Source organism: Salvia splendens, chromosome 3, assembly GCF_004379255.2.
Source record: "Salvia splendens isolate huo1 chromosome 3, SspV2, whole genome shotgun sequence".
Taxonomy (NCBI): domain Eukaryota; kingdom Viridiplantae; phylum Streptophyta; class Magnoliopsida; order Lamiales; family Lamiaceae; genus Salvia; species Salvia splendens.
This window is the reverse complement of record NC_056034.1, coordinates 2,501,269-2,639,292: the sequence shown is the minus strand read 5'-3', so window position 1 is coordinate 2,639,292 and position 138,024 is coordinate 2,501,269. Positions and strand designations below refer to the sequence as shown.

The 138,024-nt window shown below is 37.4% G+C and overlaps 23 protein-coding genes across 33 annotated transcripts in view; 13 read left to right on the top strand and 10 right to left on the bottom strand.

Annotated features, from left to right (window-relative positions):
* Positions 1-893, top strand: part of LOC121794336 (putative germin-like protein 2-1) — a 1,038-nt gene extending 145 nt beyond the window's left edge. The window contains exons 1-2 of the mRNA XM_042192455.1: positions 1-59; positions 284-893. The exon at positions 1-59 is cut by the window's left edge and continues 145 nt beyond it. Of these exons, the coding sequence (XP_042048389.1) occupies positions 1-59; positions 284-822 (598 nt within the window). The 3' untranslated portion in view covers positions 823-893. The remainder of the gene's footprint in view (positions 60-283) is intronic.
* Positions 894-13,118: 12,225 nt separating this feature from the next.
* Positions 13,119-13,984, top strand: LOC121793581 (putative germin-like protein 2-1). Its single transcript, XM_042191611.1, has 2 exons — positions 13,119-13,275; positions 13,350-13,984. Exons 1-2 carry the CDS (start codon positions 13,155-13,157, stop codon positions 13,883-13,885), a joined length of 657 nt encoding a protein of 218 aa, XP_042047545.1. The 5' UTR covers positions 13,119-13,154; the 3' UTR covers positions 13,886-13,984.
* Positions 13,985-17,771: 3,787 nt separating this feature from the next.
* Positions 17,772-18,954, top strand: LOC121793934 (putative germin-like protein 2-1). The gene is made up of 2 exons (XM_042191957.1): positions 17,772-17,932; positions 18,318-18,954. Exons 1-2 carry the CDS (start codon positions 17,815-17,817, stop codon positions 18,839-18,841), a joined length of 642 nt encoding a protein of 213 aa, XP_042047891.1. The 5' UTR covers positions 17,772-17,814; the 3' UTR covers positions 18,842-18,954.
* Positions 18,955-19,437: 483 nt separating this feature from the next.
* LOC121793972 (putative germin-like protein 2-1) lies at positions 19,438-20,342 on the bottom strand. The gene is made up of 2 exons (XM_042191990.1): positions 20,158-20,342; positions 19,438-20,018 (listed from the first exon to the last, which is right to left on the bottom strand). The coding sequence occupies exons 1-2, from the start codon at positions 20,270-20,272 to the stop codon at positions 19,483-19,485; spliced, it is 651 nt and encodes a 216-aa protein (XP_042047924.1). The 5' UTR covers positions 20,273-20,342; the 3' UTR covers positions 19,438-19,482.
* A 14,110-nt stretch (positions 20,343-34,452) lies between these two features.
* On the top strand, positions 34,453-35,577 carry LOC121794330 (putative germin-like protein 2-1). Its single transcript, XM_042192449.1, has 2 exons — positions 34,453-34,709; positions 34,939-35,577. Exons 1-2 carry the CDS (start codon positions 34,592-34,594, stop codon positions 35,481-35,483), a joined length of 663 nt encoding a protein of 220 aa, XP_042048383.1. The 5' UTR covers positions 34,453-34,591; the 3' UTR covers positions 35,484-35,577.
* Positions 35,578-35,634: 57 nt separating this feature from the next.
* On the bottom strand, positions 35,635-36,584 carry LOC121794331 (putative germin-like protein 2-1). Its single transcript, XM_042192450.1, has 2 exons — positions 36,470-36,584; positions 35,635-36,331 (listed from the first exon to the last, which is right to left on the bottom strand). The coding sequence occupies exons 1-2, from the start codon at positions 36,582-36,584 to the stop codon at positions 35,796-35,798; spliced, it is 651 nt and encodes a 216-aa protein (XP_042048384.1). The 3' UTR covers positions 35,635-35,795.
* A 1,628-nt stretch (positions 36,585-38,212) lies between these two features.
* LOC121794332 (putative germin-like protein 2-1) lies at positions 38,213-44,907 on the top strand. The gene is made up of 2 exons (XM_042192451.1): positions 38,213-38,327; positions 44,372-44,907. The coding sequence occupies exons 1-2, from the start codon at positions 38,213-38,215 to the stop codon at positions 44,905-44,907; spliced, it is 651 nt and encodes a 216-aa protein (XP_042048385.1).
* Positions 44,908-49,022: 4,115 nt separating this feature from the next.
* Positions 49,023-51,919, top strand: LOC121797118 (probable protein phosphatase 2C 43). The gene is made up of 5 exons (XM_042195847.1): positions 49,023-49,358; positions 49,880-50,214; positions 50,673-51,037; positions 51,140-51,376; positions 51,461-51,919. The coding sequence occupies exons 2-5, from the start codon at positions 49,911-49,913 to the stop codon at positions 51,698-51,700; spliced, it is 1,146 nt and encodes a 381-aa protein (XP_042051781.1). The 5' UTR covers positions 49,023-49,358; positions 49,880-49,910; the 3' UTR covers positions 51,701-51,919.
* Positions 51,920-52,358: 439 nt separating this feature from the next.
* Positions 52,359-55,073, bottom strand: LOC121794329 (actin-7-like). The gene is made up of 5 exons (XM_042192447.1): positions 54,921-55,073; positions 54,121-54,193; positions 53,626-54,019; positions 52,818-53,431; positions 52,359-52,702 (listed from the first exon to the last, which is right to left on the bottom strand). Exons 2-5 carry the CDS (start codon positions 54,178-54,180, stop codon positions 52,637-52,639), a joined length of 1,134 nt encoding a protein of 377 aa, XP_042048381.1. The 5' UTR covers positions 54,181-54,193; positions 54,921-55,073; the 3' UTR covers positions 52,359-52,636.
* Positions 55,074-67,412: 12,339 nt separating this feature from the next.
* On the bottom strand, positions 67,413-68,195 carry LOC121794278 (VQ motif-containing protein 17-like). The gene has a single exon (XM_042192369.1). It carries the CDS (start codon positions 68,163-68,165, stop codon positions 67,710-67,712), a length of 456 nt encoding a protein of 151 aa, XP_042048303.1. The 5' UTR covers positions 68,166-68,195; the 3' UTR covers positions 67,413-67,709.
* A 7,134-nt stretch (positions 68,196-75,329) lies between these two features.
* On the bottom strand, positions 75,330-79,230 carry LOC121794328 (delta(12)-fatty-acid desaturase FAD2-like). Its single transcript, XM_042192446.1, has 2 exons — positions 79,090-79,230; positions 75,330-76,730 (listed from the first exon to the last, which is right to left on the bottom strand). Exon 2 carries the CDS (start codon positions 76,717-76,719, stop codon positions 75,568-75,570), a length of 1,152 nt encoding a protein of 383 aa, XP_042048380.1. The 5' UTR covers positions 76,720-76,730; positions 79,090-79,230; the 3' UTR covers positions 75,330-75,567.
* A 3,405-nt stretch (positions 79,231-82,635) lies between these two features.
* On the bottom strand, positions 82,636-85,208 carry LOC121797117 (zinc finger CCCH domain-containing protein 14-like). Of its 2 annotated transcripts, XM_042195845.1 has the most exons (3): positions 84,946-85,208; positions 84,269-84,329; positions 82,636-83,486 (listed from the first exon to the last, which is right to left on the bottom strand). In XM_042195845.1, the coding sequence occupies exons 1-3, from the start codon at positions 85,016-85,018 to the stop codon at positions 82,739-82,741; spliced, it is 882 nt and encodes a 293-aa protein (XP_042051779.1). In that variant the 5' UTR covers positions 85,019-85,208; the 3' UTR covers positions 82,636-82,738. The 2 variants fall into 2 exon arrangements, with proteins under 2 accessions (XP_042051779.1, XP_042051780.1); XM_042195846.1 differs by lacking the exon at positions 84,269-84,329.
* A 462-nt stretch (positions 85,209-85,670) lies between these two features.
* LOC121793427 (non-structural maintenance of chromosomes element 4 homolog A-like) lies at positions 85,671-88,763 on the bottom strand. Its single transcript, XM_042191434.1, has 7 exons — positions 88,363-88,763; positions 87,967-88,047; positions 87,257-87,509; positions 87,073-87,163; positions 86,617-86,830; positions 86,420-86,511; positions 85,671-86,286 (listed from the first exon to the last, which is right to left on the bottom strand). Exons 1-7 carry the CDS (start codon positions 88,532-88,534, stop codon positions 86,023-86,025), a joined length of 1,167 nt encoding a protein of 388 aa, XP_042047368.1. The 5' UTR covers positions 88,535-88,763; the 3' UTR covers positions 85,671-86,022.
* Positions 88,764-89,988: 1,225 nt separating this feature from the next.
* LOC121794082 lies at positions 89,989-91,764 on the bottom strand. 3 transcript variants are annotated; one of them, XM_042192084.1, is made up of 4 exons: positions 91,486-91,764; positions 91,294-91,394; positions 90,632-90,753; positions 89,989-90,553 (listed from the first exon to the last, which is right to left on the bottom strand). In XM_042192084.1, the coding sequence occupies exons 2-4, from the start codon at positions 91,341-91,343 to the stop codon at positions 90,420-90,422; spliced, it is 306 nt and encodes a 101-aa protein (XP_042048018.1). In that variant the 5' UTR covers positions 91,344-91,394; positions 91,486-91,764; the 3' UTR covers positions 89,989-90,419. The 3 variants fall into 3 exon arrangements, with proteins under 3 accessions (XP_042048018.1, XP_042048017.1, XP_042048016.1); XM_042192083.1 differs by lacking the exons at positions 91,294-91,394; positions 91,486-91,764 and having other exon boundaries at positions 89,989-90,403; positions 90,492-90,553; positions 90,632-91,239; XM_042192082.1 differs by lacking the exons at positions 91,294-91,394; positions 91,486-91,764 and having other exon boundaries at positions 90,632-91,239.
* A 153-nt stretch (positions 91,765-91,917) lies between these two features.
* LOC121793992 lies at positions 91,918-98,563 on the top strand. Its single transcript, XM_042192005.1, has 3 exons — positions 91,918-92,334; positions 92,631-92,638; positions 97,714-98,563. Exons 1-3 carry the CDS (start codon positions 92,077-92,079, stop codon positions 98,393-98,395), a joined length of 948 nt encoding a protein of 315 aa, XP_042047939.1. The 5' UTR covers positions 91,918-92,076; the 3' UTR covers positions 98,396-98,563.
* A 2,627-nt stretch (positions 98,564-101,190) lies between these two features.
* On the bottom strand, positions 101,191-101,688 carry LOC121795533. Its single transcript, XM_042194074.1, has one exon. It carries the CDS (start codon positions 101,686-101,688, stop codon positions 101,191-101,193), a length of 498 nt encoding a protein of 165 aa, XP_042050008.1.
* A 2,011-nt stretch (positions 101,689-103,699) lies between these two features.
* On the top strand, positions 103,700-106,213 carry LOC121797322 (transcription termination factor MTEF18, mitochondrial-like). Its single transcript, XM_042196075.1, has one exon. It carries the CDS (start codon positions 103,965-103,967, stop codon positions 105,711-105,713), a length of 1,749 nt encoding a protein of 582 aa, XP_042052009.1. The 5' UTR covers positions 103,700-103,964; the 3' UTR covers positions 105,714-106,213.
* Positions 106,214-108,163: 1,950 nt separating this feature from the next.
* Positions 108,164-109,702, top strand: LOC121794325. Its single transcript, XM_042192444.1, has 2 exons — positions 108,164-108,458; positions 108,960-109,702. The coding sequence occupies exon 2, from the start codon at positions 108,968-108,970 to the stop codon at positions 109,388-109,390; it is 423 nt and encodes a 140-aa protein (XP_042048378.1). The 5' UTR covers positions 108,164-108,458; positions 108,960-108,967; the 3' UTR covers positions 109,391-109,702.
* A 6,707-nt stretch (positions 109,703-116,409) lies between these two features.
* Positions 116,410-119,483, top strand: LOC121794324 (squamosa promoter-binding-like protein 17). Of its 2 annotated transcripts, XM_042192442.1 has the most exons (4): positions 116,410-116,557; positions 116,919-117,268; positions 118,518-118,657; positions 118,740-119,483. In XM_042192442.1, the coding sequence occupies exons 2-4, from the start codon at positions 116,943-116,945 to the stop codon at positions 119,312-119,314; spliced, it is 1,041 nt and encodes a 346-aa protein (XP_042048376.1). In that variant the 5' UTR covers positions 116,410-116,557; positions 116,919-116,942; the 3' UTR covers positions 119,315-119,483. The 2 variants fall into 2 exon arrangements, with proteins under 2 accessions (XP_042048376.1, XP_042048377.1); XM_042192443.1 differs by lacking the exon at positions 116,410-116,557 and having other exon boundaries at positions 116,572-117,268.
* A 613-nt stretch (positions 119,484-120,096) lies between these two features.
* On the top strand, positions 120,097-124,499 carry LOC121794319 (protein STRUBBELIG-RECEPTOR FAMILY 2-like). 5 transcript variants are annotated; one of them, XM_042192431.1, is made up of 17 exons: positions 120,097-120,152; positions 120,597-120,702; positions 120,988-121,120; positions 121,213-121,284; positions 121,365-121,430; positions 121,529-121,600; positions 121,688-121,759; positions 121,838-121,909; positions 121,973-122,038; positions 122,114-122,179; positions 122,262-122,623; positions 122,868-123,136; positions 123,222-123,487; positions 123,578-123,725; positions 123,806-123,945; positions 124,030-124,186; positions 124,270-124,499. In XM_042192431.1, the coding sequence occupies exons 2-17, from the start codon at positions 120,615-120,617 to the stop codon at positions 124,435-124,437; spliced, it is 2,217 nt and encodes a 738-aa protein (XP_042048365.1). In that variant the 5' UTR covers positions 120,097-120,152; positions 120,597-120,614; the 3' UTR covers positions 124,438-124,499. The 5 variants fall into 5 exon arrangements, with proteins under 5 accessions (XP_042048365.1, XP_042048364.1, XP_042048367.1 ...); XM_042192430.1 differs by lacking the exon at positions 120,097-120,152 and adding an exon at positions 120,165-120,266; XM_042192435.1 differs by lacking the exons at positions 120,097-120,152; positions 120,597-120,702 and adding an exon at positions 120,197-120,266.
* On the bottom strand, positions 124,487-127,863 carry LOC121794321 (CDK5RAP3-like protein). Its single transcript, XM_042192437.1, has 10 exons — positions 127,705-127,863; positions 127,441-127,575; positions 126,970-127,064; positions 126,788-126,882; positions 126,558-126,693; positions 126,311-126,463; positions 125,653-126,213; positions 125,281-125,489; positions 124,833-124,965; positions 124,487-124,746 (listed from the first exon to the last, which is right to left on the bottom strand). The coding sequence occupies exons 1-10, from the start codon at positions 127,763-127,765 to the stop codon at positions 124,615-124,617; spliced, it is 1,710 nt and encodes a 569-aa protein (XP_042048371.1). The 5' UTR covers positions 127,766-127,863; the 3' UTR covers positions 124,487-124,614.
* A 2,641-nt stretch (positions 127,864-130,504) lies between these two features.
* LOC121794323 (outer envelope pore protein 16-3, chloroplastic/mitochondrial-like) lies at positions 130,505-132,653 on the top strand. Of its 3 annotated transcripts, none has more exons than XM_042192440.1 (3): positions 130,505-130,605; positions 131,378-131,740; positions 132,345-132,653. In XM_042192440.1, exons 2-3 carry the CDS (start codon positions 131,410-131,412, stop codon positions 132,491-132,493), a joined length of 480 nt encoding a protein of 159 aa, XP_042048374.1. In that variant the 5' UTR covers positions 130,505-130,605; positions 131,378-131,409; the 3' UTR covers positions 132,494-132,653. The 3 variants fall into 3 exon arrangements, with proteins under 3 accessions (XP_042048374.1, XP_042048373.1, XP_042048375.1); XM_042192439.1 differs by having other exon boundaries at positions 130,543-130,656; XM_042192441.1 differs by lacking the exon at positions 130,505-130,605 and adding an exon at positions 130,712-130,735.
* A 3,725-nt stretch (positions 132,654-136,378) lies between these two features.
* The window catches only part of LOC121794320 (TBCC domain-containing protein 1-like), a 3,858-nt gene continuing 2,212 nt past the window's right edge, over positions 136,379-138,024 (top strand). Inside the window, exons 1-3 of the mRNA XM_042192436.1 lie at positions 136,379-136,961; positions 137,391-137,564; positions 137,730-138,024. The exon at positions 137,730-138,024 is cut by the window's right edge and continues 86 nt beyond it. Coding sequence (XP_042048370.1) covers positions 136,491-136,961; positions 137,391-137,564; positions 137,730-138,024 — 940 coding nt within the window. The 5' untranslated portion in view covers positions 136,379-136,490. The remainder of the gene's footprint in view (positions 136,962-137,390; positions 137,565-137,729) is intronic.

Sequence of the window (138,024 nt, the reverse complement as noted above, 5' to 3'; positions counted from 1 at the left end):
CTTGGCCTTCGATGCTAGACCTCTCCAGGATTTCTGCGTCGCTGATCTCACCAAAAAAGGTACTCCTCCGTCCCTCTGTAGCTGAGTCATATTCCTTTTTGGGTTGTCTCACTGTAGCTGAGTCATTTCATTTTTTTAGCAAAAAGTAATTTACTCCCTCTTCACCTCCCTACCTTTTTTTCTTATTAATTTGACCACAAATTTGTCACATTCACACAAAAACAGAAGTCAATTCATAGAGATTTTAAGAAAATACTAATATGGTTATGATAAAAAATCTCAGCACAAATTGGCGGCGCAGCGCCATGCAAGGACCCTGAAAGAGTCACGGCCAACGACTTCATCCTCAGCGGCTTCGATGTGGCGGGAAACACCTCAAATTCATACGGCGTGGCAGTCACCTCCGCCTCCGCAACCACATTGCCGGGCCTCAACAGCCTCGGTCTCTCGTTCTTGCGCGTGGATCTGGCGCCGAACGGCTTCTTCCCACCGCACTACCACCCGAGAGCGACGGAGCTCGTGGTGGTCCTAAAAGGTGCCTTGGAAATTGGATTCATAACCTCCAACCCAACCTACAACTACTTCACCAAAGTTGTACGGAAAGGCGATGTGTTTGTGGTGCCCGTGGGGCTCGTGCACACCGTGCGTAATCTCGCGAGAAGAGACACCGTGGCGATGGTGGCATTCAATAGCCAAAATCCAGGGGTTACGAATATTCCGAACGCCATTTTGGCGGCTGAGCCCGCCGTCAACAGCGTTTATCTTTCCAAGGCGTTTCGGATGGACGTGGAAACTGTGAAGCATCTGCAGAACATTTTCTAGATGTTTTATTCTCTTTCTCTTTATGTAATTATTCATTGCTTGTCAGATAATGTTACAATATTTATGTGTAACGTAAATGTACACAACAATTTCATTTTATTTTTTAACAAATAAAAAAAATTATCATCTATGATAAAAAAAACAAAAAAACAAATGTAGTGCTCTTAGAAAATAAGGTGTGGTTGACCTTGACTCTCTGGAGAGAAGATTGTTCGGATTAAGAAAAGCTGTGAGAAGATTCGGTTGTTATTTAATTAGAAAGGAAAATAACAATTATAGAATAATGTGTGTAATTGATTTACTTTTCTTATGGAGACTACACTTAAAGCATATATATATATAGAGTAGTGATCTATGGAAAGAGCCCCATAAACCTATAACTAGAGAACAAATCATAGCCACAAGATCAAGAAAATCAAGGGCTAGTATTAATACATGTAATTTTCTAATTTAAGGAGAAATTAGTTCCCTCAATCATAAATTTACTCCATAATAACAAGACGGGGGTATTATGGTAATTTTGTAAAAGCTTGATATCAAAATCAGGTAAGGTTGCCAAATTGATTTCATTTGAAAAACAACCGCGATTTCTTCTTCTCTCTTCTCCTCTTCTCTGTTCTGGAAAATTAAAACTCGCCGGAGGAGGTAGAGGGGAGCACGCTGTTGGGCGAAGGAATCGGACGATCCGTATCTGGATTTCCGGCAGTCGATGCTTTGTTGACCATAACATAAAGTGTGATGTGTTTTGGGGTTTACTCTTTAATTTGGAGTTTTCGTTTTCTAGTGCGAAAAATCGAGAGAGAGAAGTGAATTGGGAGCTTGTTCTATTAGTAACTGCAAAATTTTTGGAAAACACAGTAGGGAGAGATAGAGCAGCCGACGGGAGTTTTGGGAGTGAAAGCTGTGTTTCCCTTTGAATTTGTTTTCTTTTATTAAAAATTATTTTGGAGTGGAAAAGTGGGTTTGGGAATGGGAGTATACGTGTAATAGGGGTGGGGTGTTATGGGTCAGTAGTTATCTAATTTGGGATCGTGTTTTGTAAACAACAGTTAAGTAAAATCATAATAAGAGTGATGTGTTTTGTAAATAAGAGTGAAGTAAAATCATGCTAAGAGTGATGTGTTTTGTAAACAAAAGTGAAGTAAAATCATGCTAAGAGTGATGTGTTTTGTAAACAAGAGTGAAGTAAAATCAGAATAAGAGTGATGTGTTTTGTAAACAAGAGTGAAGTAAAATCAGAATAAGAGTGATGTGTTTTGTAAACAAGAGTGAAGTAAAATCAGAATAAGAGTGATGTGTTTTGTAAACAAGAGTGAAGTAAAATCATGCTAAGAGTGATGTGTTTTGTAAACAAGAGTGAAGTAAAATCACAATAAGAGTGATGTGTTTTGTAAACAAGAGTGAAGTAAAATCACAATAAAAGTGGTGTGTTTTGTAAACAAGAGTGAAGTAAAATCAGAATAAGAGTGATGTGTTTTGTAAACAAGAGTGAAGTAAAATCAGAATAAGAGTGATGTGTTTTGTAAACAAGAGTGAAGTAAAATCAGAATAAGAGTGATGTGTTTTGTAAACAAGAGTGAAGTAAAATTAGAATAAGAGTGATGTGTTTTGTAAACAAGAGTGCAGTAAAATCACAATAAGAGTGATGTGTTTTGTAAACAAGAGTGAAGTAAAATCACAATAAGAGTGATGTATTTTGTAAACAAGAGTGAAGTAAAATCATGCTAAGAGTGATGTGTTTTGTTAATAACAGTGAAGTAAAATCATGCTATATTCATAGCACTAGACCACTTCACCAATAGCTATACATTTCAATGCCTGCTTATGTCAACAGTATCAGTTCAATGAGGATATTCTAATACTGCCAGAAACACTGACGGATACAAATTCTAGGAAATAAAGTGATGATTGAGTTCGAATCTCAAAGCAGGAAAGTGAAACTTCTTCCATATCATTTTAATCATAGCGCAAAAATGATTCAATTAAACACCTGATTTATCTTTCCACGAAATTGAAACAGTAAAATTGACACCATTATCCCGAATTATGCAAATCAGTCCGATTATTGAAACAAATGCAAGAGCGTCCCCTTCAACTGCTACTTCATCATCCCCTTCTTCACCTTCCAGTTCACCTCCAGTGTCGACACCTACGCCATGAACTTCCGCTTCCTCGCCGGAGACGTCGTCGCCAAAGCCATCGCCGCCACCGTGGAACCCTAACCTCTCCAAATTCCCCGAGCTCGAGCTCCCCGACTTGGCCGGCGAAGGTCTGCATGAGGGAAGATGTGGAGATGCTGAGAGAAGGCACGAGCTTTGTTGCCGCTGCGGCGGCGGGGAGAGAGAGTGGGAGGCGGTGGTGGATGATGCTGTGCATTACAGCAATGGAATAGCAATTGGTCTGAAGCTTGATCGCGGATTTGGAAGGAGAAAATGAAAACCGCCATATTTAAATTTCATAATATAATTTTTAAAAATACCCTTGACCTATTTTGTATTATTAAAATAAATAATATTTGTTCCATTAAGATGTGTGGCTGAGATTTGTTCTCTAGTTATACACTTAAGATTAGTTATATCTTGATCACTAATATATATATATATATATATATATATATATATATATATATATATATATATATATATTTATATAGAGGGTTGTGATCAAGATATAACCATTCTTAAATGTAGAACCAATCTTAAATGTAGAACCAAGGCCAAATTTGGATTGAAAACATGATTAGTGGGGTGGTTATAACCGATGCATTGTGATTATGTATGAAATTTGATCTTGACCATCCTTTTTCCTCATCTAATGGATGAAATGTAGTTCTAGGTTATACACTTTAGATTGTTTTGTATATAAGACAACCATATATATATATATATATATATATATATATATATATATATATATATATAATTAAGTAGTTGATATAATTGGGACTTTTAAAGTAACTCAATACAATTCGTGGACTCAATACAATTCAATGTAGGCGATTTAATCAATATTTTCATATTTTGACTTTTTTTAATCGATAAACGAACATAAATTTAAAGACCGCATCATCGAAGATTCGAATTGGATATCTTTAACCTCGAATATTGACCTCTCTACTGCTTGGTCAACTCTCATACTCATAGTTGATTTTTTAATATGATATCAAGTATGCCGTTGCTAACGATCAACATATAATTGTGGGGGAGGATCCCTAATTGTGGGGGAGGATCCCCTAATGTGGGGAACACACTGACACCTTGTGTTGTGTTATGAAACGACGTAGCTTTGCAATAAATTACTCCATCTGTTCTTAATAATTTGTCACTGTTTAATTTGATACGAGTTTAAAAAAAATATAACAAAAAAATTAGTTGAAAAAGTTAATGACAAGTGATTCCTACTTTTAAAAATTAATTTTATATTCTTTTCTATTACTCCTATTACTTCCTTTTAACCATTTATTAATTAACTAAATTACCCTTCACAAATTTTTAATACAGCCAAAACTGACCGCCTATTTCTCCAACCAAACCTGCCCAACCCTTTCGTCTCTCCTCCACGGCGTTTTTGGAAGGGACCAAAAATACATATGTACAAATTTTTATAGTCCAGCTTTTGAATCTCTTATATATTCATCTTTTATCTTTTACTTCGCTTTCCTAAATAAAATAGTACTCTCTGCGTCCTACTTTAGGAGTCCCGATTGACCATTTTTTAGTTTCTCACTTTAGGAGTCCCGGTTGGAATATACTATAAATGGAAATAGACTTCACATTCCACTAACCTTTTTCAACTCACATTTTATTATAAAACTAATATATAAAAGTATGACTCACGTTCCATAAACTCTTTTCACCCACTTTCTTTCACATTTCTTAAAACTAGTGCCGAACTCAAATGGGACTCCTAAAGTGGGACGGAGGGAGTATCAAGATACAATCTATGATAGAGTTGTGAAATTATTTTAGGCATAGGGGGTTAGCGATGACTAATTATCCCATGATTATCTAGGATTGAGTTGTCCCATGAATCAAACACACTAAATATTTAATCTCGGGATACAATCTTACAAACCGAACACCCCCTACATATATGTGTTTGTATCCTGCCCAACACAAACAAACTTAAATAGTACGGAGTAGTATATATTTAAAGGGAACATATTTTTAGGTCCACGAACTTTGCCAAAGTATCATTTTAGGTCCGTGAACTTTGAAAATATCATTTTAGGTCCGTCAACTATAAGTTAATATCATTTGAAGTATTTTAAACTTATTAGACATCGGATGAATGTTTGGTGAATTTTTCAAATAAACTACGCAGTGCTGCCAGAATTTTTATGTTCCGATCAGAGAGTTGCATAAATGTTTTGACTGATCAAATGATATGATTTCGGTGTGAAATTTTTAACTGGGTGAACTTGAATGTGTCTACTGTGTTGTGACCAAATTTTAGCATCATATGAGGATGGATGGATTTTTGGTGATTTTACAAACCAACTGCGCAGTTCTTCCATATTCGTTGTTATGTGGAAATATCACTTGTTGCCAAGTTGAGTGAATTATACGATGCATGTATGTTTTAGGAATGTATCCTATGACGTGATGCATCTGTGATTTGAGAAAAGTACTATGACATGTCTTTCTTGTGTTGGTGAATGTTGGGATGGGTAAGAGAACGATAAAAAAAGGGAACAATAGGACATGCATGATAATATAATGTTATGAAAGACTGATTGTGTTGTCGTTGGCAAGGGTGATTGAGTATACGTGAGCTCGAGGAACGAGGGTTGCCTTAAATGGATATTGAATGGTTTAAGTAAACGAGGTGGGCTTTCTTTTACTAAACTCTTTTACGCTTTCAAAAGTATGATTATGGAGAAATAAGGGTGGTTTAAAGTGTTATGTCATGCCATGATGTTTTGTTTATGAGATTGTTGCCTGATGCCTAGTTCGTCTGAGCTTGCTCCGTTAGGCTATATGGCTGTAATGAATGAATGAAACGAATTCGGGTCTGAGTAGGGCCGCAAACCCTATCAGGCTGTGTACACAAGTGGGACGTGAGCCGTCCTTGCTAGTCGGCCGGTCTCGTGGGCGAATAGTGTAGCAACACTTTCGTCGCACTATGGAAAGAGAATGTGATTGAATGATTGATGAGAAAGTGGGGAGATTGATTGTCTGGCCAGACTTTGAAATATTTTTGTGTTCTCGTGATATTTCTTAACTACACATAAAACTCGAGATCACTGGTATGGATGACATAACTGTTTTTATTAAAATGTTTTCGGCATGAGCCCATTGAGTACAACAAGTACTTAGCCCTGCATGTGTTTTCCTTATGTGCAGGTTGAGCGGGATGTTGCGGTGGATGTTGAGTCGGCATAGGGAATTTGGATGCGTTGTGTCTTCATACATAGGCGTCATCCTTGACTCTCTTTGAAACCTTATTTCCGCTGCTATATTTTTGAACTAAAATATTATTCTTTTAAGCTAATTGAGTCTTTCTTATGAACCGTTATCCTTAAATGCTATTCTTAATGTTTGTCCCTTGGTCACAATCACCTCGTTTGTAACACCCCTAGTATGGGCGGTCGTGACATTCCCGGGGATGTTAGGCATCATAGATTGCATGCATTGGGAGTGGAAGAACTGTCCCGCTTCCTGGAAGGGGTTCTACACCACCGGCTACAAGGGAAAGAATCCCACGATGATCCCCGAGGCCGTAGCTGATTACTGGCTGCGGATTTGGCACGCGTATTTTGGGATAGTCGGTTCGAACAACGACCTTAACGTCCTCAACTCGTCGCCACTTTTTAACGAGCAGTGCCAGGGTGTCGGTCCGGCCATCAGTTTTGTCGCCAACGGCAACCGGCATGATATGGGCTACTACTTGGCGGATGAGATATACCATAGGTGGCCCGTCTTTGTGAAGACGATCCGATGCGCATCAGATGAGAGGAAGGCCTACTTTGCGGCACAGCAGGAGTCGGCGCGCAAGAACGTGGAGCGCGCATTTGGTGTGCTCCAGTCTCGATGGGCGGCAGTTAGGGGTCCAACGCGTTTGTGGCGTGTCGACTGCATTGCTTATATAATGTACGCCTGTATTATCATGCACAACATGATTGTCGAAGATGAAGGTGTACAACTGACTAGTTGGACCAACGACGATAATGAAGCCGGTCCAAACCACGGCGTGGCCGCCCCCAACGTACGGAGTGGGGTACCTCACGATGAAGCTGGCCGCCTCCAAGCACATGCCGACATGCGCCAAATGGAGGCTCATATTCGACTCCAAAAGGATTTAATTGAAGAGTTATGGGCGCGGAGGACTGCGCGGCGTTAGTTTTTTTTTATTATGTAATTTTTTTTAATTAATGTACTTTTAAAATTTTAATAACATTATTGAATTTTCTCGTATCTGTGTCGTAAATTTAATTTCGTATTTTGTGTGATTGTTAATTATTTGTTTTATATAATTTTGAGTGATGTGGCTAGACCACCGCTCCCCCCTGGCTACGAGATGCAACGGAGCACCCGCATCGGTGTCTCGATGCGGTCTCATCTCGCCGGGACGAGACCGAGCCCGCATCGAGACACCGATGCGGGTGCTCTTAGTAGTTAAGAACGTATTGTCATCCTTTAAAAACGTAATTGTGCATGCGCTTGAAATAATTTATGAACAAATTAAATCATGAAACACATTCATTTCATAACTAACTTGGAGTGAAGAATGACATAATAATTTTTATGTATTAAATTTCATTAGATTCTATTGTCATATGAGTAAATTGAAACCATTAGAAATTCAAGTTGCTAAATAATTGGTATTAATTCTGTAATAAAGATGAGTTCTAATATGAATACAACCGATTGTCGGCGTGTTAAAATGCACATAGTATTCAATACACAATAAAACTAATCATACACTATTAGATCTTAAAATGAGTGGATGAGATTAAAGTTTACGTATTTCAATAAATAGTAGATAAAATATCAACTAAAGGGTAAAATAGTCAATCTGTTATAACATAATAATTTCATAATTTCTTATATCAATATAGTATATTACACGTGATAATCTCAACATAAGTACCAGAAAATATCAGCACAGTTTTATTAATATTGTACATGCGTTATATTGGGATTGTACATGCATTATTCATATAAAATCTTCTTATCAACATATACGAAAATTGAAATAAAAATTATACAATTTCATCTTCCGATCATCGTCGAAACATATGCAATTGAGATCTCGTTAGAATCCTTATTAAATTACCTTTAATTTAATTATATTTTTTTACGAAAAATAATTTAAATCAAGAGAGTTACGTAAGTTTAAAATTTTAAAATGATTTTGAGTAGAGAGAATGGTTAATTTTAACTATCATAGTATAAGAATTAACATTAATAATCTTTAAGTTTCTTTAAATTTTTTAATTTAAAATATAATCCAGTTGATTTTCACCCACTAGATCTCCTAAGAGCACCCGCAACGCGGGCCGCCGGCGTTCCGCGTGCCGTTCCGCCGGAACGACTTTGCAGCGGAACGCGTTGCAGAGCATGGTTTCGTCGAGGTTCCGTTCCCATGCCGTGTCGGGTGCCGACGGCACGGTTTGTGCCGCCACGCGCTTCGGCGACGTGGCTCTCCCCCGCGTCGTGCGTGACGCCCACTCGCCGGCCCGCGAGTGGGCGACGTCACGTGTTGACGCAATAATTATTTTTAAAAAAAAAATTGATTTTTATAAAAAAAAATTAAAAATTAACGGTATTATTACCGTTTTTTTTACCGTTTTTTTAATTTTTTTTTATTTTCTTATTCTATAAATACTCCTAATTCATCCTCATTTCACACACAACTACACATCTATTCTTCCTAAATCAACTTCATTTCCTCTCCAATTTTCATATTCAATCTCTTCACAAAATATCCGGCATCGACAACTACGGCGGTGGAGGCTCCGGTGGGTGGGATCTCAACGCGTTCGGCGATTGGGAGACCATGTACAACACACTTGGTGGTTCCGGTTCGTCGACGCTGGCACCCAGGGGTCGGCGACGCCGGGTGGGTACCAACCACCCACTTTCGATGTGGATGCATACGCTCGACCCTCCGCCTCGCGGCCTTCTCAGGGATTGTCCCAGATTCGGGAGGATATCCCCGTTGAACCCACCCAGGGAGGAGGCCGAGGAGGTGGAAGCTCCAGGGCTGCGTCTGAGGCGGCCGAGGAGGAACCGGAGGATCTGGGCCGACATCCGTACAACAACGAATAAACAAATGCGGTGTACAACGCCTGGCTCACCGTCTCGTACGATCCCATCGTCGGGAATCAACAAGCCGCCAAGTGCTTCTGGGAAAAGGTCTGTGATGTCTACCACCAGACTAAGCCGAAAGGGGCCCGGAAGCGCAAATATACAATGCTCCGTGCTCACTTTGTCTGAGTCGACTTACAGGTCAAAAAATTCTGCGACATCTACTCGGCCGAAGCGGCGCACTACCAAAGCGGAGCTTCGGGCGACGACATTCAGAGGGCGGCTTTGCGCGCCTTCCACCAGGACACCGGTCTACAGTTCAAATTTGTTGATATTTGGCAGCTCGTCAAGGACGAGGAAAGGTGGGCCGGCGGTGTCCGCTCCAACTCGGGCTCAACCTCAAAGCGCACGAAGCACACGGCGAGCGGCAACTACTCGTCTGGTGACACCGGGGAGGGCAGCGAGGGTGAACCGCAGGTGTTTGCGGGTACGCCCAGGAATACAGGGGATCCAGCCGTGGGCGCCGTCGGCCGCAAGGGACGAAGGCGGCTAGAGCGAGGAAGGGCCGAGGCGAATCAAGCCTGCCGGCCTCGGGATCGGGCTCGCGGGGAGGCTCGGACACGCTTATGGTGGCGTACATGATCGCCACAATGGCGGACACTTCCCGCTTCTCGTACGCCCAATTCGCGGCCTGGTGGAACGGAATTGTGCATATGGCAGCACAACTTGGCCTTCCGACTCCCCCTCAACCTCGACCGCCTCCGGAGGATGATTAGCCGCCGGAGTAGTTTTTTTATTTTCCCACGTTTAATTGTGTGTTTTTTATTGTGTGTTTTTTTATTTTTTTAGGATTTTATCATTTTACGTGATATTTGGCGAAATTCAGAAATTAAATGAGGGAAATGACAGTTTTACCCCCGCGCTTTTTTTATGAAGTAAATCTAAGTTTGAATCTCAACCGCATGATTTTAAATATGTGTGGTCCAGATTTGGTTATAGGGTTATTACGATATTTAGGGGTTATCATATGATCACGATTAATTATAGTTTCTTTTAGGATTTAATAAATAATAGGGGTAATTAGGTAAGTAAATAATATAATTAAGGAATATTGGTCTTTAAAACACTAACTTTAAAATTGGTCTAAAATATCACAAATTTTACATTTTGTTTGTTACTCCCCCATCCCCCAAAGTTTATTCCATTTTACCATTTTCGTCCATCTCACATAGTTTGTCTCACTTGGAATCTTACCAAAAATAGACATTAAATACACACTCAATCTCCTCAATGTAGGACCCATATTCTCCACTACACACCTTCATTTAATATAAAGTCAAATAATTTCTTAAAACCAGCGCCGGGTCAAATTGGGACAAACTTTGGGGGACGGAGGGAGTATTTCCCATGGCAGGTCAGGTTAATCACCACATCCAACCAACTTCCGTGCATTTTTTTTATCCCACTTAGGACTACTTAATCAACGTGATTTTCTACGTAGCTTTTTATCCTACTTCTCACGAACTTTAAAAGTAATCTAAAATATCATAAACATTTCACGGTTGTCCACATATAATAAGATTTTTGCCAAAGATATCTTCTTTGGGCTGCCATGGGAAATAACAAACAAAATATAAAGTTGGTCATATTTTAGACCAATTTTAAAATTCTTGTGAGAAATACTAAAATTGAACTAAAGTACATGATTTTAGGGACCAATATCTCTATAATTAATAATAAAATCAGTTCAATCTGATTGTAAAATTTAAGGATTAGTAGAATTTGTTACGTTTATCTTTTCTTAATTTAGCCTCGAGTCGGTGTTATTGAGCGAGGAAGTTTCTAGAGAATCTACAATCAGCGAGAATTTCGTTAAATTTGTTGCATTATTGGATATATAATTGTGGGGACACGGTTTTCCGCCTAAATTTCGAACGTTGCCTTATTATATAGCTTTTTCTATTAATAAAATAAATTTTTGTTTCTTTTTTCAAGTACTTCATTATCTCTCGTTTGACTATTTATATTTTAGAAATATTTTCTCTTGGAATTCATTATCTTGCATTATTGGATATATAATTGTTGGGACACGGTTTTCCGCCTAAATTTCGAACATTACCTTATATACCTTTTTCTATTAATAAAATATGTTTTTGTTTCTTTTTTCAAGTACCTCATTATCTGTCGTTTGACTATTTATATTTTAGAAATATTTTCTATTGGAATTCATTATCTTGCATTTTAATTTTTCGTTATCAAGATTGATTATTCCATTAAAATCGAGTACATTACATTTTGTTTATAGTAAATATTAGGTTTAAATAATAAATTTTACAATGCAATACGTTATGGGACCAAAAAAACAACAACCAACCCTTTATCTACGTTATGGGACCAAAAAAAAACCTTTTATCGAGAAGCTCAAAATCATTAATAGGGAATATGGGTCAATGGCGGCGGCAATGGAAACTTAAGGAGACAATTTCGTTGAGGATATGCTATTGCATATTTTACGCTATAATATAATGAGGTAAGTCGTGATGAATTCATAATTTGCGCAGACACGCTAGAGTTATTTGGATAAGGCAAATCCGATAAATAAAATACTCATTTCATCCCACTTTAAGAGTCCCATTGAAATATTCCATAAATGATAATAGACTTCATATTTCACTCATATTTTATTATAAAATTAATAATACAGAATAAAAGTGCGAACCACATTCCACTATCTTTTTTCATCAATTTTCCTTTATTCTCTCTCTGTCGCATAATAGATGTCACAATTTCCTTTTTAGTTTGTCCCACAAAAGATGTCACATTTCTTTTTTTTAGAAAAATTCTCTCTCACGTTAAAATAAATATACTATTTTCACTCTTCACTCGACACACAAAACAATATCTCCTAAAATTCTGTGTCATTACCTAAGTGTGTCATCTATTATGGGACGGAGATAGAGTATTTTTTAATATCCGTGTCGAATGCAAATGAGACTCCTAAAATGGAATAGAGGGGAGTACTAGAATATCGAAGATCTCCTTCAATCTCGTAATAAAATTAAGAGGGAACATTTTTTTAGGTCCACGAACTTTGACAAAGTATCATTTTAGGTCCGTGAACTTTGAAAATATCATTTTAGGTTCGTCAATTACAAGTTAATATCATTTGAGGTATTTTGAACTTTTTCTGAAGGAAAATGCCCTTAAGGTCTTCAAATGACAATTTGGACAATTCTTTCGCCACTCATCTTGCGCCAGAAGCTTATAGTCCAACAAATTTTAACGGCAAATTTTTATAATTAAATTCAATTTGGATGGTAATTTATCTACATTCTGAAATTCATATAAATAATACTCTGAATGACCATCCAAATTAATAGCTATCTAATTTCAAGACAACTAAACTAAATATAATTCACAAATCACCTATAGTAAGTTCTTAAAATGCAGTTTAGATTGAAAAAATAAAATAAAGTATCTAGTCTCAATTCACTATCCCTAAATAATTGGTCATCTAATAATTGAAAATTTAACACATAGTACTATTTTTACGGCAAATTTTAATTATATTTAAATTCAATTTGGATGGTAATTGAATTAAATAGTAGTAAAAAAAAATTGTTGGACTCTAGGTGTTTGACGCAAGATGAGTGGCGAAAGAATTGTCCAAATTGCTCTTTGAAGGCCTTAAGGGCATTTTCGCCCGGAAAAAGTTCAAAATACCTCAAATGATATTAACTTATAGTTAACGGACCTAAAATGATATTTTCAAAGTTCACGGACCTAAAATGATACTTTGACAAAGTTTGTGGACCTAAAAAGATGTTTCCTCTAAAATTAAAATAGTATTCATTAACTTAAACATAGATATGAGAGCTGTCACAGCCGTTGGAAAGTAGTTGATGAATTAAATCATTTAAAAATTCAAATTAAGAAATCGATCTCTTACAGCACACGGATCTTGCCAACCCCTAGCCTAGCGTGTTAAACAGTTGACATTCAAATTTCAAGACCCTTATAAATACACCATATTAATTGCCTACTAAGACATAACACTAGTACATTTCAATTTGATTAAAAATGAAGAGTAAAACTTTGATCTTATCGACCATTTTCGCTCTCGCTTCCTTCTCAAGCATTGTCCTCGCCTATGATCCAAGACCTTTACAAGATTTCTGCGTTGCAGATCTCATAAGCACAGGTAACAATTCCCTCGTTTCATTAATTTTTTAAACATGGAGAGAGAGAGAGAGCCTAACTTTTATTTATTTCTAGTAAGAATCAATGGATTGCCATGTTTGGATCCTGCAACGGTGAGAGCCGACGACTTTTTCTTCAGCGGGCTGGCGCAGGCCGGCAACACGTCAAACCCTGCTGGCGCGGCCGTGACGCCCGTTGGCGTGAGCCAGATTCCGGGGCTCAACACCCTCGGGCTAGCCATAGCCCGCCTTGACTATGAGGCGGGAGGGTTTTTCCCGCCTCACTACCACCCCAGGGGGAGCGAGATTCATACAGTTCTAGAAGGTTCCATGGAGGTGGGATTCGTCACATCCGCTCCCGGTTTCAAATTCTATAGTAAAGTTCTAGAGAAGGGCGATGTGTTCGTCGTCCCCGTCGGCCTTGTCCATTATCAGAGAAATGTCGGGGCTGGAAAAACCGTCTCGATTGCGACATTCAATAGCCAGAATCCGGGTAACAGTGTCATCCCCAACGCCCTCTTCGGTTCGAATCCCGACATCGACAGCGATTATCTGGCCAAGTCGTTCGCCTTGGATAAGGAAACCGTGGAAAGACTGCAGGCAGTGTTCTAGAATGTTTGCAGATTGCAGTGCCTTCAATTCATCAGCAATGTACCTATGTCATAATGTTTTTTAGCATTTTTATTTAAATAATAAAATCGATTGAAATTATATTGGTCTGGTTTCTGATTTGGGGGTGAACGAGTCTTATTCAATTTTTTTTAGACATTGAAATTTTAATAATGCGTGTATACTTTAATGATATATGCACGTATATATCGTGCCAGATCAAGGTTGTCTTAATAAGAAGGAAACTAAAGTCAAACACATCAAAATCAGAACAACTCATTATAGTATATGCGATACGTAATTCTATTCTATAATCAAAGCAAACAATGTAAGTTGCCGATAATTTTTTCACACGCCTAAACGAGAAAAATTATGTTATAGTACTTCAATTCTTTGACTGTAAACGTAGCCTTTATTAATGCTTGTTGACATACATGTATATTGTGGTTGGATTAAAGAAGGAAACTAGTATGGGTGGATTAAAGAACGTGACATAAATTCAAAATTTTAAATAATAACTACTATATTTAAACAATAATTTTTTTTTCTGTTGCACACGACAGTTAATTCCTACAAGTAATTGTTTCTTGAAAACAACTCAAATTTTTTTATGAAATCATTAGCGAACATTTGACCCTCGGTGCATAGCATCAAAATTTCATTCAACCAGTTATTTCCCCTCTTATTCACACCTCTGACTTGTCAAATGACAATGCAAAAAATACTACTCACATTTCAACAAGTATTTACTAATACTTCATCTAATCTCAAAGAATATGCACTTTGAGTTCGACAAGAGTTTTAATGTAAAATTAATAAAATAAGAAAAATGTAGAGAGAAAAAATAATTAAAGTATTATTAGTGGAGAATAGGTCTTACCTTATTAGAGAGAAAAGATTTAATAAAATTAGAAAGTTTAGATAAACTAAAAGGAAAAGAATGCATATTCATGGAGGGAGTACAACTTAACCGATTTCATCATTGCTGAAACTATACCAATTTAGCATCTCTAGAAAGTTGCCTTTGATCATGGAGGTTGAGGACCCAACATGTGCTTTAAAAGTGAAACATTAATTCAAAAGGAAACAAATAACATGAATTGTTGCAGTAAACAAATTTGATAATCTTATCTTGTCTAAAGCTATCTATCCCTACTAACATCATAAGTCACACTCTACTTTTAATTTGTAGGTATATTTTTCATATTCAAATTTAGCTTTGTGGTGTGAATTACACTGTTTGTCTATGAAATATTTTCCACATTTGTTATCATACACCGTCCACGATTTAATATCTCTTTTACTTGTTTTCATATAGATCTTACATTCCACTAAATCATTGTCCTCGCATTTTATTATAAAACTAATAATTCTTCCACCTAAGGAAGTTGAGTCACTTCTTTTTTACACTTGTCATAAAAAAATGATATGCATTTTACTAATTTTTTCCACTCACTTTTTTTTACGTTTCTTAAAACTTGTATCGAGTGAAAAGTGATATTTTAAATTTTGGACAAGGGATAATAGTTAGTTCAGTATGAAGTCTAAATCTTTTATTATTTTATTTCTCAATACATAAACAACTAACAAACGCTTCATCTTTGGATGCTACATAACCACTTTTAAAAAGAAACATCAAAAGCTATACTTCCTCCCTTCCACTATAAAATAGTCACTTTTCTTTTTTGAGATGTTACGTCATAAGTGAATCATTTTTCTATTAAGCAAAAAATCATCTTTCTTATTTTATTTTTTCACCTACTTTATTTTTTGCACTCTTCTACTTTTCTCTCTCATACTTTTCTCTTTTCACTTTAATTCTTTAAATTTCAATTCCTTAAATCCCATACCTAAAAGAAGTGGCTCGTTTAGGACGGAACGAAGGGAGTATATAACATCTTTTGATAACTATACTCAAGTCAACCATAGTCTTCAAACCAAACATTAAAATTATATTTCTCTTTTAAATTTTCATTTGTTTCTAGAAAATCGCATCATTTTGGAATGAGAAGCACCTTTAGTTACATATTGATCTCAAATATAATATAGGAAAATTCAATGAAAAATTCTTTAACATGGGTTATATACAATTAACTTCATGCCAATTAAATTCAATTTAACTCAAAATACAAATCAGCAAGCCAAATTTAATTGATTGAATCCTAAATCAAGTTTTTACCCTATATAGTTCAATTATTATACATTTATACTTTTGGTTTGCGTAATCTTTTGTTTTATTGATGTGGACGAGGGGCGCTTGATACAGTCATTATTCCTCCAACTCCACCAATAAATTCGACCTTAGTAGTATGGACTGCAAGCTAAAGCTACTGCTCCCTCCGTCCCACTTTAGGAGTCTCGGTCACTTTTGCGCGTTCGTTTTATAAAATGGATAATAAATAATGTTGAGAAGAGATTTGAACTGGGCCTCCAAATAAACTCTATCTGTTAAGTTGAACATAATTTAAATATATTCAATTAGTGCCATTGTGGAATTAATATTGACTTACCCAATTCAAATCTATATTATGGATATATCTTTTCTTAATTAATTTATTTTTGTCGTGTTTAATATTAATTAATTTAAGCTTGTTATTAGCTTTAATTAATTAATCAATTAATTATTTTTTCAAGAGAAATGGTTTATAATATAAATGGCAATCCACGCATAAAATGATAAAATAAATACTATCTTCTACTGTATGATTCAAGTAGCCCGAAGCTTGTTTTCAATAACAACCGTAAGTCCGTAACAGATGTTCACATCAAAATTATTAATAGGCTTTTGTAATCCAAGATCGACAATAATACTATCATTTTTATCAATTTTAATATTTTCTGAATTGCTATTATTTCTCGATTTATGAGTATCATATTAGCGCAAATGTCATGCTAATTTTGTCTGTACGTTTCTTTTTATAAAATCCATAAAAATAGCATAAATTAAATCATTTAGTAAGCTCTTTGATAAATAAAATAACTCAATTTGAGAGAGGGATGGTGAACATGTGAAGGCCACTGCTCACGACTTTATACATGTGGGATGAATCCCCATTTTGTGGAGGGTCTACACGTTTTGCCATGCTTTTCTGAATAATTTTGAGAACCTTTTTTTCCCAAAAACACATCAGTTTGGATGATCGACGCAATATGTTGGTTCATTCATACGTCATTATTATATTTATTTTATAAAGTTGAATTCATTACAAAATTGAAAACATTATAATATACAATAAATTTTATTCAATTATAAGCACTAAGAATATGATGATTATTTCAAACATCCAATTACGCGCATTATTAAGCACTAAGATAAAGCGAACTTAGTGTTCGAAATTAACATCATGTCAATTAGTGCTTAATTGAAGGAAAAATAATTGTAGTATTAATATTTTCTTAGCGTGTTGAAACTATGAAATTCATTCGATATATAAATTATTACAGATAATTAATTTTGACTTGCTTCAGAATTAATCATACAAATTAAGAGGCAAGCCCAATTTCTATATTAAATTTATTTAATTAGCTCATTAATCTTCTGTTATAAAATTAATTTGATAGCACAATATACCTCTTTCCATTTGTTACTCCCCCTGTCCCATTACAATGAAACTTTTTCCTTTTTGGTTTGTCCTATTAAAAATGAAACGTTTCCTAATATGGAAACAATACTATCTCTACTTTTTCTTTTCTCTTACTTTACTCTCTCTTTATTAACTGACAAAATAACACTGCATAAAATCTCGTACCGAAAACCAATGTTGCATATTTATTGGGACGGACAGAGTACAAGAAGAGCCTAATTAAGGCAGTAGTTCGTACAGTAGCATTGCATGATTGCAATCATATTGTTGAAAACCTCTATAAAAATCAATCTTCTTCATGTCTACTCTACAACCTAAATAAATTTAAAAAATCATCACGAATTCAAAATGGCTTCTAATGCTATTTTGTTGATCACATTAGCCCTCATCAATCTCATTTACACCTCCTTCGCATTCGACACTCGTCCTCTCCTAGATTTCTGCGTTGCACGTTCAAATGGAAAAGGTAACTAAACTTTACACAAAACTTGAATTTGGGACTTTGATCTTTAAACATTAAGCCCCGTTTGATAGGGAAGATAGATCTAACATAAAATACTCTCTCCGTCCCATAAAAATAACAATACTTGAATCGCTTTTTCTTTCTATCTTTTTCGTATTTTATCAATTTTGCATTAAAACTCGTGCCGTCTCCAAAGTCCCTATTTTTATGGGACGGAGAGCCTAGTTATCTAGGCTCAACGGACCTTTCGTAGCACAAATAAGTGAGCATGGTGGCCATAATAAGCAATTGTTACATTAACAAACTAAATCAATAAATCAAGTTAGCACATCTTACCTATCAAAAGGCCGAGCCATAAATGTTTAACATAAATATCTCTTTGGGACAGCATGCAAGGACCCGAAAGCAGTTACTGCAAACGACTTCTTCCTCAGCGGTCCGAACAAGCCCGGAAACACCTCTAATCCAAACGGCGTCTCCGTCAACTACGCGTCAGCAGCCACGGTGCCAGGGTTCAACACTCTGGGGCTGGCACATGCGCGGGCAGAGTTTGCGGAGAATGGCTACTTCCCGCCACACACGCACCCTAGGGCGTCAGAGGTCATCTACGTGGTGGAAGGCGCGGTGGAGGCTGGATTCATGAGCTCCACCCCGCAAAACAAGTATTACAGCAAAATTCTTAAAAAGGGCGATGTGTTCATCATCCCAATGGGGCTCGTTCATCACGTGCGAAATGTGGCAAAAGGAAAGAGTGTTTTAACCGCCACCTTCAACAGCCAGAATCCTGGCTTCATTAATCTCCCCAACAATATATTGGCTGCCAAGCCTGCCGTCGACACCGCTTTTCTTGCCCAGGTGTTTAAGCTGGACCAGAATACCGTCAAAGATTTGCAGAACAAGTCCTGGATTTAATCCTAATTATGTTAATAACTTCTTAGTCGTCTGTTACTTTAACTAAGCCGGTTGTTTTGTGTAACGTTATTCCAGTTTCATTTTCGAATGTTAATATATTTCATAATTGCCTATGACCTATGTTAAATTTAAAAAAAACTGTTAGATTAAAATTTAAGATCACTTTAGATTTTAGTGTACCTTATTTACAGATTTTTTTTAATAAAGTCATTAATTAGTTTATTAGTTCCTTCTAGAATTTAGATTTTCGATTTAAAGATGATCTTTAGACGAAATCCAAAAGTAATTATTCTGATTAATTTACTCGTCAGTTCACTTCAGTTTTCGTTCTCTCTTTTGCAGAAGAGTTATTCATTCTCTAATATCTTCACAACTCACACCTTATTCCCACTTTGAATTGGAGTTCTTGTTTCCAAGGTTCTAGTTACGATCATAATTTGCTAACGAACAAGACAAAAGAATCGAAATTTCATTTAGTCTCACTCTCACTCATGTTGCATACAAAATTAAGAAATAAATTGCTAATTGAGCAACAGAACTGAAAGAAAACTGAATCCACAAAAAGAGAAAAAACAACAAAAAAGCGCACAAAATAATATTGGGAGCAAATAACAGAGGATCTTGTTTGCTGATTTGGATTCCTAGAATTTGGTCTGGAGCCAATCTACAACAGTCTTGTCCACCTGGAAGGCCTTGGCAAGAATATCACTACTAATATCGGGGTTGGACCCGAAAACAGCGTTGGCAATGGTGATAACTCCGGGATTCTGGCTACTCAATGCAGCTATGGCAACCGCATTTCCTGTTCCAACGTTGCGCTGGAAGTGAATGAGCCCGACTGGAAACACAAAAACATCACCTTTGTAGAGTGTTTTGGTGATGAGGGTGTTGTCAGGATTGGAGGTCACAAAGCCCACTTGGAGGGATCCCTCAATCACTGTCAAGATCTCAGTGGCTCTCGGGTGTGTGTGTGGTGGATTGATCCCCCATGGCGCGTAGTCAACACGCGCCATTGAGATTCCCAGGGTGTTGAGCCCTGGCAACTGGGCTACAGACACCGGGGTCACCCTCGACCCGTTAGGATTGGAGGTGTTCCCGGGCATATGCAGCCCACTGAAGGAGAAATCGTTTGCTACTACTGAAGCAGGGCTTTTGCAAGCTTGCCCATTCACTCTTGCTGAAACTCAAAAGTCAAAACAAGCCAACATTAATTACTAGAAGGAGTACTACATTTAATTGTAAGCTACTAAAATTTAACATTATCATTTCTATATACACATTCCATTATGCCAATGAAATGGAAGGGATGATCACACCTGAGCTAGTAGGATCTGCAACACAGAAATCCTGCAACGGGCTTGGCTCGAAGGCGAGAGCAACAAAGGCCAAAGATAGGGCGATTGAGCTAAACAAGAGGATGTTCATTGCCATGATCAGTCTAACTCAAGATCAATTTTAACTTCAAATTTCAGAAGGGGATGTGTTTAGTGGTGAAACCTAATTACAGAAGCTCTGAATTTATAGAATAGGCATGCAAATATGCAATATTCAATTCGATTATACACTTGTCTTTACTGTTGAACAGTACTTGAGAAAGCCGTCTTTAATTCCTACATGGGAAATGTTTACCAAAATTATAATGAGATGTTTGAGGCCAGGCGGCTTGCTTGTGTTTAGAATTTAAGACTCAGTAAATATTTAGAAATGGTCAAAGCTAATAATATATGTGCAATTTTATACTAATCCATATTTTAGTATCCTCTCCGTCCATCAGTTGAATCATTCCTAATTCCTGAATGAGATCCATGTGTCAACGTTTAAGATTTTGCCCATGTAATGATAAATTTGGTGGTTACTTAAATGGAGAGCATTTGATACCAAAAAAAAAAAACTTACGGAGTATATTACTTTTTTTTCATGTGTCTACATTTTTTAAACAAAACCATTCAATACATAACCAAATACATGCATGATTTTCATTTTCTTCTAGCACTAGAGAGCATGGGTAATTCAGTCCACAATTCAATCATGTTATCATGCACCTCAAATAGTCAAGCCACAAAGCCAACAACATATCCCAAATCAGGGCTCAAACAAATCACAACTTGATCTTTTATTTTATCTAATTTATAGTCACTCCGTCCCCGAATAAGAGTCGCTAATTTCCATTTTGGGTCGTCCCCCATTCAGAGTCACTCTTTATTTTTACCATAAATGGTAGTAGGCCTCACATTCCCCTAACTCACTCCACTCACATTTTATTATAAAACCAATATAAAAATGTGGATCTCACATTCCACTAACTTTTTCAACCAACTTTTCTCTACATTTCTTAAAACTCGTGCTCAGTCAAAGAGCAACTCCTATTAGGGGACGGAGGGAGTAGTATTTATTTATTTTTAATATTTGAAAATATAAAATAAATAACTCAAATATACATTAATTAAATATTTCCAAAATTACATAATTACAATTCCTAAAATTTTAGTATATTAGAAATTTAGTATTGCATTATTAAAATTTCTGAGTATTACATTTAAGGAATTTACAATATTTTAAAGATAATAGCAGGCCTGCAATCCGTTCAACGTGCAAAGCGAGTAGCAAAATAGCTGAATTCATGGAAAAAATATCTTCATTTCCATCCATTGGTATATTCGTTAATTTATGAGAGAGATAATTTGTCTCATATATCTTCTCATTTTAATTGTATGGATATGTACCTCCTATAGTTCATATGCCAACGGGTCCAGCACCCTTTCATAATATAAGAGCAAAATTATTTATATGGAAAGAGCGTTAGGACTAGTATTTAATTATTAAGCTTTACAAATAATTTTATCAATTGATTATGGGATGAGATTATGGAGGTGGTGTAGCATAGGATGTGAATTTTCTGAGGAGACTTTGGGCGACAGAGCACTACATTATTTTAGGAATCGGGAAAATTATCGAAATATTAATATACCGGTCTTATTGTACTGAAAAAAATACTAATAATACCAAATTTTCAGTATATACCGTGATTTTTGGTATGGTATGATTCCTTACCGAAAGATTTTGGTAAGATAACAATATGAATTTTCATACAGCGTGGCATATTGAATTCAATATATAGTGTAAATTAAGGTACATACTGTAACTTTAGTACATGGGTGCGTTATATTGCCAACTCACCCTTAAATTTGCTAATTATAACTAAATGATAGACATTGGATCATTAAATTAAGGCACAAGATCATTCGGCCACGAGTATCAATGCAATGTATAAAAAATGTCAATTAGGGGTATTACTTTTTATTACCAAAAAGTTAGTTATAAGACCATCTCCAATGGTACACTAAAATCTAAAACGAGATAGGTAAATAGCTCCAATAGTACTCTAAAACTAATCCCATTTTTTTGTTTTTAAGTGAAAAATACCTATCTTTAGGTTTACACTAAACCAAAATCAAAAACTTTTTCAAATTTTGTCGTAAAAACATAATATATAGAGACTATTCTTTTAAGTTTGACTTTAGTGTAAATGATTGGAGTAAAATCATATTTGATGTAACATTTACACTAAAATGGGTTTGAGTCTAGTGTAAATGGTTGGAGATGCTCTAAATAACTTATAAAAATATCTCAAAACATTAAATAATTATAACTATCTAAAAAATTTTTTACACAACATATACTCCATCAAATTAAAGGTAGTTTTATAAGGATTATAACGAGATCTCATTTGCATATGTTCTGATATCAAAATTTGAAGAAAATTCTTGAATTTTCGTATTTTTAAGAAGTACTCCCTCCATTCCTAAAATTGTCACATTTTTCCATTTCCGTCCGTCCCGCAAAATTTATCACATTTCACTTTTTTACCATTTATGGTAGTTGACCCACATTCCAATAACTTATTCTCACTCACATTTTATTATAAAACTAATACTTTAAAAGTAGGACCCACACTCTACTAACCTTTTCAACCCTCTTTCTATTACATTTCTTAAAACCCGTGTCCGGTCAAACTGTGACAAAATTTGGGGAACGGAGGGAGTAGTTTAATGTCAACATTGCTATCATAATATGTTAATATAATACATATACGATGTCAACGCTAATTTGTGTTGACATATTCAATGAATCGTATTAATATTTTTATACACTATATTGACAGTTTGTCCAAAACCCTAAATTTGGTAATTCTTCTTATCTTTTTAGCTTTAAATAATAAAATGAAATTACATATGACTATTTATAGACCACTAGATCTCTGGAAATTCTGTGGTACTCCCTCCGTCCCAAGGAAGATGGCCCCTTCCTTGGGCGGCATGAGATTTTATGCTGTTTTATTTTGTGTGTTAAGTGGAGATAGTAAATTAAGAGAGAGAGAGACAGAGAGAATAAAGTGAGATAAAATGTGTTTCCATTTTTAGTAATGGGTCATCTTGGTTGAAACAAACTAAAAAGAAAAGTGAGTCATCTTTAATGGGACGGAAGGAGTATTCAATTAGTTGTAGTTAACAATTAAGGGTTGAATTAGCAATTGATCACACATCTTTTAGTGTATATTTAAAAATATGGTATATACAACATGCACGGTTCATACCGAATTTGCGGTATATACCATAAAATATAGTACAATTTAATATATTTTAAAATTAAACTCCATAAAATATATTAATGTATATTTTTTAAATTATAAAATCTAAACAATATTTTAAAAATCTATATACATTATATTTCATTGATGTTGAAAGTTTGATATACTGCAAAAGTACAACATACTGAATTTCGGTACGGTTTCGATATTGAAATTTGTTATATCAAAAATTCGGTACTTCAGTATACCAAAAGTTTTGGTAAGATAAAAATATGATTTTTTCTCGTACCGAGTTTTCGTAAAGTACACAGCATGATGGTTTAGGTATACCATATTGACCCACTCCTACTGCAATTCGACTATCCTAAACACACGGATATATAGGTTGTTTAATGTCAGTATTTTGATAATCAGAGAAAAACAATTAATATTGTCGTTTTATATTTATTGTGTTTGGCCTTCGCCTTTGATCCTACTCCCTTGCAAGAAATTTGCGTTTTAGATGCCACGGGCCTGTACACAAGTACGGGCAAAGCTAGAATTTCAGCACTAGGGACCCAAGAAGAATTTAAAAAAAAAACACATAAATAATATCATAAAACAAATTGCAATGTTCAAAAAAATAAATTAAATACAATTACCCCTCATTCCAAGTAAATAGAGGAATTTTTTGGGCACAGAAATTAAAAAATTATATTAAATAGATTAAATGAAAATAAAATAAAATAGAAGAGAGAATAAAGTAGGAAATACTCCATAAAAGATAGTAAAGTACAAAACGATATAAAGTAAGAGTGATTAGATATTTTATTTTTTGTTAAATAAGGAAATGACTTAACCTAGTTGTGACATCCCGAAAAAGAATACGATTCAACTTAGTTGGGACGGGAAGTTCTTCATAACATTTGTCTTCTATTATTCATCTTCTGAAATCATTGCATAATGGTTTCATTAGTAACATTAACAAACACCTCATAGTCAGTACTCTATCCGTCCCATAAAAATATGTGCACTATCCATTTTCGTACGTCCCACAAAAATATGTGCATTCCATTTTTGAAAAGTTATCCCAATTTATTACTCATATACATCAACTTATCTACAACTTATATCACCATTAAACACTACTAATAATAAGAGTCTCATTATCCAGTAACATTACTTTAACTACCACTCTCCTCATCTTTCTTACTTTACTAATTTTGTCTTAATTTTCGTGGGATATCAATTGCCCATATTTTTATGGGACGGGGTGAGTATAAGGAATTAAACAATCCTTTTTTGGTTTGACCACAGGTGTTCCGAACCCGCCGTTGACGGAATCAGATTAATCCTGCTCGACCGGGTTTGTGGATTAAGGTCGAAATATTTTTAATCTCCACTTCCAACATGTAAAATATTTTTTAGCGTGGTAGTTCAAACTGTGGACTAACCCGCAAACGACCGAGCCAACCTCATAACCTGCTAATCTAAATGGGCTAACCCGTATAGCCCGCTTTTGTATTCGAGCGGTGAAATTATAGCCCTAGCCCGTTAGTTTTATTGGATTATTCAGATAGGCCCATGAGTTTCGGACTAGATTGATATCCCTAGTCATAGCCCTATGAATGCCGAAGTCATCTTTATAGTTATTTTAGCATCATTGTTGAAAGTAATCAAGTTTTCTATAAAAACAATTATATTCAAATTGGTTTGTCAAGTGTGATTATCGTCCTATTTAATGGAATTTCATTTCCTTTCATTTTGTACATATATTATCTTGTACTCACTCCGTCTCACTTTAAGTGGAACATTTCTTATTCGGCATGATATTTTATACAATGTTATTTTGTGAGCTAAATATATTAAAAATAAAGTAAGAAAGAGAAAAGGTGAAAGTGATGTTCCTTTTTTAAAAATATATCAAATGGACATCCAAAAACAATGTGTCCATTATATTCAACTGAGTGAAGTAAAGTATAATACTTTCGAAATACTTTACACATTTTTGCTATGCTACTGACTGCGGAAAAGATCCTTAGAAAGTAGTAGGAACGCACTCCTAACCATCAAATAAATTCTCACGTAAAACAAATGTTTGAAAGAAACCATAGAAAACAAGTTGGATGATATGTCTCAATGGGACTTGCATGATTTCTAAGCTGCTATTCCTGAGAATTGGGAACATGTAATTCTATGAACAAATATGGGCCGCTTACAAGCACGGGCCGATCAATGCTGGGCTTCAAATATGCTCTTGAATTTGTACATAGCTTCAACTATGCCAAACTTGATTATTTTGTAAATATACTTGGTTCATCTAAATTTGATTAATATGGGCACTTGGTTTATCTAAATTTGATTAATATGGGCACTAACTATGAATTCAATTTACAAATGTCAACTCACATTGTTTAAATAGTACTCCCTCCCTCTATCCGTCGTTAGGAGTCTCATTTCTTGGCAGCACGAGTTTTAAAAAATGTTAAAAAAAGTGGGTGAGAAAAAGTTAGTGAAAAATGAGTCTCACCCTTGTATATATGTAGTTTTAAATGAATTGTGAGTGGAATGCGTTAGTGGAAGGTAGGACCCTATTATCATTTATGATAAAAGTGAACCGGAACTCCTATTTGCAGTCGGATTAAAATAGAAAAATGAGACTCCTATTTACGGACGGAGTATTATTATTTCACAAGCTAATTAAAAAGTCAAGTTGCCCTTCTTGACAAGTGACAACAACAATATTATTTATTGAGACTTCACATCATGATTAAGTCAGCCACATGATTGGTCAGAAAGTAATAAGACCAAGACCAAAACCAAATTAAACTAAATAAAATTTTTACACGAAATATTAACTCCTTTCCGCAACATTATTTAACTGCTAACATACATTTAACATATAAATATGAAACAATAAAGTGGGACACCAAAACAGATGAAAATAAGTAAATAAAACAAAACCAAATTGCAATAAAGTGGATCAATAACAATCCAGGTCTAACTTAATTAAAATTGAATTCAACTCAATTCAACCTGAATCCAGCTTGAAACTATCAAGTTTCTAACGGGTCAACTCGATAAGAACGTAAAACTAATAAAATTTGACTCAATCTCATTAATTTCATGTGTGTCTATGGCAAATTTTCATATCGTATCAAAAATTGTCAGTTAGAACATCTCCTTCATACTTGGCCTATCTTTGACACTCGCAATTAAATACTTTTTTCGTCAACTTAGAAACTACAGATATTTGCTTCTATTTTCCAACTCTATAATATTTTTGGGCAAATATTTCAAACAAGAGGTCTTATTTGTCTACAATAAGGAAATAATTGACTAGACTCTTCTTCTTTACTAGTCTATCAAAACTTAATGCTCCTTGCCCCAGGACTAGCTCCAACTGATCCAAAACTATGAACAATGCTCTTATTTGTCAATTGGTTGCCTCTACTCTTCCTATTTTAAATTTATAACCCCTTTTTTAGAATATGGAGTGCGTCACCAAAGTTCAAAAATGAAATAGCAAATCGCAAGAAGGAAATTATTTTTGAGCACCTCGTTTCTTCTCATTTTGGCTTCAAATAATTAGTCATATACTCTCTTCGTTTTCTAAAAATAGAGATACAAATTTTTAATACGAAATTGATAAAATATGATAGAGAAATAGAAAAATAATTGAAATAGGAGTAGTATGTAAAGTGAAAAACATTTCAAAAATGATAGAATGTGAAAAACATTCCAAAATAGAAAGTGAAATAATTTTGTAGTGTGAACTAAAATAACAAAATGATAGTACTATATTTTTCGGACTGATGGAGTTTTATACACGCAATAATATTTTGTTTTTAGTCACATAATTAACTTTATAAATTATGGAATATGTATTGGATTTTTCATCATTCAACTGAAAATAAATTCGCAAAAGAATATGTTTACTCAAAACTTTGGAATATGTAAAACCAGGGTAGTGATAAAATGCAAACTCATATATCGTACAAACTCCAAACTTTTCAACACAGTGTCAACACAACGTCAACACAATGTCAACACGGTGTAAAATTTCAAGATTTTAATGTCAACACTGATCGAGTGATAGAGCCGTTGAAGCTCAAGGAAGGGATCAAGAAAGGAAGCAGAGGAAGCTCGGTTTTTGGGAGCTGGAACTAGCCGTTGGAAATTGGCGGTTATAACTAACTTTGGGAAATGAAGTTAGTTAAGTTGTTTTCTTCTTTATCTCACATAAATAGCTCGATAGGTGTTCAGTTGTAAAGCAGAGGGAGAATACACAATACACATACACAATTAGGAGATTATTGCTCTAGCTTGCGATTAGTTTGGAGTGATTGAATTGTGCGTGTGAGTTCATTGTATTTGAGAGTTGTTCATCAATAAGATTCCTGTCATCTTCTCCGTGGGCGTAGGTGGTTTATCACCGAACCACGTTACATCGTTGTGTGCTTTATTTTCTCGTATTGAGTGAGTGTGAGATCGGAGGCATCACGACCCAACAAGTGGCGCCGTCTGTGGGAAACGTTGAAGACGTTTTCTTGGTTGGTTTTCTGGGCGAGTAGAAGTCCGGGAGATTTGTTATTTGAGCCGATCTTGGCGATTGCCCACCATTTGTTCGAGAAATGTCCACGGCCAAGTTCGAGGTGGAGAAGTTCACCTGCAGAAACGACTTTGGGCTATGGAGGTTGAAGATGAAGGCTATCTTGATGCAGCAAGGTCTATGGGATGTCTTGAAAGATGGCAATGATGCCAAAGAAAAACCTGAGGCCGATGAAAAGGAGAAGGGGAGACTTCAAGACATGCAATACAAGGCCTATAGCACCCTGATCTTAAATCTTACAGACAGGGTGCTGAGGGAAGTATCCAAAGAAGAGACGGCTGCAGGGGTTTGGACAAAACTTGAGTCATTGTATATGACTAAGTCTCTAGCGAATCGGCTACATTTGAAGCAGAAGCTTCTTGCCTTCAAGTTTTCAGATGGAAAGAGCATTACTGAACAGCTTGAGGAGTTTGGGAAATGCATAGATGATCTCGAAAACATTGATGAGGTGATTAAGGATGAAGATAAGAGCATCTCCTATGGCGCCCCTCCGGTAGGACGTCCGGTCGGACACCGGGAAGGGCGACGGGACGTCCGCCGTTGGGAGGTCGGAGGTCGGATACGGACGTCCCGTGAGGACGTCGGGTGTCCTCGGACATCCCGGCGACGGGCGGGCGGACGTCCGCCACTGTGGCTTCAACTCGGACGTCCGGTCGGACGTCCCGTTTTTTTTTTTTTTTTTTTTTTGAAACTCTATATATACGGCTCGTTGAATTTTATTTCATTCGCACCACTTGCGTTAATAACAAGTTTCTCTCTCTACATCTATAATCTCAAGTATATCTAGAATGTCTAGTGAAAGTGATAGCGAGAATGAGTTGGAGGTCGCTGTTTCAGGTGCTATACAGAGGCTGCTACAACAGAGGTTGTTAATTTTTTATTAGTGTGTAATTTTTTTTTTCGAATCATGTATGTTTTTTCCGATAAAGTTGTTAATTTTTCCCGTTCGTATTCTCGGTCAAATTTTATTTCCGTAAACGTAAATTGTTTTATTTGTGAATTTATGATTTTTTTTATTGCGGGATGTCCTAGTGGGAAGGGCGATGGGAAGGGCGGATATGCATGGGATGTCCTAGTGATGTGGCAGTGGGGTGGGATGTCCTAGTGACGTGGCAGGAGGTGTTTTTGGGATGTCCTAGTGGATGTCCGAGTGGGATGTCCGCCCACTGGAGATGCTCTAAGGCCTTAATGTTGCTCAATTCCCTGGCCAAGAGTTATGAGCACTTCAAGGATGCAGTGCTTCTTGGGAGAGAGGCTAAAGTTACCTATGAGGAAATACACTCTGCATTAAAGCTGAAAGAATCGCAGAGGGCTGACATTAAGCAATCTGACCCAGTGGCTGAGAGCCTGTACTTGAAGAATAATGATATCAAGAAGGGCTCCAAAAAGAAGTTCCAGAAAAAGGAAGAAGGTGGGGGATGGAAGGAGAAAAGAAGCTGTCACTACTGCAAGAAACCGGGCCATTTGAAGAAGCATTGTTTTGCTTGGAAGAAAAAACAAGAACAAGAAAAGGCTGGGAATGCAGAGACTGCTGATTTGGCTCAAGAAGTGGAAAATAATGAGGCTTTGAATATACACTCGGGAGCCAAGATTGAGGAGTGTTGGATCATGGACTCTGGCTGCTCCTTCCACATTTGTTCCCACAAGTCTTGGTTTCAAGAATTATCAGCTTGGGAAGGTTCAGTGATGCTAGGTAATGACCAAATATGTAATGTCAAGGGAATTGGGAATATCAGATTGAGGGTGATGGATGGGAGTGTGAAGACTCTCACAGAGGTCAGGTTCATACCTCAAATCAAGAGAAATCTCATCTCTCTTGGAATGTTGGAATCAAAGGGATACAAGTTTGATTCTGGTAATGGGATCCTCAGAGTAACAAAGGGCTCCAGAACTGTATTGGAGGCTCAAAGAAAGAATAGCCTGTATTATTTGCTGGGTGAAACTATGGTTGATGCTGTGAATGTGGCTCAGACAGAAGACCTATATCTATGGCATGCTAGGCTTGGACATGTGGGTGAGAAAGGCATCAGAGAACTGGCTAAACGAGGAGTGATGAAGTTAGGTGCCTCAGACAGATTAAAGAAATGTGAATCTTGTATTCTTGGAAAGGCAAAGAAGCTGCCATTTTCTGGTGGGAAACACACTTCATCAGCCCCATTTGTGTATGCCCACAGTGACCTGTGGGGGCAATCCCCAACCGAATCCATAGGTGGAGGTAAGTATTTCATCTCCATCATAGATGATTACTCTAGAATGGTGTGGATTTACATTCTGAATGAGAAGTCTCAAGCTTTTGAGAAGTTTAGGGAATGGCATGCTAGATATGAGAATGAGAAAGGCTCAGTGCTTAAATATCTGAGGACTGATAATGGCATGGAGTTTCTGTCTGCTGAGTTTGATAGTTTCTGTAAAGTGAAAGGGATAAGAAGGCATAGAACCGTGCCAAGAAACCCTCAACTAAACGGGTTGACAGAAAGAATGAATAGGACATTGCTAGAAAGGGTGAGGTGCATGCTATTCTATTCTGGAATGCCAAAGAGATTCTGGGCAGAGGCTGTTTCTACTGCAGCTGATCTGATCAATATGTGCCCATCTTCAGCTATATCGAATGAAACCCCAGATCAGAGATGGTATGGAAGCCTTGGTGATTATTCTGCTCTGAAGATATTTGGGTGTGCTGCTTATGCACATATTAAGCAAAACAAATTGGAACCAAGGGCAAAGAAATGTGCATTGCTGGGGTATCAAGATGGAGTAAAGGGGTACAGATAATGGAACCTAGATGGAGTAAAGGGGTACAGATTATGGAACCTAGATGGAGTAGGTCAGAATATCATTGTGAGCAGAGATGTGATATTCAAAGAAGAAGAGATGCCATTCAAGAAAATGAAAGAGGTCTCTGATGACAGCAGCAGTGCAAGCATGCAGAATTTTGAGCTTGATAGAGAATCTGAAAAATCAGATGATGATGAGAATTCTGAGTCCACAGAAAACCAAGAAGAAGGTGGAGCAACCATCTCTCAACCAACTCAGAATATAAGTGATCAGGAGTCACCAGTACAGCAGGCTGCTGCAAGTCAAAGGGCCAGAAGGAATCCCAGAAGAAATGCAGGCCTACCTAGCAGATTCTCAGACTATGATATGAGTTTCTTTGCTTTGTGTGTGGCAGAGGTGCTCATGTTCTCAGAACCCTCAACCTATGAGTTGCAAAGAAAGTCAGAAGTGGATCAAGGTTATGGAGGAAGAAATAGAGTCCCTACTAAAAAATGGGACTTGGGTTTTAGTAACTGATCCAGGGACTCAAAAGCTGATTAATTGCAAATGGCTATTCAAGAAGAAGGTAGAGGTGGGGGAAGTGGAAAGCATACGTTTCAAAGCAAGGTTGGTAGCTAGGGGATTCACACAGGTGGAAGGCATTGACTACACAGAGGTGTTTTCTCCAGTAGTTAAACACACTTCTATTCGGATTTTGTTAGCCATGACTGCCCATTTCAACTGGGAGCTGCATCAACTTGATGTGAAGACATCATTTTTACATGGGGATCTAGAGGAAACGATCTATATGATGCAGCCTAAGGGTTTTGAGAAGAATGGAGAAAAGAAGAAAGTTTGCCTACTGAAGAAAAGCCTATATGGGCTCAAGCAAAGCAGCCGGCAGTGGAACAAGAAGTTCCATAAGCAGATGGAGTTGATGGCATTTGAGAGATCTAGCTTTGATAGCTCTGTATATATCAAGAGAAGTGGAGATCTGATAGTCGCCTATCTACTGCTATATGTAGATGACATTCTACTGGCAGGATCAAGCTTAAGTGAACTGCAGATTGTAAAAGAAGAGCTCAAGCAAAAGTTTGAGATGAAGGATCTTGGAGAGGCAAAGAGAATCCTAGGCATGGATATTGTCAGGAACAGGAAGAAGAAGGAGCTGAGGCTAGTTCAAGCTGAATACATCAAAAAGGTGATGAAAAAATATCAGGTGATGAATGCAAGATCAGTCTCTACTCCATTAGCGGGCCATTTCAAGTTGAGCAGAGAGCAAGTGCTAAGGACAGATGAAATCAGGAAGGAGATGAGCATGATACCCTATGCAAATATAATAGGAAGTGTAATGTACTTGATGATATGTACAAGACCGGATGTTGCTCATGCCATAAGTGTGGCTAGTAGATACATGGCTGATCCGGGTAGAGAGCATTGGGCTGCTCTGAAATGGATCTGGAAGTATCTTAGGGGAACTGTTGTGACTGGTTTAAGGTTTGGTGGTGAAGCATAGTCTGAAAAGAATGAAGTCCTTGAAGGGTATTGTGATTCGGATTATGCAGCCAACTTGGATAACAAAAAATCACAAAGTGGCTACATTTTCACCTTATTTGGCACAGCAGTCAGTTGGAAATCCAACCTACAGCCAGTGGTTGCTTTATCCACAACCGAGGCTGAATATATTGCTCTGACAGAGGCTGCAAAGGAAGGGAAATGGTTGCAAGGAATCTTGGAAGATCTGGGAATGAAGCTGGGGGCAGTAAAGATAAACTGTGACAGCAATTATGCGATTTGCCTAGCCAAACACCAAATGTTTCATGAGAGGTCGAAGCATATTGATGTGATGAGACACTTTATCAGGGATGAGATTCAAAGTGGGAAGATCAATGTGGTGAAGGTTCCTACTGAGGAGAATGCATCAGATATGTTGACAAAATCTCTGCCAACTTCGAAGTTCAAACATTGTTTGAAGTTGGTTGAGATTGTGGAGTGTTAAGACTTGTAACAAGGATTGAGAAGGGAATCTAGATATTGATGGAGCTTTGCAAGGACAAGGTGGAGATTTGTGAATGTGTGTCCATGCAAACTATCATTCTTGCATAATCAAACTATCATTCTTGTATCATCAAAGTATCATTCTTGCATAACTTAGCTTTCACAGCAAGGTGGAGATTTGATCGAGTGATAGAGCCGTTGAAGCTCAAGGAAGGGATCAAGAAAGGAAGCAGAGGAAGCTCGGTTTTTGGGAGCTGGAACTAGCCGTTGGAAATTGGCGGTTATAACTAACTTTGGGAAATGAAGTTAGTTAAGTTGTTTTCTTCTTTATCTCACATATATAGCTCGATAGGTGTTCAGTTGTAAAGCAGAGGGAGAATACACAATACACATACACAATTAGGAGATTATTGCTCTAGCTTGCGATTAGTTTGGAGTGATTGAATTGTGCGTGTGAGTTCATTGTATTTGAGAGTTGTTCATCAATAAGATTCCGGTCATCTTCTCCGTGGACGTAGGTGGTTTATCACCGAACCACGTTACATCGTTGTGTGCTTTATTTTCTCGTATTGAGTGAGTGTGAGATCGGAGGCATCACGACCCAACAAACACAATGTCAATACGGTGTCAACCGTTGATATTGTGTTGATATTTTTTGTTGCTGTTATTTTTTTATCTGTTGATATTTTTATTGATCCAGATCACAGTTTGGAGTTTGTAAAATATATGAGTTTGTATTTGATTAGTAAAGCCAATTCAATTGGAAAATTTTAATTTCCAAACATAAAAGAAGGTTCCAATTGAATCATGACTTAATTTTAATTGAACATTGTATATGAGTTTAATACGATAAGGACACGTCGTCTATATGGTCAAATGATGAATTGTCTACGTAAAATGGAGCTCCAATTCCATATATATGTAAATATCTGTTGATGTAAATCATAGCATAGTAGTATTCAATTATTGATCTAATTACTAGAATACATGAAGCTTTCAAAACTGATGGTTTAAAATTATGGATAATTAATATAGAAACTATTGATATTCTAAATCATTCTTTTTCATGTCTCCCTAATCTAGAACCTCAACTACGTCCTTAATCCTATATTTAGTTGTGCATGCAAATGTCACTTATTCCTGTGAGTTATGTCAGGTTTTGAGCCGTTTTGGTGTTACACCCGACATCAAATTGAACCCTTTATATATCGATAAAATAATTTTAAATATTTCATACAAATCTTATGACGTTAGAATCAATTGCTAGGCTTCCAATGATAGTGATCCAATTTTTAGTTACAATCCCAATATGAGTATATCACTGTGGAGATCAAATTCAGGCCTCCAAAGGTGGAGCTCAGCCATGCGGCCACTTCAATATCATATCAATCCATTTCGTTTGTTTTAGTTGTCATTTTTTACACTATTTTTATTCTTTAAACATTTGTTTATTATTCTTTTAGTACTTTGTTTTCTGGTGTTTCTCCTTTATTCTGTTTTTTTTACTTGTTTCTATCCACCAGAATAGTCAACAAGTGATGTAATTCCATTTTGTTTGTGCATGTATGATAATGGAGGAATATATGTGGTACACAAAAAACTCTATACTATATGCATATATATACACTCAAAAGGAGATTAAGACAATACTACAACATTCCAATGAGAATAAAAAGCTAGTAGATTTCATGTTTATATCTTATGCTCCACCAACCGAATTAAAAAAAACACATAAAATTTGTATGTGATTGACCATTCTTTGGTTAAAAAAATCCTACTATAAAATAGGGTGCTACAATATACAATATGTAAACTAAAAATGAGTTTCAAAATCATCATATTTAGCACTTTGTCCCTAAATTTGTTGTGCGTCTTCACCTTGGCCTTCGATCCACGTCCCCTGCAAGATTTCTGCGTTGCAGATCAGACAAGCTCAGGTACTGCCTTCATTCCATTACAAGATCAATGATATTATTTTTTCTATTTTTCCATAATTCCGTTATATAATTATAAGTAATCAATTTCATTTTTAATAGAAAGCAATCCTGAGTATTTCCCTCTTCTATTTTATTCTTTCTTTGTTTTTCTATTTTATTACTGTTATCTCTTACTTTATTAAGAAGCTCGTGCCGAAAAGAAATTAATCTCTTGTGTAATTATAAACAGCAAGATTAAGTGGCGCGCGAGCATGCAAGGACCCCGCCACGGTGGAAGCAGATGACTTCTTCTTTAGAGGAGGACTTCATCTGGCTGGAAACACGTCAAACCCGACGGGGTCTTCCTCCACCACCGTGGCGGTGGACCAGATCCCGGGGCTCAACACAATGGGGTTAATATTAGTGCGCGTGGACTTGCGGCGGAATGGCTTTTTTCCGCCGCACATCCACCCGAGGGCCACTGAGCTGGTGACGGTTCTAGAAGGTTCCATGGAGATCGGGTTCGTTACCTCCCACCCCGGTTCCAACAAGCATTTCAGCAAAGTTGTTAGAAAAGGCGACGTGTTCGTTGTCCCCGTCGGGCTTGTCCATTACGCGCGTAATGTCGGCAAAGGGAACGCCGCCGCCTTGGTGGCCTTCAATAGCCAGCGTCCGGGCTTCATCTTCGTTCCAAGCGGCGTTTTTGGGACCACGCCGCCGATTGATGCTGGTTTTCTTGCTGGTGCGTTTATGCTGGATCAGAAAATCGTCCAAGATCTTCAGAAAAAGTTTTAGAAGTTTGATTTTACTATTCTGTTCGTCTCATAATTTTTGTATATGAACTACTTCACGTGGTTTTAATTAAATTATGAGCATTTTGTTTTTCTTATCGATAAAATTGGAACATTTACAATCATAATTTGCTGAGGAATTAGAGTAGAATCGAAATTTCATTTAGTCTCACGTTTGCATACTACATCAAGACAATCAAAGAAACTGAAACAAAACAGAAGCCACGCGCAGAGAAAACTAAGTAATTAAACATGAAAGCACACAAAATAATATTGGGAGCAAATAACAGAGGATCTTGTTTGCTGATTTGGATTCCTAGAATTTGGTCTGGAGCCAATCTACAACAGTCTTGTCCACCTGGAAGGCCTTGGCAAGAATATCACTACTAATATCGGGGTTGGACCCGAAAACAGCGTTGGCAATGGTGATAACTCCGGGATTCTGGCTACTCAAAGCAGCTATGGCAACCGCATTTCCTGTTCCAACGTTGCGCTGGAAGTGAATGAGCCCGACTGGAAACACAAAAACATCACCTTTGTAGAGTGTTTTGGTGATGAGGGTGTTGTCAGGATTGGAGGTCACAAAGCCCACTTGGAGGGATCCTTCGATCACGGTCAAGATCTCAGTGGCTCTCGGGTGTGTGTGTGGTGGATTGATCCCCCATGGCGCGTAGTCAACACGCGCCATTGAGATTCCCAGGGTGTTGAGCCCTGGCAACTGGGCTACAGACACCGGGGTCACCCTCGACCCGTTAGGATTGGAGGTGTTCCCGGGCATATGCAGCCCACTGAAGGAGAAATCGTTTGCAACTACTGAAGCAGGGCTTTTGCAAGCTTGCCCATTCACTCTTGCTGAAACTCAAAGTCAAAACAAGCCAACATGAATTACTAGAAGGAGTACTACATTTAATTGTAAGCTACTAAAATTTAACATTATCATTTCTATATACACATTCCATTATGCCAATGAAATGGAAGGGATGATCACACCTGAGCTAGTAGGATCTGCGACACAGAAATCCTGCAACGGGCTTGGCTCGAAGGCGAGAGCAACAAAGGCCAAACATAGGGCGATTGAGCTAAACAAGAGGATGTTCATTGCCATGATCAGTCTAACTCAAGATCAATTTTCACTTCAAAATTTCAGAAGGGGATGTGTTTAGTGGTGAAAGCTAATTACAGAAGCTCTGAATTTATAGAATTCCCATGCAAATATGCAATATTCAATTCGATTATACACTTGTCTTTACTGTTGAACAGTACCTGTGAAAGCCGACTTCTTAATCTTACATGGGAAATGTTACCAAAATTATAGCTTGTGTTTAGAATTAAATGTTTGTATATGTGCAATTATATATAATTAACATGGTGGCCTAATCCATATTTTTATATGATCCCCGTCCATCAGTTGAATCATTCAAAATTGTGCTTAATATTACATACTGCTAATTCCTGAATGAGAGCCATGTGTCAAGATTAAGATTTTGATCATGTAATGTAAAATTTGGTGTTTATTTAATCGGAGAGCATTTGAATACTAGCTTATAGAAAACCAAAAAGAAAATAGATTTTTTCTTAACTTTCGTAATATTTTTTACATAAAACCATTCTATCATAAGCAAAAACATGCAAGATTTTAATTTTCTTCAAGCATTGGTATCTCAGTCCACAATTCAATCATCATGTTATCACGTTCCTCAAATAGTCAAGCATCATATTTATGGAGGAAATATCTTCAATTCCCATCTATTGTCCCTTTGGTAATTCGTTTATTTATGATAAAAGATAATTTGTTTCATATGCCTTCTCACTTTGATTGTTTTGTAGTGAAATCGGGTCCAGCTCCCTTTCATATTATATATAACAGCAAAATTATATTTACATGGAAAAAGGAGTGTGCTCGAGACCAAACCAGTCTTAAATGCTTAACGCCGAATAACATCATTATATGATAACTCAGAGTTCATTATAATATACTAATAACATACTTATAAATGAACTTCAGATTTTTAAATTACTCAGATGGACGTTATTGTTTTTAAATCTTTGAATTCCCTCTAATGAACTATAAATAAAGTTGTAATGAACTCGGCGTTATTTAATAATGATGTATTTGGCGTTTAGCGTTAAAACTAGTTCGGTACTATATAATACAATCTGATGTAAAAAAACATTATGTACATTTATTTAATTATTTATATCGTGAGTTTTAATCAGCCACACGATCTTATTGTCAAGCTCAATTTCGATTTTATTTTTTGATATATCGAAATTTATGCTGTCAATTTATAATCAATTCGTTATTGGGTCTTTTGATTCCTAAACAAATTCAGCTTATATCATTAATTTCGGAATTATGTGTTTGACAAGTCAAACTTCGCTAATGATTCTTGATTCCCTTCGGTCCAAGAACTAAGAATTAGGAAATTAGCCAACAATTTGTCCACAGTTCTGAGATTAATAATCTAACGATATCTTAATGTTTGAACCTTTTTTCAATCATGATCATTTCAAATCCTTATCCATTCTCATATAGTATTACATTAAAAACGTAGAACAATATTAATATTTCTAAAGACGGCAACGACGTGGTTTAGAAACAACAAAGTTAGTGCATGAAGAATGCCTATATACTTTGGTTATCAACTCAATATTCAATAACAAGCAAAAGCTCGATCCATAATTCTTTTTCCTACTCTCAATATTGTCATTTCTTCCAAATAAAAATTCAGCATGTCGACTTGGTTTCTCTTGTTGAGCACCATTGCTCATTGTATCCTCTGCGCCGTCTTCGCCTTCGAGCCAAGTCCGTTACAAGATTTTTGTGTCGCTGATTCCACAAGCTCGGGTAATTTGATGATATTTTGACTTAATATACTGTATGATTTTTTTTTCAATAAGCAAAGAGGAAAATTGTCTTATGGTTACTAACTACATACAGTGGCGAAGCCACGTTGGGACCAGGGGGGCCCTGGTCCCCGATAATTGTAACCCCTGGTCCCCCATCAATTTTACAATTATCTATATATAGTATACGTAAATCAAATATTATATGTGAAGCCAATGGCGCAGTTGGTATGAAACCTTGTCACCATTGTTGTGAAGGTGTGTCCTTGCAGTTCACTGATTCAGTCAAGTGACAGAGCCGTTGAAGCTCGGGGCAGGGATCAAGGAGGAAGCTCGGCTTTGAGCTAGAACTAGCCGAGAAGGGAGTTCGGTTTTGAGCCGAGAAGGGAGTGCGGTCTTGAGCTCGGTTTGAGCTGCCGAACTGGAACTAGCAGGGAGCTCGGTTTGAGCTGCCGAGCTGAAACTAGCCGTTGGTGTTTAGCGGTTGTAACTGTTTTTGGAAACAAATTAGTTAGTTTGTTTTTCTTCTTGACTCCCATATATACTTACAGCTCGATTGTAATCAGAGAGAGAGAGAGACGCAGAACACAGATTACGCACACAATTGGAAGAGAATTCTTGCACTAGCTAGCGTTTGCTTAGAGTGATAGATTGTGAGTGTGAAGTTCTTGTATTGAGAGTTCCATCAATAAAATTCCGGTCATCTTCTCCGTGGACGTAGGTGATTCATCACCGAACCACGTTACACCTTTGTGTGTTTTATTTTTCGATCGTGTGCGTGTGAGATCGGCGGCAACTCGACCCCAACAAGTGGCGCCGTCTGTGGGAAGACTTCCACGATTTGCCGATTGATTGGTTTCTGGGTGAGTTCGTGTCTAGAGTTTCCGTTGTATAAGCTGATCTTGGCGATTGCCCACCGCTCGTTTTGAGAAATGTCTACAGCCAAGTTCGAGGTGGAAAAGTTCACCGGGAGAAACGATTTTGGGCTGTGGAGACTGAAGATGAAGGCCATCTTGATGCAGCAAGGCCTATGGGATATCTTGAAGAATGAAGGTGACGCTAAAGAAGGCAAACCTGATACTGATGACAAGGAGAAGCAAAGGCTTCAAGATATGCAGTATAAGGCTTATAGCACCCTGATCTTGAACCTCACGGACAGGGTGCTAAGGGAAGTTTCCAAGGAGGAGACGGCTGCAGGAGTATGGGGGAAACTTGAGTCATTGTATATGACCAAGTCTCTGGCGAACCGGTTACATTTGAAGCAAAGGCTTCTTGCTTTCAAGTTTTCGGATGGAAAGAGCATTTCTGAACAGCTTGAGGAGTTTGGGAAATGCATAGATGATCTTGAGAATATCGATGAGGTCATTAAAGATGAAGATAAGGCATTGATGTTGCTCAATTCCCTGCCTAAAAGTTATGAGCACTTCAAGGATGCAGTGCTTCTTGGAAGAGAAACCAAGGTCACCTATGAAGAGATTCATTCTGCATTGAAGATGAAGGAATCTCAGAAGGCTGATAACAAACAAACTGATCCAGTAGCTGAGAGTCTGCATGTGAAAAATAATCAGAATAAAAGGGGTTCCAAGAAGAAGTTCCAGAAGAAGGAAGAAGGTGGAGTATGGAAGGAGAAGAGAAGCTGTCACTACTGTAAGAAACCGGGCCATTTAAAGAAGCATTGCTTTGCTTGGAAGAAGAAACAAGAGCGAGAAAAGGCTGGGAACATAGAGACTGCTGATCTGGCTCAGGATGTTGAAGATAATGAAGCTTTGAATATCCACTCAGGGGCCAAGATTGAGGAATGCTGGATCATGGATTCAGGTTGCTCCTTCCACATTTGCTCACACAAATCTTGGTTCCAAGAATTATCAGCTTGGGAAGGATCAGTGATGCTAGGAAATGATCAAGTGTGCAATGTCAAGGGCATTGGGAACATCAGATTGAGGATGAAGGATGGGAGTATGAAGACTCTCACAGAAGTCAGATTCATTCCTCAAATCAAGAGAAATTTAATATCTCTTGGAATGCTAGAGTCAAAAGGGTGCAGATTCAACTCTGGTGATGGGATCCTCACAGTAACAAAAGGCACCAGAATTGTGATGGAGGCTCAGAGAAAGAACAGCCTATACTATTTGCTGGGTGAAACCGTGGTTGATGCTGTGAATCTTGCCCAGACAGAAGACCTGTATCTATGGCATGCCAGGCTTGGACATGTGGGTGAGAAAGGCATAAGAGAGCTGGCTAAACGAGGAGTGATGAAGTTAAGTGCATCAGACAGCCTAAAGAAATGTGAATCTTGCATTCTAGGAAAGGCAAAGAAGCTGCCATTTTCTGGTGGGAAACACACTTCATCAGCCCCATTTGTGTATGCCCACAGTGACTTGTGGGGGCCATCCCAAACTGAATCCATAGGTGGAGGCAAGTATTTCATCTCCATCATAGATGATTACTCAAGAAAAGTGTGGATTTACATTCTAAGAGAGAAGTCCCAAGCTTTTGAAAAATTTAGAGAATGGCATGCTAGATATGAGAATGAAAAGGGCTCAGTGCTTAAATATCTAAGGACTGATAATGGCATGGAGTTTCTGTCTGCGGAGTTTGATAGTTTCTGTAAAGTGAAAGGGATAAGAAGGCATAGGACCGTGCCAAGAAATCCTCAACAGAACGGGCTGGCAGAAAGAATGAATAGGACATTGCTAGAAAGGGTGAGGTGCATGCTATTCTACTCTGGAATGCCAAAGAGATTCTGGGCAGAGGCTGTCTCTACTGCAGCTAATCTGATCAATAAGTGTCCATCATCTGCTATATCCAATGAAACCCCAGATCAAAGATGGTATGGAAGCCTAGGTGACTACTCAGCCTTGAAGGTGTTTGGGTGTGCTGCTTATGCACACATTAAGCAGAGTAAATTGGAGCCAAGGGCAAAGAAATGTGTGTTGTTGGGATACCAAGATGGGGTGAAAGGATACAGATTGTGGAATTTGGATAGAGAAGGCAGAAATATCATTGTGAGCAGAGATGTGACATTCAATGAAGAGGAGATGCCATTTAAAGATGATGGGAAGCCCTCTGGTGGTGGCAGTAGCTCTGATATGCAAAACCTTGAGTTTGGTGGAGAATCTGCTGGAACAGACACTGATGAGGATGTTGTGATCACAGAAAATCAAGAAGAAGGTGGAGCAACTAGTTCTCAACATACTCAGAACACAGGTGAGCAGGAGTCACCAGTGCAGCAAGCTGCTGCAGCTCAAGGGGCCAGAAGAAATCCAAGAAGAAATGCAGGCCTACCTAGCAGATTCTCAGATTATGACATGAGCTTCTTTGCTCTATGTGTAGCAGAAGTACTCATGTTTTCAGAACCCTCAACCTATGAAGAAACCATGAGTTGCAAGGAAAGTCAGAAATGGATCAAGGCCATGGAAGAAGAAATAGAGTCCTTGCTGAGAAATGGGACTTGGATTTTGGTGACTGATCCAGGGACTCAGAAGCTGATCAGTTGCAAATGGCTGTTTAAGAAGAAAGTAGAGGTGGGGGAAGTTGAAAGTATACGGTTTAAGGCAAGGCTGGTTGCTAGAGGATTCACACAAGTAGAGGGTATTGACTACACAGAGGTGTTCTCTCCAGTGGTGAAGCACACTTCTATTCGGATCTTATTGGCCATGACTGCTCATTTCAACTGGGAGCTGCATCAACTTGATGTGAAGACAGCATTTTTGCATGGAGATCTAGAGGAGACGATCTATATGATGCAGCCTAAGGGTTTTGAGAAGCCGGGAGAAGAAAAGAAAGTTTGCCTGTTAAAGAAAAGCCTATATGGGCTCAAGCAAAGCAGCCGGCAGTGGAACAAGAAGTTTCATGAGCAGATGGAATTGATGGCATTTGAGAGATCCAGTTTTGATAGCTGCGTGTATGTCAAGAGAAGTGGAAATCTAATACTGGCCTATCTACTGCTGTATGTGGATGATATTCTGCTGGCAGGATCAAGCAAGAGTGAGCTGCTGTCTGTGAAGGATGAGTTGAAGCAGAGATTTGATATGAAAGATCTTGGGGAAGCCAAGAGAATCTTGGGTATGGATATTGTCAGGAACAGAAAAAGGAAAGAACTGAAATTGGTTCAGGCTGATTATATCAGAAAGGTGGTAGAAAAATACCAGGTAAAGAGTGAAAAGTCAGTATCCACTCCATTGGCTAGCTGCTTCAAACTCAGTAAAGAACAGATGCCAAAGACAGCTGAAGATAGAGAGGAGATGAGCAGGATACCCTATGCAAATATAGTGGGAAGTGTGATGTACTTGATGATATGTACAAGGCCGGATGTGGCTCATGCCATAAGCGTTGCAAGCAGATATATGGCTGATCCAGGTAGGGATCACTGGGCAGCACTAAAGTGGATTCTGAAATACCTGAAAGGGTCTGTCATGGTTGGCTTGAAGTTTGGTGGTGGAGTTTGGTCTGAGGAGAGGGAAGTCCTAGAAGGATTCTGTGACTCGGATTATGCGGCTAACTTAGACAACAGAAAGTCTCAGAGTGGTTACATCTTCACACTATATGGCACAGCAATTAGCTGGAAATCAAATTTGCAGTCTGTGGTTGCACTGTCCACAACCGAAGCTGAGTATATTTCTCTGACTGAGGCTGCAAAGGAAGGGAAATGGTTGCAAGGAATCTTGGAAGATTTAGGAATGAAGCTGGGAGCAGTGAAGATTAACTGTGACAGCAACTCGGCTATATGTTTAGCAAAACATCAAATGTTCCATGAGAGGTCCAAGCACATTGATGTGAGGAGGAACTTCATTAGAGATGAAATTCAGGATGGAAGGATTGATGTGGTAAAGGTTCCTACTGAAGAAAATGCATCAGATATGTTGACAAAATCTCTACCGGCTTCAAAGTTCAAGCATTGTTTGAAGTTGGTTGAGGTTGTGGAGTGCTGAGGTATGAAACAGGTTTTGAGAAGGGAATTTAGATGTTGATGGAGACTTGCAAGGACAAGGTGGAGATTTGTGAAGGTGTGTCCTTGCAGTTCACTGATTCAGTCAAGTGACAGAGCCGTTGAAGCTCGGGGCAGGGATCAAGGAGGAAGCTCGGCTTTGAGCTAGAACTAGCCGAGAAGGGAGTTCGGTTTTGAGCCGAGAAGGGAGTGCGGTCTTGAGCTCGGTTTGAGCTGCCGAACTGGAACTAGCAGGGAGCTCGGTTTGAGCTGCCGAGCTGAAACTAGCCGTTGGTGTTTAGCGGTTGTAACTGTTTTTGGAAACAAATTAGTTAGTTTGTTTTTCTTCTTGACTCCCATATATACTTACAGCTCGATTGTAATCAGAGAGAGAGAGAGACGCAGAACACAGATTACGCACACAATTGGAAGAGAATTCTTGCACTAGCTAGCGTTTGCTTAGAGTGATAGATTGTGAGTGTGAAGTTCTTGTATTGAGAGTTCCATCAATAAAATTCCGGTCATCTTCTCCGTGGACGTAGGTGATTCATCACCGAACCACGTTACACCTTTGTGTGTTTTATTTTTCGATCGTGTGCGTGTGAGATCGGCGTACAATGTCCAGAGTTTGATTCCCTAAAGAAAAAAGTTTTGAACTTTTTCTATTTATGCAGGATAATGTCAATTTTATATTTCTTTGCTTTCTATTTTTTACTACATAATTTCTATTTGTTCTCTTTTACATCATTATTTATATTCATTTTAATTCTTTGTCATTTCGTAATTGCTTTTTTCCATCATTATACTCATAATTAAAAAAATTTAAAGATATAATTATTGTATTCTATTTGTTATAATTTAAGTTTGGTTAATATTTTTTATGGAGATATTTAAACATTATAAAAAATTCGTTTCCATCCATTATACTTACGTAAAAATTAAAAATATCAAATAATCGAGCTTTTGACGTTATGAACATCAAAAAAATCCTATAACTATTAACTTTAATTTGGGCCCCATCATAAAAATTTTGGCTTCGCCACTGACTACATATGATTAAATTAGTAGTTATTGATCATATATGCTCATCAATTACATGTATTATCATAAAGTTTTAGCAAGAGTGAATGGGCAAGCATGCAAGAGCCCATCATCAGTTGGAGCTGCGGACTTCTCCTTCAGTGGACTCCACATTCCCGGAAACACCTCAAACCTTAACGGCTCGAGAGTGACCCCAGTCAGTGTGGCCCAATTGCCTGGGCTCAACACCCTTGGCATCTCCATGGTGCGTATTGACTATGCACCGTGGGGAATAAACCCTCCCCACACTCACCCAAGAGCTACCGAGATCTTGACTGTCATTGAGGGTTCGCTTCAAGTAGGGTTTGTGACCTCGAATCCCGAGAATAGGCTCATCACGAAGACCCTACAGAAATGGGATGTTTTTGTTTTTCCGATTGGACTGATTCACTTCCAGCGTAATGTGGGGACTACAAATGCAGTTGCCATAGCTGCATTGAGCAGCCAGAACCCCGGGGTGGTCACCATTGCTAATGCGGTTTTCGGGTCCAAGCCTGACATTAGTAGCGATATTCTCACCAAGGCCTTCCAGATTGAGCCTAGCCTTATGCACAACTTGCAAGCTAAATTTTAGATAGTATAATTGACTGCATGTGTTTCCCTTTCACTTTTATAGTTTTATGTAATCTACACCTTATTTTCGCTATTCATGTTGATGATTACACTATTTTAATTATGTGGGCTAATTATGTTAACATGTCAAAATTTTAGTATTTCCTTCGTCCTATAAAAGTATGCATTCTTATTAGAGCACAAGTTTTATATAGTAATCAAACTGCACAACTTCCAAAAATATAGTTGTATACACTCATATTTATACACGCACACCTGGTACGCTAGTGTACATTAAATTCACTCCAACAATGGTGCAGCATTCCTACTGCACACTCGTAACAAAATAAAATAATCCCACCATCACTTACATATTTATAATATTATTTTATTTTGTTGTGAGTATTAGAGTGGGAATGGTGCACCATTGTTGGAGTAGGAGATCCGCTTCGAATTAAATTCAAGTTTTAGCTAATTTAATTTGATGGTACAGTATATAATTTAGTTGAAATGATGTGTGGAAATAGAAAGACATAAATTATGGAAAACACTATATTCCAGAAGGTACGCCCAATATTCTGTGTCTTGATTTCGGCATTATTTGTAATAAATGATTAAATGGTAGTATAATGATTTTGGTGTAGACATGGCGTAGAACCGTTGAAGGGACTTCGACATCAAACGCCATAAACGCCTAATTACCACTACAATTATCTATTTCAGCACCTACTAACCAAATTACTTTTTTTCGTTTAAATTAAGTGGTAAAGTAGTAGAGTATTTTTTATATATTTTTTTTTTGTAAATTTAGCTCTCTTGTCATTCATTCTCCTATAGTCCTATTGGTTGGAAGAACAATGTAGACTTTCAAAATTTATACTACCACATTCAATTCATATTTATGGTAGTGTGGTAGTATAAATTTATACTACCACATTCAATGTAGAACAATGTGGGCTCTGGGCTATGAAGGGAAGCCCATGGCTACAATGGGCCAGAATTGGACCTAAGACATTTTCAGCATCATATATTCTTGTCATCTAAAAACATAAACCAAAAATAGGTGTGGTTGTGTACTAAAGAAACCAAGAATTTGCAGTAATTATGAAAGGGACGTAAGTGTTGGATTATCATAATATGAAGCATGAAAAAATTGAACTATATTTCACGTTTTGTGTTGCTTTTGCACTTTAATTTTTCCTATCCCTTTTAAATCAGCCTGTCATTACTATATTAGTCTTCACACATGTGACCCAAGTTCACTTTTTCATGTTGCATTTTGTAACTTCTTATAGTATATTCGTGTTATTTATTTGCAAAATATAATACTAGTAGTTTATCTTCCTCATTTTCATTGTCTTGATATGTACTACTTTCTATGCTCATAGTGAGCGAGCTCCCTATCAATATCATAGTATAGGAACAAAAATTACACTCCTATTATTTATTTATATTGAAAAAACGTTAGTAAGCATTTAATTATTATTGAGCTTTGGAGTATTTCATTTGAGTATGGGATGAGATTGTGCAGGATAGGATAGGATAGGATTTGGTCACGAGTTGTATGTGTTTAGAAAACTACAGTTGTATATGGATTGACATACTTCATTTTCAAACTCTTTGTTTTTAAAGTTCCCAAAAAATGAAAAAGCGTGCGGGAAAAAAGCATGGGAAATTGGATTACTGGATTTGTTAAGTCAACTCGGATTAACTACCTGGCTAAATATTAAAAGAACTTTTAGCAAACTATTTTGTGGAATGAATCAACTTTTTTCTTATGTGCGGAAAACATCATCATGCTCTCAAGTCTAGTAGCTAACTCATCTATTTTAGAGTTATATAATGAAATGACATAAAATTAATCTTATTACTATCATATTTTCTATTTATTTATCATGATATTAATTTAGGTGATTAAATATAATTAAGCTCTTAAAATGCACGTCTTCTATGCATTCTTTGCTCCGTCGACCATGCGCTCCACGAACACTAGAGACATGCTCTTTTTTTTTGGAAAATAGAGTGCATGAATATTATATATATAATATATATAATGGCGTAAATTTGATGGATTGTATATAATGTACACGCTAAGTAACTTGGTTTTTTGGGTATCTTTATGACTTTTTAGTGTATTTTTTATGTGAAATGTCCCAAAGTGCAAATATTTGAATTTAATATATTTAACTAGTAGTTGCTCTATCATTTTAATTTATAAGTAATATGCCTACTCCTTCATCCTTTAAAAATAGCAAGTATTTCTATTTTGGTACGTTCCTTAAAATTATACTACGATTTTAAATTGAACAACATATTATCCCTACACATCATTTTATTTAGAACTATCATTAGAATTAACAATTAAATATTTATGTACATCAATATCCACTAACACTACATAAATAAATACTATTAATAATGTGAACTACATAATCCCCTGACACTACTTCTTTAACTTTTTTTTTTATTTTTCTGAATTTATCAATTGCACGTTAAACCTTCTACAGTTTCAAAGCTGTTATTTTTAAGGGACATAGGATCGGACTTCGATCCTATTGTTTAATCTCAAAATGTCATAAGTTTCTTGCCAACACAACCAAAGAAGCACCTGTATTCACATGGATAAGCGACTTTCTTACCATATTTACCTCCGACAAATAATTAAGATATGAACATTTGAATTTGTCTTTTTTTGCCTTCCAACTACAATGTTCATCATACTTCATGTTATGCACTAAATACTCATAATATGATCATTTGTATTTTTGTAATTAGAAAAAATGGTTAAAAATGTCAAAATAGTCGTGGCGGCCGTGGATCTTTGTCAGCAATCAGCATTGACTTTAAAGATAACAGAAAATGTTAATAAATGACCCACTTTCAACCAACAAACTATAATGTTTTTATTTTATTTTTCATATCAAATGTAAAATATAAACTATCGATGCAAGTTTCAAATACTCCAGACAAAAGTTGACTTTAAAAGTTTTTATTCCACTTGTGTTTTTATTTTCCTTCTTTTGTTATAACATCGGGATGGAATTAGTTTATGTTGTTTGATTTGATCAAACGTGTTCGGTCTTAATGGAATTGGTTTTATAAATATTGTTTGATTTGATAGTTTTATCCGTTATTTAATTTCAGAATAATGTATGATTAGATAGTCTTAATTTACAAGTCATGATCTTCCTCCAAAGATAAAAAATAATTTCGATTTCAGTTTAATTTTTTGTAATCGAACACTTTCTCGGAAGACTTGTGAATCGAATGAAGTCAAACAACTCATATCAAACGCTTCCATATCTAACTCTTCGATGAAATTATAAAATTCACTTTAGTAAAACAATTGAGCTATTAATTGAATTTTCAAGATACTCTCATTAAATAGTAGTATATAATATTGATCTTGAAAATCACACAAGAATATATTTTGTAAGTGATTGCATGTAAAATAATATTAAAAAGATACTAATGACATGCAATTAACAAGATCCAAAATAAGGTCAATGAAGCCTATTCAAAGTGATCAAGCTGGAGTATCGAAATTTCTTCATAGTAAAGACGTTAAGGTTCGATTTCCACTTAAATGTAAGTATAGTTTTTTCCAATTTAATTGGATACAATTCGGTCTTTATACTAGAAGTTTTTTATTATTGCATTGTAAAAAAAATCCAATATGTGTTCATATATAACATGATATATGTGTATTTTTGTAATATTTGTTCTTTTCATAACATAATATATCTTGTTTTCTTTGTATAATATGTCTAAGAAGATGATAATGTGCATATATTTAGACCATTTTTAATGGTACATTAAAATCTAAAATATTACTCCAAAATTAATTTCATTTTTGGTTTTTGAGTAAAATTTTTAGGTTTACACTAAAATAAAATTAAAATTTTTTAAAAAAATTATGAATAAAAAGGTATATAATATATGATTGGAGTAAATGTGACATCTCATTTACACTGAACTCAATATGAGTTTAGTATGGATATGAATTTCGCAAAGAATTCCAGTAAAACAACTGTAATTTTAGATTATTATTTTTGGGAACGATGATCAATGACCATAGTAATATACCGCTTGTATATATCTGCAGTTCCACTTATCAACCATAATCTATTTGCCGAGTCAAACTCTCTCTCTCTCTCTCTCTCTCTACATATACAGCTCTTCCTCGATGTTTCCCTTTCTTACTTGAAAACAATCCTCTCTCTTCTGTTTCCAATTTGTGAGGAAAAGTTTTAGCAGAAATTGACAGCCATCATAAATTTTCATGAATTTGCAGTTCCACTCTCGATAAGATATGTTTTTTCCGATATTACACGCACTCTAATCTAATTTCTCTTCGTCCCACAAAAAATTTTACTTGCTTGGATCGCTCGGCATTGGTGAATTCTTCTTGGGATCTTGATATATCGGCTATACTCTGTCTTGGTTATAGTTATAGTTATTGGACGAAATTTTGTAAGTTTTTCGTCTCAAATGTTTTTTTTTTTACTTTTCATTAATTTATTTAATTAGTACGTATTTTACTGAAGTTGTAGCTCAGCCGTTTCGTTTTTTTTTTTTTGTATTCAATCAGATTATAACGTTTCTTGAGTGATCATATATTTTTATTTCTTTTGTCTTGGCGGGGTTTCGTTTGGTTCTTCTTGGAAATTGGCAATTTCATATTCTTTGGCTTTTATTGTTAGCTAAATCTATGTTGATCAGTTACTCACTTGCTCCAATTTGAAATTGTTTCTATTTTTGTTTACATTTTCTACCCTATTTTTAACCATACTGTTGAATTGTTCGAACTTCGCACTCTTGATCTCACTGTTTTAGCATCCTCTCTTTGTTTTGGGGCTAAATCGAGGGTTAATCATGAATAATTGAATATCATGCTGTTGTGATTAGAAGGTCTTGATGTTTTTAGCTTGTTGGCTTACTCATTTTTAGCTTGTTGTTTGACTCAATCTAGCTTACATGTGTGTTAACTGCAGAATCTCCTCTGCTTTAAAAAGGAAATGAGGGATGTTTTCTTGGTTGGGAAAAACAGCATCTTCATGTTTGAGTCCTATGAGTCGATATGCCCCTATGAGCAAGGATGATGACCAAGGCTCCGGAGGGGAGGATGACGCGCTTCTCTGGTCCAAAGATCTCGAGAAGCATTCACACGGTGAGTTCTCATTTGCTGTTGTCCAGGCAAATGCTGTCCTTGAGGATCAAAGCCAAGTCGAGACTGGTAGGCACGCCACTTTTGTCGGTGTCTATGATGGCCACGGTGGCCCTGAGGCCTCAAGATACATCTCCGACCACCTCTTCAATCATTTGATTCGTAAGTCTTTTGCTGGGATAAGTCTCGGAATGTCTGAGTTCAATGTCAAATAGGACTTGTTTGCTATTAGTAATGAGAAACAACGTATTTGCTGATCATGTTCATCATGTCTTAACTTCTTTGGATTATGTTCACTAGTCTACTTTGATGATTTCGTTGCTGAAATTTATGTGTTGTGGCAATTTGGGAATTCAGTTCATCACGACGAACCCCTCAATGTTCGTAAGCATCTCTTTCCACTCGACAATCTGTTAAAAAGATTCTGGTCACCTATAAGCTTTAGATGCTGTGAGATTTGTTAGCTGTGGCCTCTATGTTGCTAAATTCGTGTTTTTTTCCCTTTTCAGTTATTTTCTCAATAGAAAAGTTCAGGTAAGGGACAAATGCATGAAATTATACTAAGATGGAAAGAAAGTGGCTGATGCCTAAGTCCTAAGATGAATACCTCTTTTTCACAGGACTTGCTCAGGAAAATGGAGCAATGTCGGAGGATATACTCAGAAATGCGTTTTCTGAAACAGAAAATGGGTTTCTTACGCTAGTTAGAAGAGCTTATGCAATCAGACCAGTGCTTGCAGCAATCGGTTCCTGTTGTCTGGTCGGAGTTATCTGGAAGAGAATGCTATACGTTGCTAATTTGGGGGACTCTAGAGCAGTAATGGGATGTTCGGACCGGTCAAATAGAATTGTAGCCGAGCAGCTCACTAGAGATCACAATGCTAGCATGGAAGAGGTCAGAAACGAGTTGACTAATCTGCACCCCGAAGATTCACAGATTGTTGTGATGAAGCAAGGAGTTTGGCGTATCAAGGGAATCATACAGGTTTGCTTCATTTTTATCCCATGATACTGTAACAACTGAGCTTCAATTGTAGCAATGGTTTGAATCTTGAACTTGGAATGTGTCTGTATTATCTATACACAGGTATCAAGATCCATTGGTGATGCTTACCTCAAGATGCCAGAATTTGCCCTCGATCCATCTTTCCCACGGTTCCACCTTCCCCAGCCTCTGCAGAGACCAGTTCTTAGAGCTGATCCAAGCATAGTGACGCGACGGATATCAGGGAATGACAAGTTCCTCATCTTCGCTTCGGACGGCCTCTGGGAATTCTTGACCAATCAAGAGGCTGTGGAGATCGTCCACAACAATCCGAGAGCAGTCTGTTTTTAATCTCTCAGTTCATAGCTCAAAACTATATTTTCATATAGTATTAATATTACATCCTTGTTTTGTGCATCACAGGGAATAGCAAGGAGGCTACTTGTATCAGCTCTGCAGAGGGCTGGTAGAATAAGACAGATGCCATATGAGGAAATCAAGAAACTCGATAATGGGGTCAGGAGACACGTCCACGACGATATCTCCATAGTCGTTGTCTTCATCGACCACGAGATGCTTGACGGTGATGAGGCCGCCGTGCCTGAACAGTCAGTACGAGGTTTTGTTGATTCTGTCGGACCATCGAACTTCAACTTTTCCTAGACTGATGCCGAACTGCCTGCTATGTCTGTGGAACTTGATTACCTACTTCTTTATTTGGCCTGAGCCCCGGGCGAACGCCCTTCGGAAATCGCCTAGACGAAATCATGCGTTTGTACAATCTTTGCCTAATAACAGACTGACTTATAGTTGTCGATCTCCGGTTTTGTAAAAACAGATCTTGTCATTATTCTTGAATAATACCACCTACTGTCGTGTATACTTGTCATTATTCTTGAATAATGCCAATACTTGTTCCCAGCTCGAATTTGTCAATATCTTTCAACTCATCATAACCTTTTGTTGATGAGATCAACAGAAATAAGCACTTCACTTGCAATTTTATCCATCTTCCATTTTCTTTATCTAACTAAAAATATCTCTTTAAATCACAACGCTCTCACGACAACACACACTCATAATATTACATCTTATAAAACCTTCAAATATGATACTACTACTATTTTGTAGCAGTTTATAAGCTCAGCCAACCACCTTCCTCTTAATTGGTTGTAAACCCACAAAGTAGCAAATTCCTTGTTTTCTTTAATCTATAAAGCTAACAAGTAAATCAATAACCTTAGATATATTCTGAAATTTCCACGAAAACTGAAATAAAATATCCTTCACTTAGAAACAAAAGATGAACCATAATCACAAAGAAAGCAAAGACTGAATCTTGACATTACGAATTCCATACTAAAATTACAGTATGTTCTTCATCCAAAATTCAAACCCATAGTACCATCCGGAAAGCACAAGTCTGCTACAAAAAAATTAAAATATTTCCATGTCCAAACTCCAAATTCTCGAACAGTAGACGACGACTCGATAAACGAACAAAACCGGAAGAAAAGCGAATGAAACATAGAGAGCCATAGGCAAATCATATCATGTATAATCTCCTCAAGCAAAGCCAGCGAACCAAGAGTTCGATGTTTAGAAGCATTTTCTGTGAACGATTGAAGGGCCAGACTCGTCATATTCTGCTTTGGCGATCCACATCTACAATAGCAAAACCAAACAAAAACAGTTCATTGGATTTCTTGTTTATGATACAAGGATTATGCATAAGCACAAACATGAACATGAGCAGAGAATTGTTAAGTTGTGAACGTACCTGCTGGAAGGTGCTGAGAGAAGCCAAGATGGACCCTCCAATCCAGACACTGTACTTCCTCTCCGGTGGAGCCACCACCTTGATCTTCATGCTGCTTGGGGCAAGAGCCGTGATCTCCTTGCTCATCCGGTCAGCAATACCCGGGAACATGGTGGAGCCACCACTGAGGACAATGTTTCCATACAAATCCTTCCTGATATCAACATCACACTTCATGATGGAGTTGTATGTAGTCTCGTGAATGCCAGCAGCTTCCATCCCGATCATCGAGGGCTGGAAGAGGACCTCAGGGCATCTAAACCGCTCAGCGCCAATAGTGATCACCTGTCCATCAGGCAGCTCATAGTTCTTCTCCACAGCAGAGCTCGTCTTTGCAGTCTCGAGCTCTTGTTCATAATCAAGTGCAATGTAAGCTAGCTTCTCCTTGATGTCTCTCACAATTTCCCGCTCTGCTGTAGTTGTGAACATGTAACCACGTTCTGTGAGGATCTTCATGAGGCTATCAGTGAGATCACGGCCAGCAAGATCAAGACGGAGGATTGCATGGGGGAGAGCATAACCCTCATATATTGGAACTGTATGGCTGACACCATCTCCAGAGTCAAGAACAATACCTGCCGAAGAACAACATGTCAAGCATATGCAAATAGACCAATTTTAGCCACTAGGGTTTACGCTAATGGCTTTTTAATCATATAGTAGGCAATAAGAATTGCTCGATGATAGGCAATTGATTATATCAATCAACAAAAAGTCACATTTTGCAAGAAGCATGAAATACAGATTGAGTTTCTAATATCTTCCTTACCAGTTGTACGACCACTGGCATAAAGGGAGAGAACAGCCTGAATCGCGACATACATGGCAGGGGTGTTGAAGGTCTCAAACATGATCTGAGTCATTTTCTCACGATTCGCCTTTGGGTTGAGAGGGGCCTCTGTCAAGAGGATGGGGTGCTCTTCTGGGGCCACACGAAGTTCGTTGTAGAAGGTATGATGCCAGATCTTCTCCATATCATCCCAGTTGCTGACGATACCATGCTCAATCGGATACTTGAGGGTCAAAATACCTCTCTTGGATTGAGCCTCGTCACCAACATAAGCATCTTTCTGGCCCATCCCAACCATGACTCCAGTGTGGCGAGGGCGCCCCACTATACTCGGGAAGACAGCTCTCGGAGCATCATCCCCAGCAAACCCAGCCTGAAAGTCAACAATGTAATAAGTTAAGGTTATTAAATCAACAAAAATCCGAACTGATAATCAAAAAACAAGGTTTGTTAGGTTAAGGAAAGTGAGATTACCTTGACCATTCCAGTTCCATTGTCGCAAACAAGGGGCTGGATATCCTCTGCATCTGCCATCGATTAATGTTATCTGAAGACAACAAAACAATCCTTAGATCGTCAACATAGACACACGTCATGCATCAGAAATCAAGAAAAACCAAAACCCCAAATATTCAATGACAATGCAATGTGCCATCTAAGAAATCACAAAATTTCAAAGGTCAGACTAGAACCTGATTGACATCACTTAGCAATACAAGATCCATAAACATACGCAAATTTCAACATTGGAGATTATTAATTGCACATAATCCTCGATTTGATAAAGACTAAAAGTGAATCTAATTGACTTGGATTTTGACTCAAGAGCAGACTCAAAGATTAAGCAGCCAATTGCTAATTACAGTATAGCAAACAAAAAGGATCTAATCAAATAATGAATCGGATCATTCACATTTCTATCCAAACTTCAGCTATAAATAGGAAATTTCCGATTATAGCAACTTCAAACTAGATCCTAATCGAACACAAGCAATCAAATACAGAACTTCACCCAAGAAGTATCACTGGAAACTATGAAATTCACCAATCAAAAGTCACGCAAGCACAAGCCACAATTCAAAACACCCATCGTCAGATCCATAAATAAGAAGGTCTATAGAAACATAAATAACTAGATCTCACACAATAACAACAAATCGAGACCACCAAAAATCGTATAAGATGAAATAACTAAACTAGATTCAAAAACAAAATTTAAAACAAAATCGAGTCATCGTAACGAAGATTTGAAATAATGAAGACAAAGATTGGACCTTTGAAGAGTTGCGGAAGATGATTGTCAAATTCTTTGCTGATTCTCAGCAAGCGACTCCGACAGAAAATGAGGACTGTGTGTGTGCTTTTCTTCGGTCTTGGTTTAAAAAGAAATGCCGGCCCTTTCCTTTAAATGAAACCTCAGCCTCACATTAAATGCAGATCAAATGAACCTCAAATTCAAGATTATAAGATCTGAGCCGTTGGATTGGATTCGTGGGTTGTGGCACCCACGACAGCATGGTGAACGTTGCTGGGGCTTCCCTTTTGTCTATTTTAATAGGGATGAACAAAATGCCCAAAATCTTAAAATATAATGCGAATTAAATTGTAATTTAAAATTTGATTTGAAAGTTTTAATTTATAACTTTAATTTTATTGGAATTCAAGTGTGAAGAAAGTATACATATTTTCAATTGTATGTCTTGCACATGTCAGCCAACAAATTGACGACGATGAAAATAAATAAGAATTATTTATTTTGGTATACATGTGCGCATTTAAATGGATTTTAATAAATACATTTTTGTAATTTTAAACTTAATAGATAGTTTGGTTTAGTACTAAAATCTGACATGAAGTTAAGCTAAATACAGTAATTTTCCATCAACATAATATGATAGGACTTTAAATTATCAGTTAAAAAAATATATCTATTAATCCGTTTAAGCTTATGTAAATTTAGTTTACTTATTTTATCAGCAACCACTTAACCACATCCAATCAACTGAAGTACTTTTATAATATTTAATTAGTTCTATCTCTTTCATATCATCTATATTCATCCAACCAAATTATATATATTATGATGATATATCAATAACTAACTAATATCAATTTTGTATGTTAAAAATATCAACATAGAGACATAAATTTATCAATATTCATGTGTTGATAAACTTGTGTCTTTGTGTTGATATTTAAATTTTCTTGTTGTATTGATATAATTATGTTTTTGTGTTGATAAGTTTAATACACAAAATTGAAAGTTATTAGTTATTACTGTAAATTAGTTAGCATACTAACGCAACCCACCACCCACATTATATATTTTTTACATTTTTCTGTATAATGATAATAATGATGATTATTATTATTATATTATTGCAAAATTTATAAATAAATGAAAAGTACAAAAAAATAAACAAAAGGTCATAAATTGCAACAATTAAAATACAAATAATCTTGGGAAGGATTGTTGAGAATTTTTAAAAAAAGAAGAGAAGTTGTAGAGTAAAATAAAGATATTTTTGTGAATAAAACTATAGCAAATGTGATCTCTATTTATAGAGGACGAAAAAATATGAATTTTTGGATAAAAAATATTTGAATATTAAATAAAATATTTATTGATCAATAAGATTGTAACTAATGACATAATCTCATTGGTTAATAAAATAAATTGATGGAGAGATCATTAGGTGTTATTTTACCCAATGGTTATAGAGAGTGATCTTCTCTATTGATACCTATATTTATCATACTCCCTCCGTCCCGCACTACTCGCACATTTTCTTTTGGGCACGGAGATTAAGGAATGAGTGATACACAAAGTCAACAATTACGGCTGTAGGTATAAATTGTTACTAAAAATGGAAAGAGTGCAAATAACTTGGGACGCCCAGAAAGGAAATAAGTGCAAGTAGTGCGGGACGGAGGGAGTACTATTTACCATTTAAGACTACTTTCATTGTATCCATTAGGCAGTGGAAGTGTGATTTGATTGATCTGACAACTCTTTATAATATATATATTATATCTGTATTAATCATGTGTTAATATAATACTTTAGTCGTTCCATAGCAGTGAAAGCATTTCTTTCTGACACGAAGATTAAGAAAAATTGTGTTAAGTAAAGGTATAATAAAGTAGTAAAGTAAGTGAGAAGAAATGTGTGGACTTTTACTAAAAAGAGAAATGACTCAACTACTATGAAACGTACTAAAATAGTAAAATGACTCCACTACAATGGAACGGAGGGAGTACTATATTATTATACGCTAATGAAATTATAAATATAGTGAGAAAATAGATTCTTATTTCTTAGTGACTTAGGCTTTTGCAGTGTTTTAAAAACTAGACTGGAACGGACGGTTCGACCTGTTCAACCGCGAACCGGCAGGCAGTCTGGTCCGGTTAACCCCTAAAAATCACTAGCACATTGAACCGCCATGAACCGGTCGGACCGGTCCAATCGTGAGCCGAAAACTGGTTTTTCACTTTTTCAAAATTTGTTGTTGATAGGGCTTGAACACATGGCATCATCTCTAAATACCAACTCCTTTGCCACTCCACCACATGGTCATTTTGAAATATTAAGAACATTAATTATTCTTATACATTAAATCTGAAATTCTTTTTCCATCGAAACTAATAATTCAATTTAATTTTATATTCTTTTAAGATAATTCATTTTAATTTTATATTCTTTTAAGAAATTGTTAATTATAATATATATTTTGTAAATTTTAATTATACTTTTACAATCACTAATATTTTACAATATAGGAGTTTATAATTATACATAGAGTTTAATAGTTTTTAATATTGTGTATTATAATTTATTGTTACCGGATATTAATATTTTATTTTATATGTTTAATTTATATACAAATTACTATTGATATTAGTATGTAATTTTACTTTTAGTTTAAATGAACTTTATCTATTTATATATATAGTATTAAATTTTTTATCTACAATAACTAATCAAATATATATTTAATTTTATTTATCTATAATTGTTTTTACATTTTTATTATTTATTAAATTTTAATATTTTGTTTACAACTAATTATATATAAGGTTAATGTTTTTTATACTCCATATAATTAATTATATATAAATTTAATATATTTTGTTTATTGTATATTTAATTACATGTATTTGCAACAGTATAACGGTTCGACCAGTGATTAAACCGGTTGAACCATGAACCAGTATCTTCTCCGGTTCGCTCACCGATCCGATTTTTAAAACATTGGGCATTTGTTATATATCTATCGATGTATAGATTAGTCAATTCATTGACTGAATTTGCTTAAAATGACAAGGATTTGTTGAATTTTACGTGTTATTCATTTTATTAAAACATTTTTAAAAATGTCATTTCAATTGTCAAACAAGAGCAAAAGTTAAACATAAGGCCTACTCATTGGATTTGGGGCCCATTTAAATTGCAGGCTAATGAGACTGCAATTGTATTGAAATACAAATTTCAACCATATCTCTCTTAATCTAGTGACTATTCCGATCAGCCTGGAGTTTCAATTAAGTGACATTGATATCATATCAATATACATCATCTCCAAGTTAGATATAAGTAATCTACAAATTTAAATCTTTAATAGTATTTCATTTCTTTGAAAAAACATTAGTACGTACTCCCTCCGTTCCATGATAGTAGGAGTGTTTCTTTTTGACACGTGATTTAAGAAAAATTGTGTGAAGGCCCGAACTGCCGACTCCCCCTTCATAGTCCATAACGACCCCCTGGGGCGAAAACTCCAAAACTACCTTTACTGTATCTTAGACTTCATTCTTCAAGGAGACTTCTAATGAATAAGATAGTGGATCGAGAAAGCCTATTGAAGTTTTGTTCAAAAACCTCGTTCGAGAACTAGTTTGGGAAAGGGTTATTAGCTCGAAGGTGAATTGAATAAAGTAAGAAATGAAAAAGGTAAAGAGAGGGGGAAGAGTAAATTAAGAAAGAAGAATGTATTGACTTTTGCTAGAAAAAAATGACTTCACTATTATAAAACGTACCAAAATGACAAAATAACTCAACTAATAAAATAAGGGAATACATTTGTCATTTTGAATTGTACCACGTAGTTATGCACATTAGTTAGCTTTTATTTAGTGGATACATGTACATTTACCGTTATTTTTTTTACACACCAATATTTACAAAAACGAAACAATTATAGCCCACCATTATTTATACTTATTAACCAACTAATAACAACAATGTTTACTTACAAAATTCCATTTTTCTAAATTTTTACGTATTAAAATTCGTATCACGTCACAATGCGTATATATTTTTGGGACGTGGAGTATAAGTTACTCCCGAATTAAAACCGTACTCCCTCCATTCCAAGGAAGATGACCATTTCCTTGGGTGGTGCGAGATTTTATGCAACTTTATTTTTGTATGGGTAGAGAAAGTAAACTTAGAAAGAGAGAATAAAGTAGGGATAAAAGTGTTTTTATTTTTAGTAATGAGTCAGCTTGATTGGAATAAACTAAAAGAGAAAGTTAGTCATTTTTAATGGGACGAATGAAGTACTATTATAGAAGGTATAAAAAATTGAAATAAACCGTATAGCATATCCTCTCTACAAATTAAAGAGGATGCAATACTTTGTTGTAAAAGTGCGAGAAGAATCTTAAATTTGGAAGAGAGAGAAAAAGGTGTTGGAAGTTTTATTGGAAGACTTTTTTGTGATTGGATGAGTCTACCACTGATGGCCTTTTTCTAGGACTCCGTAGTGAGGGTGGGTAGAGAGAGAAAGAAAGAGGGCAATGATAGACAGCCACGTTGAAAAGTTCGTGTAGATTCCAACTCAGCATTCTGTTTCTGAGAGCATGTCGTCCGACTCGTGTCTGTTTCCGCCGACCCTAGTTTGGCATTCCGACCGGTAACTGACCCATGTAAACGTGCAGTGCACATCACTACGACTGTCATATCATTATGTTTATGTCACACATTTTCCATAACGTTAAGCTTACCCATTCACTCACTATTCAGCTTTAAGGTTACACAATAAACATTTGTTGATACAGATTAAGCACATGCTTCCTACGTTCCATAACAGTGGAGACATTTCTTTTTGACACAAAGATTAAGAAAAATGTGTGTAATGTAATAAATAAAAAGATAATAAAGTAGAAAGAATAAAGTACTCCCTTCGTCCCAACTAAGTTGGTGCAAAACTTTTGGGCACGGAGATTAAGAAATTGTGTTGAATAGATTAAATAAAAGTACAATAAAATAGGAAAGAGAAAAAAATAGGAGGAATAAAGAGAGAGTAAAGTTGATGATGAAATAAAGTAAGAGTGATTGGGTTTTTTGTTAAAAGGGGAAATGACTCAACTTTGCTGGGACGTCCCAAAAAGGAATATGATTCACAACTTAGTTGGGACGGAGAGAGTAAGAGAGAAGAAAAGTATTGACTTTTACTAAAAAAATGACTTCACTACTATGGAACGTACTAAAATGACAAATTGACTCTACTACTATGGAACGGAGGGAGTAGAATATACTCCCAGTCCATGATACTATCTAATATCTGACCGGCACGAATTTTAAGAAATTGTTTGATTTTATAAAGTAATATGGTTAGAAAAAGTTAGTGAAATATGCATGGAACCTACTTTTATATATTGGTTCTATAATAAAATAAAATGTAAATGGGTTAGTGGAATATAGGATCCGACTTACCAAATACGTATAATTTAAATGAAATGAGATATTTATTGGCCGACGGAAATATTTAATGGCAAAAAGAGGGAGTAGCACGCTTCACGCATTGATTTTAATGATTATGTCCATCTTAAATTAAATTGATATGTCCAAAGCGATTGGAATGCATGATGCGATTAAAGGTATGGATTTCCTGATGTGCTTCCTCCACATCAGGGGTGTTGTGCTCTAAAAGCACAATATTTTATTTTATAAATAAAATATTAAAATATTAAAAAATTTTAAATATGGTAGTCTTAGAGCTTGCCACTCCGCTGTGGAGAGGATCCATGCCATGCGATTAAAAATATAAGTTCCATGTAGATCACATTTACAATGGGCAGTTGAATAATGGATAAAGTTATTATTGCTAATTTGTTAGATTATACTCCCTCCGTTCCATAGTAGTGGAGTCATTTTGCCATTTTGGTACGTTCCATAGTAGTGGAGTCATTTCCCTTTTTAGTAAAAGTTAACACATTTCTTCTCACTTACTTTACTCTCTCTTACTTTATTCTCTCTTCATCTCTCTACTTTCTTAATCTCCGTGCCGAAAAGAAATGCCCCCACTACAATGGAACGGAGGGAGTACTATTTAATAGTATATCCTGAAGCATGGACAGAGCTAATTGAGGGGTAGAACGGGCTTAAGCTTAAGCTTAAGCCCAGCCCCATTTTTTTCCTTTCTTGCATCAAGTTGAAACTTACCGACTTTAATATATATTTCAATACTACTACTATATTTTTCTATGGGTCACGATGTGAGTGAACAACAACTCAGGCAAATTTCATGCTACCCATGAATAATTATGAAATAATAATTGACATGATTGAATTTTCAATTATACTATCGTTTTAATATAATTTTGTATCATGGCTTGTCACTTATACTGGCACTGATTCAGATATGACAAATAAGCAAAAGATTTGCCTGAAATTTGGCAAGAAACTAGAAATTGGCAACCCTCGAAATTAGTTAAAGATCCAAATTGTCCAATTAACATTTCAATATACACACATGAAAATGAGAAGATCCACAAAGAAAGTTTGCAACGCACAATTGGATGAGTTACGTATTTTTGTACAAACAAACAAAGCACGTTAAGAAACCAAATTCCCAAATTTATCATCAATGATAATAAATTTATATTCCTATAGTCCTATATTGGTGTAAAACTCAAATGTTTTTTTTTTATCTTGCTATACCACACGACTCTTTTCTCACATTTATTTTCAAGGCATCGCATTGTATACCTTGCACCATATAGGGTGTATGTTATAAAATAGAGTTATTGCCCGAATGGCTACATCCTCATTCATTTGATCGAAATGCCGATTTTGTTCAACAATTTTTTCTTATCATTCATCATCTTCAAGGGGATTGAAAAGCATTCAAATTTGAACTTGGTGATATTTTTTTGGAGAGTAGACTCTATAATTGTGTGAGAGAGATTTGGATGTAGTTTTGATGATACATATGTATGTAAATATATAGGGGAGGCTTGTGAGCATAAATACAATTACTTGTGTAAGAATCACTTGTCATCTTGTGAGCGTAATATACCATAAAGCACATGAAATGCTGTGACTGCGGGCACATGCGTGTTAATGCTTAAGCTTCTGAGTTTTAATAATTTTCTGAAGTGGCAAACGAACAAAAGGAAGTGCTTGTTATGTGTTTTGCAACAACACATAAGGCAATGACGTTCTCTTCGGATATAGCATTGATTTCAGAATTTCAAGACAATGGTTTGAAGCTATGAATGTCCATTTGTAATGTGAATGATTAGATTGTGTGTTTCAGTTCAAATTGGTCACAGGGAAGACAACGAGCGTACAACAAATAGACGTGAGTGAGAGAATAGTTAGGCTTCAGAGGCTGAACCCGACTACAAGACCAACAACTTAAGGTGTTTACTTTTTTCTGGTTCTCGTTGTCCTATCTTTTTTTTAACTTATTATACCCTCAACTGATGAAAGGTTCTGCGAATACATTGATACATCTTAATGTGTTTGGATTGTATAGCCAAATTGTGCCCTTATAGTTATCTGTGCCATATATCTTACTATGTTTTTGTATCCATCGGGTTTATATATTTTCTTCTTGCAGCAGTTACTGTTCTCGTTTCTTTGCTTCTGTTAGTCACTTATGTTAGCATCAATTTAAAAGTCCTAATAACCTACCTATTTATTTGTCTTTTGCTTTTATTGGTGTTGTTATAGAATATGAGTATCTGATACGAGCACCCCTATCAGCCCCGACCAAGAGGACGAGATGATAGAGGAGGAAGCTGCGACGACTCCGGAGGCGAGGCCAATAGCGAGGAAGTCACTGCAGCAGCAGTGGGAGAAGAGCACGGCGAGGACCTTGAGGCCAAGGGATTGAATCAAGCCGCCACAGAAGTTCGCGAATTACGTCGCTAAGTAGCGCGTAATTCGTTAGTTAGTATTTTGCTTTATTTTTCTTATTTCATTGAGTTATGGACTTATTTTTGTTATTTTCGAATTGTAATTGAGTCGGGCCCGTTCGGGTTTTCTTAGCTGGTTCTTTCCCAAACGTATAGGTTAAGTCGAACCAACCCTAGGGTCTTAGTATAAATAGGGCCACTTCATTAACAATTGATCTATCTATGAAATCATTTATTTTGGCCCAAATTAATTGAGCAACAAGAAACCTTCAACCCTACCGCTGACGACGAGAACCTCTCTCGCGTACAACCGCCGGATAAATTTGGTCCGAGTTTCTTGCGTGTGATTGTTTGACGTTAAGGGAAGATACACCTTAACAGTATCCCACATAGGTTGTGTGATAGGTTTACTTCTTATTGCTGATATTATGGTGCTAGAAATCTCTTACATAGTGCAGCAGGCTCATATTACTTAAAATATCCCGACTTCATGATTGCAATTATCATAAAAAATTTAGCCAACATAAACAGGATAAATTTCAACATAACTCATAGTTATAGTTACACTTGGTAAAGGGGAGTCTGAATCTGATATAGTACAAATTTTCCATAAACTAGGAAGAGTCTTGATTTGTGTCACTCATCCTATCCCATTACTTGTTGCGCTTTGGTTACTATTTGTGTGCAGATTCTACGAGATACTGATGGAACACCCGAAGTCCTTACAAGACTTGATCCCGAGCCATTGCCTCTAGTAGAACCCGTATCTGAATACGAAATTAAAGTTGAAGGCACCTAACATAGCCTATATATATATATATCACCCTGTAAAAAGATAGCCGAAGCAAAACTATGGCTCACGTTTTACTTATAATAGAAGCTTCTGTATTTTTAAGATTAAGTAACTTTCCTTTTCCGCGGATGCAAGTTGAGATCAGCTCTTAGCAGTAGTTGATGCAGGTAACAACTAGCTGTGGTAGTTATCAGAGTTGGTAAATATTGAAGCCTTCTTCCCTTGTTCACATTTCTTTTTTAGAATTTGATTTAAAGTGGAAAATGGGCAGCTAGTTTCTTGTCATATTCATCTCTAGAATTTTGGAAATATAGGAAACTGTCAAATGTGAATCATGAGTCTTTCTCTTCAATGAAATGTGATTTACTTTGTTTGACTTGGGATTCTTATATATACATCCTTCACTTGTAGAATCCAAGTCCTTTTCATGGTCTTAGTCATGTTCATGGAAAATATCGTGTTATAATTTATAAATAACTTCATGTTTGAAGCAGTTAAGACAAGGGGAAAAATACAGAAAATTAAATGGATGCACCATATAGGTTGTTTCAGTGGTAATTTCAATTAAGATTTGGTGACATTGTATCATCATCCAAAACTATCTGGATCGGACATTATGATCAAAATGCAGTTAATTATATATATGTGTATATACTCTGTTAAAATACAAAATAAAGAGGCCAACTTGAATAAATTATTATTCTGTCGGCGTATAGTCAAACCTAAGCCCCAACTCAGGTAGGTTATACTAATTTCTTTGTAGTAATTTTTATTTTGTCTGGAAATCTATATTTTTTAATGTTATCACCTTCTTTTTATTTCTTAAAAAATTAGGACTTTGGAAATAACTATTAGAATTTATATTGCAAATTGCGAATATAATTGACTTTGACTTTTAAATTAATTATAAGTCAATTTTAATTTATTTATAGACCGCGGGACTAGGGTTTTCATTATTGAATAGCCTCAATCAATCATGCTTGCATTTACTTTATTTCCTCTGTCAACAAATCGTTACTACTACAATATTATTCTGGTTATATTTCCGTTTACATAATTTGTGAATTACGTCATCGTGTTTGATTAGTACTAGTAGTATAATGTTTTGTTGGATGATAATGGAGTTATGGAGATCATCACTGTCTTAGAACGTGCTGATCAAAGGCATTATGCGTGGAAGTTTGTTGATTTTTATACACATGATATCAAATTTGGGGTAATGGAGGAAAACTTGTAATTATGAAGTAGTAATACTTTTCTAATATAATCTTTCAATACTATAGCAAAATTTGTTTATGTAGCTATTTCTTTTGACAAATCCCTTGTTCCTTGATTTAATTTGATTACGTTTTCTTGTAGCAAACTAGCAAGGCATTAGGCATATATGCTCTACATTCTACAACATCTAATAAATTTATTTTAAATAATTAAGATATGATGATGTTATTATACAACGAAATTATTTTAGTGATTATAATTAATATCCACAGTCTCTGAATCTCTCTAATTGTTCCACATTCAATTAATTCATTTCAAATTCGAATATATGATTGCAAATCACCGTCATATATAGTGAGGCCATCCACAACGCTGTTCCTATACCGTTCCTAAACCGTTCCTTAAACCACTATTTGAGGGCCCCACTGTACTTTTTTACTCCATTCCTTAACTAAGGAACGGAACCTGCAACCCTCGTTCCTTAACCGTTCCTTAACCGTTCCTTAAATTACTATTCATTCAATTTCATTTTTTTTTAATTTCAACTCAATTCAATTAAAAAAACAAACACATTTTATTAAAAAACACACAACATTAAAACAAAGTTACAACTTAAACTTAAAAAAATAAAAAGCACACAATTAAAATCATAAAAAAATAAAAGTACACAATTTTAATAATTTCATCCGCCAAAGTTTGCCCAAATGTGCTCAATTAGATCATGTTGGAGTTGGGTGTGGGCGCTAGAGTCGCGTGTCCTTGCACGAATAGATAACCGTTCTTGTATAGACGGATGCGCTCCACTTCGAGGCGGACTACTTGCGGTTGAGCTTCCGGGGGATTCGGGGTCGAACCAATTTCCCGCCTCGGGTCCTTCGTCTTGGACAATCATGTTGTGCAAGATTATGCACGTATACATGATGTCGACCATGTTCTCCATGAACCACGTACGAGCCGGGGCTTTGATGATGTTGAAGCGCGCTTGGAGAACCCCGAACGCCCTCTCCACATCCTTGCGAGCAGCCTCCTGCTTCTGCGCAAAAAGAGCCTGCTTTGGGTTCGCAGACCCACTGCACGTCTTCACGAAGGTAGGCCACTTCGGGTAGATGCCATCGGCGAGATAGTACCCCATTTTATAAAGCCGATTGTTGGCGACGAAGTTGATGGCCGGCGCTTTACCATCCAAAACTTCGGTCAAGAGGTCGGACTGGTTGAGCACGTTTACGTCGTTGTTCGACCCGGGGACCCCGAAGTACGCGTGCCAGATCCAAAGGCGGTAGTCGGCAACGGCCTCGAGTATAACGGTTGGGTGGGTACCTTTGTGGCCGCTTGTGTAGGACCCCTTCCACGCCACCGGGCAATTCTTCCATTGCCAGTGCATGCAATCGACGCTGCCGAGCATCTCTGGGAATCCGTGCACTGTTTCGTGAAGGTCGAGAAGGAACTGACAATCGGCCGTGCTTGGCCTCCGGAGAAATTCGTCGGTGAAGGCTGCCCGGACGCCTTTGCAGAATTTGAGCAAGCACATTCGCCCAGTGCTATCTCCGATGTGGAGGTATTCGTCGAACATGTCGGCCGTTTGTCCAGTCGCAAGCTGGCGGATTGCTGCAGTACATTTCTGCAGCGTCGTGTGGCTGGGACGTCCGACCGCGTCGAACCCTTCCTGGAAGAACTCTTCCCGGGCTGCCAAAGTATTCGCGATGTGGAGAAATAACGGTTTCCCCATGCGGAAACGGCGACGGAAGTACGTATCTCCCCAAACCGGGTTATCGCAGAAGTAGTCGCGTACTAACCTTGCGGCGGCTTCCTCCCGGTTACGATGGATGTACGTACGGGAGCGACGTTGGGGCGGAGCGGCTTCTTCCGCCTCCCGTCGTCGATCTTCTTCAAGTGATTGTTCCAATATTTGACGCATTTGTTCATAAGGATCCATTAGTTTGATTAAATTTGGGAGAAGGAAAATAGAGTTGATTTGAGATGAAAATTGGGGTGGAAATAGAGAGAAATAGATGTGTGTTTGTGATTGAAATGAGTATGAAATAGGAGTATTTATAGAGTAAATAAATAAATTAAAAAAAAAACGGCTATAAAATTAACGGTCTCATTACCGTTAATAAAAAAAAAAATTTTTTTTTTTTATTAAATTCGAATTTTTTTAAAAAAAATGAATTATTGCGTCATCGGGACGAAGCCCACTCGCGGGGCAGCGAGTGGGCTTCACGCGTCGAATGGGAGTCCGCCACGTCGCCTCGGCGCGTGGCGGAACGTTTCGTTCCGCGTTCCGGAGGAACGAAACGCGGCACGGCATGGGAACGGTGGCGGCACGGAATGGCGACGGAACGCACGCTGCAACGCGTGCCGCCGCGAAACCGTTCCTCCGGAACGGCATAGGAACGGCGACGGCACCGCGTTGCGGATGCTCTGATGCACTTTTCGAAATAATTAACATATTAAACAAACATTTGTCGAAATTAATTTATGCATTTTTCGACAACCATCCAAAAATGGAGCATGTATAGACAAGAACCACATGAAGAAACAAGACAAAAATCCCAAAAAAAATGGAAAAAAAAATACAAGTGAAACTTATGTGAAAAATTCCAAGTACTAAAATGAAAAGGTTAGAATTATAAGTTAGTAGAACAGTAGAACATCATCCTAGAAATGTACAAAATCCTTTCTTCTCAGCTACTATACCAAAAATGCAGAAAAAGGCACAACTCTCACCAAATTATAAACATATTATATACATACATCCCAATTTAGAAAACCTCAAATGATCATCCAAAGGCCAACAAATAAAAACCATTGATCACCAACAAATAACACCAATCATGATTAATCGAAAACCCTAGCTAATCAAGAAATTAACTCTATCTCCACTAATCCAGCTTATCTTTAATCAAGCAAGCTGCAGACACTGATCTCCATAACCATAAACATCCTGCACCTGAGCTGTTGTACCTTCCAAAAACTGAAAGTGATTAAGCTCATGCATGAATCCTTCAATTTCCGTAAAACCTCCCAAAAATCCACCTCCCGAATTTGCACTCGTCCAAATCTCTTCTTTCACTCTCTCTCTCAAATCTGCATGAAATCCAGCACCAACCTCCGTTGTTGCTTTTTTCTTTCTTGATCCCTCTTTCATCTCCACGGCGCCGTTGCGTTGATCAGGCTTTCCGGTGAGCCTCTGCACCAGCTCCCTGAAGTTTGCAGCATCAGTCTTGATGATTTCTGGTGCAAATATGTGGATTATTCGGATTTTCGGCTTCGATTTTGAAATCGTTTGTGATTTTCTGTGCATGGCTAGGTTTGTTGAGGCTGTCTTTGGGCAGCAGATTTGATTTTCCGTTGTCATGTTGTTGAAGTTTTCTTATTTTGAGAAGAGTTGGTGTGATATTTGTTTGAAAGAAAAGGAGTTGGGATGCTGATTTATATAAGGGGGAAAGGTAAAAACACGGTTTATTGAATATAGGAAAACATGATAGTGTTAAAAAATAATCAAATCCTAATGCATAATCAAATAATCAACACGGACATAATTTTTATATCGTTTTAAGTTGTACGAGTTTACACCCCTCAAATGAATTAAAACGATCTTAAAATGACATAATTGGTGTTTAAAAATGACCTCCATATTTTCAATCTCACTCTTTCATTTTTGATCTAATAATTGAGATTTGGTCTCGAGCTATACATTAAAATTTATTTATTTTTTATCACTACCCTATAGATAGAAGATTAAAATTCCATAAAAAAGGCACAAAACTAAAATAAGGAAATGAACAGCTAAGAAAGTCTTATCTGTTGAGGCAAGAATTGGATGATCAATGCTATGACATATGTGTGTGTGTAAGAGAGAGGGGTAATAAAATAAAATGGTCCCTCTTTTTCATCTCATAAGCATATGTATATTGATCATATTTTATGCATCCATGCAAGTAAGAAAAGATGAATTAATCCCACTACTTTTGTTTAAGTAAACTATATACCCTTTTAAGTTAGAAGATCATGTATCTAGTTGCCAACTTGTCTAAATAAAATATTGCCTATGAATGCTGTCATTAATCGTGTTTAGGAGTCTCCTCTTCTTTACAAATTAAGTTATAAAATCTTTTTCTTGATTGAGAAACGATATAATTTTTGTTAAGGTTTTCATATTTATGAATATTCAATAAGGAGTTACATATAGTACTACATGATATTGCTTTGCATTTTTACCCAAATTTGGGTAAAAGAGTTGTCCTGAACTAATTTCATACCGAACTCTCCTTTTTTCGCTGCGACTTTTAGATGTATGCACGTTCCCCCCTCTCTTTTCTCTCTCTCACACAAAAGAAAAGATCGATTAACATACGTGATTTCATGACTTAAAGAGATATGCTAACCAGTTAAGGAATCGTGGCTTGCATTTTCAAGGATCTCAGCTGATTCCCATTATATATGGACTATATATACATCACTAATATATATATATATATATATATATACTTCCTCCATCACCATGATGATGACCCCTTTCTTGGGTAACACATGATCTTATATAATTTTATTTTGTGTGTTGAGTGGAGAGAATAAAGTAGAATTAAGAGAGAGGTTAAAGTAGAGATAAAGGTATATCTATTTTTTAGACCAACCAAAAAGGAAAATGTATCATTTTCAGTCGGCCGAAGAGAGTATACTAAAGATACTTCCTCCGTCTCATAAAAATAGGGACTTTGGGTCCACATGGATATTAATACAAAATTGGTAAAGTATGAGATATGTAGAAAGAAAAAGTGATTGAAGTATTGTTAGTGAAGAATGAGGTCCACCTTATAAGAGATAAAGACTTGCCAAAACTAGAAAGTGATTATTTTTGTGGGACGAACCAAAATGGAAAAAGAAGACTATTTTTATGGGACGGACAAAGTATATATTCACATGCACATTATATAATACCCACTCCATTCCACAAAATTTATCAAGTTTTGACCTAACACGAATTTTAAGAAATGCAATGTAGAGTGGGTTGAAAAAGTTAAAAGAAAACGAGTTCTAATATTATAGTTTTATAATAAAATGTGAGTGAGAATGAGTTAGTGGAATGTTTATGACCGGATGGAAATGGTAAGTGACAAACTTTCTAGGACGGAGGGAGTAGTATAAATGTATATGCATAACCACATAATTAATTATGAAGGTTATTTTTAGATCGATTTAGTTCATAACACGAGGATTACTTTAACATTGTTTTAGTTCATACGAGTAATTTTTAGAAGAAATATTTTTTGTACATTTATCAAATTAAATAAAGTTTTTTTGATATGCAATGGTATAAGCAAATAAATTGAGAAGGGTAAAAGAAAAAAAATCGAGATTATGCAAATTAAATAACATGATATTGCATGATGAAAAAGTAAATTGCATAACACAACGTACGAAAAAGTGTATACAACGCGTATATGAATGGTTCTAAAGTGACTACAACGCGTATATCGTGTTTTCTAATTTGGTTTTTGTTTTTCTTCAACTTCAAATATTTATCAATTCCGTCCTTTTAATTTAGCCGAAAATTAATGAAATAGACTGCCCATCTTTTAGTTTATTGAAATTAAACAAATATGTTATTTACTATCATAATGTTTTCTATTAAAACTCAGTGTTAAACAAAAATGTTACTATTTAGTAATATTTCATGATGTTTTCTCTTAAAACTCAGTTTTATGAGATGGATACTAAATCTAACATGGTTTTCATTTTTCTTTTATTTGAGGGAGGAGTGAGGAGTACGGAGATGGCCTTAAAATTGAAATCAATATCTCTAGTTAATTACAACTACATATATACCTATGCACTTTTAAAATACAGTATAATTGATTTTAAAAAAAGATTACGGAACAATTGTACGTAACACATGTCTTGGGGTAGGAGACCCGTTGTCAATAAATTCCACAAAATGAGAATTTAACTAAGATAAGAAATTTTACTATAAAATGGATTTAAAAAAAAAGACGTAATTAGTTATGGTGGAAAATTTTAAAAAATTATTTAGAACGCAAAAGAAAGTGTATGTAACACTCTAAACAATTAACTTAATCATTTGCTTTTTCAGGAAGCTTCCTCTCTTAATTTTAGTTAGGATATCAAGAATAAATTAAAATGATTTTTTAAGCTTTCATGGTATATTTATAAATAGCGTCATTAATTGTTGTAACACCCCGACTTTTTCTACCTTTTTATTGTGTTCTTGAAAGGACCGTCGTTTGTGCACTTGAAATTTTTTCGACCTTGTTTCTTTTGTCGAGAGAAGTATTTCACTCTTGGGGCCAAACAATTATTCTTTCCTAGCCCAATTTGAAACTCAATTGTTACGAGCCCAAAATGATACCTACACGAAAGAATAGACCACGTATCAAATACACTTTCGACAACAAATCGAGACGAAAAGTTGGATAAGAACTGCGTCACATCAAGACGAGAAGTGGATAAGAACCACGTCGCATCAGGCACGTTTTCCAATGACGGCCGCATTAATTACTCGTCACATTAAAACGAAAAGACGTGAATTTTTGTCTTTTATGAAAATTTTTCTATAAATACAACATCCCTCCATTTCATTTCTTTGACGTCAATTTAGAAATCCGAGAGAGAGAAAACGAGAGAAGGAAAACCGAGAGTTAGAAGAGAGAGAGAGAGCCGCCGGAGGCGGCGACGGTGGACGGCGGCGCTGCGGACCGCGACTGCGGATTTGTAGCAGCGGCGGCAGCGGTGAAGGGAGAGGGACGAATCGTGTCAACGTTTGTTCTACCGTTCGTTTTTCTTGATTCAAGAAGGTATAACTAAGATTTTCTTCTCATCTCCTTCATTGAAACTTTATTCTTGAATCCTACATGCATATAGAGGGTGTAGGAATCATAGATCGCAAAGTTAATCGGTGGGAAAGTGAGTTTGCTTGAGAACTTTGATTGTTATGCGATTTTTTTGATTGAATTGTGTGAAGTTTGATTTGATTCTTTGGTGAATGATCTAAGTTTATGTGCAAACATGTTTAAGAGAGTCTTATCAAGCATGATTTCGTGTTATAAGGATGAGAAAATTATGTTTGGATGATTGAGGAAGAAACTCAAATTTCAAATTTGTGAGTATGAAATCTGTGGTGTTCGGACAGTGGATTCCGACGTATATTTGACTAACCAAACGATCGAATTTTGGTATGAAAATTTTACTGAGTTAATTTCAAGGTGTTTTCTGTGTCTCGTATAAATTTCTGCCCCTTTCGACGAAAGATGATTTTTTGAAAAATGTTTGAAGTCGACTGCGCAATTCTGCCATAAACTGGTATTCTCGGCCAGAATGTTTCGTTTTCTGTTTGACCGACCAAATGACCTCCGTTTGATGTAATTCTTGAACTAGATGAAAATTTGAAGTGTCTTCTGAGTCTTGTAAATATTTCAGCCTTATTGGGCATTGGATGAATTTATGACGAATTTTTCAAATGAACTGCGCACTGCCAGAAATTTTATGTTTCAAAAAAAAAAAGGTTTTGAGGAAAGAAAAGTTGAAAAGGTTATGTCAAGCCATATTTTGTTTTGGAACTATGCCTATCTGACTGCAACGATGAATGGAATGGAATGGATTGATGGGAGACCGTGGGAGGTAACCACTTCCCCGGCACTTGAATGTTAAGATATGATGAATGATGAAAGGAATGATGAATGATGAAAGGAACGATGAATGATGAATGGATTGATGAATGAACAAGAGATAGTGAAATCGGGTTTGTCAGATACGACATATGTTCCAGGAAAATAGATCGAAAGATCGCTTTTGAAAAAGGAAAAGAAAGATGTTTTAGTGTTCTCGGACCTTTTCCTAAACCCCGAGTTCACTCAAAGAATGGCTTGACAAAATCTGTTTTTATAAAATATATTTTGGCACGTGTCCATTGAGTACAATAAGTACTCAGCCCTGCATGTGTTTTCCCTATGTGCAGGTTGAGCGGTGACGAGCGCGGTGGGTGTTGAGCATGAAAGTGAAGAAGATTGTAAATAAAACTTTCTGAATATATTATGTCTTCATACATAATAGTATTCTACTCTCGAATGCTTCCGCCAAGTATTGTTGAGATAATTTTATCTCGAGTTGCTGATTGTTGAAAAGACACTCTGATTTTATTCGAGCTTTTCCCACTTGTTTGGAGCTAAAGTCGAGTTTGCACTCTGTGTATCGTACACTCTGATATATATTATTCATTTAAGCTAATTGAGTCTTTCTTATGAACTTTTATTCTTAATGTTTGTCCCTTGGTCACGATCGCCTCGTTTGTAACACCCCTGGGGTGGGCGGGCGTGACAATTGTACTGTTAAAAATGTTCTTAGCCAAATTTTTTTTAGTGTTTGATATGATAAATTCAATTTTTTTCTGTGAATATACACCCAAACTAAAATCTCAACAAAGAATGATGAATCAGTATTGACTAATTAATGAAGCGATTCCAAAAATGGAAAGTGGATTGTTATTTCATGCTTGAAGCCATCAAACTCTGAATTTGCACTCCTCCATATTTCCTCCTCTTCTCTAACACCAAAACCAGCATGGAATCTGGCTCTCATGGTCATGGGCATAGGCATAGCTATCTCCATTTTCTTACTTGTTCTTGCCTCTTTCTTTCTTGGTTTGGCCTTCGTCTTGCCGGTGAGCCTTTGAACGAGCTCCCTGAAGTTTGGGCTGGGCCCATTGTGGGATTTTGAGATTGAGAGGTGGGAAAAATTGATGGAGAAATGAATTTTGAATAATCATTGGACATGCTCCCTTCGTTCCTGAAAAGAATGAGCTATTTTCTTATTAGTCTATCCCTACAAAGTATGAATTTTCTAATTTTGGAATAGTTAAATAACACAATACCCATACACATCATTTTATTTAAACTTATATTATTACACTATACTATTAATGATGTGGAGTCCACTCTTCACTCTCCACTTGCACTATTATTTATCTCTCTCTTACTTTATCAATTATACATTAAAATTCGTGTCGAACCAAATATACAGTAGGAAATAGTAAAACAAAATATGGTTCCCCAAATTGTTGGTATCACAATCATATTCATCCATGCAAATCAACAAGGGGTATGTACTTGAATATATGACAAAACAAGCTAGAGGTATTAATTTGGTTAAATCCTTGTATGGCAGAACGCTTACAGTTGTAGCTAGAGATAGAGTAGTAATTTTGTATTCCACTAAGAGCATTAGTAATGGGGCGCCCTAAGACGCGCCACGTCAGCAGTTTTATCCTCCTACCTCTCCACCTGAAGTGGGGCGCCCTAAGGTGCGCCCTATAGCGCGCCACATCATCATTTTATTGTTTTGTTTAATTAATTTAACTGTTTTCAAATAACAAGTAACGAGTAAATAAAAAACGGTCTAAATAACAAACGGCGAAGTTTTAATAAAAAAAAGTTACATCATTGAACTAATAAAAAAACGAAACCGCGTGCCATCGTCCGCGACCTCCACAATGGGGCGGACGATGGCGCGGACGATGGCCATCGTCCGCGCTATCCTCCGCGACCGAAGTATAGGGCGCGACTATCGTCCGCGCCCTATGGCTAGCACCCGCAATGGGTGCGGACGATGGATGGCGCGGACGATGCGCGCCATCGGGCGTGCCATCGTCCGCCCATTGCGGATGCTCTAATTAATTGAGAATCGAGCCAGGCACTATTAATTAGGTCTTGCTCTCATTGGATATGTTTCATTCTACTACTACTACTATGAACCTACACAATCAAATTACAAATATAAAGAAAAGTAAAATTAAAAATATAAAAAAGCATCTGGCCGGCCCAAGATTCAGATTTTTAAAATACTACTTATGGTAACAGAGCATCACGGCCGTTAGATGAGGTCATATGATGTGCAAAATTTGAAGGAGGTTCTGACACGTGGCGGAATGATGCACGCTGGTTGATTTCCGTGGAACGTTTCAACGTGGCTCCCATTAGCATTACTGGTAGTTAGGGTGCAGATTTAGCTGGATTCTGCCAACGTGCACGGTTGAATCGAGTCTTTGATTTTTTTTTTCTTCGATGGGTTGGTTATGTTTCGTGTTTGTGGTTGAGGGGCTCATTTATTCTAGTACTATAAAGTCTTATTTATGTTTGTATAGTACTCCCTGTTTTTCCTTTATCTTTTTCTGGCGGCAGTTATTAGTTGGATATGCTAATGCCCTATGAGTGTGTTGTAATGATAACTTGATTCTCTTTTTTTGGTATGCTATCTTGATTTTGAACCTGGATGCAGTCAGGCATTCTAACAGTTATAATTCAATTATTTCAATTCTGAAGGATATAAAATTGCATTCAGCCGAAATGATACAATCTCTGCTCACAATAGTAGTACAACATTGCGTGTTAACTATCACATGAATCCAGCGGGTCGTCGCAAGACAACCAAACAATTGAATCCAGCTTCCCTTTTCAGCCCAAGCAAACAGTATTTGTAGTATTTTTTTAAAAATTAAGACAACAAAACATATCGAAAGTTCGGACTTAAGACAACAAAACATAAATAGTTATTACAGTCTTATTTCCATCCAACACAAACCAAGACTTAATAGAACACAACAGTTCTAATAAGTCTAACAAAGACCATTTTGGGACGCACAAGCAACCAACACAACCTAGACTTTAAAGTTTAAACCATAGACAAAGCAGAATCTCCTACAACAAACACAGCCCAGAAACTGCATTTCCTACATTGCCTCCACAACTCTAAAGCTTGTTATTGTACCAGAACACACCTTTGTTCTCCTCGCCTTCATCGGGCTCGACATAGATGCATTCCTTCACCTCTCTGAACATGGCCTTAAAAACTGGCGTCCCATCGAACTGGTAGTACTTTCCCAGGATTGGTTTGATCACCTTTGTCGCCTCCATTGCATGGTAGTGCGGCATGGTCGAGAACAGATGGTGTGCAACATGGGTATCCGTTATGTTATGGAAGACAGTGTTGAGAATACCATAATCTCTGTCGACTGTGGATAGGGCGCCGCGTAGCCAGTCCCACTCTGACGAGTCGTAGTGAGGGAGGGAAGGGTGTGTGTGCTGCAAGAAAGTGATCAAGACAAGGAATCCATTAACCACGAGTAATGGACCACCATAGACACAGAGAACCCAGGCAAGTCCTTTGGCTACAGACAGACGGTATAGCCCATAGGTGACGGCAAGAATGCCTGCATCAGAGATGAATATCTGAGCACGTTCGCGATCAGAGTAGATAGGGCTGTTTGGGTCGAAGTGGCATGCAAACCGGTCGTAAGGCCTTCCAGAAACGTTGAACATAAGATACAGAGGCCAGCCTAGAGTGAGCTGGACAATGAGGGTGATGAGTCTGCCAGGTGGGTTGTTCATGTACTTGGCAGCCCAGCTGACCCCTGTCTTGACCTTGGGGACAAACACCTCATCCCGCTCGAGTGAGCCAGTGTTTGAGTGGTGGCGACGGTGGCTGTACTTCCAAGAGAAGAACGGCACTAGGAGGAATGAGTGCAGGATTAGGCCGACAGTGTCGTCAAGCCATTGGTAGTCACTAAAGGCATGGTGGCCACATTCATGGGCGATGACCCAAACACCAGTTAGGATGCAACCTTGACATATCACATATAGAATCCAGGCAAGGTAGGAGAGTGGTTGGGGAAGCTGATGGATGTAGTTTGTGGCGACATAGTAAAACAGAGAGGCAATGACAAGGTCATATACGACGTAGGAAAATGAACGAGGAATGGATCGATTGAAACAATGGGGTGGAATGGCTTTCTTGATATCACCGAGCGTAAATGGAGGCTTTGCGTGCGGAACTCGTTCGACAATGTTGGATTTTGCCTTCTTCTCTGCAGGGGGTACTGACATACGCCCTCCAGCACCCATTGTTAAGCGACCTGCGGAATTCAAGTGTTGGTCACTTTCAAAACACTGGCTGAAACTTCAATTATGTAACAACTATTTATAAGTTATATGACAAAATCAAATGAATGTACATCTAAAATCCAAATGCATCACGCAACTACATGAACAGTTCAATTGACTTAAATACTGCGCCAAACTTATCTACTCGCTGGTAGTACCATATAGCCCACTAAGATTGAACAATGATGACAAAAGGTAGTCTGTGCTAATTTATAATTAGTCTTGCTAATTCCGTTGGGTAATCACGTTTAAAAAAATAATTGTGAAAACATTGGCCTTCATGATTCTAATTTGCCGTATGACTTTTAACAACTACTACTATTTTATTAATATTGGGCAATAAAAATATTCATAGCATGGAGAGCAGGAATTACATGCTTGGCAACTATCATTAATCCCCTAACTTAAGATTTTAACTTCCAAATTCATTAAGTACACACTAAGGGAAGTATCCTAGACACCTACAAGAAAGTATCCTGGCTTGATATCTACAAAGAAATCAAGCAAGATTCAATTAATATCATAACTTCTTAAACATCTACAAAACTTTCTAAGATACATCTAACAATCTTAATTCCACACGCTTACATTTATTTAAGTGAGCCTCACAAAAGCACAGTTTAAAGGATATACACAGAACGATACTCACAATATCCAATCGGAAGTGATAACCAGGCCCAGTTTAATTATATGTAAATTTCTCTCATGCAAGTTATTTAGAAAGCCATCCTTAGCATTTCTTTGACCGTGACTAATTAAAATAATTAAAAAAACTTATGATGTGACCACTGGAAACTACAGAGAAGATGAGTTTTAAAGGTGCGTGATGTTGTGTTCATACATCAAGCCCAGTTATTGGACAATCCAGCACGATTACAACACCGCGCTTATTAAACAGTTTTAAAATTATTATTTGTGGCCCCGGAGATAATTACTCCATTAGACTTCATGAAATAAGCAGCAGTAGCATTGAATCCTTCATTGTCAGCCTATTTTCCATTGAAAACAACAGAAGCAATCACATCAAAAGGGATGGTGGGCGATACTTGCTAGGGAAACAGCTTTATGGACAAAGCAAATTGGCTAAATAATATAATACTGTATCACACAAAAAAGAATATTACAGAATATTTTACACAAATATTAGTATTAAATAAAACAAATCCAATGTCGAAATTGAAAAAAAAACCACAGTGAACTGCAGATAAAATATTAACTAAAAAACAAAAAACACTGAAGGCTGAAAGCAGACATGGCCACCAAGCAGTTTGTCCTGTCTGCCCATGTGAAAAGTTGAGGCTCTAATAAAATCCTTCTATCAAACAAGCATTCAATGTTTGCAAGTGGCAATGTAAACGAAAGATGCATATGAATATTGGAAATGAGACAATTGCTTAAAATGCACATATTTTATCTCATTAAGAAATCAAGTGAACAAGACAATAGATGAATTGCACTACCACATAAACACAATGATATTTTAAGATTTTAGAGCCGATTGAAACAATTTAACTTTTATTAGAGACTAGGAAAAAGGCGACCCTAGCAAATGGTGGCCCAAAACTGAGAAGGCAGCATTAGTGTCTTTTTTTAACATAAAGGTTAGCACCAACCGAAACTAATAATGGATCCATATTTGATTTACTTTGCATCTACAAAGTCAGATTTTGTGGTAAAATACTAAAAATACACCTACAAGAGAATCTGAGAAAATCTGGATCTGTGCATGTACGTAATAACATTTGAAGTGTGCAATTGCATATACATTATACTATGTCTGAGACTCAGATGGTGAGCCATATCTCCTACGCCAGAAGAAGAAAATTGTTAGGAAGTAAGAACAGAAAAAGTTATTTTTTCCTTTTCAATTCCCCACAGCTACGGGAAAGTGCAGACATGAAGGAGCTGCCGAAACGTGAAAATCAGCAATCCAGACCCAAACTCATAGACTGTAGATTCACAAATCAAACCACATTAACAGTATTTTAAAATGTGATTGCTAAATTCATGGATAGGGGAAAAAGCAAACAATCACCCCAATCCAATCCAATCCAATCCAATCCATTATTCCAGATTCAGCATGTAGAGACGGCAGATCACTCAACAAATTCACAAAAATCTCACACAATCACATCCACAGCTAATCCAGATCTATCCGGTTAAATAAAATCGCATGCACAGCTAAAATCGCCAAAATCCCCAAACGATTAGGAGCCAAACAACACCAATCACAGGAAATGTAGACACATTTCCCCAATCCACCAAAGAAACCAGAGACGATCAACATTAGGAAACATCGAAACGCATTAAGCAAAAAAAATGGAAACGAACCTAGAGAGGGAGGCGAGGTTTGTGTGTCCTGTTTGGGAGAAGGTGTAATGTATTGAGAAGGGAAGAGGTGCGGTGCGGAGTGGGCTGGGGGCGGCACCACAGCGATATAAATAGAGCAACACTCATCACTACTTAAATTGCCTTTTTCCGTTTCTCCCAAAATGCCGGGCCCACTCCACACCAATGGGCCCCACGAACCTAAATGCTGCTACTTGTTCCTTTTTCTAAGAAATTGCCGCAATTTTCACCACTCATTTATTTTAGAGTGACTTAAATAAAAATCTTTATATTTTAAGATTTCATTTCTGCGGTGTGTATTTGAATTGGTTGATATTGTAAGGTTGCAAGACTCTATACATTTCATGTGCATTTGAATTTGTTGAGATTGCAAGGTTGCAAGTCTTTGCGCATTTCCTGATTCAGGATAGTGCATATTCCAATATCACTTTAATGCGTGACATTTTTATATTCTCTCTGTTCTACAATTGGAGTCCACATTTAACTCAACCCGAATTTTTATATACTTTCTTTATTTCATGGTAATTGAGTTATTTTTCATTTTTGGACGTTCATGACCGTTGAGTCATTCCTCTATTTTACTTTGTTCTATCTATTTTTCTCTCTCTTCTACTTTATTATCTATTTATTTAATTTCCATGCCGAAAGAGATATTTATAAAGTCCAAGACTATTGGCGTGCATAATACAAAGTTCAAAGACCATTTGTGTACTTCACTCTACTCTTAAGTTTTTTCATTTATCAATTTCAATAGTAGCTTTTTTCTTTTCTTAACTATATTGTTAAAACTTTACTCTCTCCATCCATAATTAATATTCTTATTTTTTATTTTGATCCGTCTAAATTAATTTTATTTCGTTTTTGGTAGTGGAGCTCATCACATTTTCTTACTTTCTCTCCAGTTTTCTCTCTCTCCAATTTTCCCTTTCTCTCACGGTATATTTGTTCACCTTCATTAATAATACTATAATCATTTTTATTTATTTACTTTATCAATTTACATAAAAAAAACAGAGGGAGAATCACATTGTTAAACACTTGTACGTTTTTCTCAATTAAATTTAATCACTCACGAAACAACTTTGAGAGCATGTTGAGGGCAATGTCCTCAAACTGAATCTACTGGGAATTATTGGAATTTTGATATAGATTTGATTGCTTGTTTTCCATGGTCAAAACTCAATTTCTTATAAAATCTCATCTACATCATTGGAAAATCATTAAACTACTACAACAAATCTCTCCTTTTGAATGCTATATCCAAAAGATAACAGAAAATTTATCTAAACAATATTACTTCAAATTTAATATGTTCACATTCCTTTCTAATATAGGTCTTCCTTTCATATTTTAAATTATATTCTTTCTCTTCTCTATCCCCAATAATACTACTCCACAACGTTAATATAATCAACAATTCTACTTTAAAACTGTGAATCAAAGTTTTACATATTTTTTCCGTTGTCGAATTATTTTATTGTGAACATCTAAAGCGTATTATCATTAAATTGCCAAATTGTTGAATTAAGCGTGATTTCAAATTTTAAACAAGGACATTAATTTCAACAGTATAAGTAAAACGTTACTTGCGGACTCGTCAAGTATTTATTTCGTTTTTATTTACATATTGCTGGTTTTCTTTTTTTGGTTTGACCGCAGGTGTACTGAACAATACCTTTGGCGGATCCGACTAATCCTACTCGATCGGGTTTGCGGATTAAGGCCGAAAGTCTCCTAGCGAGTGACATATTCCAGGTTTTCTAACTTCACATTATGCCATTGTTTAGATTGAAAACGTGGTTCTGTCTGATTCAATTATTAATCAATTTTGATATCATCCATCATTTAAAACCATTCAAGCGATGGAGAATAATTATGTTAATAGAGAGATTTATGATTCTTATTTCTGCCTTTTTTTCAATAGACTAAAACATTCACAAATCGTAGTAGAATTAATGAGTTCGTGTACGGAATATACATCAATATAAATGACCGACCTCAACAATCCAAATAATTTGTGGTATATGGGTGGCCAAGTTGCATAAATGAGAGGCAGTGACTAGATTTTTCAAAAAAATTGTCGTACCACTTACTATTATATGTTTATTAAATTACTATTAGATGTCACCCCAGGCCAAATAATTTATATATGCAACGATCGATATTTATTTGGTAGGCCAAATCACAACTATCAATGATAAATAATTTATATATATCAAAATCTTATTGGTAGAACATATTCATGGTATGCCTAGAGCACTGAATTTTTTCTCTTTTTTGACATAGAATTTTAGAATACGTTTAATTTTCTCTGCTGGAAAATACTACTAGTACAATTTATAGGAATATGAAATTGTTGAAGTAGTAATTCATTTGGGACCATATCTTCAATGATTCAATTTACTTTTAATAAGGAAATTTAAATGATTGTCAGAGTATCTATACTCCGTATATAAATGTGACGGACAAAACAAGTCTAATGAGAGCAGACACGTGTTGGTCACATGCGAAGTGTAAAACGTGTCTTTGTATAAAATGCCACCTTCTCCATTTTATAGTTTGATACTAATAACTATGAAAATTTATTTTAAAAGGAAAATAAACAACAAGATATTACTACAATTTACAAATAACTTGACAATGTGAATTTGGTTTGATAATCAAGGCCCGATGTTTAATGATGTGTAGCCAAACTTAGCCCACTTAATAAAAATTTTAAAATTGACGAAAAGTTGGTACTATTAGTCACTGTGTCGAATTTAATTAATGAATGCGTCCTTGAATTTTCATTCCTCGGACAAATATATTTCTAACTTGAAAGAAAAATATATATATTTTTTTATATTTAGCACATATACTAACTGAATTTTGTGATATTGCTCGAGACATAAACTATAAGATGATAATAACGTGACAAACCTTGAAAATTAAAAATCTCAAACAACAATTACCACTCGATGTATAATGTACAACCGAAACCTGCGGAGATGTGCCAAAAACCCAATAAAGTAGGCCCCAGTAATCTATTTATTGCTTGAATTTGGTGCTCATTTTAAAATTTAAATTGTACTCCTAGTATTTGTATTCTGTGTAACGAATTTTGTGGATTTTAAAGAAAATTTTGAAGGAAAAAGGTGAAAAATGCATTCGATGAAAGAACAAGTAGGCTGTTGCTTCCAAATTAGATTCCGCTCATTAGAATTTACAACCCATACTACAAGCTCACTCCTTTCATTTTTCTTAGCATAGCCCCTCAATTTTTCTAACCAAGAAAGATTCTGGATGCAAAAAAAAAGAGTTATATACTATTTCCTTTCTTCTTTTTAGAAAACTACAAAAATAACATTGTACATACATGAAATTAATCTTGGCATAATAAAAGATTAAAAAAATAGTACTCCTGTTTTCGTATGTGACTAGAGTGTAATTTTCCAAGATGAAACCAGAAAAAAAATAAATTAAATTAGGAGCATTATCACATTTCCATGAAGAAAAAATAACCAGAACCAATGAATTTATAGAAACTGGTAATGCACAAAAATCAAAACTGGAATAAATAACAAGTAAAGTTTGCTACATTAATTCATGGAACATAACAGAATAGTAGGAAGGTAAAAAAGCATGGGATAACTCAAAAACCTGTTTTACGTAGCTCAGCTGCACCATGGGCAAAATGGCATCGCTCTCCAAATGTACACGAGCCTTTCGAGAAATTTTCACAGAGCTTGGTCTTGAAGTTGCTTCCTGGGGTCGGAGGGCCTCCACCACCTCCCAAAGTTTTCGCAGGGGTATTACTAGATCCAATGCTGACAATGAGCTCCCTCACCATCGTACTTGCTTGCTTAATTTGCTCGAATGTGCCCTCTAGCTCAATGTTTCTTAGACTGGGATCTGTTTCATGATCCCGAATGGATAGCTTGGCTCCTGTTTGTCTGCAGATTTGCTTGGAATTGACTCCAGCTTTACCAATGATGGCACCAGCCAGAGAAGCATCCACACTGATCTTGGCTGTGGCAGAGGCACCGAAACTGGCTGCAAGTCCTTGTACAGGTGGTTCTGCTCGAGCACCAAAGTAGGGAGTGACAGGTCCCACCGCACGTGAATCCTCTTGAGAGTGTGCAATAGGTCTGCCGAGCTCCTTTTCACCATGAGCAAAGTGGCATTTGTCATTGAACTTGCAACCTTCGGCACTGTTGAATTTATTGCAAAGTTTGGTCTTCACAGCAACTGAAGAAGAACCATTCTGGTTCGGTGGTGGCCCTGTTGTTGTCTTTAAGGTGGGGGCAGGGGAGAGATTCATCATCTGGGCTACAGCTTTGAAGCCACCAGGAACAAAGTGAAGGAAGTGGCAATTCTCACCAAAGGGACAACCAGCCATGCTGCAGAAAAATAGAAGGTTATAAAGTTGCGGCACATTTTTTAAGTGCAGCACGCCAGAAATACTTTACGAAATAACAGGGTGAGCAAGGACTGCATGGTCCAAATTCTTGGGACAGAGAGAGCCCTGAAACTTGATCAAACTAGGTAGTCTAGCTTCAATAATGTATGAAGAAATCACTACACCTTCCAAGAAAGAAATAAACTAGAGATTCAATAAAGGCACACCAAATGGACTAGGAAAACTGATAAAAAAGAGAGTCCCAACAAAGTCCCCAGTAACAGATCAATCCCAATACACAATTGGAGGATCACTGTCCCACAGTTAAAAATAATGAACCGTTGCCTTATAAACCTTAGAGTATTTGATCTGAGATAAGCACAAAAAAGAGGTCAATTCTTCTGCTGTACAAGAAAAGTCCTGTTCGGAACCTCTCTTCCAATCTCAAATTTAACATGTTTCTTAGAAAGCTCCCGATTTTTAGATATGAACTGCCCCACGGCATTAGTGCACACATTGTGAATGCTAAAACTGGTTTGGGATACAGATGAATCTAAATCATAACATAAGAAACATCAATTCTTGCTAATGGCATAAAGTAGATTTGTTATTATATCCAAAAAAGCTTTGAATAGGAACCAGGTCAAGTTAAAAAAAACCAGTTGATAGTATTAGAACTATATTTGTAGAGCAAATTGGTACAAATTTTATCATTACTAGCGTTGATGCATGCCAATCATCTTTAAGATTCAAATTTTACATTAGGTAGGTTGAGATTTGAACCTGAAGAACTTCGTGCAAGGCTTCGTTTTGCTGCCTATACCACCTGATACGGAGTCCAATTCTGTTGCAAAACATTAATTATTTCTTCTGAGTTAAAACCTTTAGTCTATTATTATATTTACATCATGAACATAAGTTTCTAGAGATATTTTTACTTTCTAATAACAAGTAATTTGAGAAGGAATTCAGACAAATTATTAGTGGAATTTGTCAGCTACGGGCCATAAGAAGGAACCGCAACCACAAGAGATATCAATCCAAAATTCTTGAAAATGACAACTTAATTTTTAAAAAGTTATTCCTTGAATTAAGTAGCAAAATCATCAACTCAACTATGTAAAATTGTTTTTACAGATCTTTTAAGAACTTAAACTTTTAATATTTTAAAAGCAGCATCCGCGAAGCGACTAAAGATTCCATATAGTATAAATTTTAATGTATCAAACTCACGAAAATCAAACTGGATCCATATGGACATTAATAGCAAATAATAACAAACGCTAATTAAGAAAATCCTCATACAGTACATAATTCCGTGTATGTATATGGAAACAATAGTAAAGAATGAGATTTGAACATAAAATAAACAGAGAGCACGATAGACACTCATGCACAAATCAGATACTACTAAGCTTAAAATATGATTTTTTCAAAAAAAAAATAGAAACGAAATAAACCTGGCTTGGATCTCTTCGGTCCACCATTAGCATTCGGATCGAATTCAACTCTCCCTCTTTTGCGAATATCCATAGCTCCGAAGCTCAGACTCAAAACAAAAAAAAAGGCAAATATACGATTCCAAAACCACCGGAAAAGGATCTGCGAAGCAGTATTCGGTTAAAGTTGGAATCCGAGTGAAATAATTGAACGAGACAATCTAGGGTTTGCCCAAAGCGGGAAGATGCAGCTAAAATAAAAAAGTGATAATAAAATTTTCGCGATGGTGAATTTTCTAAAGGGATATTTATTTTTTAGAATTAAATTTAGTTAAGAAATTTTGGATTCCGCGCGCGAGTTTTCAGATAAATAAAAATGGAAAGATCCTAAATATCACGTGCCCTGGCTATGGGACCCACGTGCCTGTAAATGGGCTTCATATAAGTAGTGGGCCTCCGGTGTCAAGAGCCAACCACTATAATTAGCCCGCCAAATTAATACTGATATTAATTAGAATAATAGAATTCTTAAGATTTATTACTTATAATTATTATTCATTAGCCACAATAATGGTTTAATTAGAGGTTAGAACGGATGGACCAAGCATCGAAATGCACGAAAGTCAGATCAAACGCCTTATTAGTAATAGTTTCAGATTTCTAACAACCATATTCTGATTCTTACTATGCAGTTACTCAAATGACGATTATGGGCACATCTTTATCACAAGAATGAAAATGCACAGTTGGACAAACATGCATAATATTAATGTAAGTTTCTAGAACCGTTAATATACATCCAGAATAATGCCAGCCTCAACTGCTACTACAGCATTCTAGAAAGGACAAACAATAGTAATGATAGAGAGAACTGATAAGCCAAACTATGCAAATCTACGAGAAATAAAACAACAACTACATCAAGCAGTCTTCAAATTTCTACTCATTTTAACAATCCAAAAAAAACAATAATAACTACTTGACGCTCGAGCCAAGGAGAGATTGGCATACCAAATCCCAGCACAGCACGAACAAACTAACCATTTGTTCAGTTTTGCATGACACCCAAGAATGCACCTTACGAGTTTTGTCAATGTATCATCTTAATTTTCGCTTTCCTCTACGAATGGCAGCAGTCCTTTCAGTAGTTGTATTAGTGTCACTTTCAGGTGAATCTTCCACAACAGTCTGCTCCTGTATAACCAAACCTCGGTTCCTACACAATTTCCTTATAGGAGTTGAAGGCTGTGCAGCTTGGGATCCATCAAACTCTGAGTCTGGTTCAACGTTACTTCTAGCTTCATTTGCCTCGAGTCTGTGGGGCATGAGTTCCTCCCCGGCAGCAACAGAATCCAACATTGCCTAAAAGTTAACATTATCCATGAAGTCAGGTTTATGAGGAATTGATTGCGAATATTGAATATGCAGAACAAGAAAAGTAACATTTCTAAGGTGAGATAACAAATAATTAGAGATAACAGGTGGCTAAAAGTACCTTCCAGTCCTTAAAGTCATATCTGAATATAAAATGACTATAAGCAGACTCGCCAGATTGAATTGCATCAGCACTAGGAGCATTCTTTGGGGCTGAAAGGAAAAGCAATTCCATGTAGAAGTGAGGGATGAGATCAGGGTAAAGATTATGAAACTACACTGGATTTTACCCCGCTAGAGAGTAAGAGGTATACTTACAAACCAGATGTCGTCCAGTGCCGTCCACTGAAATCTCAGCACGCCCATCTTTTATAAGAAATGATAGAGCAAATAAATTTTCCACAGTTTGTGCAAACGACTTCCTGTTTAATATTAGATTTTCGAGCTTGGCCTTGCGATTCTTCCTCAAGACATTAAACATAGTCGCCATATTCTTATCAGTATCCGTTTTCTCGCCACTGTCGTTTTCAAGCTGTCAAATAACCAAAAAAAACATTTGAATCAGCTTGGTTATCGTGCTCTATCCTTGTTATATGATGAGGCAAAACATCCAAGAGAAATAAAGACATTTTGGAAGTGGGAAGTGAAGGCAACCAAAAAAAGGAAAAATAAAACATCAAAGCTTGGTGCTTCAGTTCTCCCATGGGGATAAAAAAGTATTGATACCTATTGTTACTTCTCTTTTTTAAAGATTGATTATAAGATTTTTTTTACCTCTTCTGGCCGGGAATTTTTCGTTGGTTTTGCGCGCTTTCTATGAACCACAGTCTTACGCTCCTTTAATTCAGTGTTCATGGGGCCAATCCTGTCGTCCATTATAAGCATAGTTAAGTTAGGCATCCTGCAAATTTTTGAAAAATAACAAAGAAAATTGGCCAAGTGTACAAAAGAAGATTACATTGTACGACAACCAGGAGCACTGCTGAAAACAACAGAGACAACTTGTCCAATGTCTTCCCATCTTATCGAACCACTTTGCTCATTTCGGTTACTACTTGGTCCACCTTCTTTTCCAAAATCTCTAAGAAGACAGCTAACAAAATCTGAAGGCGTTAAGCCATCATTGTTATATGCTTTAACAGAGGTCACCAATGTATTTGTAATGTCAAACAGAGCTTCAGCATCTGCTACTTGCTCCCTGGGCTTTTGTACTACACATAGGGAAAAAAAATAATTATAAGTTCAGTCGACCGAGAATCAAAAGCAAATGTAGCAATAAGATATGACATCACAGAAACAACTTGGCAATAATATTAGTTTAGTAAAGCAAGCAATGAGTCCCATTTACACCCAATAAAACGTTCCCTGATGGATTACATTGTAGATGCTATGTCATCCAACCTCTTCCCAACAATCAATTGGCTTACTTCTTCATGTATCGTTATATGAAATCGTATTTTCCATATTAATTCATAAAAAAGTTAGAATTCAACCCAGTTCCCATTAATCTTTTGCTATTGACAGAAAGTAGTTAGAACGCAAACCACTTCCACATGAGAAACGGTAGAACGCCTACCCATATATCAAAACAAATGACAGTAGCTATCTATAAAGACACAAAGAGTCCGTCCACATAAAAAATGCAATTATAAGTACTTGCAACTTTACCTAGCTGATGCAAGCTATCTACTTCTTCAATAAATGTTCTGAACTTTTGAGAATCAACTTTTGATATATCATCCCTCTCATCTGCACAATAAAATATAAAAACAATATAAGATCATGTTAAGCATAATAAGAAAACAAATTTACCCATGCAATCAATTAAGAGATAATATATCCATATACTGATGCAGTGGCCAATTAGAAATGCAACTAGAGATGCAAGGGTAAAAACTAAAAAGCCATTATGATACTCAAACATACTATTATTATATCAACAGAGAAAACTTATACATAGAGGATAATATTATTTCCACACATCCAAACAACTGCTGTACCACGCCCCAAAATATTGTTAAAGTAAGTATTAAAGTTGAAGAGAATCTAATAAACTGCAAATACCGCATATTCGGTTTTTGAAGATGAGGTACTTGGAGCGAAGAACCCTGCGCTTAACAAAAGCGTCCTCGGCTCCGCTGTTATCCGCTGCATCGCGTGCCTCACAGGCGTTCTGCTCACTGCTCTGTGTAATCCGATTGTTACGGTTAAATATCTCCCTCTTTACGGTTCGCATCTTTTCTCACAATACGAAAGTTCATAAACCAGGGCTGGGAATTGGAGAAGAGAGGGAGAAACAGAATTCGATTCCTAAAAATCCCAGTTTGGAGGGAATGGGGGGGGGGTTATCAAGGGCAAAATAGTGAGAGTGGATGAATTGGGAATTCGAAATGCAGAGGGAATTCCAAAAGGGGGGAGGGTTTGAAATATTTGAGGGTTGGAGCGCACGATCTATCTTCTCTCTTCTCTAGTTTTTAATTAAAACAAATTAAAGAATATTTCCCTTATACTGTACAAAACAATCTAATCAATAAATAAGAGTACGGACGTGGGTCCAGACCCATTTTTATTATTTTTTTACTCTCAGCTCTTTCTTATAAGCACAACACTCATAAGGACATGCTCAAGGATCCCACCATTCTATTATTCAATTTAAATAAAATATTTTCACAATATTAAAATGCATTAAAAATACCTTGAATACTATTACAAATTACTAAAAAAATTAAAAATTGCATAATTAAAATCCTAAAAATTAAAAATTACATAATTTAAATCCTAAAAATTAAAAGTTACATAATTAAATTCATAAAGTTAAAAAAACTCACTACCCGTGGCCGAATTTCGCCCAAATGGATGATGAATGTGTGTATTTATAGATGATTTTGGGATTAAATTTTTAAAAAAAATTCAAAAAAACAGTAATAAAACGACTATATTTTTGGGGATCCGAAAATATATATTATTTACTTTTTGGTATTATTTTTTAGTTTTAAAAAAAAAAGAAAAAAATGACAATGGCTAATAGAAACACGTCACGTCGTCCTGCTCACCGGCACGGACGTGCTCGATGCATCGAGCATCGCCGTGCCAGCGGCAAGAGCACAGCAGCGGACAGGGGGTTGCCGCGCCAACGGGACGGACGCTGTTCTTACGGGAGAGCACCGCTGCAGATGCTCTTATGAGAACAATCGTGGTTTGAGATTGAGGGAAATTTACTCAATTTAACAAATGATTAAGTCATTTCTTTATTGTTCTCTAAGTAATTGCCGGCAATCTTTTATTTTAAAGTAGAATGATAATTTTGCAACTGAAACTATAGAGTTATTTTGATTAACAAATTTATCCGACTTTTCAACCAATCAATATTGTGACGCTAACTTGACGATTTACTTACGTTGTTTCAAAACTTATATGCAAAATTTGATAAAACTTTAGGAATTTATAAAATAGAAAAACATTTTCTCGGTTTGAATATTGAATTTTTTGCTTCGCCCTCTATTATTTGGAATTGGTTTCATTTATTGTTTGCCTTAGATCTATTATTTTATTGCAAAAATCTTGAATTTATTTTTCACCTTAAGCTCCATGAAATCCTACACATGAGGTGCAAATTTTGGACTTCAATCGAGAGAGAGAAATATTTACTACTCCACTTTGTATTGAACAAGAGCAACTGTTGCACTTTCCTTGCAGAGGATGTGCCTGCTTTGCATTGCATGGATATTAAACACAACTTGCAAGAATACCATCCTACTCACTACTTATCTCCTCTGTTGGAATGGAACTACAACTACAATCTAATAACTCTTCAGAACCAGAAATAGACTAGGATATAGAGTCATCATCTACATCTTCACTGTCACAATCCCGAATGATAAATGTAGCATCAGAAAACTACCTGCACCCAATAAGAAGAGAAGGGAGGGAACAGGGAGCTCAGCTCCTCTCTCTACCTTTTTATACCTTGCAAGCAATTCCTCTACAGGAACAAGTGTGATTGCCTAAATATAATGTGGAAATCAATGAAACTTAACAGTTTGAAATTTCACAAGTGAGCTGTCATGTCTAGTGTCATGCTTCTCAGGACTTTTTCCTCTGCTGTCTGAGCAAATATTGCATTAGTCAACAGTAGTGTGAATGATAACTGCAAGAAAGATAACCATTAACCACTGTTGGGATTTGAAACTTACAGATTCTTTGCTGGATTGCAAATCATAATCTGCATCTGTAGCAGGGATATCTAAATGGGATCCTAGCATTATCAAAGGATCAAAACTCAAGCAAGCTATAAAACAGTAGAATCAACCAATTTCAAAATTTTATCCCATACCATTATCTGATTCACCACCTCTTCTTGCAGAACTACTCGGGTTTGTTTCAGCATTGCATAAGTAAGATGGCTTGCAAAGACTTGGTGGATTAACAAGATTTTCAGCCAGCATTGATGAGTACCTAAAAGAAGAGGTGATGACTAGTTCAAGAAAAAAAGTCCCAGTACAAACAATTAAACTACACAAGCAGAAGATATCAGTCATCCTAAGGTCAAATGTTATGATAGGACATTGAATTGTTATGTAGTCCAGCTTTTCATACCAATCAAGCTACTACGTTACATGCGTGTGTGTGTTATTGTAACTTCTAACAACCAATCATGGATACAATAAAATGATAGCAGACAGCTATGAGTTCAAAACCTATGGCGTTATTAATGCGATTTGTAACAGGTTTCAAGCAAATGCAACTTAAACTATATGAACACGTAATAACTAACAAAACAGGGTTCTGTATCATGGGATCCATGCACTTGAGCTTCCCCCATTCGAAAGCTCTAACTAAGAAAGTATAGGTAAAGCTGTATAATAGACATATCTAGATATAGCAATAAAAATAATAGATCCTAGAGTGACTAATTGAGTGGTGCAGTAAGTTTCTTTTGGAGCTTATTACAGATACTGTCAACAAAATGAGCAAATATGAAGTTAAAATACACACCTTCTGCCGCTTAGCATGGTCAAGTTTAGACTTGGACCCTTTGAGGCCATGGCTATCAGTATACATAACTCATAATTAATAGTATACTACAAAACAGAACACTGTTTCAAACATAAGTTAGTGTAATGCATATAAGTCCTCTTACTGAACTAACATGAACAACCAACTATCAATAACTATGTAGAGCAATACCTACAAAATTAGGCGAAAAACGAGATGTGTTTTACATTAGATCTATGAGTTAAGATGCTGAAAGCCTATGTTTGATTTTTCCATTACAAACCATCCCATTGTTCACAATTGACTACTAGTCTTCATTCTCTTTATGCTGCCAACCAATTGCTATAGTTCACTTGAGTGCCTCCTCCTAAATGAAAGGTAGCACACAGACACATTATGTCAACCAGTGTGAAAACATTGCAATCCCACCACCATCTTTGTTGCTAAGCAGGTAATGTCAACAAAACTCGAATCAATTATTGTGCTCCAATATCCATATAATTCCAAATAAATTTAAATTTCAAAATATAGATCTCATTTCAAATTTTAGTTCGTTGTTATACAGCAAGACCTGTTTAAATTCCAATTATACCCCCTATAACAAACGCGCACCAGAATCGTCATTTTACAATTCTCAACAAACGCCAAAAAGACAGGCTGCAGTCTCCCTCTGCCCTTCTTCAGCCACATCTTCGCCGCTTTCTCTTCTCTATAAATTACTATCACCCAAAATTCCACACTCTCACAGCATACTCACGCAGCACACAATAATCCCTAGAAGAAATGAAGGCTTCAATCAAATTTAGGGATGAGCATACGCCATTGCTCAGAGCTAAAATCCCACTCAATGTTATGAATTTCCCCTTTCAGTCCGGCGTTTCCGCTGGCGATTCGAAAGAATTATCCCTAAACCTTAGAACTTTTCTCGATTCCGGCCCCTCTATCAAATTTTCCTACCGCCCAAATGATTCGCAAAAACCTTTCAGCTTTGTTTTCAAAACCGGGATCGGGCATTTCGGCTCGCCCAGTAAAAGCCCTCTGGTGATGAGCGCTGATGAATTGGCGAATTTTTGATGTTAGTTAATGCACGTAAAAATAAATTACGACACAGAGATTTACGTGGTTCGATTTACTGAGGTAAATCTACGTCCACGGGAAGAAAAGAGGGCAGAGTTGTATTGCTTGATCTGTTTTCTACAGCTAACAATACGGACTTGCTATTTGCTATTTTCTCTCTAGAGAGCTTTACAGAAGTTAACCGAAAAATCCTATCTATTTGATCTAGGTTCTATTTATACCTTGAACCAAGATCGTGGCATGCAGCATTTATTAGGTAGTGGATGTCGTGGAGATCGTGGCGATCTTGCATGGGTCCACTATCCTGCATGAGTTAATGACTGCTTGACACCACTAAATAGATCGTGGGTGTAGTGGAGGTCGTGGAGGCCTTTCATGAGTCCACTAACTCCTAGTTCGGTCGAATGCTAAGACCGAACTACTGAATTATTGCCGAGCAGCTTTTGCCGATCTGAGAGTAGAGCTTGATGCCGACCTGAGAGCAGAGTTTGATTGGTTGGCTTTTACCGAGCTGTAGGCTGGGGCCGAACTCTTTGGTTGTGCCGAACTGAACTCTTTAATCACGCCGGACTGATACTCTTTGGTCATGCCGAACTGATACTCTGTCTTGGGCTTTACTGCTGTTGGGCTTGTTTAGTACGTACTCCATCACTACCCCCCCCGAAAAGCGAAGTGAATCACTGCGGCATTCTGGATAAAGGCACGGGGTAAGTTGATGTTTGTCCACGGTCTTATGAAGTGAACTCTTTTTTGACCGGACTTGGTTTGTGTCCTAATTTGGCGAGTTTTATCGCTCGGATCGGACTTTCCGTTGTCCTAATTTGGGGATCGGACTTTCCCTTGTCCTAATTCGGCGAGTTTTATCGCGTGGATCGGACTTTCCCATGTCCTAATTCAGGCAAGTTTTATCGCGAGAATTGGACATTTGTTGCAGTTCGTTTCAGACGAAGTGCTTGTTTCTTAAGCGGAATTGTGGTCTTGTATCCTCTTTAGAAGCTTTGACTCACAATCGTTGGCTTGTTGCAGTTCGTTTTAGACGAACTGCTTGTTTAAGCTGAATTGTGGTCTTGTATCCTCTTTAGAAGCTTTGACTCACAATCGTGTGCTTGTACATGTTCTAAGAAGGGGATCAGCCTTCGAAGAACAAGATACCTCAGTAACATTTGTAAGAGACGACACGCACAGAGACAGACAAAACAGACAGACAAAAACGCACAGAGACAAATAAAGACCAAGTAAACCACAGAAAGCATATTGACCGGACAGGACTTAAGACTGACTGATCGGACTGTCTCTTACAAATGGAACTTTTTGAGGTTGGAAATGTGCCATGTTCGGGGTACCTGTTCTCCTGACATGTGAGCCAATTTGTAAGACCCTTTGCCGAGGACTTCTGACACCCGATACGGACCTTCCCATGTGGGTTCGAGCTTGCCCAGCTTTTCTGCTCGGCTTACTTCGTTGTTTCTCAAGACGAGATCTCCCACTTGAAGTTGCAGCTTCTTCACCCTTTGGTTGTAATACCGGGCTACTTGCTCCTTGTACTTGGCTGCTTTTATGCATGCCAATTCTCTTCTTTCTTCGGCGAGATCTAGCTCGGCTCTCAGTCCGTCGTCATTCATTTCTGCTGAGAAATTTAGAGTTCGAGGACTAGGTATGCCGATCTCCACCGGAATCACGGCTTCAGTGCCGTACACAAGACTGTACGGAGTTTCACCGTTCGAGGTTGTGGGCGTAGTTCGGTAGGACCATAGGACTTGAGGGAGATTTTCTACCCATTGTCCTTTGGCTTGTTCTAACCGAGCTTTTAACCCCTTCACCAGGATACGATTTGTTACCTCCGTTTGTCCGTTTGCTTGTGGATGAGAGACCGAAGTGAACCGCTGTTGAATATTCAGCTCTTGGCACCAATTCTTGAACGTCTTGTCGGTGAACTGAGTCCCGTTATCCGAGATGAGGATGTGGGGTATGCCAAATCGGCACACTATGTTCTTCCAGACGAAGTCCAATGCCTTCGAGCTCGTTATCGTAGCTAATGGTTCAGCTTCCACCCACTTCGTAAAGTAGTCCATGGCAACGATTAGGAATTTCATTTGCCGAGGAGCTTGAGGAAGTGGTCCCACTATGTCTATGCCCCATTGCATGAAAGGCCAAGGGCTTTGCATAGTGAATAGATCGGTCTGCGGCATCCTTGGGATATTTGCATGGATTTGGCACTTCGGGCATGTCTTGACGAGCTGCACTGCTTCTTGTACCAAGGTTGGCCAATAATATCCCCATCTTAGAACTTTTTTAGCTAAAGCTCTAGCTCCAATGTGGCTGCCGCACGATCCTTCATGAACTTCTCTGAGGATGTAGTCCGTCTCTTCTGGTCCTACGCACCGCAATAACGGCTGGAGGTAAGACTTTCTAAAGAGGACTCCTTCATGAAGTTCGTACCGAAGTGCTCGGCATGTGATCTTCCGAGCTTCTCTCTTATCCTCGGGCAATTGTCCTTGATCCAGATACTGCAAGATTGGCGTCATCCAGTTCGGCGAGCTGGACACTGAATGTACCTCGGCTTCATCAATGCTTCGATGCATTAATTCTTCCGCCTTTGAGCTCGGATCTGAGGCCAACTTACTTAAGGTATCTGCTCGGCTATTTTCCGCTCTGGGAACACGGATTATCCGAAAATAGGAGAAACTTCGGCTGAGGTTTTGCGCTTTGTCCAAATACTTCTTCATTCTCTCGTCACGGGCTTCACTTGTACCCAACATGTGATTGACTATGACTTGTGAATCACAATGGACTTTGAGAGATTTGACGAGCAGACTTTGCGCTAACTGGAGTCCGGCAAGGAGGGCTTCGTACTCGGCTTCATTATTAGTAGTGGGGAATAGGAACCGAAGTGAGTAGGTTACCTCGTGTCCGTCGGGAGCGACGAGTAAAATACCAGCTCCACTTCCCATCTTGTTTGAAGCTCCATCTACGAATCCGCTCCAGCAGTCTGGCGGCTCTACTTCGGATTCCAAGGGCTGTGCTAGTTCGGCATTGGCAGACTTTTTCTGTTCGGCAATGACAGGGATTGCTTGATCGAACTTGGCCTCTGTAAGAAAATCTGCCAAGGCTTGTCCCTTGATGGCTTTCCGAGGTAGGTACTCGATTGAGTGTTCTCCCAGCTCTATGGCCCATTTGGCGATTCTGCCTGATGCTTCTGGCTTGGTCAAAACTTGCCGAAGAGGCAGATCGGTTAAGACACATACCTTGTGAGCATAGAAGTATGGCCGCAGTCTCCTTGCTGCATTTACTAACGCCAGAGCAATTTTTTCCAGAGGTTGATACCTTGTTTCTGGACCTCTTAATGCTCGGCTTGTAAAGTAGATGGGAAACTGCTTTAGGCCTTCTTCTCGTACAAGCACCGCGCTGATGGTTTGATCTGATGCCGCTAAGTATAAGAATATTACTTCGGCTTCGGTTGGAGCAGAGAGAATAGGAAGCTCGGCTAGATAACTTTTGAGCTCGTCAAAGGCCTTTTTCTGCTCGGCTCCCCACTCGAACTTTGGTGCCTTTTTCAACACCTTGAAGAACGGCAGTTGCTTTTCGGCTGCTTGGGAAAGGAATCGATTCAGTGCGGCTAGACATCCGGTTAGCCTTTGCACGTCATGTATGGACTTCGGCATTGCCATGTTCTGAACGACTTGAACTTTTGAGGGGTTTGCCTTGAGTCCGTCCTTTGAAACCCAACAACCCAGAAACTTTCCCGAATCTACCAAAAAGGTACACTTTTGGGGATTAAGTTTGAGGTTGGCTTTCTTGAGCACGTTGAGAGTGGACTTAAGGTTGTGCTCGTACTCCGAAGTGCTTTTGCTTTTGACGACTATATCGTCAACATACACTTCGACCTCCTTTCCAATCAGGTGCCGAAAAAGCTTGTCTACCATCCTTTGATAAGTGGCTCCGGCATTCTTTAAACCGAATGGCATCTTTTTATAAGCGAAAATGCCGAAATCGGTAATGAAAGCTGTTTTCGGGTGATATCGTCCGAGAACGGAGTCTTTAATGCTCCGTACATGGCGAACCCAACATCTCTTCGGTACGGAGGAGATGGAGTTCTCCTGTGGTTCCGGTACCGAGGAGGAACAGGAACGTGTCGGGGTTGAGGATTCTTTCTCCTGGAAGACACGTCACTACTGCGGTAGTGACTTTCATGTCTGGATGAGGAGGGAGAATCCGCCGTTGTCTTCTCCGGCTGTTGGCTCTTCTGCAGGAAGGTTAAGAACTCCTCCTGCTTCTCAGCCAAGAACAGCTTGACAGCTTCATTTAAATCGGGCTGCTGGGAAGACTCGGTGCAACGACTCCTGGAGTGGCTTGTTCCTTCTTCGTGAGAACCGGAGGTAGATGTCTCCCGAGGCCGTTTTTCAGACCTGCGAGCTGGACTAGCTTCCTCACGGTTTTCACGAACGGTATTACGGGTGTTATGTGATCTGGTATGCATTTTTTTTTTTTTGGAGGAAAAAGGGTCAAAAATTCGCTTTATCACAAATTTGGTTCTCTGTTTCCCACAGACGGCGCCAGTGATGAATTGGCGAATTTTTGATGTTAGTTAATGCACGTAAAAATAAATTACGACACAGAGATTTACGTGGTTCGATTTACTGAGGTAAATCTACTGGCGCCCACCAGTGATGAATTGGCGAATTTTTGATGTTAGTTAATGCACGTAAAAATAAATTACGACACAGAGATTTACGTGGTTCGATTTACTGAGGTAAATCTACGTCCACGGGAAGAAAAGAGGGCAGAGTTGTATTGCTTGATCTGTTTTCTACAGCTAACAATACGGACTTGCTATTTGCTATTTTCTCTCTAGAGAGCTTTACAGAAGTTAACCGAAAAATCCTATCTATTTGATCTAGGTTCTATTTATACCTTGAACCAAGATCGTGGCATGCAGCATTTATTAGGTAGTGGATGTCGTGGAGATCGTGGCGATCTTGCATGGGTCCACTATCCTGCATGAGTTAATGACTGCTTGACACCACTAAATAGATCGTGGGTGTAGTGGAGGTCGTGGAGGCCTTTCATGAGTCCACTAACTCCTAGTTCGGTCGAATGCTAAGACCGAACTACTGAATTATTGCCGAGCAGCTTTTGCCGATCTGAGAGTAGAGCTTGATGCCGACCTGAGAGCAGAGTTTGATTGGTTGGCTTTTACCGAGCTGTAGGCTGGGGCCGAACTCTTTGGTTGTGCCGAACTGAACTCTTTAATCACGCCGGACTGATACTCTTTGGTCATGCCGAACTGATACTCTGTCTTGGGCTTTACTGCTGTTGGGCTTGTTTAGTACGTACTCCATCAAGCGCCGAGTTCAATTTAGTCGGGAATCAAACCCCTAGATTCTTCATCCACTTCAAGCCTGATTTGGGCGATTTCTCGCTGAAGAAGTCACACTCATCGGCCTCCGTGAAGAATCTAGGCGAGAAATTGAACGCCGGCCGCGAGGATTTCGTGGATAGCAACTATTTTAACGGGAACGGATTCTTCCCGGGGGCGGAGTCGAAGAAGGCGGGGATGGTGTTGGACGGGCTGCTGAAAGGCGCTGAGCTGACCGCGAGGACGTCGGTGCCGCTGCGCGATTTCGCGATGGTGAATCTCAGGTGGGGGTTTAGGGTTCCGCCGCGGGAGGCGGCAGAGGAAATCGATGCTGTGGTGGTGGGGAAGGCTGGTGATCGGATGGCTGGAATTAGACTGCCGTACTTGGTGATGGATAAAATTGGGATTGAACAAGTGGCGAGAGCTGATTCGAAGAAGGAGAAATCGGGTCCCGCATACAATGACGTGGCTGAGGCGTGTTTGGGGGTGAAGAAACAGCTTGAGGTGATTCAAGCTGAGAATGGGCGGCTGAGCAAGGCTTTGATTGATTTGAGATCTGACGTGGCAGCCGGGAAAATGAATATATTTTCCGATCACCACCGGAGCAAGTATGCCGCCGATGGGAGAGGCGACAGTGATAAGACATCAATAGAGAAGGAGGCATTTTGAAGGGTGTTTAAATCTGTTGAAGGTCTATTGATATTTTGTTACCTATTTACCTATAAGTTTTTTTTAGTGTGATTGAAGTTATTGGATCAATATAGGTGGTTGTAAATCGTGGAGTCGATTTCATTTTGCATTTATCTATAGACTTAGATAAAAATTCAAATTTTGTTATTCCGTGATTTGTTCAATTTTCTGGCATTTCTTGTTTGCATATGTTGCACAATTCATGCGATTTTATATACTCCGTAGATGGTAGTGTTTCATCAAGATTTAAAAGTTTCTCTATTTTTTTTTCTCAATTCGAACTTTAAAAAAAATCTCAAATCCAACCTTTTCTTTTTCACAATTTAATGGGACCCTAAACTCAATACTTAATTATTAACTACAATTAAATAATAGCTATTGGATATTCAAATCAAGGGTCTAGATCATTAGCCCCGAAATGTCAATAAGATCAACAAAAAATGTCAATAAGGGTATTAAGGTCAATTTACATCAAATTAGTTATAACTAACTTTTAAAAAATATCCATAACTTTAAAACGCATATAACTTTCTCAATTTAAATTATGTTTTCGCACAACATATATCAAATTAAAGATAATTTCATAAGGAATCTAACGATATCTCACTTGCATATGTTCCGACGTCAAAATTTGAAAAAATAAATAAAAAATATTTCGATTTTTTTGTACAGCAACAAATGTCAACATAGTATATAAAATATGTTAAAATAATACAGAATGTCAATATAAGCAATTTGTTAACATTCTCTATTGATATTTTCGAAACACTATATTGACATTTTTATTCAAAACACTAATTTGATAGTTTTTTTTCATCTTTTTCGATTTAATTAATAAAACGAAAATTACACGTGCAAATTTTAGATCACAAGATTTCTAAAATCCTATGGTCTTAAATTAGTTGTCGTTAACAATTAAATGATGAGTTAGCAATTGATAACTCTCCCAAAATAGCTTGTGGATGAACTATTTTACCCCAAATCAAATTTGATTCCCCCCAAAATTTATCCTCAAAAAAGCAATGCAGCCCTAACTCTCTCTCAAACGCATCTGCGGTCGACCTCCCGAGGACCGGATGCCATTACCGGCGACGAAGATTACCTTTGGTACATACATCGCTCCATTGTTAAACCAAATCAATCTTATCTTCCGAATTAAAATCCTAATCGACTTAAATCCTCAATAACCGGCGTCACTGCACTCGTTTGGTACGAACTTATATGAATAATAATTTCATCGAGCTTCTGCCCCATTCAGCTGTAGTCATCAATTCATTGAGCCTTGATCATCAAGTAAACTCATGGTCTCATAATGAAAAATCTTAGAAATGAATTTCTGTAGCCGCTTTTTTACATCATTTTTTTTTATTTGTGGCGATTTTATCGTTGGAAATAATAAATCCCTATATAAGTAATACATGAGGGTACATGTTCGTTTGAATTTCAATATTAAGTTTATATCTTAGCAACTCATGCAGTTTTGTGTAATGGGCCTAATTGGGCTAATTCAATCAAATCGAAAGTCATTGTGGGTCAATATTTTACAGCTCGCCTGCAAAGCCCAATTTATCATAGCACCCTCGAGTTAAATTTATCTTTCATGATTTCTTAGCCGAAATTAGTTTTATTTACTACATGAAATTAAATTAATTTCCTAAAAGCCACCTTCTTGCATCTTATTGAAATGGCAGGACTTATAACAATAAATAGAAGTCCAACACTGTCTAAGTCTTAACCTTTTTTACTCTAACGTACTATTACCAATTATGATTCTACAACACAACATGAACCACACAATCTTTACTTCGTCATCCAACATAATCGCGAGAAACATTCATCTAAGAGCTTACGGACACAATCATGATATGAAAAAACCAAGTTGTTGGTCACACATATATGAAGGTAATTAAAACAAAAAAAAAGGTTATGTTAATGATAAGGATCCCCTATAATTAATCGCCAACAACTCGTGATAAATTCCATTTTATTACTTTCACCACAGCTAAACATCTTGTACCCCACATTAGTCTGTAACAAAAAAAGCATTTAGCTGAAAGGGACAAAGGTGGGGGACCGGCCGACAAGACTCGGTCCCGGCTAGACGAACTCATCATGCCCATTTTTACAACCTTAACATCTTGTGCATCAATGTCGTTTTCTTTCTAAAAATTGTGAGAGTATTATTAGATAACTTGAATTTTGCTCAGTATATATGCACTACGATGTACTAGTTCGTTATTATAGATTACAGAACATTGTAGTGTAAGGGGGTTGGATGAGATTAAGACAGCCAAACTATAGTTTTGAATTTTCAAATTTCAATGAAGGTGACATTCTACTTGATTAGCTTTTGTGGGAAAAGCGAATCATCCTCAATCTTAAAAGTGGGTGTGGAAGTTTATAACAACAAGGTAGTTTCTTTATTAAAGTACTAATAAAGAACGTATATATATGTCTTAACTTTGGTATATATAATTTTAAAATTTTGTGGACATGTTGATTCAAATTGTGTATTCAATCAAAACATACTAACCTAAGCTCAATAAAATGAAATTTCCCCATACATATATATGAATTATCCATTTAATTTGAGGACCTCACGAGTCATAATCAAGGCTCTTCAAGTCGAACTTGCAAATAGGTTCCTACATTATCTTAGTTAAAATTAGATATGCAAAATTATGGAGTATGTCACAAAAAAAAGAAGAAGAGAAAAGCCTAATTAATCCAGTGAAGATAACATAAAACCAAAAGATAAAAGAGAAATAGAAGATTCAAACGCTTCTAGCCATCATTTCTTGAAATAATCTGTAAGACTCTTGCTTCTCCAGCTTGAATTTCTCATGGCAGTCAGCAATGAACAAATCGGCCAGCCTATCAATCTCATTGGACGATTCTTGGTCCTCCAGCCACTGCAGGTACTTGGACAGCTCTCCGGTGCACTCCCCGGCCGGGCCGACGTCGTAGCGGAGCGACTTGGGGTAACCATTGAAGTAGATGGTCCGAGAAGACGAGCACCAGTTGTAATGCAGCCTGAAAGAGCTGAAATAGAGCTTCTTCTGCTTGTTCTTGAGCTGCAGATTCTTGAAGATTTGGAGGAGGATTGATCTGGCTTTGGAGAGGGCGCGGTAGAGATGAGAGAAGATGAAGGTTTGGAGGAGGGTTTTGAGCTTCATTGATGATGAAGAAACAGAGGGAGGTGGTTTGATGGAGAAGAAGAGATTGATGGAGTTGAGAGTTTTTAGTGATGATGATGAAGGGGAAGAAGCCATTTTCTTGGGGTGTGGAGGAATGTGTTTTTGTTGGGATGGATTTTATAGTCTATCTTCATTTCTAAATTGTTACTCTTTCTTCATCCGTCATTTTAAGACATGTTTTGATTTGACACGAATTTTAATACATAGTTTAACTTTATAAAGACAACGAGTAAAAAAGTTAAACGAATGTGAGTTCCATTTTTGTACTCCCCATGTCTCAAAGTAGATGTCACATTTTTTTAATAATTTGCGTATCACATTTTTTTTTGAAAAAGTTTTCTCTGACGTCAATATATAAAAATATAATTTTCTCTTTACTTAACACATAAAACAACATCTTTTAAAATCTCGTATCGTTACATTAGTTTGACATCTATTATGAGACGAAGATAATAGTATCAATTTTATAGTAAAATATAAATGTAAAAAGTTAATGAAGAATGCGGTTCACTTACTAAATATTTAGGTTTAGTTGATTTTAAATGAAGGGCCAATTGGCATATCATTGAAATGACAAATCCTTCCCTATTAGAAATTAGGCGAATCAAAATATCACTGAAAATCTTAGAAACTTGATATTGACTATTGAGAGTGAATCTTGAAATCTAAGGAATCTTCTAAATTCTACCCTTTTAGAAATTGGATCTTGTTATGTTTGGATCTTGTTATGTTTTCCATCTTTTATGATTCCTATTCTATTTATTTGTAGATATATAGATACTCACCAGAACCTATGGAATCTTCATCTTCAGCGTGATTTGCATTCGTTTTTCTGCAACAATTGGAAAAGTCGAGAAGAAGACAATTACTACAAATAATGCAGCACAAATAGATATTTGATATTCCATTCAACCTCATCAAAATCATTGGTACGCAACTCAATGAGGTTCAACGTTCAGAGGCGTCTCCACGAGCAACTAAAGGTAGCAAAAACAGTTCCCGAAGTGTGATGAAACTGAACAAAAGGAGACTCAATAGTTCCAATGCTTTTTTGATGCAGACACAGAGGAACTTGCAGCTGAGGACTGGACATCAGAACAAAACAGCTGAAGATGTTGTTTGATCAGCAACAAAAGACAAAGTGAAATCTCACAGAAACAAAAGACATGGACAACAACAAATGTCTGAATCCAATAGCTTGTCCAACACAGTTGATTTAGATCTTGATGATGATATGATCTTTCCATCCAAGAAGCCAATTGGGAATAAGGCGAAACTTCTTGATTTTCATCCATGGATTAAGAAGCAAATAAGTAGTAATTGAAAAAGATACTACTCTAGTTTCACTAAATCAAGCTATTGAGTTTGAGTGAGTCATAGAGTACATGTTTACTGTTTGCATCTCTCATCATTTTTGTCCATAAAGAATATACACAATTGTTGCACTATTTGGTAGACGGTTTTTAAATTTGAACATCATGTCCAATGAAACTACTATTAAACTTGACCGATGCACACAAGAAATCTTGCTGGGCGAAAAAAAAAATTATGCATTCAAGGGATATATAAGTAATGACCAAAGAGTTGAGCAATTTCATCACTCGATAAATATAGAAAACACAGACATAACCCCTCCACCATATAACAATAACAACTGATTTACCATTCACGAAGAAAGTTAAGTGCTTTCCTTTTAATACTCAAGCATGTTTGGTAAGATAGATAACTCATCTAGAGATGAAATTTTTTTGAATTTTATCCTTACTATAATAAACGAGATTGTTCTCAAATAAACGAGAGAGAATAACAAGGTAAACTGTGTTTGCAATATAAGCTATACTAGTCAATTTAATTTTGCAACATGTTTATATCTTTACATCTAATTTTTTGTTTTGGTTTCGCAAGTTCATATGATATAGTAGGATTTTAATGTCCGACAAATCAGATTAAAAAAACTATTTAGCCAGTTCTTTTAGTTTAAATTCAAAACTTTTTTGTTTAATGATTGTGGATAGTGTTAAGAATCAAGTAATATAGGATTAATTCTCATGGGTGCAGTTGAATATTTAAGGGCAAAACTTTCTTTTAATATTTCTCTCTTTCTTTTTCTTTTAGTTAAAATGTCAATTAGGGTTTTGTTAAACCCTCCGACACCCCTCTTCTTCAACCGAAGCTGCAGTGGCACCATATGTTGTCGAAGGTGCAACGCTCAAATAGCTATGTCCAAACGCCTCCAAAAAACCCCATCAAGGTGACAAACTCAGCTCCGAACTCCGTTACGCTGAAAAGGAACAGTCTTTTTCTCTCCCTTAATTCTCTATTGTTCCAAATAATTGGAAATTCAATCATTCATGAACAGATTACAGATTATTATAGCACCCCAATTGCTCAAATGGGTTTCTTTACTGCGTGCAAATAGCAATTTTACACCATCACAATCCAATATTTATGGTTATGGGTGGCATCGTCTTGCACATAAAGTTAGGTTGTACGGAACAGAGAGCTCCATTGATTCGAAAAAAGGTGTGGGCTTTGGTGGGAGTGGGAAAAAAGGGCGTATTGTGAGAGCACAAGCACAGTCTGCTTTGGTAGAATACTTCCATTTAACTAGGAGTTTTAGGATCATGGATGCTGAGAATATGAGCAAGAATGCCCCTGAGTTTTTCAATAGGTTGATGAAGAGAGTGGTTATAGATGATGATAGCAAGATTAAGCATTCTGTGACAAAATTTTTGAGGTACCATCCGGTTAATGAGTTTGAGCCTTTCTTTGAGAGCATAGGGTTGAAGCATTCCGAATACATGGAGTATCTTCCTAGGAATTTGATGTTTTTGTCTGATGATGAGCTGTTATTGAAGAACTATTATGTTCTGTGTAACTATGGAATTGAGAGGAATAGGATTGGGAAGATTTTCAAGGAAGCCAATGAGGTGTTCCAGTATGACTACGCCTCTCTGCAGACAAAGCTTCGATCTATTGAGAGTTTGGGATTGAGACAGTCTCTTGTTGCCAAGATTGTCGCCGCAAGTCCTCATCTTTTGAGGGGAAATGTTGATGAATTTGTTGAGTTTCTGGAAATGTTAAATAAGGTGGAAATTAACCACGAGTGGCTTTTGGAGAATATACGCGAGGAGGATTCTTACAATTGGAAATCCATGTTTCAGCTCATGTGCTTATTGTGCAAGTTGGGCTGGAGTGAGAAGCAAGTCGGGGAACTATTTAAGCAGCATCCTGATCTTCTGCTTGAGTGCTCTGGACGCATTACCTTTGACCTCATCGGGTTATTGTTGAAATTTGGAGCATCGAAGAGTGATTTACGCACTCTTTTTCTTCGGTTTCCTCAAATACCAGTTTTGAAGTTTACTAAGAATTTACATAATTCCTACATCTTCCTCTCTGGAATTGACATGGCTGCCCTAGATATTGGTAAAATAGTCCGCTCGTACCCTTCACTTTTGGGTTCCATTGAACTAAAAAAAGTGAAGAGCATATTGAGCCTACTGTGCTGTGGCAAGAACAGGCTCTGTCAAATGGTCAATGATGATCCGTTGACATTGGAGGCCTGGGTCCTTGGTAAGAGAGTTGAACCATTGGAGACTGAAAAGCGGGCTGTTAAAATAATGGCATTGAAAACTGAGTTTTTGATAAGCCTAGGCTTCGAAGAGAATTCAAAGGATATGGAAAAGGCTATTAAAACGCTTCGGGGCAGAGGAGTGGAACTTCAAGAGAGGTTCGATTGTTTAGTGAACAATGGCCTGAATCGCGAGCAGGCAATTAAGATGGTCAGAATATCTCCTCAAATTCTCAACCAGACTCGTGATGTTATTGAAATGAAGATTCAGCTTTTTTTTGATGAGTTGGGCTATCAAGCATCTGATTTACTCACTCATCCAAAAATTCTCTCTTACACAATTGAGAGGGTGAAGTTTAGGCTTTTAATGTACAGATGGCTTAAAGATCAAGGAGCAGTGCGTCCCGGTTTGTCCTTGAGCACGCTCTTGGCTACCTCAGATGAAGAATTTATCAAAACTTATGTAGCTCCTCATGATAGAGGGCTTCAATATTGGAAAAGTCTGAATAAAAATCACATCAAGAAATAATTTAGTCTCGACTAGCTCTTCTGACGGTTATGTCTGTGTTTCTCTTATTGTTGGTGAATGTGGTCATGCTCGAATTGCCTTTGTTATTCAAGTTATCATTCTAATGCTGCTTTGTTGGGGTGTTTTATCTGGATTTCTTGTCTCCTTTACCACTGTTGGGAGGAATCGCTTTCACAGCAGATAGAACAGCATCAGCTTCTGTTAGTGTAATCGAAATATGCTTCTTCAATATACTTGAATGGGCGCCTCACGGTCTTCTGTTAATGTTCTGTGATACAAGCATTCACTTATTTTACGAAAGAGACTGTATTGTTATGGCTGAAAAGCCTATGAAACGAGGACATATAGAGGAAAGGTGTTTGTATCTTCTTGAATTCATGGCTTCACTGTGTATTTTCACCATATGTGGTTCTTATTCTTGTAGTGGTTCTCAGATGTAAACTAGTTAGGAAAATGATGATGATCTATTGAAATGAAGATTGCTAAAACTTGAAGATCCATCCACATTTCTAATTATACTGACATCTGCTAAGTTTTCTGGTCTCATCTCTGTTTCTGGTTAGTGTGTATTGAATCAAAATAACATCTTTTGCTTCACACACTTCTTCTCTTGAGGCATATACAAGATGTGGAGTCAGGTGTGATAATAAAACTTAGAAAATAATGTAGCAAACGAAACAAAAATAGAATCTGCCTAGTTGTTGAAGGGGCCATGACCATGAACACTCCATACAAGCTTATATAGACTAATATTATGAATCTTGAATTGCTCTACTGAAACATAATACTTCCTCCATCTCTTACCAGTAATTACATATTTGTTCTCATTGAACTTTTGTAAACTACTAAGACTAATCCTATACGTTAAACTTTACTGTATTAATTTACCAAACATCTACAGTAAAATAGATGCATCCCTAAAATGATCAAGACTCATTTTCACTTATCTATATTACTAGGAGTAATATTTATTACTCCATCTGGTCTTCAGTCACATTTTTCATTTTTTATTGATGCTGATTTGTTTAACTAATTAAAAATGATAAAAATTAATAGAATGCGAGTTTTACTTTTATAATAAAATGCGAGTAAAGTGAGTTATTTGTTAAATTAGTAAAAATGAAATGCAAGTTCTAATGAGATAAGATGAAAATGATAAAATGAGATTTTTAATGGGAGCAAGAGGCAAAAAAAAATAAAATTATGCCTTAATTGTGTACATTTGTAATAAGTGTTAAAATAAAGACCAAAGTCCCAAAATGATCCTTAACATATTGCGTTTTTTTATTTTGGTCCAAAACATTATCTTTTGAATTATTCGGTCCCTCACATTTGAAATCGGATCACATTTGGTCCATTTTGGACGGTTCCGTCAAATTTTTGACGGTTTTAATTACCGGGTCACAAATCCGTCACTAATCCCTCACTAATTGGGAGAAACTGATCCATCACTAATTATATTGTTCTCTCATTTTCTCTTACCCACTGCACAAATCCATTTTCACACAATGAAAATTTTTAAAAATTTCAGTAAATCTACACACAATAAAAAAAATCATCAAAATGTCTAAGCATTAACCAAGCCACCTACATTCGTGACCGCCCCCCGTGGAGCCACAAGACTACGCCAACAGCCCGGCCCACTACGCCGTGGCCACCCGAGACCACGCCGCCCTCACCAAAATCGTCTCCACCCTTCCCAAGCTCTCCGACGCCAACACCATCAACACCGAGGCCGAATCCATAGCCGAGGAGCACATCACGGAGAAAATCTCGGCCATCATCGATCACCGTGACAACCCCCTCAAGGAGTCGCCCCTCCACATCGTCGTCCGCCTCAACGACGTCGAATCCGCCCTCATCATGGCCGCCGCGGGGGGCCAACATCTACCTCCAAAACTCTGTCGGGTGGCATGCCCTCCAGGAGGCCCTCCTCCGCCGCTGCAAGGAGATCGTGCCCATCCTCGTCTACCACGACCACCTTAACAACTGGTCCAAGTGGCGCCGCCGCCTGCCGTACCTTGTCGCCGCCCTACGCCTCATGCGGGACTTCTACATGGAGATATCCTTTCACTTCGAAAGCTCCATCATACCCTTCATCGACAGGTAGAGTTACCTCCGTCTCTTAAAAATACTAATTAAGGATTTGTGCAGTGGGTAAGAGAAATGATAGAATGTGACGGATTAGTGACGGATATGTGACAGATCAGTTTCTCCCAGTTAGTGACGGATTTGTGACCCGGTAATTAAAATCGTCAAAAATTTGACGGAACCGTCCAAAATTGACCAAATGTGATCCGATTTCAAATGCGAGGGACCGAATAATTCAAAAGATAATGTTTTGGACCAAAATTAAAAAAACGCAATATGTTAAGGACCATTTTGGGACTTTAGTCTAAAATAAAATAAATACAATTCCATCAGTGGTTCCAAGTTTTACTCATCTCTTACCCTGACTTGTCTCCCTCTACTCTCTCTACTTGAGCTTAAATTCAACCTTCAATTGGGGGAAAGATATAATCTTTTTGAATCATTCGCTGAATCTCTTTCTCATTCCCTTATGTTTTCTTGATCTGAGAATTCGTTTTCAATCCGAGTCAGATCAATTTTTTCTTCCTTAATTGTACATCTACACTTCATCTATCTCCTTCCATTACTATCGAAACTCTTCATGCAAGTAGAAAAGTGTACATCTAACTAGTGGGTTTTCATCTAAGGACACAAGTGGTATCTTTTATTTCTGAGGTCAGCTTAGTTTGTAATGCCCTTCGCTTGTTTGATTAGTTTCTTTTGGCTGTGTGTGGGTTTAATGTTTTTGGGTTGTTTGTTATCTGATGTAGTGAATTTAAGGTATTGCTCTGTTGTTTGGTTAATCATTTTTTGTTTTTATCACAACAGTAGATTTATTAGTATTACACTCATTCTGGAATACGATGCTAGGTTTTATCTGTGGTGAGTCCTAATCAATGAACATGAACCTCCTTAGATTGCTAAGGTTGTTTTTTTCACTTTCTTAGTGAGTGAACATTTGTCTAGGTCTGTGGATAAGCAAGATCAGCTTTTTGATTGTCTTGATTTAATTCATGTTTTTAATATATTGGTATGGAGCTTAATTTTGTAGCCATTAACTTTCTTTTGGTGTGATTTTTTGTGTTTTCCAAACTCCAATGAGGAGATATGAATTTTTATTTTCAGTTCTATTTGTTCATCTGTGGAGATTTACTGTTGTTTTATTAAATTGTTCAGTTTCCGGTATGGGTAGAGGGAGAGGAAAAGGGAGGAAGCAGTCTGTAGTTGCTGATCACGATGATACTGCAAGTGGCGAAGATGAGAAGTTGCCGATGAGGAGAAGAGGAAGGCCACAAAAGCCTTTGAAAGGTGAAGTTTTGGAAGAGGATAAAATCGTGATGATAGAGAAGGAGGATGATGGTGTGGAGGAAACAAAGAAACCCACATTGAATAATAGTAAGAGAACCCAAGCTGCAGCAGAGAATGGCAGGAAGAGGAAGAGAGCATCTCACTTAGAGGAAAATACAGAGACGGTAAAAGTGGAAAATGGTGTGGGAGCCAAAGCTAGTGCTACAGACTTGATCAAGTCTGTTGGATACCGACCAAATGGGAGTAGAAGGAAAAATAAGCCTAGACGGGCTGCTGAAGTCGGCGTTGAGTGCCAATGAAGATCCCGTTTCACATTGAGAGATGATGCTTTTACAACTGCTTAATGGTTCTTCAGTATTTCTTTTGTTTCTCTTTTTAATTTATGGTTCTTGTGATATGGTTGAGAACAATTCTTGAATTCGTGATTTTTTTTGTTAGTTGAGAACAAATGTTTGATGAATGTTTCTTATGTTTTTGGTACTCTAGATAGCTTAATGACTCAAGTATTTGGTTTGAGCTGGCAAAACATTTTTATCTGCCCATTTATCCCTTATGTCATTATTTTGTTTTATACATGGATATATTGAGAACCATAAAAAGTTTTCTAGTAATTTAACTATAAAGTGTGCAGAAGTTCAATTATAGGGTGATTAGAGGAAGGAGGAGAAGTGATTGGCTGAATTCTCCATGGTCGACTCTACATAAAGTTCTGGTAAAATTTTGACCTTTTCACCCCACCATATAGCATTCTTGTGCTTATTAGTAGTTCTATTATTCTACAGAATGAATCTCAATGTAAAAGGAAGGAAGCTCTATTCTGATTATATGTATACGTGATTTCTTGCAACCGTTTCTTAACCTACCTGGTAAGTATATGAGGTAGTGTTCCTCTCTGAGTAAGCTGTGTTTTGGAATTTGCATCCATTTTTGGTTTGACTCTTATACTTATTTGCTTGAATTGATTTAATATCTTGACTTCTGAAGATGCTCATATTAGATATGGTTATCTTGGAACATTTTTGTGCTGGTGTATGGTTGAGGGTTATAAGAGAAGATACAAGATATTTTCAGGTCTAACTATTCATCTCCTGTTGCATGCTTGACACTGAAATGAACATTTTGTACATTTTAAATCTTTCCTTTGAATATGTTGTAAGATTCATGATCCATGCCTGGCCTGAAAATTTTGAAGGAGATGTGGTGAAACCTGATTAGGTTATTGATTGGATGTGTTTATGATCAAGTTTTGATGCTCGTCTGCTTGGAGTCGTACTCATTCCGTTTGATATTGCAGTCATTCTTCATCTGTGAACTACTAGAAAGTTGGAAGCTAGCTATATATCAGATGCTGCTGATGTGAGTATATATTCATTCCAATTCTGTGATTCTCTGCTGTCTAGTTTTCTTGATTAGGAGTTTAGGACATGATTCCTGCTGCGGCTATTTTTGCATGCCATACAATAATATATATCCTCCTATTTTACCACTACTATATCGTTCTACAAAGTAATGTTCCCTACTTATAAAAAGGGGGAAATAAGTGAAAAAAGGAAAAAAGAAATGCATAAATTTGGACCTGCTATAATGAAAGTGGGCCTTTACTTTTGGAAAATGGAAGATTCAACAATTAATTATGTATTGATCCATTTCAAGCTTGCAATATAAATTTGTACTATAACAAAATCATCTGTATGATAGGGAGTAATTTGGGTGGATTTATACATAGTCATCTATAATCTTTGTAATTAAAATCAACATGGACATTAAGAAAGAAGGAAGCCCAACACGAACATCATGCGCTCTGCTCTGCATTCCAAAATAGGAAAGAAAAAAAGTTATTCTGACATAGTATTAGAGCATCCACATTGGGCAATTAAAAATGCATTTCCATAATATTAAAAAGCATTAAAAATACTTGAAATACTATTATAAATTACTAAAAAAATTAAAAATTACATAATTAAAATCCTAAAAATTAAAAATTACATAATTAAATTCATAAAATTAAAAAACCCACTACTCGTGGCCGAATTTCGCCCAAATGTGTTTGATTAGATCTTCTTGTAACTCAATGTGGGCTTTGGTCTCGTGCATTGTCAATCTTCTTTCGATCCTCTCGCGCACCATCGCATGCACACTTCGACGTGCGGGTGGCCTTGCAGTTCAGTTTCCGGCTTCATCCTCGTCGGAAAAGTTAGTCGCCCTCGGTCCTTCGTCAGCTATAACCATGTTGTGCAAGATAATACACGTGTACATGATGTCGGCAATATTCTTTGTGTACCACAGCCGGGACGGGGTCTTGACAATGTTGAATCGGGCTTGAAGGACCTCAAAAGCTCTTTCGACGTCTTTCCGAGCAGCCTCTTGACGCTGCGCATAAAGAACCCGTTTCGGGTCTTGCGGCATGTTGAGCGTCTTCATGAAAGTCAGCCACCTTGGGTAGATACCATCGGTGAGATAGTACCCCATGTGGTATGGATTTCCTTTGACGGTGAAGTCGATCACCAGTGCTAAACCATTCAAAAGATCATTGAAGAGGGGTGAAGAATAGAGCACGTTCAAGTCGTTGTTGGATTCGGCCGAGCCGAAATATGCATGCCAAATCCATAGGCAGTAGTCGGCGACCGTTTCAAGGATGAGCGTTGGGCCGCTTAAGCGTTGCCCCCTCCAAGCATTCGGGCAATTCTTCCACCTCCAATGCATGCAATCAATGCTACTAAGCATACCGGGAAATTCGTGGATTGTTTCGTGAAGATGAAGCAACCATTGACAATCTTCGGTGGTGGGTGCCCAAAGGAATTCCTCGCCGAAAGCAGAACGAACGGCGGTGCAAAAATTTTTGAGGCATAGGATTCCAGTTGACTCTCTCACATGCAAATACTCGTCGAATATATCAACCGTTTGCCCGGTAGTAAGTTGTCGGATGGCACAAGTACACTTCTGCAAAGCCGAGAGACTTTGCCGACCGGTTGCGTCTGTACGTGATTGGAGGTATTCAACACGGGCGGACAATGTGTTGACAATATGCAAAAATAAGCGTTTTGACATGCGGAAACTGCGCCGGAAGTAATCTTCCGGAAACCGTGGCTCGTCGGAAAAATAGTCGTGAACGAGCCTTTCGTGGGCTCCCTCCCGGTCACGAGGGATGTAGCGGCGATTTGATCTCGTTGGTCGAGGAGGAGGGGCGGGGGCAGCGGCGGCGACATAGGTTTCATAGGCGGCACAATATTGTTGATAATATTCTTGTTCTTCGCGCTCTGTTTCCGCAATGATCTCGTTCGGATCCATTTTTGAATTTAGAGAGTGTTTGAGTGAGAAAGGAAGATGTAGGAGAGTTGTATGAAAAAATATGAGAGAAGTATGAGTGAGAGATAATTTGATGTAAAAAATGGATGATTAATGTGTGTATTTATAGATGATTTTGGGATAAATTTTTTATTTAAAAAAATATAAAAAATTCAAAAAAACGGTAATAATAGGCTATATTTTTGGGAATCCAATTTTTTTTTTGGGATTATTTTCGATTTAAAGAAAATTCCAATGGAAATTCTGTTGGCGAATCAAAGCCCGGCACGTCGCCCTGCTCTTCGGGTGCTCTTAGCTAAGAGCAGGGTCGTGCCGTCGGCAAGAGCACAGCGGCTAGCAGGGGTCTCGCTGCGCCGACGGTACGGCGCCTGCTCTTAGCTAAGAGCACTGATGCAGATGTTCTTAGTACACCAAAAAAAATCATTCAAAAGGATTATTGGAGCATGATGTTGGATTTTGATCCTGTTTCAACGGCAAGACTAACGATTTTCTATAAGAGCATCCACAACATTGCTCTTGCCAGCGGCACGGTTGTGGGCCCGGGCGGTACTATTCATGCCTGCTCTCTGGCAAGAGCACAACACCCACAACTGTGCTCTTCCGCAAGGACGAGCACAATTAATTTAAAATTCAATTAAACAATAACATTTCCATAATATTAAAATTCATTTAAAAACCACAATAAATATTACAAATGACAAATAAAATTAAACATTACATAATTAAAATCCTAAAAATGAAAAATTACATAATTAAAATCCTAAAAATTAAAAATTACATAATTAAAATCCTAAAAATTAAAAAAACCACTACTCGTTGCCGAATTTCGCCCACATGTGGTTGATTAGGTCTTCTTGTAGTTGATTGTGGATTCGAGTATCGCGCATTGTGTGTCTTGTCTCGATCCTCTGGCCAACCGTCGTGAAATCCATTTGATGTTTTGAGTGAAGGTTGAATGTGTTGATAGTTTGTATAAGAATTATGAATGAGAGATGAATGAGAGATGAATTGATGTGATAAATGAGTGATGAATGTGTGTATTTATAGATGATTTTGGGAAAAAAAATAAAAAAAAATAAAAAAAATCAGAAAAAACGGGAAAAAAACGGCCATATTTTTGGGATTTGGAAAATATATTTTTTTTATTTTTTAGCATTATTTATAATTAAATACCGATTTTTTTTAAAAAAAAAGTTTGAATGGAACGGCTACGCCGTTGCCCAATCCCGTGCCGCCACGTGTGCGTCCGCTGGCACGGATGTGCTCGATACATCGAGCAGCGCCGTGCCAGCGGCGCGAGCGCAGCGGCGGCGGATGGCGTCCGTGCCAGCGGCGCGGACGGCGGTGGCGACGGACGCCACCGCTGCGCATGCTCTAAGAGATGTTTTGTACTTTTCAGGTTTAGTAAAATAGACTACCCTTATGTAATAACTATAGTAATAGTAGTGTTCGAGCATTATTAGTGGATATGTTTTGAATTTTTGTGGACAATACGTTTTCTATCATCGATTGCTGCATATCACCCTTTTTAGATGCATGAGTGATTTTAGAAGAATTTTCATGTTTTTTTTTGTAGTGAATGTATTAGTACGAGAACTTGTAAATGTGATTTACCTATAATTTAATCAAGATTAGTAAAATTTTGTCCGTGCGGAGATGAGCTGCACCAATAAAAGTAGTCATATCAAGAGAAATTGGTTCACTAGAATCACTACTAGTAGATAAAAAGTACAACTATTTTTGTGAAAGTTGGCAATTTTAGTTGCTGTGTTTAGACGATGAACTATCAAGTAAAGATTAGTAGATTACAAATAAACACCTCGATATTAAGATAGAATAAATCAGATTGTCAAAACGATTAAAGAGATAGCATAACCAAAAACGATTATAATGTAAAACTCGTTTTTATGAAGTTGTTTGTTGCATTTAAATTATGGTCTGAAAATAGAACAATATTTAGTTTTTTAATTTAAGGCCAAATTGTCGGGGATATATGTCATTTTTTGTTAAATTTTGGCAAGTAACTTTAAAATTCATTTGTAAAAACTATATGAATTTTAATATTTTTCTAAATTTTTGCAACGACAAAATATTTTAAAATCTTATTTGTAATATTTTGTTGATTTCTGTGCATAAGCCAAAATATGACTGAATCATTTTTAAAAAATAGTCCCATTTTAGTTTGTCTCATAAAGTTATTTACTTTTTATTTTTAAAATTGTTTTCACCACACATTACATTATTAAAAACATCTCCAAGAGAGGAGGTGAATAGAGAACTAAAGAGATATAACTATCGTATCCATATTTACCTATTCTTCATAAAAACTTCTCTTCCAACCGAAATAGTATTTGCAAAGGTACAATACTTTTTTCAATTTTAAACAGATATCTTTAGTTTACCTTTTTTCCACACAAAAGGGAAAGGTAAGTATGACAATTATTTTTGTATACATTTTTCAATTTACTTCTTCATTTGGAAATGTATATTTAATTTTTTTAAGAGGTAAATGAAAAATAAATTTTCTTAATTTACATTTTATCATTGGTGATTTTCAAATAAGTTGAGTTTCATAATCCACTAACACTATTTCAAATATTTTTCTCTTTCTCTGTCATACTTTGTCAACTTCATATTATAATTTGTGTCGTCTAAAAGTGTCTATTTTTAAGAAACAAAGGAATTATTTAATTAATACTGTTTTAAATAAAGAGTGAACTACACTTATAGTCCATGATCTTGTCGAAAAATGCACCAATGGTCCCTAAAATTTTTTTATAGCATATTTGATCCATAAAAATTACATTTTTGGTACATATCAGTCCTTTATACCCCTCTGCATTCAAAAAAATCTCCTAAATGCCACGGAGGGCATTTTTCGGTATCTAGAAATTACAGTTTTGGTACCTCTTCAATCATGCAATTATTTTGGACATACATAAAAACACCTTTTACAACAAAAAATATTTTCTTTTGAATTAATTCACTTAAATTTTTTAAATAATTACTTGAATAATAGATAAAGCTTTATAAAGAAAAATTACTATAGTTCACTTTAATATTTTTAGTAAAAAAAATTTACTTGCAAGAGTTCGCTTTAATTTACGTTAGATATAATTCACTTAAATTTTAATTATTATATTTAAAAAATATTTTTCACTATACTATATTTTAATTAACGTAATAAAAATATTTATTTTTCACTTAAGTACAGTAACATTTAAATATTTAAGCAATATTTTTAAATAAAAACTTACTATAATTAACTATAATATTTTTTCTTCTCAAATTTTAAAAATTAAAGTAAAAATAAATCCCACAAAGAATTTTCAATAATTAACTTTAATATTTATATTAAAAATATTACTATTAAATATAATTTTTTCTTTGCAAACATACAGATTAAGCTATATAATAAATAATATTTAATTTTAAAAATAAATAAAGCATAATTAAAACATTTGATTTCTTATTTAAAATTTTGAAATCATAAAGCATCAAATATTATTTGAATGAAAGTATAATTGAGTTCATAAAAAAAATGGTGATGGAAGAAAAAATGAAAAAAATTTAAAGAGTAGAAAGGTCCAAAATGCCCCAGACTTTTAAATAAGACTTTTAATTATTCACACTAGTGGTGCCTAGGGTTACTTTACTCTTATCGTACCAAAAATGATATAAAAAAATTTTAGGGACCATTGGTGCATTTTTCGACAAGATCATGGACTATGAGTGTAGTTCACTCTTAAAGAAATGATTCCAATATTTTACTATTTTAAACCGTAATTGATAAAATATTAGTATAAAAGAAAAAAAGTAAGTAAGGTGATAAAGAATAAGAAAATTTTCATAAAGAAAAGTGAGAATAATTTTGGAAGAAAGACTAAAATAAAAAATAATGTAAATATTTTTCGTACTGTTTTATTAAAAAATAATTCACTCATTATTTTGTACTCCCTATATTTTTAAAAAGCTTTCTGCATATTTTAAAATTATTAATGGTACACTAATCACGAACAATACAGTATATACTCCATACAGCTACCGAGAGCTCTCTCCACATAGCGCTGCCTCCATTATTTTGACAGAAGTTCTTCAAAGTTCAAAACACTGCTCCAGAAATCCATACATCTCAAGCTGGCGTGATGGCCTATTGTCAGGTTCGCCATTCTCTCCACTCTCTCTCTCTCTCTCACGTCGATATTTTTCTTTGCGCCATTAATTAGCTTAAGAAAAACAAAGGAGCCTTCAACTCCTCCACCCCTCTGTTTCTGAACTCTCTTTGCTTAAAAGCTTTTCAATTAGGGTCAATGTTGAAAAGATTTCTGCATGTGTGTATCAGTGCGTGTGTTTTTGTTTTGTTCCTTCTTTTCAATTTTTTAGCTTTTCAAATATTTTTGGGAGAATACCCAAAAAAGAACCCACTTTTACTTGAAAGATCCCATTTTTATTTGTTTATATATACAAAACTGAGACCCCTTTCCATTTAAAAATAATGCATGTGGGCGGAATCTGATTTAGATGGATGAGTTCTAGACAACAAGAATGGAAAAGGGCTCTTCTTCTTCTCCTTCTCCTTCTTCTTCCTCCTCCTCTTCCTCCCCTGGCCCGGACTCCCTCAATGGCTTGAAGTTTGGCAAGAAAATCTACTTTCCAAAGAGCGGCGGCGCGCCTCCTCTGCCTCCGTCACCGGCCAAGAAGGGGAGGACTGCGGTGGAGCAGCCGCCTATGTGTCAGGTGGAGGGGTGCAGAGTAGATCTGAGTGATGCTAAGCCTTACTACTCAAGGCACAAAGTCTGTGGAATGCATTCCAAATCTCCTAGGGTCATTGTTGCTGGCCTTGAGCAAAGGTTTTGTCAACAGTGCAGCAGGTCACCCCTTTCTCTCTCTCTCTCTCAAACTGTGCACAAAATAGTTAATTTAGTGCCTTTTTAGTTTTTTTTGTATGTGTTCTTATATTTGATGGTGATGTCTTTTCCATTGCTTTATGTCTTTGGTTTCTTGATGTTGATGGGGCTTTGCTACTGTACATGGTGCTTTCCTTTTCATTTATTTTGTTTGGGCATGTGGTGTAGTTAATTCTTGTGTTACTTTTGATACTGATGTCTGAGGGCTTCTAAATGAGACTTGCCATCTATGTATACATGCTTCCAAAAGAGACAAGAAATGAGGTAGCTACACCAAATAATTGGTTTAAAAAATGTTTGTATTTTTCAGCAAGTATGTTAGGAAATATGCTCTAGCACATTCATCACACAACTTGTCAAGTATAAATGGACTTGATTATATTTGGTTTAACTCAACAGCAATAATTGAAGAAAGCCAACTTGAGTTTGGTAGAAAATTATTTTCTCTTGATAGTTTTTTAGGTAAGCAAATATTTATAGAAGCTAGATTGGAGGCTGTAAACCTCTTAATGATTTAGTACTTGTTCTCCTATCCTTGATTAAAGCAGCCATTTCCAGCTAATCAAGTTTTCTAAAGAAAATTGGATATTGTAATTTGTAGCTAATTCTTTGTAGATATAATCTGATTGTCTAAGCCTTGATAGTTTCACTTCTGATTTTCTGTGAAATGATATGAGGCAGTTGGTTAAACTTATGAAAAAAGATCATGCTAAAATGAGATCAAAGAGTGGTGCCTCTGCGAAACTTGGTTGCAAAGTTCAATGTGGGGAGAGAGTTGTTCTGGTTGAGATACACCCAACTATTTGAAGTTTGAGTTTAACTTTAAAAAAAGAGTTGGTGACTAGTCGATCGTGGGAGATCCTTTCCAGGTACTTGCTGGAGGCCATTCATTACAGTTGGTATTATTGCTGATATAAAGAAGAGGGCTGTGTGTTATCGATCTTCTAAGGCAAATATAGAATGAAAATTTGAAACAAGGCTGTGACTAGTTTGCAATAAACTTTGTACTAATAGAAGATTAATTGCTGTAACAAAGAAATAGCTTTAACTGTAACTGGGATTGTTAATTTTAAAGAGACAGGCTGAAGAATTTGGTAAAGTTGCAACTAGGCATCACTTATTCTAACCTATCCACCTTAGTTTCTAATGTTGGATAAGACAAACCTTCAGATGTTGCTGTAATAATAATAGCTTATTGTTAGCCTTGTTCCAGATTTCATCTGTTACCAGAATTCGACCTAGGAAAGCGGAGTTGCCGGAGGCGCCTAGCCGAGCATAATGAGCGTAGGAGAAAGCCGCCAGCAGGATCTCTGTTGTCTCCTCGCTATGGAAGCCTCTCTACATATAATTTTGGTTAGGCATTACTGAACTAAACATCCTGTCTCTCTCTCTTTCTCTCATCTTAAATTTGTGGTACTATTTTTCATGTGACAAGACCATAGCAAATCTGGAGGCTTTGTGATGGAATTCAGCAGCTATGCAGCTCTCAATGGACGAGATTCATGGCCGGATACATCGTCCAAACGAGTAATGGAAAGTCAAGCTTCCATCACAGGAAAGTACCATCTTCCGCTGCAGAGCAGCTCACAGTCGCAGGGCCCCCTGTATGATCAACTGCAAGGTACAACGCCAAGGCCCAGTTATTCTGGTCCCGGAGCATCCTCACAAGGATGTTTCGGTGGGGACTCAGACTCTACCAAAGCTCTCTCTCTTCTGTCAACTCAGCCGTGGGCATCAAGAACCCGGTCCACCAGCCTCATAGCTAGTAACTTTCCCGGGAATGATGGTGCGCCACCTATGGTTCATCCATCCATCAATATTCATGGTGCTCCATTCGCATGCGACCACGAGATGCCACCCAATCTTGGTCACGGACATACCACTCATGGTGCCAGCAACGAGTTCATCGGGGAGCTCGGCTTGGGTCAGCCAAGTGATGTGTACTTCCATGACCTCGTTCATTCAAGGGGGTATGACGCTTCCCTCCAGCATATGAATTGGTCACTTTAAACCCGAACTCAGTCGAAGATCTTATGCCTACAATAATCGACGTGGAACTTGTAGAACATGTGATTGATGTTCTTTTGTGTTTGCTGTTTGTACCTCTGTAAAAGACACATGCTTGCATTTGTTTTTTCATGCTATGACGATGATTAACTATTTACTACTTTTCTTCAAAGTAGTTGTCTCAACTCGTATATATTCTTTACTAATCTCAGAATGAAACAGACCATTGACGGATCTCACAGACTTAGATTCATGAAAGCTATCCCATCCACTACAGTAGCAATAAGATTATTGTAGATCAATTCTGAACTGGTGCCTGTAGTTGTTGAAATGCAGAAAGACCCTCTCAAGTCTCAAGAATCATAACTTAGACTTGATAGCATACACAGTCTGTGTGTACAAAAAACATAACAGCAAATGCATTCTCATTGTTTTTTTGAAGTTCATCTTGTGTAATGGAGTATCACTCTTTCATTCTTTTTCCAAGTAGAAAAAGACTTCAAAACTAGAGAAACCAAACTGATTTCAGCTTAAAATCCTCCAGTTTCTTCTATTTGAATACAAAATTTTTCCCCCATAGATATAAGTAGTATGATATTGGTCTTGGTATATATACAGAATTCATGAAAATAGAGTACGCATAAAACTTTACAGGGCTAGTTCCGTCATTTCCAACGTATAATTATTCGTAAAATGCACTTACGAGCACGTGGAGCGCACGCGCTTCTTCTAACTACATAACTGAATCGAGTCGTTGCATTTTCACATTCCAGCTTCTTATTGTATTCACTCACACTCACCAATTACCATCAACTCTCTCTCTCTCTCTCTCTCTCCAGAGGTAATCCAAGCCATGATTCTCTGCAATTAACCGAGATAGTGTGCTACATACATTTGCATGCATTGCGAACATCGATACAGATTGATTGATTGTGTTTGCGAAGACATTTTCCAGGTTCTTGAAAGAGTTTTTCTGTAACCCATTTTCGCATGCCACACCAAATCCGTGTATATCAGCGATGTGAATAGTTGCTATTCTGTATGTCTATTATGAATTCGCGATTTTGTTGCGCAAGAATTTCAAACTTATAGTATAATGCTCTTACAAACTTCAAATTTTTACTTGGTATTCAAGTTTTCAGCGCAGAATATTGTTCCAAATACTTTTCTTGATTTTCACATTTGGGATTATGCGAAGCTTAATCGAGTGTTTCGGGTTTAATACTTACTTTATGCTTTCCTTAATTATTATACTCATCATTTCTTGTTTTCGCTATTTTTACAGAATATTTTTTTGACAAATATGGCTAAGAATCTGTTCTTGCTGATTCTGGGTTTCTATTTGGTGATTATGGGACTTGAGTCTTGGGCAATCACTGATTTTTTCGAGGGTAACTAGTCTTCAATTTCGAATTACAGTTGATCGCTTAATTTATACACCGATTTTGTTGAACTTTTCTGCTGATAAAAGGAAAACGATTGTGCTTATAGTCTTAACTTAGGAAGAATTCATGAAAGTTGGTTCGAGAAGTTTTTTCCATAATTTGGGCCATTCTTGAATTTCCTTCAAGTTAATGAAGTTGAAACATTTTTTTTACTTGTTACATAATGTACAATCTTCTTACTTGTTCTGCTTTTGGAAAAAAAAAACTGATAAACGGACTCGTGTTATGCAGTTCAAGCTCTTCAAAATCTGTACAGGTCACTTAACAAGCCGAAGCAGCTGGAGCTTTGGAAAGAAGAGAGTGGAGACCCTTGTGCAGAACTTTGGACTGGAGTTCACTGCATCGGATCATCAATTATCGAACTGTTGTTCTTCATAATCCATATGATGAAATATTGAAATACATTCTTCTTACAGATTGACTATGATAACTTCTTATTTTTGTTCATTTTTGCAGTAAACTTCATGGGATGCGGCTAACTGGTAACATTGAATTTGAGCTCTCTGATCTCTTAAGTCTGAAAAAATTGTAAGAAAATTCTGTTATTTTTTTTGTATTCTTTGATGTTGTCAAGCCCTGCCATGTAACCTCTTAAATAATTTTATTAGGGACCTTAGTTCAAATGACATTCAAGGATCAATCCCCTACAGTTTACCTCCTAACCTCACACACTTGTAAGATACTCAAATTATCTCCTTCGTGCAAGAACTATGACCATTTGCTTAACAATTTTAGAGTAATGACTGTTTTGGCTCTGTTTAATGCATATCAGAAACTTTGCTGAGAACAAATTCAATCAGAGCTTTCCATACTCGATAGAGCAGATGAAACACATCCGACATCTGTAAGAAGCCCTCTTTCTTTAATAGGATTAGTTCTCAGGATTCCAAACCTTCTGTATGTTACTGAGCTTTTGTTTTACTCTGCGTAGGAATCTGAGCCACAATTCGCTATCTGGATCCTTAGGAAATGTGTTTGCTGGCCTTGAGCATCTTCAAGAATTGTATGCTACATTCAACACGAGGGGAATGACTATTTAAGTTGTTTCTCAATTCTGACAAATGTATTGTTCTTTCACCAGGGATCTGTCGTTCAATAGCTTCACCGGAGATCTACCTGTCTCGATCAAATCTCTGGCAAACCTTACAGGCTTGTGAGTTTCTTTCTCGGTTTGTTGACTCTGATTAATGTATGGAACTGACATGAACTACTTCAGGTTTTTGCAGAACAATCAATTTACTGGATCAGTGATTTTCTTGGCTAATCTCACTCTCACTGATCTGTATGTGTATCAAATAAAAAATTGAGAATTTCTTTTCACTTTATTTAGGTGTGTGCTAACTAATCCCAATTTTAGGAATATTGAAGATAACCATTTCAGTGGTGTTATTCCAGAACAATTCCAAAATATCACCAACTTGCGGTATATTAAATGTCTTAAACTAGAGAGCATGCTCACATTTGATTTCTGTAATTTTTTTACTCGACTTTTGTTTTTTGTTCAGGTTTGGGGGCAATCAATTTGTAAGAGAAGCAAACTATCCTCCTTGGAAGTTTCCTATTGAGTCTATGCCGAAAGAGAAAGACAGTCCACCACCACCACCACCACCACTACCAGCAGCAGCAGCAGCAGTAGTATCAGCAAATCTCAGTGCCTATGAGAACCATCCTTTTGAAATAAACGAAGCTCACAAACAGAAGAAAATGGGCGCGGTTGGTATACTTCTAATAGTTGGTGGCATCATTCTGGTTGCTGGAAGTGCAGCTCTTGTGATTGTTCACAGGAAACAGTCATCTATGAGAAGAAACAGAAGTTCAGTAGGCCGTGAAGACTCGATGAAATCTCTTCCTAGTGATAAGCTCCAAGGTAAGAAAAACATATAAGGAAATAAGATCCTCTGCAACATGGAACAACTTTGAAAGTGCTCATGTCATGTAAAATCATTCTTGCTTGTTATTTTCATATATTACTTTTTGCATATATTAATGATCTGTAGAACACAGCTTATCATCTGAATGATGATATGGAGCTATGAATGCTTTCTCAATCTATGTACAATTTCGCATGGCTTTCTTTCCTCACCTTTTTTGTTTTGCTTCGTCTGGAACAGATTATACATCGGTGAGTGGAACAGGCAGCCCTCACACATCGGGATTCAGCTCTTCACCCATGATTACTCCCTCTCGTTTGCCTGCTGTTCGGACTAGAACACTGATTTTGCCCAGGACAAAAAGTTTCTCAAAGAGCAGAATGGCATCTGCTCCAAGAGTATACACTATTGCAGAGCTTCAAATAGCAACAAACAGCTTTGGTGAAGAACACTTTATTGGTGAAGGATCCCTTGGTTCAGTTTATAAAGCACATTTTCCAGATGGCACGGTAAATATACGCACTATTCAAGTTGCATAGGTTTTGAAAATCCAAAATAAGAATTTTGTGTGGCATAAATATTCTCTTTTGGTAGGTTGTGGCTGTGAAGAGCATAAAGACAGTGCCTCTATCCATCATCGAAGAACAACAGTTCTTCGATGTGATAAAAAATATATCGCGTTTGAAGCATCCTAACATTGTTCCTCTTCTTGGTTACTCAATGGAGCATGGCCAGCATCTCCTTGCGTATGAGTTTATCAAGAACTTGACTCTTGACGATGCTCTGCATTGTGTAGCGTACAAGCCTCTGAACTGGGGCTCCCGTCTTCAGGTTGCTCTTGGCGTAGCGCGAGCTCTGGAGTAAGTAGATAGCCATAAATTTATTCATTTTGAGTTTTCCACCCTTCAATCTAGTTCATCTCAAGAAAATGTGCTTTTTTTGCTTGTCAGTTACATGCATTCATCATTTGTGCCGCCTATTCCACATAGCAACTTGAAAGCTGCTAACATCTTACTTGATGAAGAGCTCAAGCCCCATGTCTGTGATTGTGGTTTGGCCATACTGAAGCCTCTTTCTAGGAACACGGTTAAGCTCAAGGTACACGTCAACTTCTATTACTGCTACTTCGGTTTCTTCTTCCTTTGCCTTCTCATTTTGAAATTTGGATGTATGCACAGGCTTCTGAAATGGCTATTGCTGATGGTGGCTACATTGCCCCAGATAATCTACAACCTAGCTCTGGTAACTCGAAGGCTGATGTCTATGCCTTCGGGGTGCTGCTGTTAGAGATTTTGACAGGAAGAAAACCATTTGACAAGTACTATGTTCTTCCTCTGTTTACTTCAACTTTCCCATTTTTTTGCTATTGTATGAGTTAGTATTTTCTTCTGTGTGCACGCAGTTCACGACCACCAGGAGAGCAGTCACTGGTGAGATGGGCTGCATCCAGGCTTCACGACAGCGCGTCATTAGCACAGATGGTGGATCAAGCCATTAAGAATAAAATCCCCTCCAAGTCTCTCTCTCGTTTTGCCGATGTAGTATCCATGTGTATTCAGGTATTGCAAAAGACAACATGCGTTACATTATTATAAGTTAAAACCAAGAGATGATAATAACCTGCACCTCTCTCTTACAACAGCCTGAGCAGGAATTCAGGCCCCAAATTGGTGAAATTGTGGAATCGCTAAGCCGACTACTGAATCCAACCGCAGCAGATGTAGCAGAGGCAGACTTCGAACAATCTTTTAGATCAACCAACTCTAAGTTCTTTAGCTCATCACCCACACAAAGCTACTACTCTGTGTAATCTTGCTTTTCACAAAGTGAAATGTCTCAAGGCTTTTTGAGAGCAATGATTTGTTCGAAAAACAGTTTATAGCATCAATTTTGGTTTTGGCTATTCAAAGGTCACTTTGATATCATGAACATAACACCGCTGTTAATAACTATCGTTACAAGTCTACAGGCAACTAGTTTATGGAATTTATACATTTAAGCCACTGTTCAACAGTGTGTTAATCTCTCCAATGATATTGACAGGTCTTCCGTCGAATAGGTTTGAAAGCGTAGCCTCACAAAGTTGCTTTAACTCTCTGGTTTTCACAAGAGCTGCTTCCTGCAAAATAAGATAGTAAAAATGTATTAGCAAGCCACAGTGCTGGTGGAAAAGAAAAGAATGACTTGAACTTTAAGTGAACTTACTTGTCTGGGCCATGAGGAAGATAATGAATTTTGTAGCTCAACGCGTTTAGCATAAAGGTCTTTCAGCCCTTCCTTTAACTTGGATTCATGGTGCTTCTTTTCCTCCAGTGTAGTTACCAAACGATCCAAAAATCTGATGTTTAAGAGAACCATGAGGATTATTTGTGATATCATCGAACAAGACACGAGAACGGGCATCTAAGAGTACGGAGGTGAGAAAAGCTTTCTAGGACATAACTTTGGCCAATAATCATGAATCTACTAAGAACCAAATGAAAGTTTTGAATCTATGAAATTAAAACACAATCTTTGGAACGTCATGAGAACACAGTGAAACCATGCACCTAACTTAGCCAAGACATGGGCAGGTCAGTGTGTGTGTGCGCGTGTGTGTGTGTGAGAGAGAGTGAGAGAGAGCAAAAATAATTTGGAATAAGACTGTTGATACCTTCTAGAGTTCAGTATCATAATCCTGTCCCGAGTCTTCCTATTAGTTAAGTTTGAGATGGCTAAAGATACATTTGACAGCATCTCACGGATAGAGTCAGAAGAGTACTGCTGGAGCACAAAGGGAGCTACTGCTTGGACTTGATGTTGTAAAGATAAGGTTTCTTCATTTGTTAATTCAAGCAACCGTTGGTTTAAAAATGCTTTGACCTGATCTCGGTATCAAAGAGAAAGACGAAACATAAGTAAGCAGAAAAAAAGAGCAAGATATCTCAAAAACAAAAAAAGAGAGAATAGATTGCTAGGTTGAAGGTTTTTTCCTTAGCAAAATAGTACACAGCGTAGGAAGGTGAAACATTAAGTCAGTATAAACCTCAAATAAGTCATCAAGTATCTTGTTCCGGTATTCTGTTTCCATAAGCTGACTCCTTTCTTGGCTACTTGTAGTTGCTTCAGCTTTAGAATAATGATCGATTAGACCAGATTCTGCGGGAGTGCTTGTTACAACAGTTCCCTCAGCCCCGGCAACCTCTGGATTCTCAACACTTATATCCCAATCAATACCTGGCAGAGAGACATCTTGAGGTGTGCTTTCCATGTTTTCCATGACCTGGTGAGTCGTAGCATCATCTCCATGAGGAGAATTTGGTAAAGCATCACTAGCACTAACAATTTCATATGGACCTAATCCATTTCCATTATCTTCTGTTTCTACAGCACCAATATCCCAATCAATGTCAGAGCTCCCCAAAGTAATATCCCAGTCAATGCTTTCAGCTGCAATATCTGCTTCCCCAGCAGCTATGAGTGCAGGTTCATCATTGCTTACTTCAGTGGTGACAACACCAAAAACTTCAGGACTCACAAAAACGGTAAGAGAAGGGGTATTTAGGCGAATGTCTATCAAGTTTGGCAACACAGGGCTAGGAGTTTTCTGCAAGCACAGAAATATTTCAGAAACAGGATATCAAATGAATTATAAGCTAAAAAAAATATCAAAGGTAGTAAATTAATTCGAGAAAAACTCTTACATCCTTCTCTGTATGAGCATCTTTAACAAATGTTGAGTAAAACTCAATGGCCATTGTTACGGAATCACTGTTCAACAATTCTAACATCTGACAAAAAGTGCTCGGAAGCGATTTTACAGCTGTTTCAAACAACTCTAACCTGACATTTACACCCTGCAGAACCGGACTCATCATTCATCTAGCGATTTCAGACTGAGCATTTTAGAATATAAAGAACAAATATAAAGAGAGTGAACAAAAACAAAACCTGCAATCCTAGCTCCTGACAAGCCTCTGAATATTTTGCTGCCGAAAGAGCTGCATTTCGCTTTATATCAGCTTCTTTTCGCTCTAATTCCACAAGCTGTTGCTGACTCTTTTGGACTTGCTTCTTCTGATATGGGCTTTAAAGTGAAATAGAACCAACCAGTCAAGAAAAATGTTATAAAGTATGATTCATATTATTGGGTTTTGAGAGAAACTACAAACATATCTCACATTTCATAATTCACATTTTGGACCATTATCTGAGCTGCCTCACCAAGATAAATATGATCTTTCTCGTATGCTCGCACTATGGTCTCCCAATCACCCTGTCAAATTTAGGGATTTGTCACTAAATGTAAAAAACGATGATTTAATGGAGACATATATTCAAAGAGGACGTCTAGATATCTTACCGCAGCCCCTGAACGCCGACCAAATATATTGCGGCTTTCTGGAGTTGACTGTAAGAGGATTTCATATATTTTCTTTGCTTCCAAATAGTCAATTCCTGAAAAATAATTACAATAGCAACAATATTTTTTTGAAAACACAACAGCAAAGAGATAGAAACTTAGAAAGTCGCGGCTGTGATTACACATAATTTAACAATTAGCATCGATTTCAAAAAAAATCCTGCAAACACTAACCTCCATAGATACGTACTACCTAAGTCTTAAACAAGCATACTTCAATCCTTATACAAATATAATCTAATCTCACATAAAAAAATATGGTAAATATTCAATCACAGGCTTGATTAATTTCAGAAAAAAAATAAGTCGATTAGCATTTCCCAAGCATCACCTTCTCTCGCTCAAGCACAAATGCTTAATTGGAGTTTCAAAAATCAAAAGCAACTAAATAAATAAGAAACGATCTAAAACCTTCAAGGTCAAGGGTTTGGAAAAAAGGATCAATGTCTTTGGGCAGTGCAGCAAACGACGTGGAAATCTTCGCCCTCACAGCCGCCATTCGCTTTCTCCAGTCCGCCGGGATCCTCTTCCGATCCACCAGCCATTCTTCAATTCAACCAATATATCAACTCAAGTTTTTCCGGAAAAAAAAAAAAGAAAACAGAGAAATTAAACTAGAGATGGTGTTCAAAAATAAAGTTGAGTCTAACAGTTGAATGTAACTAATGATTTTACCTCCGAGACGAGCAAAAGCGATGTCGATCGGGAGTTTCCGAATATCGTCTTGATTCTGCATTTCTTCGAGATGACGATTTTGGATTTAGCGAAGCATAAATCTCCTTTGGAATTTATTCAGCTATGAAGTTTCACAGGTGCGTTTCAGACTGTCGTTAGAGCATCTCCAGTAAGACTAGACGTCAAATAGCTCTCACATAGCCTTCACACTGCCACATCATCAGCACTACAATTCTCCTGCCACATCAACTGGACATCAAATAGCCCTCACATAGCCTTCACACTACCTATCCACATCACTAATAACAATTATATAATTTAATTTACACTCGTATCAACATACGGAATTTAATTTACGAGACAAATACGGAAAATTCGAATAATAATATTAAAACTTAAAAGGTACATTAATTTTAAAAAAAAAGTACAAAAATTAAAAAGTAATACAAAATCACTCATCGCCGCCGTCCTCGTCTCCGTCGTCGCCCAGCGCTTCTTCACCGTCGTCGCCGCCGCCTCCGTCGCCACCTACGCCGCGGCTATTCCCGCCGGTGTCCCTCCTCATCGCCTCCAATTCTTCGCGCTGGCTCTGGAGCAATACACGAAGAAAATCCTTCACCTCGGGGTCCACCGCCGCTTGGAAGTCGACTAAGGTCTTCACCATTTGAGCGCGCGTTTGTTGGCGCGCGAAGAATTTGAGCTCCTCGGTAGACCTGCCGAGGGGGGATGTCGAATGGACCCCCTGGGAACTCGGGGTGCCCCCCCTCGCAACCTGTTGCGCCCGCCTTTGGCCAACCGGGCGAGGTCGGCGACAGAACGAACGAGGAGTCGGGACCTCCTGGGCCGTCTCGGGGAGGTCTGTCGAACCACCGCTGCTGCCGCTATAATCTCCGGTATAGTTCAGTTTCTGCCTCTTCGGCCAGCCAGCGTCGACGCCTGCCCGGAATTTCTCCGACTCGTTGAGCACAACATAGCAGTTCCAGTAGGTGAACTCATAGTACTTCTTCTGCGGATCGGGGTAGGCTCTCTCCGCAATCCTCCTGCAGTCTTCCTCTGTTTGGCCACTGGTCTGCATGCTGAGGGCGTTGGCGTACAAACCCGAAAATCGAGAGACGCCAGACCTGATTCGGTCCCAGCACTTCCGGACCTCCTCCCCGGTGCACGGTCTCCCTTCAGGGCAAAATGCCCTGTAGGCTGCGGCTATCTTGGCCCACAAGTTGACGATCCTCTGGTTGTTCGAAACGAGAGGATCGTCGCACACACTCACCCACACCTTGGCAACCGCAACGTTCTCCGCGTCCGTCCACTTCCTCCGGCCCCGGATTTCGGCCTCCGGCTGCGACGACTCGCCGACCTTCTTGGCCTTGCCCTTCTTCTTACCCCGCCCTACTCCCTGGCTTTGAATGAGAATATCCGGAACCTCGTTAATATCAAAACCCAAGTCCGCTAAGGAGAAGGTCTCCGTATACTGTGCATCCGTTGGGGTCGATGTGTGCGAAGAACCGGTGGAAAAATCAAAAGTCGGCCGATAGGCGTTGTCCCCCCCCGTGCGTCCCCTGCGCCGGGGGAATCATCTGCTGCGCCGGTGGCTGCATCCCGGGTGCCCACCCTGGCATCATCTGCTGCCACGGGTACATGTTGTAGTACCCGGTCATCGGAGGCCAACCACCTCCCCCAGGAGCCGGGGAGGTATGGGACCCTACCCCGGGAGTCGGGGCCGTCTGAGACCCTACACCGGGAGGCGGGGGAGTCTGAGACCATCCCCCGGGAGTCACTGGAGTACCTTCGTAGTTGTTCTCCATTGCTCGTTATTGATCTTGAACAGAAAGTAAGGTAGAGAGAGAGTACTCGTTAAAACAAGTGGTGCGAATGAAAATGACGTTCAAAGCGGGTATATATAGTGTTTTCAAAAGAAAAAAAAATAAAAAATAAAATTTGACGCCGGTTTGACGCCGATCCGGGACCCACAATGGCGCCGTGAGGATCGGCGTCGGAACCGGCGTCATCGCGCGAATCGGCATGGCCACGCCGATTTCGCCGACGCCGGTTCCAATGGTTCGGCGTCAGAACCGGCGTCGGCGAAAAATCGGCTTCGCGATTTTGACGCCGTTACTGGAGATGCTCTTACGTTCGTCTGACCGCTGGAAAGACGTTGTGGGCTGGAGCGTGGGCTTGAATTTGGGCTTCGCTCAAATTGGGCTCCATGCGGTTGTCCATATAAAATTGAATTTGAAGAAATTGAATTATAGTTTCATTTCAAATCCTTTATTTGGTAAAAATAGTATAATTGATATGAAGTGTATGTGTATTGAGTGTGTAACGTGTGTGCAGTGTCTGAAAGTGTTCATTTTATAACTATGTGGAATTCCAACTACGTACTTTTGATATGGAATTCAAATTGTGGAATTTGTTAAAATTAGAATTGTAATTCAATTTCAATCAAATATATTGTGGTAACAAACATGAAATTTTTAAAACCATTTGGTTGGTTCATACCAACCAACACCCACACCCACTAGGCCCCTACAAGTCCCCTCATATGAAGAACCAAACATTCAAACCTCCATATCCAGAGTTATAAGTACAAGTTTACAATCGTATCATTACTTGAATAAAAATTTGGTTCTAGTGAAAATTTGACTGTGACAGTAGTTGCTTCTATAAGATGCGTTCAAATTACAAAATGATTTGAAGCACATAGGATAGGAGTAATTTAATTGAGAATAACTTTCTTTTGGTTGTGGAATAGGGTGATATAAGTTAGAACCGAAATAAGCCCAAACAATAAATTCATGCAACAGTTAAAGCCCAATAAGGCCCACACGTGATGTTCAATTTGCTCATCCAGTTCATTTCAGACCCACCCTCTCTCCGACAGATCTAAATTCGCATTTTCATCAGGTGAGCTCCTTGACTCGGATCCACACACTGGATAACCGCGTGCCGATTTAAGTATATTCATTATCTTACCCCCTTTTCAATTTGTAGTGACGACCTGCTTCAATTTGATTCTAGGGCTTGTACTTCTGTGGTTAGGAATTTTATGTTTGAATAGATGATGGAATTTTGTGGTTTTGCAAAAACTATATTCATGATTGACTGTTTGCGTACATTTGACTTAGGGAAGCCTTTGATCAGATTATGGAAACTCCGAGGTGCTAGCTTTTTTGTTAGATACAGGAGGAGAAGTTTTTATTTAATTTGTGGATTTTGACCTAGTTTATATGCTTAGGCTGCAGACCGCAGCTTCCCTTGAAATGTTCACGTTTGATTAACAATACATAATTCACCTAAAAGAAGTACACCGTTGATAATGTTCTCTCTGAATTATCCCCTAAAAGCCAGTGGTGAAGTAGAAGTTGGACTGCAACTGTTAATTGTCACATACTTGTGGAGCCATTTGGATGTTTTTGAGTGTTTTTCTTCATTAATTTCTCTTTGAGTTATTGTTTTCCTGAATGCCAATTTCCTTGAGCTCTTGTTGCTACATTGTTCTGCAACGATGTAGTCATTATCACGTTATACTGCTCTGTCATTCATATGATTTCCCTTATGTTTCTTCTTCTGATTATTTTTATTTTATCATCTTTTGTTATATTGGCTCACTTGATTCTTGGAAAAATAGCATTATATGTTATGAGGACTGACTGTTCTTTTTTTCTTTGTTGTCCAGACTGTTTGCGTATTAATCAAAAGAAAACTAAAATGGATGTTGAGGAGCTTAAGAAGATGGAAGATGAAGAATCTTCTGTCATGAAAACGATGAAAGGGGCAACCACCGGGTTTGTTGCTGGCACTGTTTGGGGTATGGTTGTTGCTACTTGGCATGATGTACCCCGTGTCGAAAGAAGTATTGCACTTCCTGGTTTGATCCGGACACTGAAGATGATGGGTAACCATGGAGCGACATTTGCTGCTATTGGTGGAATCTACATGGGGGTGGAGCAGTTAACACAGAAGCAGCGTATGAAAAGAGACTATATTAATGGAGCAGTTGGAGGATTTCTTGCTGGTGCCACTGTCTTTGGCTTCAAAGGTGACTCTTCGTATTTACCTTTTTGTGTATTTTGGTGTTCCTGTTTCAGTGTCATTTATGCCATTGAGCTGCCAGAAGTTGATGTTGTCACCCATTGTTGTTGAAATTCTGTCATTTAAATTTGTCAATGATTGGCATGCTTAGTGAATTTTTTTTAATTCTTTAAGCATATATTTCATGAACAAGGCATCTTTCACCTTCTTAAGCAAAACAATGATGTAGCAAAATTTGAGAGGCTGCAAGTACATGATGTGTTTTTGTTAATTAATGTATATTGCATCTAAACATTCGTTACTGAATCCAAAAAATGATCTTTAGGAATGAGAGGCATTAGTTTGATTTAATACATGTTGATGGGTGCCTGGAACATTTTAAGGGAAACACATTAAACTAATCAAATAGGGTACATTTCAGGCAACTGAAAAATTAGTGCATGAGACAAATCGGTGGCTGTGCAACTCACAATCAACAGATTCGGTCCATCTCCCCGATTTATTTGGTGGACACATCTTTTCTACTTTCTGTGTCTTTCTAAGATGCTATAGCTATTCGTCTATTAATCTGTTTCAGCCTATGCTTTTTCTGAACTGTGACCAAAATGCAGGGAGGAGCGTTTCATCAGCCTTGTCTGCAGGAGGTGCATTCGCAGCCACTTCTGCCATCCTCGAAGTATTAGGTATTGAGAAAAGGGAGACTGGCAGGGTTAATTATGTCTACACCCGCGAGAAAAGGCCTAACCCGAATATCAACTAGATACTGATGGTGCAGTTCCAGTTGAGCTATTTGTGAAACTATACTGTACTGAGCTTTGTTTTGCGTTACCATTACATATGGTAAATGACCATTTAAATAAATTTCATGTACTTTCTTTGAGGAGGACAATCATTATTTACGAAGAATTTGTGGTTAAAAACATTGGCCAGTGACGTGTAAAGTTATTTGGTGTTGGATATTTGTTTTGCAAATCGCAGCAGGATCCTTGTTTTCTTGAATTTTAACACAAAATACAACACATGAAATTACCAACATTTTTCTCAAAATTTACTAAACGGCACCATCAAAGAATTCCGAAATTGTTAACGTCGGATTCTTCAATAATAGGAAAACATTCATGAATCCATTGTGCTTATCAATTCACACATTTTCGACTCTGAAGGAAAACTCCTTTCTCCCCCAAACCATCCCCTGCCTCATGCGCACGTAAATAACATAAGAGCATTAGAGTATCCACAACCGTGCTCTTGCCAGCGAGCACGGTTGTGGGCCCGGCGCCACTATTCCAGCCTGCTCTCTGGCAAGAGCACAACATCCACAGCTGTGCTATTCCGCAAGGACGAGCACAATTCAATTTAAAATTCAATTAAACAAAAACATTTTCATAATATGAAAATCATTAAAAAACCGAAATAACATTACAAATTACAAATAAATTTAAAAAGACATAATTAAAATCCTAAAAATTAAAAATTACATAATTAAAATCCTAAAATTAAAAAAATCACTACTCGTTGCCGAATTTCGCCCACATGTGTTTGATTAGATCTTCTTGTAGCTGAATGTGGGTTCGGGTATCGCGCATTGTGTGCCTTGTCTCGATCCTCTGGCCAACCGTCGTATGCGCACCTCGGCGTGGGGGAGACCTCGCGGTTGAGCTTTCGGCTTCATCCTCGTCGTAGAAGCTAGCCGCCCTCGGTCCTTCGTCGGCTATAATCATGTTGTGTAAGACAATACACGTGAACATGATGTCGGCGATATTATTCACGTACCACAGCCGAGCCGGGGCCTTCACAATGTTGAATCGGGCTTGAAGGACCCTGAAGGCTCTTTCGACGTCTTTCCGCGCGGACTCTTGACGCTGCGCAAAAAGAACCCGTCTCGGGTCGTGCGGGTTGCTGAGCGTCTTCACGAAAGTCGACCACCTTGGGTAGATACCATCGGCGAGATAGTAACCCATGTGGTATGTAGTTCCGTTGACAGTGAAGTCGATCGCAGGTGCTACACCATTCATCACATCATTGAAGAATGGTGAAGAATAAAGCACGTTCAAGTCGTTGTTGGATCCGGCAACGCCGAAATATGCATGCCAAATCCATAGGCGGTAGTCGGCGACCGCCTCAAGGATAAGTGTTGGGCCCTCCAAGCAGTCAGGCAATTCTTCCACCTCCAATGCATGCAGTCAATGCTGCCAAGCATTCCGGGAAAGCCATGGACTGATTCGTGAAGACGAAGCAACCGTTGGCAATCATCGGTGGTGGGTACCCGAAGGAATTCATCACCGAAAGCTGAACGAACGCCCTCGCAAAAATTCTTTAGACAAAGGATTCCAGTGGACTCACCGACATGCAAATACTCGTCGAAGAGGTCGGCCGTTTGCCCAGTAGCGAGTTGTCGGATGGCACGCGTACACTTCTGCAACGGCGTGATACTTTGCCGGCCGGCTGCATCTGGACCTGTTTGGAAGAATTCAACACGTGCGGACATGTGTTGACAATTCGCATGAACATGCGCTTTGACATGCGAAAACGGCGCCTAAAGTAATCTGCCGGAAACCGCGGCTGGTCGGCAAAATAGTCGGCAACGAGCCTTTCGTGAGCTCCCTCCTGGTCACAATGGATGTAGCGGCGAGTTGATCTAGTTCGTTGAGGAGGAGGAGCGGGGGTATTCGCCACGACATATGCTTCGTAAACGGCCCAATGTTGTTCGTAGTATTCTTGTTCTTCGCGCTCCGCTTCCGTCATAAGATGGGTGAAATCCATTTGAGGTTTTGAGTGAGGGATGAATGTGTTGATAGTTTGTATGAGAATTATGAATGAGAGATGATTTGAAGTGATAAATGGATGATGAATGTGTGTATTTATAGATGATTTTGGGGAAAAAACAAAAAAAATTCAGAAAAACGGGCAAAAAAATGGTCATATTTTTGTGATTTGGAAAATATATTTTTTTATCATTTTTAAAATTAAATAACGAATTTTAAATAAATAAATAAAAAATTCAAAGCCGTTGCCCAATCGCGTGCCGCCACGTATCGAGCAGCGCCGTGCCAGCGGCGCGAGCGCAGCGGCGGCGAGCCTCGTCCTTGCCAGCGGCGCGGACGGACACGGGGCCGGCGTCCACCGTTGTGCATGCTCTTAGCAATGGAAGGGCCCTCTCATTCCATATCAGCATTTGGCCAAGGGCCTATCTCCCTACAATGGAAGGGCTCTCCCATTCCATTTCATTTCCACCTCATCACTATTTTGTTTTAATTTTTTTCACTTCTATATTTAATATGTTATGAAATTAAATAAATTTAAATGTAAAAATAATATAATATATGAAATAAATTTTAATTGATCTAGAATATGTGATAAACTTATTAAATAATTAGATGAAAACCTAAATGTGTGACAACTTATTTATTTAGGAATACTAAAAAAATTGATACTGTTGTTTATTTAATAAATTTATTAGCCCACTAATAAGTCCAATTAGAATTAATAAAAGAAGTTTAAATACAAATTAGGGTTATATTTTTCTTCGTCCTCACTCACAGCCGCTCTTCTTCTTCCTCCAGTATTTCTTATTCCTCTATCTCTCTTTCTCTACTCCTTCACAGCAAAATACAAACAAACAAAAAAAAACTTGAGAGGGCTTTCGATCGGCCCTTCCTCCACAATGGAGGACCGATAGAAGGGCCCTTCTCATCGGCATAGGCCGATATATCAACCATTTGGGGAAGGAGGGAGGGGGACGATCGAAGGTCTGTTTGCAGCAATGGTTGGCCGATGAGGCCGATGGGAAAGGCCCTCCCATTGGCCAACCATTGCTAATGCTCTAACAGTTGAGAATAAATTTGGGCAAAACATATCCTTAAGTCCTTGTACTTTGATTGTTTATTTTAATAGATCCTTGTACAATTTTTCCGTTTTAATAAGTCCTTGTACTTTTATATTCGATATATTTCAATCCTTACTTAACAGAACCGTTAACTTTTCCGTTATAAAATAACACATCATATATATTAATTATTTAAATATATTACATCTAATATCCTAATTGGAAAATATAGCATAACATAAATATTAAAAAAAAAGATAAAACCTAAAAAATTCCAAAACTTTAAAAGAATTTTACGGATTTATATTATTGGAACCAAATATTAAAGTAATTAATATTCAAACTTCAATTAAATAACCTACGCATGTATCAGTCTTCTTTAATGAGTTCCGACTCTTATAATCAAACAACAAATTTCTTCATCTTTGTGCGCCATTTTAGGTTTTATTTTTAATTTGTTTGTTTTTGTGTTTTTTTTATATTTATGTTATGTTGATATTTTTCAACTAGGATATTAGGTGGAATATATATAAATAATTAATATGTTATGTGTTATTTTATAACGGAAAAGTTAGCAGTTCTATTAAATAAGGATTGAAATATATTGAATATAAAAGTATAAAGACTTACTAAAACAGAAAAATTGTACAAAGATCTATTGAAATAAACAATCAAACTAGAATAACTTTAAAAATGTGTTTTGCCAATAAATTTGTAACATTTCATCCATATTTATTACTCCAGATGAATCTGAGTGATACATATTGCCAACTATTCATATTTATTCGTTCAACTGCTAAACCAATAATTGGGCCGGGTCAAATCTCCCCCCAATTTACTACTGTACGGACTACATTTTATTTTTGTATTTTCCCTTTAAAAATCATTAGATCTGAGCTCCCATTTGCCAGATCCACGCGCCGCCGCAGTCATGGATTCCGACGCCGCCGGACAACAGCATTCCCACCCGCCGAAACTCTATCTCCACCCCCGCCGGGAGCCCTTCGAGCACGGCCTTCTTCCCATCCCCCAGCTCATCTTCACAGATTGCCTGCAAAGTCTTTCCCTTATCAAATCCAACATTCTCTCTTCCACTCCTAACCACCGAGTTAACTCCGAAACCTTAGCCCGCGTCCTTCAAATCCCCCCTGACCATTCGCGCCTTCTCATCGAAACCATATCCGTTGTCCTGCATGACGACTCCGATCCCCTTCTCAAGGCTACGACTCCCCAAGAGATCGATGAAGCAGGGGTCAATGTCTTTGATTTGCTTCTATTTCTCTACTTACAGAATTACAAGAGGTTGCTGCCCAAAGGCCACAAGGATTCTGCGGCTGTCGCTGATGTTTGGCCCTCTACGTCGGCTTTCGATGGATTTTTATCCGTACTCTCGCCATTGCAGGTGATGATTTTTTAGCTTCTCAACATTCTCGTTTTTGTTTGTGCATTGCTTCATATTGTTATATTCCATTCCAAGCGTGCTTGGTTTGATGCGGATTTTATTTATTGGAGTTTTAGTTGACTGAATCTCATGTTTGCAATATTAATTTAATACTCCATGTATGTATACGAATAACGTCCTTATTCATTCCTGTATGCTGATTCTTGACCTCTCATTAGGGGAAGTTCTTTGTCCCCTGACAGTTGTAAACTTATTAGTCTTTCATTACCTTAAAAAGTTACATTAATTATGGAGTATAAAATTTTTGCAGTTACTTCTTGCATTTGCGTATTAAGTGTAGCAAAAGTGAAATTAACCACCAGTTGATATCATACTGGTTCAGGCATGTTGTCTTAATTCATTTTCGCTGTATGGCTGTGTCTATTTCAGTTGGTGCGGAGCAACAGCCGTAGGTTTGTGCCATCCCAAGGTGACGAAGAGGCTCATCAGTTATCGTATCTACATAAGCACATCGGCAACATTCTTTGCCTCTTGGCAGATTCTGTAGATGGGAAAGGGAATAAGGAAGGTGAAGCAGAAGGGGAAGAAGGTTATGAATCTATGGTATGCAATGTTTTTCCTTATTCTGCATTCTTGTAGAAATTGTTTCTCTAGGTAGAGTAAAGAGTATATAATTATTTCTTGGATTGTTAATGAACGTGTCACTATAATTCACTTGAGCTTTGCTTTATTGCTTTGCATTCAAGAGTTGAGTTCTCCTTTCTTCAGATGTTATCTGTGGATAAGTTCGAACATCTTGGCTTTCTGCTCTATTTTGGAGATAAGGGATCTCAGAGATTTCCCTTAAGCCAGAATACTCCATTTTTTGCAAATTCAGATCCCAACATGCCTGCATCTCCTGTTCCTGCACCACACGTTCTAGATTGGCTTCTTGAGAACATATCCTCTGCCCAGGAATATATTTCTGAGAGGATGTCTACAAAAGAAAATGGGCCTAGTAGTTCTTCTGATCAGGATGTTGCAATGGCTGATGCAGCCGCAAGCTCTGCAAAGCCCTCAAGCA

Excerpts from the sequence above, each read along its gene's own strand:
- LOC121794323 (XM_042192440.1), top strand. The coding sequence starts at position 131,410 with ATGGATGTTGAGGAGCTTAAGAAGATGGAAGATGAAGAATCTTCTGTC. Across the intron at positions 131,741-132,344 it reads CACTGTCTTTGGCTTCAAAG|GGAGGAGCGTTTCATCAGCC; the intron begins GTGACTCTTCGT and ends ACCAAAATGCAG.
- LOC121797118 (XM_042195847.1), top strand. The coding sequence starts at position 49,911 with ATGTTTTCTTGGTTGGGAAAAACAGCATCTTCATGTTTGAGTCCTATG. Across the intron at positions 50,215-50,672 it reads CCTCTTCAATCATTTGATTC|GACTTGCTCAGGAAAATGGA; the intron begins GTAAGTCTTTTG and ends TCTTTTTCACAG. Across the intron at positions 51,038-51,139 it reads GTATCAAGGGAATCATACAG|GTATCAAGATCCATTGGTGA; the intron begins GTTTGCTTCATT and ends ATCTATACACAG.
- LOC121793427 (XM_042191434.1), bottom strand. The coding sequence starts at position 88,534 with ATGCGAACCGTAAAGAGGGAGATATTTAACCGTAACAATCGGATTACA. Across the intron at positions 87,510-87,966 it reads AGATAGCTTGCATCAGCTAG|TACAAAAGCCCAGGGAGCAA; the intron begins GTAAAGTTGCAA and ends CCCTATGTGTAG. Across the intron at positions 86,287-86,419 it reads ATGACTTTAAGGACTGGAAG|GCAATGTTGGATTCTGTTGC; the intron begins GTACTTTTAGCC and ends GTTAACTTTTAG.
- LOC121794325 (XM_042192444.1), top strand. The coding sequence starts at position 108,968 with ATGGGTAGAGGGAGAGGAAAAGGGAGGAAGCAGTCTGTAGTTGCTGAT.
- LOC121795533 (XM_042194074.1), bottom strand. The coding sequence starts at position 101,688 with ATGGCTTCTTCCCCTTCATCATCATCACTAAAAACTCTCAACTCCATC.
- LOC121794082 (XM_042192082.1), bottom strand. The coding sequence starts at position 90,836 with ATGACTGATATCTTCTGCTTGTGTAGTTTAATTGTTTGTACTGGGACT. Across the intron at positions 90,554-90,631 it reads AGGTGGTGAATCAGATAATG|GATCCCATTTAGATATCCCT; the intron begins GTATGGGATAAA and ends TGATAATGCTAG.
- LOC121794278 (XM_042192369.1), bottom strand. The coding sequence starts at position 68,165 with ATGACAACGGAAAATCAAATCTGCTGCCCAAAGACAGCCTCAACAAAC.
- LOC121794328 (XM_042192446.1), bottom strand. The coding sequence starts at position 76,719 with ATGGGTGCTGGAGGGCGTATGTCAGTACCCCCTGCAGAGAAGAAGGCA.
- LOC121793581 (XM_042191611.1), top strand. The coding sequence starts at position 13,155 with ATGAAGAGTAAAACTTTGATCTTATCGACCATTTTCGCTCTCGCTTCC. Across the intron at positions 13,276-13,349 it reads TGCAGATCTCATAAGCACAG|TAAGAATCAATGGATTGCCA; the intron begins GTAACAATTCCC and ends ATTTATTTCTAG.
- LOC121793992 (XM_042192005.1), top strand. The coding sequence starts at position 92,077 with ATGAAGGCTTCAATCAAATTTAGGGATGAGCATACGCCATTGCTCAGA.
- LOC121793972 (XM_042191990.1), bottom strand. The coding sequence starts at position 20,272 with ATGGCAATGAACATCCTCTTGTTTAGCTCAATCGCCCTATCTTTGGCC. Across the intron at positions 20,019-20,157 it reads TGCAGATCCTACTAGCTCAG|CAAGAGTGAATGGGCAAGCT; the intron begins GTGTGATCATCC and ends TTTGAGTTTCAG.
- LOC121794332 (XM_042192451.1), top strand. The coding sequence starts at position 38,213 with ATGTCGACTTGGTTTCTCTTGTTGAGCACCATTGCTCATTGTATCCTC. Across the intron at positions 38,328-44,371 it reads CGCTGATTCCACAAGCTCGG|CAAGAGTGAATGGGCAAGCA; the intron begins GTAATTTGATGA and ends ATAAAGTTTTAG.
- LOC121794321 (XM_042192437.1), bottom strand. The coding sequence starts at position 127,765 with ATGCAGAATCAAGACGATATTCGGAAACTCCCGATCGACATCGCTTTT. Across the intron at positions 126,464-126,557 it reads GTCAGGAGCTAGGATTGCAG|GGTGTAAATGTCAGGTTAGA; the intron begins GTTTTGTTTTTG and ends CCGGTTCTGCAG. Across the intron at positions 125,490-125,652 it reads TACTTGATGACTTATTTGAG|GTCAAAGCATTTTTAAACCA; the intron begins GTTTATACTGAC and ends TACCGAGATCAG.
- LOC121794319 (XM_042192430.1), top strand. The coding sequence starts at position 120,210 with ATGCATTGCGAACATCGATACAGATTGATTGATTGTGTTTGCGAAGAC. Across the intron at positions 122,039-122,113 it reads AATCTCACTCTCACTGATCT|GAATATTGAAGATAACCATT; the intron begins GTATGTGTATCA and ends TCCCAATTTTAG. Across the intron at positions 123,726-123,805 it reads GGAACACGGTTAAGCTCAAG|GCTTCTGAAATGGCTATTGC; the intron begins GTACACGTCAAC and ends ATGTATGCACAG.
- LOC121797322 (XM_042196075.1), top strand. The coding sequence starts at position 103,965 with ATGAACAGATTACAGATTATTATAGCACCCCAATTGCTCAAATGGGTT.
- LOC121794330 (XM_042192449.1), top strand. The coding sequence starts at position 34,592 with ATGAGTTTCAAAATCATCATATTTAGCACTTTGTCCCTAAATTTGTTG. Across the intron at positions 34,710-34,938 it reads TGCAGATCAGACAAGCTCAG|CAAGATTAAGTGGCGCGCGA; the intron begins GTACTGCCTTCA and ends AATTATAAACAG.
- LOC121793934 (XM_042191957.1), top strand. The coding sequence starts at position 17,815 with ATGGCTTCTAATGCTATTTTGTTGATCACATTAGCCCTCATCAATCTC. Across the intron at positions 17,933-18,317 it reads TGCACGTTCAAATGGAAAAG|CATGCAAGGACCCGAAAGCA; the intron begins GTAACTAAACTT and ends TCTTTGGGACAG.
- LOC121794331 (XM_042192450.1), bottom strand. The coding sequence starts at position 36,584 with ATGGCAATGAACATCCTCTTGTTTAGCTCAATCGCCCTATGTTTGGCC. Across the intron at positions 36,332-36,469 it reads CGCAGATCCTACTAGCTCAG|CAAGAGTGAATGGGCAAGCT; the intron begins GTGTGATCATCC and ends TTTGAGTTTCAG.
- LOC121797117 (XM_042195845.1), bottom strand. The coding sequence starts at position 85,018 with ATGGATATTCGCAAAAGAGGGAGAGTTGAATTCGATCCGAATGCTAAT. Across the intron at positions 84,330-84,945 it reads ACCGAAGAGATCCAAGCCAG|AATTGGACTCCGTATCAGGT; the intron begins GTTTATTTCGTT and ends GTTTTGCAACAG. Across the intron at positions 83,487-84,268 it reads CCTTGCACGAAGTTCTTCAG|CATGGCTGGTTGTCCCTTTG; the intron begins GTTCAAATCTCA and ends ATTTTTCTGCAG.
- LOC121794324 (XM_042192442.1), top strand. The coding sequence starts at position 116,943 with ATGGAAAAGGGCTCTTCTTCTTCTCCTTCTCCTTCTTCTTCCTCCTCC. Across the intron at positions 117,269-118,517 it reads TTTTGTCAACAGTGCAGCAG|ATTTCATCTGTTACCAGAAT; the intron begins GTCACCCCTTTC and ends GCCTTGTTCCAG. Across the intron at positions 118,658-118,739 it reads CCTCTCTACATATAATTTTG|ACCATAGCAAATCTGGAGGC; the intron begins GTTAGGCATTAC and ends TCATGTGACAAG.
- LOC121794329 (XM_042192447.1), bottom strand. The coding sequence starts at position 54,180 with ATGGCAGATGCAGAGGATATCCAGCCCCTTGTTTGCGACAATGGAACT. Across the intron at positions 54,020-54,120 it reads ATGGAACTGGAATGGTCAAG|GCTGGGTTTGCTGGGGATGA; the intron begins GTAATCTCACTT and ends GTTGACTTTCAG. Across the intron at positions 52,703-52,817 it reads CTCTCAGCACCTTCCAGCAG|ATGTGGATCGCCAAAGCAGA; the intron begins GTACGTTCACAA and ends TTGCTATTGTAG.